Here is a 144,179-nt window from a genome sequence, read left to right as displayed (position 1 = left end):
TTTAAGTAATCCAAACGTCCCCAACCTTGCCTCTTCTCTTCTTCCCTTTCCTAGCCTATCTCTCTTTTTTCCTCTCTCCTTTTCCTCTCCTCCCCTCCCCCCATACCTTTGACCCATCCCCCAGTGGATCTGCTCTCCCCTCCTCCCACACATCTGCCTATCACTATCTCTTATCTGCATCTACCTATCACCACCCTGTGCCCACCCCGCCTTCCCTCTTTTGTCCACCTATCACTGCTCTATTCTTCCCCTCTATATATTGGGCTTCACCTTTTCCTATCATCCAACCTGAAGAAGGGTCCTGACCCAAAACAGCATCTTGTTGTTTTTTCATAAAGATTGAATTGCTTTCTGCCAAAATTGCCCATTAAAACTACAAAAGATCCAGCCTCCATTTTCATCTTTGGTCTTTCAAATAGACCATGGCCAGTAATGATCTCAGTCTGCACCTGGAGAACTCTGGTGAAACATTAAGTGATTTATCATGCTAACTCTGTGGACACAGGAGAGGGTGCAGCAGAATTAATGGCATTCAATAGTGTACATTTAAGGCTGTTTACATTTAACTGTTGAGTCATTTTGTTGTTATCAATAATATGAGTTCAGATAACCTGAAAAGCATTGGAAAACATTAAGGTGGTGTATATTGTAATGCATGTGTCTTTTAAAATGCAAATAAGCAGTCAGGAATTCAGGTAATTGCTGTCTCCAAAAATGCAAATGTGCGATGTTTTTGAGGTTCAGTATGTATCTTGTAAACTACAAATGAGAGTTCAGTTTAGACCACACTAAACTGGGACCGGGCCAAACAGCTGTAATCCATTGTTAACCGTAGGGAAACAGAGAAAGACAATCCTCTGACATGGCATTGACCGTGAACTGTTGCCTGTGATTCTCACCCTGAGGCAGATTAGGTTACCCAGTTGGTGCCCCTTGCCCGCATGGTACCTACTAATAGCCATGTCTGAATGTCTCAAAATTACACAGAGAGCAGATGGGTGAAGGTAAGAATGAAATGTATATTGCAGGGGTGGAGGCAGCAAAGTATCATGAATAACAAAGCCACCATCTTTAAACTGTCTGAAATCATTGAAAGAATAAAATGTATCCAAGAAGAAGATGTAGTCAAATGCCTGGATCAACATTTTATTACCATCACTGCTAGAATCTTGTAGACAGCTATTTAGGGATGATAGAAAGTGTAGATGTAGGTCCACATAGGGACATGGTAGCATAGTAATTGGGGAAGGAATCCTTAGAGGAGGGCACTTTTGCTGCCCTATTTAATTAGAACCTCCTTGAACATTGACCTCCCTGGGACAGATTTCTGTCCAGGGTCCAGCAGGGATTATTCAGGAGTTATCAAATTATGTGAATAGCAGGCATTAATACAAACAGGAACAAATCTTCAAAAAAAACTTGTCTGAATGTAAACTAGAAGCTTTTGAAATTAAAAAAGACTGTAATGTAAACAAACAGTACTGTCTACAGAGCAAAGGCTACTGGCCCACAGCAGGAGGCTGGGAGCTCAAGAGATAAGGTTTGTAACGGGCAAGACCATGAGATATTCTTTCTTGGACCAGTGGGTGCCACAGGGGCTTGAGTGTGTTCAGGATAATGATGACCATGTTATAATTCGAAACTGTAAATAGTGTGTATCATGAAGCACTGTAATATTGTATTAATGTGATCCTGTAATCACTGATTAAACCACCTTTGGAAAAGGGGTAAAAAAGAGAGATTCTTGTATTCATCAGCCAAATGTAAGAAAATGGGGCTGTTAATTGGCCTACATCAAATTAGGCATCAGACACCTTCAGGTAAGTTACTTAACATCATTGTGTCTGGGATCAAGGAAGCTTCCAGATCAGACTTATTTTGTCATTAGCACATCAAACATGTAATAGGCATATTTGCTCTGTCTATCAATAATTGGGATATTTGAGCACCCAGAGAGTCAGCCCTCACAACACTAATTTTGGGTGTCTGGGTTCCCTGTCCTCAGAAGCTTTTACATCATGTATGTGAATTACTTTGTCCCAGCAAAGGTGTTTGAACATTCAGAGGTGTCTTGTCAGTTACTGTGTGCTCCCAATGTAAATATATAGTTCAACTGAACCATCTGTCAGACTCAAAATATTGAAGTAAATAATGTCATTGTAGCTATTGAAATTGTATTGAATCACCTGCTGTTATCTTTGTTCTTAAAAGTATAAAACCTTGATGTACTTTTTGGGGAGATTGGGGAAATTCTGCTGAGAGGTTCTCCAAGTGAATGTCTGCTTGTCATGATGATTAAAGACATTATGCATCTATCAGCTTCCAGTGTCCAGTGACTGAGTCACAGTCACAACATTTGGGGGATTGTCTGGGATATATATGCGGCCCAATATGTGGCCAGCAACCTGAACAGTCTAAGGGGGTGAGTATTTTTAAGGGTAGCACCCCATAATTAGATCTCTTTGTGCCAATAACCACAGGCTCGCGGATTTTCAAAGAAATGGCTGAGAGCTGGATGGGTAGATGGGAAGTGTGTGTGTGTGTGTGTGTGTGTGTGTGTGTGTGTGTGTGTGTGTGTGTGTGTGTGTGTGTGTGTGTGTGTGTGTGTGTGTGTGTGTGTGTGTGTGTAGTTGTGTATGGGTGCATGTGTGTGTTGTGCAAGGAACTAGCGATCAGAGAGCACTACATTGTTTGCTGAAACTGGGCCACCAGTTGCAAAATTTGGTTACTGATCATACAGAATGCCAGAGGGGTGCGTGTATACTCCTTTGAGAGTCCTCGTTTTAGTATACTTGTTTGTGAGTGTGTTTATCTATGTGAAAAATACCTTTGAAACGAGTCCCAGAAGGGGTAATAGAGTAAGAATGTTTATTGTTTTATATGAAAAGGAGTACAGCAAGCATCACGAGCTTAGTGGCACAGAAGAACACATATTCTCTGGTTTGAAGTATGTGCTCTTTTATTTTTGTCTTTCCCTTGTCTTTTGTTTAATATGGGAACTGGTATGGAAGTATTTGAGGGAGAGGTGATACCCAGCCATGCCTGTCGGAATGGCAACTATTGAGGTGAGTCAATGGCAGGCCCAGAACCTTAATGACCTCAGCCGGCCCTTGAAACTGATTACCACCATCCATAAACCCTTCACCCCTGGGGAGAAGGAGAAGATTCTGTCTGAGTTGCCATCACTTAGAATTGCTTATGGGAATGTAGAATTTTGGTGCAAGTTGGAAGAGACGATTGTGATATACACGTGTTGGCTAAAGCCAAGTGTCCGGGAAATATGTGGGAGAGTATGGCCGGGGGGTGCAGGATGGAACCTTGTCAACTAGTGGGAGTGGCTGTAATGAGGAGAGGTGTCGTAAGCTGGAAGTGAGACAGTGACAGGTAGGTGTTTGTTACTCGAGTTTCCTGTAATGACAGACCACGTGGACTGACTCTCACTTGGTCTCTCTTCTCCTTCTGGTTCCCCATGGTCAGCAATGGATTGCAGTTGTTTGGCCCAGTCCCTGATCTAAGCTGAATCCTCATTGCATTTTACCGGACACATGCGGAACTCCAAGAACACCACACCTTTGCATCCCACAAGACAAGAATGATCTGAATCGTGGCTGCTCATTTGCATTATAAAAATCACACGCATTGCACTAAATTCAAACTTTCCAAAAGAATGCTACAAATTAAAACCAGTTGTTGACAATACATACTCTTTTAACCTTTTGGGAAAAACATTCTTGTGAAGAAAAGTGTAAGATTAGTCCCCTGTTGTTCCAATCTGTCTCCAAATGTACCAACTTCAAATTCCCAACTTCAGTTTACGCTAATCACCAATTCCCAAAATGCCAGCTTCTCTCTAAATTCTGGGAATCTCATATTCAGAATAGATACATCCACATTTCTAACAGCTTAAACTGGAATTTACATAACCAGTGTGGTATCCGTGCCTTTCTCTCTCCAATGTCAATTTCAAAGGAAGAACTTAAAGAACTCAAAGTTAAAAAACACAGGTAAGACAAAGCAAAAATCCATGCTTGCACTTTTCTTCCTTTAGAACCTTCACAAATATTAGAATAAATAGTTAATTTCCACAGTGAAAAACTTTACACACATTCCAAAGAATAAAGGCAAAGAAAAGATGGATTGGCTCTCACACACTCACACACTGACACATTGAAGACATTTTCAAGAGGCGGTGTCTCAAGAAAGTGGCATCCATCATTAAGGACCCTCGCTATCCGAGACATGCGCTCTCCACAATACTGCCATCAGGGAGGAGGAGCAGGAGCCTGAAGACCCACACTCAACATTTCAGGAACAGCTTCTTCCCTTCTGCCATCAGATTTCTGAACAGTCCATGAACCCATGAATACTACCTCATTATTCCTCCTTAGCACTATATATTTATTTTTGTAACTTATAGTAACTTTTACGTCTTGCATTGTACTGTTGCTGCAAAGCAACAAATTTCATGACGTAAGTCAGTGATAATAAACCTGATTCTGAAAGTGCTAACATCTTTAAACACTGGCTGATATCATTGATTGGATAAAATGTATCCAAGGAGAGGGTGTAGTCAAATGACTGGAACAACATGTTGTTGCCGTCTCTGCTAGAATCTTGTAGATAGCCCAAGTTTTAAACTGAGGGGCGGCTGTCATCTTGGATGCTCATGGAATATCTCGTAATGCAGTTTGAAAAAAAGTCAGGGAGTTCCTCTCCTTTCATCATTGTCAATCTCACTCTCAATTTAGCAGATTAAAATTCTTCAGGTTTGTTGTGCAAATGAGATTACATTTACTGTATAATTGGATAATTATAGCCTTTGTTCAGATATTTCTGGAGATGTCAGTTTTACATTTGCAGTGCAGTGAGCGTAGGTGTGAGGTAACATATTGGTCAGGTTCCCTGATTCAGGTAACATATTGGTGTGGATACAAGTTAGGCTGGTTAACTGTTAACAGAGGAAACATACAATCGACTTCTTCCAGTTGGTAATATCTTGGTTTTAGGCGATGAAGGGATGTTTGTTATCTTTGCTACTGACACAAAGATAGGTTGGAAGGGAAATTGTGAAGAGGACAGTACAAGGGTACACAGCATATAAATAGATTAAGTGATTTGGGTGTCTTGGTGCACAGGTCTAGTATGCAGAAACAGCAAGAATTGGATGGTAATGTCGTGAGGCTACAAAATATTGCAGTACAAAGGGATCTGGGGTGCAGGTGCATAAATCAAAGGGATGCTTTGCCTTGTAGAGCAAGTAATTAACAGGACTGATGTTGGTTTTGCTGCAAATGATACAAAGTTTAAAAGTAGAGAAGTTTTGATACAACTTTACTGGACGCTGATGAGGCTACATCTGGAGTACAGTCTGCAGTTTTGGTCTCCATATTTAGAGAGGAAAATCTTTGAATTGGAGGCAGTGCAGAGAAGGGTCACTAGGTTGTTACCACAGGTGAAGGAGGTAACATATGAAGAAAGAACAGCAGATTGGGCTTATATTCAAAGGAGTTTCAAAGAATAAGAGTAGATCCTACTGAAATATATAAGATTCTAAAGGGAATTGACTACATACATGCTGAGGGGATGTTTTCCCAAGTGGGGGAATCTAGATTTAGGCAGCATAATTTCAGACAAAGGTGTCATGATCTTGTTTAATGGAGGAGCAGGCACAGTCTTCCAAGTCATAAAGTCATAGAGTATGGAAACAAGCCCTTCGGCCTAACCAGTCCATGCCGAACAAGGTTCCCATCTAAGCTAGTCCCATTTATATACTCTAAACCTTTCCTATCTATGTACCTGTCCAAGTGCCTTTTAAGTGCTTGCTCTTGCTCCTGTTTCCAATGTTCTTATGTTCTTGCAGAACGTTATTGTATATTGTAAGGGAAATTGATTGCAAAATAAGAGAGGATATACTTCCATTACATCAGGCACCTCTGAACTACCATGTTGGTCTTTTTGAAGCAACGATGTTGGTGCACTGAAGGCAGTTCAGAGAAGGTTTACTAAACTATTAGCTGGAAAGGGCTGATTGGTTAATGAGAAAAGTTTGGACAAGCTAGGCTTTTACCTAGTAGAATTTGAAAGAATACGAAGTAACTTGATTGAAATATATAAGATCCAACTGAGTCTTGAGAGGGTGGATGTGAAGAGAATGTTTAGAGTTGTGAACTAGGGATGACTTTTTCAATATAAATGTTCATGTATTAAAAGGAGAGTCTGGCATATTGAGAACTCTCTTCCACCAAGGACTGTGAAGGCAGAATCTTTGAATATTTTGTAAACAGATGTAAATAGTTGCTTGATGAACAAGAGGCGGAGAATTTACTTGGTGAAATTGGAGGGCAGAGTTGAAGTCACAAGCAGATCAGCCAATAATTTTGTTGAATAGCAGAGTGGTTTCGAGGAGTGAAGTGCCCAACTTCGGCTCCTGATTTGTATGTTCATATGTTCCTCTCATTGTGCACAATCCAGTAACATTGCGGTTGAAAGCAGAAAACCATACTCCTTTCAAAATGGCTATTTGCTTGAAGGTAATCATGATTCAAAGAGAATTCCACGAATCATGTCAAAGTCAAAATCAAGGTCAAGTTTATTGTCATATAATGTCAATGTTACACCCTTCAGTCTGATTCTCACTAGGCGCTAGTGAGGGTAGAAATAGAAAGATAGCTTAGATGAATATGTGGCTGAGGATCTGGTGTAGGGGGCAGGGATTCAAGTTCTTGGATCATTGGGATCTCTTCTGGGGTAGGGATGACCTGTACAAGAGAGACGGGTTGTATCTGAACTGGAGGGGGACCAAAATCCTGGCTGGGAGATTTGCTGGTACTACTTGGGAGGTTTTAAACTGGAGTGGCAGTGTGGTGGGGCCCTGAACAGTAGAGTGGCTGACAAGAAATCAGGGGATAATACTGTAGCCAATGAGTGCAAATTTAGTTGTCAGGATAGACAGGAGCACAGTAAAGGGAGAGGGAAGACCATTGGTTTAAACTGCATTTATTTCAATGCAAGAGGATTGACAGGTAAGGCAGATGAACTCAGGCTGTGGATTGACTCTGGGAACTGGGATATCATAGCCATACCAGAAACATAGCTGAGGGAAGGGCAGGACTGGCAGCTCAATTTTCCAGAATACAGATGCTACAGATGTGACAGAGGTGCAGGTAAGAGAGGAGGGGGAGTTGCCTTCTTGATGAAAGAAGACATAACAACGATCATTAGAGAGGATATTCTTGGGGGATCATCCAGTGAAGCCATATGGTTAGAACTTAGAAACAGGAAGAGGATGGTCACTCTGACGGGATTGTATTATAGACCCCTCAAAAATCAGTGGGAATTGAAGGAGCAGATATGTAGAGAGATTGCAGCTAGTTGTAAACATAACAGGGTAGTATTAGTGGGAGATTTTAACTTCCCTAATGTCCACTGGGCCAACCATAATGTAAAAGGCTTGGGCGGAGTGGAATTTGTGAAATGTGTCCAATAAAGCTTCCTTGATCAATATATAGAGGGATCTACTAGAGAGGGTGCAACACTGGATCTCCTCCTGGGGAATGAGGTAGGGTAAGTGGTGGAAGTGCCTGTTGGCGAGCACTCTGGGTCCAGTGACCATAATTCTATTAGTTTTAAAATAGTTATGGAAAAGGATATGGTCAAGTCACAGGTTAAAGACCTGAACTGGGGCAGAACAAATTTTTGGAGCCATTTGGCAAGAGCTTGCAGTGGTTGATTGGGTGAGATCATTTGCAGGGAAAGGAACATCTGCCAAGTGGGAGGCCTTTAAAAGTGTGATGTCAAGAGTTCAGGGCCTGCATGTTCCTGTTAGCTGAAGGCCAAGGCTGGCAGGTTTGGGGAACCCTAGTTGACAAGAGATATTGAGGCTCTGGTTAAGAAAAAGAGGGAGGTGTAAGGTGTACACTACGCATAAGCAATTGGGAAGTGGTGAATCTCGTGAAGAATACAAGTGTAGGAGTGCACTTAAGAGAGAAGTTAGGAGAGCAAAATGAGGATATGAGAAGGATCTGGCAGACAAGGTGAAGCAAAATCCCAAGAGATTCTATAGGTATATTAAGAGTAAAAGGGTGGCTAGGGAGAGAATAGGTCCCCTCAAAGATCAGCATGGTCGTCTGTGTATGGAACCAAAGGAAATGGGTGAGATTTTTAATGAATATTTGTCTTCAATTTTTACTGTGGAGAAAAGTATGGAAGCTAAGGGAATGGGGGAAATGAGTGATGTTGTCTTGGACCACATATGAATTAGCAGGGAGGAGGTATTGGAGTTATATAAGTTATTGGAGTTATATAAGATATTGGTGAGTGCAACAAAGTGGATAAATCCCCAGGGCCTGACCTGGTGCATTCTTGGACCTTGTGGGAAGCTAGGGAAGAAATTGTGGAGTACATCGGTATAATGTAATGCCTTACCATTGGTTTCCTTTACCATGTGGAGGTCTTGTTTGGGCACTATGTTGAGAAGTAAATATTGGCATTGGGGAGGGTTGTGGTGGTGTGGTACAGATTTGTGAGAATCATACCAGGGCAAAGAAAGGTTAAATTATGAAATAGGTTTTAATAAGATACAATTGTCTGCTGTCAAACATAGAAGGTTGGGGGGGGGGGGTTATCTAATTTGGCTGTGGAAAATGCTCAGAAGATTTGAAAGGGTACAAAATAGTTCCTCTGAATCTAGAACATGGATGTATATCCTCAAGAAATAGCTTGCCACAGGTGAGGTTCCAGATGAACAGAGACTGGCTAAAATGGTACCATTGCTTAAAAAGGGTAGCAAAAAGAAGCCAGGAAACTACAGGCCAGTGAGTCTGATATTGGTTGTGGGTAAATTATTTTAGGGGATTCTGACGGACAGGATCTACTAACATTTGGAGAGACAGGGTCTGATTTGGGACAGTCAGCACAGCTTTGTCCTTGGGAAGTCATGTCTGACAAATCTCTTGGAGTACTTCGAGGAGGTAACCAAGAGGGTACATGAGGGTAGGGCAGTAGATGTTGTCTATATGGACTTTAGCAAGGCCTTTGACAAGGTCCCTCATGGTAGGCTAGTCTGGAAGGTAAGATCACATGGCATCCAGGGGAAGATAGCGGACTGGATTCATAATTGGCTCAGTGCTAGGAAGCAGAGGATCACGGTCAAACGTTATTTCTCAGACTGGAGGCCTGTGTCTAGTGGTGTGCTGCAGGGTTCAGTGCTGGGACCATTGTTGTTTGTAATTTAAATAAACATGTTTATTGGTTGTGAATGTAAAAGGCATGGTTAGTAAGTGTGCGAATGATACCAAAATAGGTGGCGTTGTACATAGTGTAGAAGGTTATGAAAAATTACAGGGGGATCTTGATCAGCTGGGTATGTGGGCTGAGGACTGGCAAATGGTTTTCAATCCAGATAAATTTGAGGTTTTGCATTTTGGGAGATCAAACCAGGGTAAGACTTATACAGTGAATGGTAGGGCCCTGGGGAGTGTTATAAGATATCTTTATTAGTCACATGTACATCAAAACACACAGTGAAATACATCTTTTTGCCTAGTGTTCTGGTGGCAGCCTGCAAGTGTCACCATGCTTCTGGTGCCAACATAGCATGCCCACAACTTCCTAACCTGCACGCCTTTGGAATGTGGGAGGAGACCAGAGCACCCGGAGGAAACCCACGCAGACACGGGGAGAACGTACAAACTCCTTACAAACAGTGGCCGGATTTGAACCCGGGTCACTGGCGCTGTAAAACGTTATGCTAACCGCTACACTACCATATGGAATAGAGGGACCTAGGAGTGCAAGTACATAGTTCACTGAGAGCGGCATCGCAGGTAGATCAGGTGGTGAAGGCGGCGTTTGGCATGCTGGCCTTCATCAGTCAGGGCACTGAGTATAGGAGTTGGGAAGTTACCTTGGAGTTATATAAGACATTGGTGAGGCCGCGCTTGGAGTATTGTGTACAGTTTTGGTCACCATGTTATAGGAGAGATGTTATTAAACTAGAAAAAGTCCAGAAAAGATTTACCAGGATGTTACCTAGACTTGCAGGCCTTATTTATAAGGAGAGGTTGTGTAGACTAAGACTTTATTCCCTGGAACATAGGAGATTGAACGGTGACCTGATGGAGGTACATAAGATCATGAGGGGCATAGACAGGGTGAAAGTACAGAGTCTTTTTCCCAGGGAGGGGGTGCTAAAAACAAGAGGGTGTCGGTTTAAGATCAGAGGCAAGAGATTTAAAAGGGACATCAGGGGCAGCTTCTTCACGCAAATGGTAGTGTGTATTTGGAATGAGCTACCAGAAATAGCGATTGAAGCAGGCACAACAGCAACGTTTAAAAGCCATCTAGACAATTTGGGCTGAAGGGCTTGTTTCCATGCTATATGACTATGACTCTATGACACCAGAGGTTAAAATCAAATCTAACTTTAGGTCTGTGTCATATACACTATTCGATCATCTTTGTAATAACTTTATGCATCGACAGTGACATGGTCCTCATTATTGCCTTGTCCCAATATAATCCATTTTGGATGTTTTAGCCATGCCCTTAAGAGAATCATAATTACTTTTGTCTGATTAAATCACTAAATGTGTCATTTTGACTTTTAAGCTTTTGTCACTTTGAAGTGTAAATATAATTTATACTTCCATTTGAATTACTTGTTTAAAAAACAAAAAAGTATTGAGCAAGTGTGTGTAAATACAAAGGGCAGATTAATGTGGGGTGGTGCATTTTAAATGATAGCATAGGGGCAATAACATTTTAAGTGGGGTGTTGCACAAAGATAACTATGTGTACAGAGTCTTAAATCATTAAGAGCAGAAACTCATGTTCACAAAACCACACAAAGTGGATATGAATCAGACTCCATACCTTGTACATGTGAACATTTTGTGTTGAATATATAGAACTTAAATGCAACCTTGGCTGTTTGGCACCTAAGATAACTGAGTATTGTTCTGTTCTCCATTATGCAATGTAGAGATGAATGCTGTCATAAATTGTCAAAGATAATGCTGGAACTATCAGGAAAGATTGAGTTGTCTCTCTTTTATACCAAAAACAGAAGATTGATATGTGATCTGATAAGTTTCCTGAATGTTAATGAAAAGATGGAGTACATAGAACATAGAACAATACACCCCATTCAGCCCACAGAGTCTGTGCCAACCAGGATGCTAAATTCAACTTGTCCTATCTGCCTACACATGGACTATATCCCTTCATTCCCTAACTGTTCATGTGCCTGTCTAAATGCCTCTTAAACTTTGTATTCATTTCTGTTTGCACCACCTCCCCTGGTAGCACATACCAGGCACCTATCCTCTTTGTGTACAATACTTGCCTTGTAAATCTCCTTTAAATTTTCCCTCTCTCACTTTAAACCTATGCCCTCTACTATTTGACATTTCCACCCAGGAAAAATGACTCTGACTCTCATACATTCAAATACTTTTATCAGGCTGCCCTTCAGCCTCTGACGCTCCAGAGAAAACAATCCAAATTTGTTGAACCTCTCCTTATAGCTAATACCCTGTAATCCAGGCAAAATCCTGGTGAACCTCTTCTGAACCCTCTCTAAAGTCGCCACGTCCTTTCTGTAATGTGGCAACCAGAACTGCATACAATACTCCAAATGTGACCTAAAAAAGTTTTATAGAGCTGCAACATGACTTCCCAACTCTTAGACTCAATGTCCTGACCGATCCACTTTCTGGGCCCTACAGACCTACACCCCAAGATCCCTCTGTACCTCAATGCCTTTAAGGGTCCTGCCATTTACCTGAATAGTTTCCTCTTACATTTGATCTCCCAAAATGAAACACCTCACACTTGCCCAGATTAAACTCCATCTGCCATTTCTTCACTCAGATTTCCAACTGGCCTATATCCTGCTGAATCCTTTGACAACCTTCCTCACTATTCACAACTCTGCTGATTTTTGTAATTTCCGTAAACTTATTAATCAGCCCACCCACATTTTCTAGCACTGATCCCTGCATAACACCACTGGTTACAGACCTCCAGTCAGAATAGCATCCCTCCACCACTATCCTGTCTTCTTTGGCCAAGCTAGGGTAGAGAAAGAAACAGTGATTCCACTTGTGTGCATTCCCAAACTCTGGTCATCACTGAGTTGATAATTCAAGAGGATTGTAAATGGAAAGAATTCACACGGAGTCTGGGGTTTACCTTCAGAACAAACTTCAGCAACATTACAAGCTGACGTCAACAGGGGAGTCATTCATCCTGAAACCAATGCTCCCCGATCCAAAGTTTTCATTATTCTAATATTATTTCTTATCTACTTTTCACCCCACTATCTCTACCCTGCATGTGTTGTGTATACATAGAATGAGATAAGCTTTTTTCAATGTCAAGCTCCCGTGCCTATGTGCTATGTGAACGTTCAAGCTTCAGTGCTTTGTGTGCTACATGAGCTGTGAGCAGTTCTGCTTTTACCTTATATGTACAATGGCAAGCTTCTGCCCTGGAGTTTATGGGATTGTTGTTAGGTTGGTAACCTGGCATGAGTTTACTATAGCTTACTATGGCAGTGCACATGCACCTGTCTACATCAACGGTGCTGAGGTCGAGAGGGTTGAGAGCTTCAAGTTCCTGGGAGTGAACATCACCAGTAGCCTGTCCTGGTCCAACCACGTAGACACCATGGCCAAGAAAGATCACCAGCACCTTTACTTCCTCAGGAGGCTAATGAAATTTGGCATGTCCCCTTTGACACTCACCAACTTTTATCGATACACCATACAAGGCATCCTATCTGGATGCATCACGGCTTGGTATGGCAACTGCTCTGCCCATGACCGCAAGAAACTGCAGAGAGCTGTGGACACGGCCCAGCACATTATGGAAACTAGCCTCCCCTCCATGGGCTCTGTCTATACTTCTCGCTGCCTTGGTGAAGCAGTCAACATAATCAAAGACCCCACCCACCCGGGTCACTCTCTTTTCTCCCCTCTCCCATCAGACAGAAGATAGAGCCTGAGGGCACATACCACCAGGCTCAAGGACAGCTTTTATCCCGCTGTTATAAGACTATTGAATGGTTTCCTTATCAGATAAGATAGACTCTTGATCTCCCAATCTTTCCTGTTATGACCTTGCACCTATTGTCTACCTGCACTGCACTTCCTCTGTAGCTGTGACACTTTACTCTGTATTCTGTTATTGTTTTACCCTGTACTACCTCAATGCACTGTGTAATGAATTGATCTGTACGAACGATATGCAAGACAAATTTTTCATTGTACCTCGGTACAAGTGACAATTGTTATGGATCAGGTTGCTAGTTGGTGAGTGTCCCTTTAAGACATAGTATAGTAGAGTAGGCTGTGTGTGTGGTGTCATCACGACAGCAAGATTACAACGTGCTGATGTTTTTGCTCAGTGAGTCAGTGAGAACGAAGTGAGAGAGAGAGAGAGAGATCGAGAGACACTGAAACTATATCATGTATAAACTTAGAAAAAATTAGGACTGGCACTGTTGATTCTTCACTTAAATTTCAGGAAGTTTGGAGTCCATTCATTCAATATTTTCATATGATATAGATCCCTTTTCAATAATCTTTGAACTTAGAGGAGCGGAGTTGATGACGTAATAATGCTCTTTGTTCATCGAGAAATATGTCCAGTTTTTTTTCCTTTTGAAATTTTTTTTAGTTTGTTTCAATTTATTACTTATAATTTTTTTCAATTTGGAGGTTCTTTTTTTATACAATAACTCTTTTTTCCTTCCCTTTTTGATTTTTTTATTTTATTTTGTAATATATTCGCTTACTAAGGGACCGTGGGACCTAGAATATATTTTTTATTCTTTATGATTATATATGTCATGATTTTCCTCCCAATCTCTTTGTATTATCTGTATAATCACCCATGTTATATGTATTAATCTGTATTAATTTGAAAATTAATAAAAAGATTGAAAGAGAAAGAGTCTCATGTTGCCTCTGTCTCTCCTTTTCCTCTTTTACTGGTCTCCGTAACAATGGATGAAGAACAATAACTGTGTCTGTCACTACAATCCATGTATGGATTTTTGGAGCAAACAAGTGCAGTCCACTTTGTCGTTGGGTACTTGTGTGGACGGCCACGTCTCGAATGCCTTTCAGGGTGGCAGATACTTCAGAACAAAGCAATGGAGATCATCAGTGATTGAGGTGTCGTATGGGTTCCATCGTGGAACATTTGGATTTCGTAATTTCTCTCTATATTCTCTCTACATTTTCTCTTCAGTCAACAGTGGTTTTGCAAAAGCCTTTGCTCACATTTCACCTTATGACTTGCTGAATTGAACTTTGAGAACTATTCCTGGACTTGGAGTTTGGGAATTTGCCACACACACACTTCGAGCTTAGTTTTGGGATTAATGTTTAATATCTAACATTTTTACTTTTCTTATTATTGTCACAAACCAGCAACAAAAGAAACACACTGAGCATGATTCAGTGTTAAAAACTATTTTATTAATCACTACTTATGATAATACGTAAAATAAAAGTAAAAATGTTAGTATGTTAGAATTCAAAAATGTTAAACCTCGAACGTTAACCCCAAAACTAAACTCTTCGTGTGTGTGTGTGACAAAGTCCAAAACTCCCAGTTCCTGAATGGTTCTTAAAGTTCAGTTCCGCAAGCCATAAGGTGAAACATGAGCAAGGGCTTCTTCAACAACCACCGTTGTCTGAAGATAAGATGTAGATGTAGAAAAACATAGAGAGAGTACATACGAAATCCAAATGTTCCACGATGGAACCCAAACGACACTTCAGTGTTTACTCGGTAGTGACTTCCTCACCCCGAAAAGCATCCGAACCGTGGTCGTCCACACACAAATACCTGTTTCCTTCTACAGGTCAGCAACAAAGTGAACTCCACCGGATTACTTCCAACTTCCATACATGGATTTCAGTGGTAAACACAGTTATTGTTTCTCATCCATCGATAGAGAAAAACAAGCAGGCTGGTGTCTCTCTCCCTTCTCTCTCTCTCTTTCTTCTTCTAACTTCTTCAACAACGTCATTACGTCCTTTATCTTCTATTGACGTAAGCACGCCCCACACACACATACACACACACTCTCTATCTTAAAGGGACTTTCACTGAGTCCGTAACATTATCATAAGTAGTTATTAATAAAATAGTTTCTAACACTTATACATGACTCGGTGTGTTTCTATTGTTGCTGGTAAGTAAAAAAATAATAAACCAATACCAATACCAATATTCACATTAGCCTGCAGTTTGTGGCTCGGGGCGGTTTGAACCTGTTACAGGCTTTCTCTGCCTGTTATCAACCCTGTGGAGTCCCCCTTTATCTCTCTGCTACACTATCATCCCCCTGCTGTGCAACAGGGCCAAGAATTCACTATTCTCCACTATAAATTTACTATCCCCTATACAAGGATGAATGAATTAAAAGAATATGTTGATATAATGAGATAAAGTAAATTGAATTGAAGCTGGTATAAAGCAAGTGTGAGGTAGGAGGCCTGACTACTATTCCCCTAAATAAATAGTTCATTTGAAATACTTTATGAATGACCTGCATGATATTGAATGTAAAATCCCTCTGAACATCCACATCTTTTAGTCTCGCAGCATTTATAATATACTCTGACTTGTTTGCCACATATTGCACAGCCTATTTCTCCCTGACCCTTTGGGGTTTCACCACCTGGAAGACCTGCATCCCTCTGCTGCTTGCTGCCCTTAAGAAAAGCAGAGGGAGATGGATTCCCCTCCCCTTGCATAGGAAACTTCCATTACGTCACAGATTAAGTGAGGGGTTGCAAATACAAAATATGATACTAATCAGCCACCGGTGATGGAAACAAGTTGCTTAATAAGTTTACAGTCACTGTGAGCTTCACCTGTGCAGGCAGAACACGGCCATGCCCATCTGTGCCTCTGCTACCTTTTGCCTCCACTGGTCGAACAAGACAGATGTCTAACTTCTAGAAGATTCTTCAGTTAGTCTCTTCTGGTCAAGGCACTCCTCCATCAGACTCCTCTGTGAGGGAGGCCATGTCTTCAGGCCTTTCTTCTCCTGCTCCTAGTTGTGCTGGAAGTTGATGGGAACCACAACTGAGACTCCCAAATTTTCAGCAGGAAAGGACACATTGACCTCACTGTTCACCCTTGCTGTCTGCACGACTTCCTATGGTAAATTTCATCTGAGCTGAACACAATGAGTTCTTCTCCAACCTAGTCCAACAAAGCTGCAGTGACTTCATCTGTAGGGCTTCTTCCAGTGAGACAGACCTTTTTCCTGTGTATGGCACAGACTGTATGTTTGATATTCATATACTGTACCACCCAGAAGGGAAGTTGTTAGCCAGTGGTCCAGGAGATCAACATCACAACTGCAAATTTTACAAATGTCTGGCACGGGACACACAATGAACACAAAACATTTTCTATATGTGTTACAAAGCAAATTGTGTACACATGAAGACTCATAATGCGAAAGTAAATAGTGTTATGTAACAGTGTTGAATGAAGTGTTAAAATGCAGGGTGTCCATCCACCTGAGTGCTCTTGGAATATCCTGTAATGCAGTCTGAAGAAAAGGTAGGGCGTTTCTTTTTTTGTTGTCACCCTGTCTCGCAGAGATGGGTTGGGGCTAGAATATGCCCCATAAATGCTACACCTGGCAGAATAAGAGTAAGTTCGTCTCAGGTTTGCTGCAGATGATTTTACAGCTACAGTATGATAAGATAGTTATAACCTCTGCTCTCCCCTCCTTCCCTGCACCTGCCTATCACTATCTCTATCTCTTACCTGCATCTACCTATCACCACCTTGTGCCCACCCGCTTCCCCTCTTCTCTCCACCTATCACTGCTCTGCTTTTCCCTTCTATACATTGGGCTTCCCCTTTTCCTATCTTCAGTTCTGAAGAAGGGTCCTGGCAGCCTGTTTTTCTTCACGGATGCTGCCTGGCCTGCTGAGTTCCTCCAGCGTCATTGTGTTTTTCATCGAGATTCCAGCATCTGCAGTCCTTTGTTTCTCTAATTATAACCTTCATAAGAGAATTTCTAGAGATATCAGCTTTGCAATTTCAGTGCAGTGTGGCTCCCTGATTAACCTTAAGGAAACATACTGGTGCGGATACGATTTGGCCAGTGAACAGGGAACAAGATAAACATGCAATGGATATTTTCCAGATGGTAACATAAAACTAATTGTGTGTCACGAGGATAGGTGCAGTGGCTTCAGTCTTTTACAGTCTCATGGTCGGAGGAAATGAAGGGATGTTTGCTAACATTGCTACTGACGCAAAGATAGGTAGGAAAGTGAATTGTGAAGAGGACAGAAGGAGTGTGCCTGCAGGAAATAGATAGATTAAATAAGCAGGCAAAAACTGGGAAAATGGAGTGTGATGTGGGAAAATATTAAATGGTCTGTTGGCAGGAATAATGAAAAAGAGATGGCAGAGCTCAGAGATGAAGAGGGATCTGGGTTTCCTAGTGCAAAGGGCAGATATGGGAAGAATTAGGAAAGGTGAACTAAGACTACATAATGTTGCAGTACAAAGGGAGCTGTGGGTCCTGGTGCATGAATCACAAATTATTAGGAGGGCTAATGGAATGTTGACTTTGCTACAATGGTTATGGAGTGTGCACGTAGGGAAGTTTTTATACAACATCACTCATGACACCACATCTACAGTATAGTAAGCTCTTTTGATCTCCATATTTTGGCCCAACTTGTCTGTGCCGACCAAGACATCGATCTAAGCTAGTCCCATTTGCCTGCCTTCGACCCATATCCCTCTAACCCCTTCTTTTCTGTGTACCTGTCCAAATGTCTTTTAAATGTTGTTATTCTACCTAACTCAACCACTTCCTCTGGCAGCTCATTCCATATACTATGGAGAAGTGGCAGATGGAGTTTAACCCAGAAAAGTGTGAAGTAATACACTTCGGGAGATCGAATTTGAAGGCAGAATACAAGGTCAATGGCAGGACTCTTGGCAGTGTGGAGGAACAGAGGGATCTTGGGGTCCACATCCACAGATCCCTCAAGGTTGCCGCGCAGGTCGATAGGGTTGTTAAGAAGGCGTATGATGTGTTGGCCTTCATTAGTCGGGGTATTGAGTTCAAGAGCCACAAGGTAAATTTGCAGCTCTATAGTACCCTAGTTAGACCACGCTTGGAATATTGTGTTCAGTTCTGGTTGCATCATCATAGGAAGGGTGTGTAAGCTTTAGAGGGGGTTCAGAGGAGATTTACCAGGATGCTTCCTGGATTGGAGAGCATGTTTTATGAGGATAGGTTGAATGAGCTAGGGCTTTTCTCTTTGGAGAGAAGGAGGATGAGAGGTAACTTGATAGAGGTGTACAAGATGATAAAAGGCATAGATCGAGTGGACAGTCAGAGACTTTTTCCCAGGGTGACAATGGCTAATACGAGGTGACATAATTTTAAGTTGATTGGAGGAAGCTATAAGGGGGATGTCAGAGGTAAGTGTTTTTACACAGAGAGTCGTGGGTGTGTGGAATGCACTGGCTGCAGAGGTTGTGGGGGCAGATACATTAGGGACATTTAAGAAACTCTTAGATAGACACATGAATGATAGAGAAATGGAGGGCTATGCGGGAGGGAAGGATTAGATAGATCTTAGAGCAGGATAAAATGTCAGCACAACATTGTGGGCCAAAAGGCCTGTACTGTGCTGTAATGTTCTATGTTCTAAGACTCAAGAGTCTGACTGGCCTGCTCCTGCTCTTGTTTCCTATGTTCTTATGTTCTGACAGAATGTTATTGTTTATTTCAAGGGAAGTTCAATACAAATGGAGGGAGGTTATGCTTTAGTTGTATTGGACACATTGGGACTACTTTGTATTGTATTGATCTTCCTTTTTCAAGTGAGGATGTTGATGAACTGAAGGCAGTTCAGAGAAGGATAACTAAATTAATACATCGTCTAATGAGTAAAGGTTGAACTGGAAAAGCTAATACCTGCTAGAATTTGCAAGAGTAAAAGTTAATTTGATTGAAATATATAAGATGCTGCAGGGTCTCGACAGAATGGATGTGAAGAGTATGTTTCCTGTTGTGGGTAAGTCAAGAACAAAGGGTTATATTTTTAAAAACAATGGGGCACCTATTTAAGATGAGGTTAATTTTTTTGCAGGTTGAGGGATTTGAATCTTTAGAAGTTTCTTCCTCATGCTTATGGTATCTAGGTTTATGTCATACAGACTATTCTATCATCCTTGTAATAACTGCATGCAAGGAATGACTTTGCAATGTTGTAACCTGGTGCTCATGTTTGTCTTGTCCCAATTTAATCCATGAATAATACTTGAATTATACATCTATGCCGTTAAGTGGATTTGAATTGTGCTCGTCTGATTAATGCCATGAAGATCATTTTCTTATCTTTTGTTTGGAGGTGCTCTGTTAAGCAAACAAAATGTGAACAAGTTTATGTAAACACAAAGCTGAGATTAAGATAAGGTAAGATATCTTTATTAGTATAGGGCAGTGCATTTTAAAAGTAAGCATAAGGACAATATGATTTTAAATGGGGTGGAGAACAAAATGGTCGCTGTGTACAGTTTTAAATCATTAACAGATTTCCAAGACCATGCAAAAATAATATGAATCAGGCTCACCTTTAAACCTCCGCATCCAGCACATCATCTTTCTGCCAGCTGCAAGGAATCCCACCACTAACCACATCTTCTCCTTTCCACCCCTTTCTGCCTTCCACTAGGACTACTCCCTCCGTGACTAGTTGGTCAGCTCATCCCTCCTCACCCAACCCTCCCTGACCCCTGGCACTTTCTCCAACAACCACAACACCTCCTTCCTCACTAACATACAGGGACTTAAATAGCCCTTCCAGTTGAGACAAAGATTCACGTGCACTTCCTCCAGCCTCATCTACTGCACTTTGTACTCCCGACACAAGCTTGGGCTCCCAGCTGTACACCACTTCAATTCCCCTTCCCACTCCCACACCAACATGTCCATCCTCAGCCTTCTCCATTACCAGGGTGAAGCCCAATGCAAACTAGAGGAAGGGCACCTCATATTACACCTGAGTAGTCTACAGCCCAATGGTATGAACACTGAATTTTCCAATTTCAGATAACCTACACCTCCAGTGTTCCCACCCTCACCCCCCCCCCTTCCAATCCCCTCTGGTCTTCCCATTATTTTCTCCTTTCATGTAGCCACCCTCCATCTCCCGATCACCCATTTTCGTCCCCCTCCCCCTCTTGGTTCCATCCATCTACTACCCACACATTTTACCCACTAGGACCCCCCCGCCATCTGGTTCAGTTCTGTCTGGCCTTCAGCTTTCCCCTGTGGTTTCCATTATCACCTTCATTACTTATCAGATTCCAGCACAAGCTGCCTCTGCTTATCACCCTCCAGCAGCTGTCTCGTAAAAGTAACTAAAAATGTAAGGGTTAATAATGTACAGACTTATTGCTTCAACCATGGCATGACTATAGTTATGACTTCAAGATGTGCAGGTGCTTGGGTGAAACAAAGAAGTGCTTAAGGCATATCTTGTTTTGCTAAAGTTTGCTGTAAGGAACTGTCCAAGTATGTGCAACTCTGCACATAGGCATCTTTAAATTAAGTATAAAAGGAGGGACACAAACATGTAAATCTTTGAGTGGGGATCAGTACAGAGCAGGGGTTACACTGTTTACTCTTTCTCTGTATCCCTCACTCCCACTAGCATTAAGTAATAAAGCATTAATTGTACATTCCTTGGTTCTGCTGTTGTCTGCTTTATTACAGCGTGTGTTGACTTCCACAGTCTCCACTTTCACCCTCCCCTTCCTGCATCTGGATCCATCTGCCTCTCTGTTTCCCCATCTATCATCCACGAGCCTCTGTCCCTCAACTCCACCCTTCACCCTCCTCTACATGGCTCAATCTGCCCATCATTATTCACCCCTCATCCTTACTCCACCAATCACCTCTAGCCCCTGTCTCACCACTTCCCCCCTCCTCTTTATACTGGTTATCTCCCTCTCCACTCTCGGTCCCAATGCAGGGTTTTGACCTAAAATATCAACAGTTCCTTTCTCTCCACAGATGCTGCTCGACCTGCTGAGTTCATTCAGCTGATTGTTCCTCCAAATTCCAGCATCTGCAGTTTTTTGTGTCTCCACTGATAATTATAATATTTGTGAGGGAGTTGCTGGAGATGTCAGCTTTACATTTACAGTGCAGTGAGGTACCTGAACAAAGTGTGGCTCCGTGATCACCCTTCAGGTAACACATTGATGTGGATACAAGTTAGGCTGGTTGACCGAAGAAAGAGAAAGCATACAAGGGACGTTTTCCAGTTAATAACATAAAACAAATTGTGTGCCACAGGGATGGTAAAAGGTCAAAGACCTCTACCTTTTACAATTTATATAAATAACTTGTTTGGAGGCAATGAAGGGATGTATCTAACTTTCTACTGACACAAAGATAAGTGGGAAAGTGAAATGTCAAGAGGACAGAAGGAAGGTGCCTTCAGGATCTCGATAGATTATGTGGGTGGACAAAGAGTCTGGAAAATGGATTGTGATGTGGGAAAATGTGAAATTGTTGACTGGCAGGAATAATGAAAGTGAGAAAAGGCAGATCTCTGAGATGCAGAGGGATCTGGGTGTCCAAGTGTATGGGGCAAGCATACACATACAGCAGGAATTGGATGATAATGGAGCAAGACTACGAAATATTGCAGTCCAAAGTGATCTGGTGGTCCTGGTGCATGGATCACAAAGGGTTGCCCAGTAAAGCAAGCATTTAGGAAGGCTAGCAGAATGTTGTCTTGCTGCAAGGGATAAGGAGTATAAATGCAGGGAAGTTTCAATACAAATGTACTGGGCACTGGTGAGGCCACATCTGAGTATGCTCTGCAACTTTGGTCTCCATATTTATAAGATAAGATAAGATGTCTTTATTAGTCATTTGTACATCGAAACACATGGTGAAATGCATCTTTTGTGTGGAGTATTCTGGAGGCAGCCCGCAAATGTTGCCACACTTCTGGTGCCAACATAGCATGCCCACAACTTCCTAACCTGTATGTCTTTGGAATGTGGGAGGAAACTGGAGCACGCGGAGGAAACCCATGCAGATATGGGGAAAACATACAAACTCCTTACAGACAGCGGCCGAAATTGAACCCGGGTCACTGGCGCTGTAATAGCATTACGCTAGCCACCACACATGCCTTGAATTAGAGGCAGTGCAGAGAAAGTCACCGGGTTAGTTCCAGGGATGGGAGAGGTGACGTATAATGAAAGTTGAGCACACTGGATCTATTCTCAATGGAGTCTTGAAAAATGACAGGAGATCTTATTGAAGTATAAAAGATTCTGAAGGAAATTGACAAGATGAATATTGAGGGGATGTTTCTCAAGTTGGAGAATCTAGAATTAGGCAGCATACTTTCAGAGTAAGATATTTTCTGTATGAGACGCGATGAGGAGGAATTTCTTCTCAGAGGGTGGCAACTGTTTGGAATTCTCCAGGACAGAGAGCTGTGGGAATATGGTGTTGGGGCCAAAATTCCAGCTGCCATGATCTTGTTTAAGTATAGAGTGAACTGCTCCTCCTTCTCTTCCTTATCCTGTTATATTTCGATTGAATGTTATTGTCAATCACAAGGGAAATTGAATGCAAAAGGAGAGAGAATATACTTCAGTTTCATCAGGCAAATCTGGACTACTTTGCACTACATTGATCTCCTTTCTGAAGCAGGATGTTGATGCAGAGAGACTATTAGCTGTCAAGGGCAGATAGTTTTATGAAAAAGGTTTGAATGAACTAGGCTTTTATCTGCTGATATTTGGAAGAACAATAGGTACCTTGATTGAAATGTATAAAATCCTGCTGAACCTTGACATGGTGGTTTGAAGAGGATAATTCCTGTTGTGGGTGAGTTTAGAACTAGGGGTCACTGTTTAAAACAAAAGCTCATCCATTGAAGGGTGGTAGATGTTTGGAACTCACTTTCTTAAAGAACTGTGGTGGCAGAATCTTTGAATATTTTGCAAGCAGATGTAAATGTTTGCTTCATAAATAAGAGGGGGAAAATTTACTGGGTGAGATTGGAAGGCTGAGCAGATCAGACAATAGTTTTGTTGAATAGCAGGGCTGTTTTGAGGAGTGCACTACCCAACTTCTACTCCTAATTTCTACGTTCATCTCATTGTGCACAATCCAGTAACTTTGCTATTGAAAGCAGGAAACCATACTCCCTTCAAAATAGCTATTTGCCTGATGGCCATCACGATTCAAGGAGAATTCCATGAATCCTGTTGATAATATTTCCTCGTAATGTAATTATGACATACTGCAAGATTTTACCTTTCAGTCTGATTCACATCACAGGTTAAAATTAAGTATTTAACTTTAGATTTGCGTCATATACACCATTCAATCATCTTTGTAATAACTCCATGCCAAGAATGTGACATGGTCCTCACATTTGCCTCATCCCAACATAATCCATTTTGGATGTTTTACTGCAAGATACTATAACTATGCCTTTAAAGAGAATTATTATTACCTTGGCCTGGTTAATGCTACAAATTTATTTTCTTAAACTTTCACTTTGAGGAGTTTGGTTTAGAAAACAAAATATTTCAAACAAGTGTTTAGACACAAAGGACAGACTAATGTGGGGTGGTGCATTTTAAAAGATAACATAGGGATAATAACATTTTAATTGCAGTGGAGCAGAAAAGTGTCTATGGGCACAGAGTCTTAAATCATTAAAGGTAGCAGCACATGTTCACAAGACCACACAAAATGGATATGCAGGTTCCATTTCTTGAACAATACAATTGTGTGCAGACAGCTCATGTTGAACATATAGAATCTTGGTTGGTCAGTATTTCAGATTACTTCCTTCACCATCACTGGGTCAAGATCTTAGAACTCTCTCCCTAACATCATTGTCAATTTACCAACACTTCAAAGAATGCAGAGGTTCAAAAAAGCAGCTCACCATCAACTTCTCAAGGGCAATTAGGGATAGCAATTCCTGACTGGACAAGGATTAGATTGAAGTAAATTAGCACACAGTTGTACATTGGACTTGATGCGGTGTCAATTATTAAAATAATCTGATGCGCACAAAGGATTGCAACTCAGTGAATAAACTTTCAACTTCACTTTTTAACCTTTTTCACTGACAACCTTGTCCTAAATGACATCACATAGAGCCATGGAAAGTCTGTTTTCCATGGTGACCATTATATAATTTATGCAATGTAAAATTGAATAGGTTTTTGCCAAAATTTCTCCTTAAAACTATTAAAGATCTAACCTCCATTTTCTTCTTTGGTTCTTTAACTGTACAAAGGACAGTTTAGTGATCTTGGTCTGCACTTGGAGCACTCTGGTCAAATGCATATGAGACAAAATACCCATGATCACACTCTATCTATTGACACAAGGAACGTCTCCAGTGGAAAATTGCCACAGTTGGATAAGTGTACGGTAAAGGAAGTTTCAATTTAATTTTATTGAATTATTGCTCAAGTGTCTGTTTTTTTTTGTCAGTTAAAATGAGTTCAGATAAACTCATAAAGTATTGGGAAAACTTAAGGAAGTGTGTAACTGTTTTACAGAAATCAGAAGAATGTCTAGAATTTGTGATTGCTTATAATCCCAAGGGTATAGGCTCAGCTTGGTTAATTTAATATTTTATGACAAACTAGTTGCCCCAGGAATCACTTTAATGCACTTCCTCTATTGCAGATGTATATTTCCTTAGGTTGAGAGACAGACCTCTGCATAATACCCCAGATGAGGTCTCCAAGGGATTTATGTAATTAAAGGAATACAGCTTCACTCTTGTACTCAAATCATTGTGTAATAAAGACCAATATACCACTGTCATCATAATTGCTTGGTGGACGTACAAAGTGACCTGTAGTGACTTGTGTACCAGGACAATGTCCCTCTGAACACTGACATCTCACACTCTCACATCATGTATAAATACCCTGTATTTTTGCAACATGTGTGCAGCCATCCCTCTGTGATGCTCTACAAAGCTGACTACCTAGGAAAATCTACATGTCACCTTGTGCTGCCTGTCACCCTCAACACAAGCAGAAGGAGATGGATTCCCTTCACCTTGAGCAGCGAGCCTCCATTACTTCGCAGATTGAATGGAGGGTAGCATACACAAAATATGACATTAACTAGCCCCAGCTGACTGAAATGAATGGTCTAATAAGGCTGCAGCCATTGTGAGCTTCACTTTCACTGGCAGAACCTGCCCATGCCCATCTATGGCAGATCTCAGTAATGCACTCATTTGTTAGTTTTTGCCTCCACTGGTCAGATTAGTGAAGATGGAAGTCTTGCTTCTAGAATATTCTTGGGTTAGTCTCTTCTGACCAAGGCTCTCTGCATGCTATTACTTCAGACTCCTCTATGAGAGAGGCCATGTCATCAGGCCCCTGACATCCTGCTCCTGGTTGTGCTAGAACATGATGGAAACCACTACTGAGGCTCTCATATTTGCAGCAAGGAAAGGAAACTTTGACCCCACCGCTCACCCTCACTGGTTGCAAGACTTTGTTCTGAATTCTGCATCCAGTTGAATACTAGGAGCTCTCCTCCAACTTAGTTCACAGCCAATTGATATGTACACCTTCTTCCAGTGGGACAGACCTTCTTCCTATGTGTGGCACAGATTGTGAGTTTGATGGTCATACTCTACCTGGAAGGACAGGTGTCGATCAGTGTCAGGTGTCAAAGGGATTGACATCACCAATGCAAATATGACATACGTCTGACATGCACAATAAACAAAAAATGAAAATTTTCCATGATATGATGTAAAGCAAATTGTGTATAAACAGGAGGTTTGCAGTGTTAAAGTAAATAGTGTTATGCAATTAATTTCCATGGACAATATAAGTTGAATGACGCTTTAAATTGAGAGTCATCTGTCCTCTTGAGTGATCACGAAATATCACTTGATGCAATTTGAAGAAAATTTGTGGAGTTTCTCTCTTATCGTTACTATATCTGCTAAAGATGTGGTTGCAGAAGTATGTGCAGCAATACTTCTCCCCTTGGTACACTTAGAGTAAATTAGTCTTAAGTTTGCTGCAGACAATGAAATTCCATCTACAGTATGCTAAGATATGTATAACCTTTGTAAGGGTATTTATTGCTTTGTACTTGCAGTGTAATGAAGTACCTGAGCACGTTTGTGTCTCCTTGATCAAACTTCATGTAGCATATTGGTGTGGATACCAGTTAGGCTGATTAACCAAGAACAAGGAAAACATACAATGCACATTTTCCAGCTTGCACCCTGTTCGTACAGATCAATTCATTACACAGTGCATTGAGATAGTACAGCGTAAAAACAATAACAGGGTACAGAGTAAAGTATCACAGCTACAGGGAAGTGCATTGCAGGTAGACAATAAGGTGCAAGGTCATAGCAAGGTAGATTGTGAGGTCAAGAGTCCACCTCATCGTATAAGGAAACCATTTAATAGTCTTATCACAATGGGGTAGAAGCTGTCCTTGAACTTAGTGGTATGTGCCCTCAGGTGGTCATGTTTTTAAGACAGTGATGAGGAAGAATTTATTCTCTCAGAGGATGGTGAGTCTTTGTAATTCTCCAGCCAAGAGAGCTGTGGAGGTGGAATTATGGAATTTATTCAAGGCAGACACTGAAGGCACTTGAAAGACAAAGGAGTCAAAGGGAACTGCGAGAAAACAGGAACATGGTGTTGAGGCCAAAGATCAACCAGCCATGATTTGTTTAAAGGAGGAGCAGGCTCAAGATTCCAAGTAACCTGCAACCTGCTCCTGTTTCCTATGTTCTTATGTTCTGACAGCATGTTATTCAGATTGCAAAGGAAATGGAATGCAAACCAAGAGAGGTTATGCTTCAGTTATATCAGACACATCTGGGCTACTTTGTGCTGCATTGGTCTCCTTTTTCAAACAAGGCTGTTAGTGCATTGAAAGCAGTTCAGGGAAGGTATACTGGATTAATATCATGAATGGGCATATCGTCTTAGGAGGAAAGGTTAAGCAGGCAAAGCTTGTACATGCTGGAATTTGTAAGAGTAAGAGGTGGCTTGATTGAGGTATGTAAGATGCTGTGGAGTCTTGACAAGATGTTTCCTCTTGTGGTTGAGTTTAGAACTTGGGGTCATTGTCTAAAAATAAAGGATCACCCATCTATGAAGATGTGATTTTTTTTTGCAAGCAGAGGGTCATAAGTCTTTGGAACTCTCTTCCTCCAAGTGCAGTGAATATTTTGAAGACAGCATTAATTAGTTACTTGATATGCAAGGGGTTCAAATGTTACTCAGGGTGGACTGGAAAGCAAAGTTGAGGTTACAAGCAAATCAGCCATAATTTTGTTGAATTGCAGAGTGGTCCTGAATCGTATGTTCATTTTATTGTGCCAAATCCAGTAGCATTGCTGTTGAAAGCAGGAAATCTGCTCCATGATAGTCAATTGCCAGAGTCCAACATTATTTAAAGAGAGTCTTATGAATAGTGTTGAACTGGAAGATAATATATGCTGGTTTAAACAACTTCTGATGCTATTGTGGCAGCCAAAGCCTTTTACCCTCTTGTCCAGTTAAGTCAAGTTGAATTTATTGTCATGTTCACAAGTATGGTGAGGTATATGTATAATGACAAACTTGCTTGCAGCAGCATCACAGGCACATAGGTTCAGACAACACACTGACCATGATTATATAAAATTATGCATATATTATACAAAGCAGTAAAGAGAAAAGAAAGACTTGCAAAACAAGACATTAGTGCAAACCACAATCAGAGACAACTCCAGAGTAGTGCAAGAGGTGGTCCGTAGTGTTCTATTGATGAGGTAGAATTAGGGTTGTGCAGGTCAGTTCAAGAACCTGATGGTTGTGAGAAAGTAGCTGTTTCTGAACCTGGTGGTGTGGGACTTCAGGCTTCAATACCTCCTGCCTGAGAGTAGCAGCAAAGTTAAAATTGAGTTAAAACAGGTTAAAATGAAGCCTTTAACTTTCAGGTTAAAATGAAGCATTTAACTTCCAGGTTTGTGTCATATATACACTATTCTATCATCCTTGTAATAACTGCACACAAGAACTGACTTTACAATATGGTAGGATGTTTCTTATGTTTGCCTTATCTCATTATAAATCATTTTAGATGATTTAATTCAATATAATTATGCCTTTCGGAGAATTCTAATAATGTTTTTCTAAAAACAATTTCTCAACCTCTTCTCTTATCTTGTTCTATTTAGCAAACAAAATATGATAAACAAATGTGTTTAAACACAGACTGCAGATTAGTGTGGGGTGGTACAGTTCCAAAGATAGCACAGGGATATTAAGATTTTAAATGGGGTGGGAAACAAAGAGTTTGTGGATACAGAATCTTAAATCTTTAAGAGTAGCAACGGATGTTCACAAAGCCCACAGAGTGGAATGTACTAGGCTCCAGTCCTTGAACAATATAATTACATGTGGACAGGTTACGTTGAACATATAGAATCCTATATGGAATCTTGGCTGGTTGGCATTTAAGATTACTGAGCATGGTTCTGTTCTCTATAATGCAAGATAGAGATGCTAAATGAATTTACAATGATAATACTAGAACTGTCAGGAAAGGCTGAATTGTCCTTTCTTTTATCTTAAAGGCAGAAGACACAGATGCAATCTGACAATGGCCCTGAATGTTATGTCGTGAATAAATAAAGAAAGAGACAGTGATTCTACTTGTGTGCCCTTCTAAACTCCATCCATTACTGATACCTTCACAATAACTTGAGGATGAAAGAAATAAAAGAATATGCTGATACATTGAAATAATGTAAACTGGATTGATGCTGGTATGAAGCAAGAGTGAGGTAGGAGGCTGGCAAATATGCCCCCAAACAGGTTGTTTGGCTGAAATGTCTTTTGAATGACCTGCATGGTATTAAAAAGAAAGAATTGCTCACTGTTTGATGAGAAAATTATTTCATTTTTGATGTGAGGATGAAGTGGTACAGTTGTGAAAGAGACAAAGGGCAAGTCAGCAGTTTGTTTGTGAACAGGGAATTAAGAGCATGAATACAGCCATAATCCTGCCATAATTTCTCACAGAACAATGCTTAGACTGAGGTCAATTAAAAAACCAGTCATAAATTGGATTTGCTTCAACGTCAATCATTAGAATAATCTGATGCGCATGGAAGGCATCAGCTTTATAAATAAGCTTTAAAACTCACTTTTTAACTTTTTCTGATAACAATCAGATCATAAGATGCATTATATGAAGCCACAAAAATTATGATTTTCCATTATTTGACTTACAGAACACATTGATTGGATTCATTTCAGCCAAAATTATCTGTTAAAATGACAATGTTCCAACACTGAACTTGCTCAATAATTCTTAAGTGACCTTCTCTACATTTGGAGAATATTGTTCAAATGTGATATATGGACTCAATAATTCCTGTAATTAGATAAGACTACACATTTAAGGAAGTTTAAATTTAATCTTGTTATATTATTGCAAAATAACAGTGAGATCATTGTTAGCAAACAATGAGAGTGTAGATGACCACGTAAAGTATTTGGGAAAAAGTGGCAGAATTGTATAACTATTGTGTGGAAACCAGATGAAAGTCTGGAATTTGTGATTTGGGGTAATATGTGCAATTAAATTCATAAAATGGCAACTTCAACTTTCAGCATTCTTATGGACAATGTAAACCATTATCAGTTAGGAGTAGAGAAAACTTTCCTCATCATGTTGCTCTCCTCTATCCCTAAAGATATGAATTTTACCTTCACTTTTACATGAGTTTCATGGAGGAACAGATTGCTCCCTGTTCTGAGCTCCATTATAGGAATCAAGGGAATGGAAAGGGGACGAAGTACTCAGCAGGTTCACTATGATGTTATAAAAAGCAATACTTACTTCAGATAAGAGATCATTGACCTCTTCTGCAAAAACAGTGCAAACATTCAGTGACTGCATCACATCCTTACAGAGACCATGTGTCCCTGTGTCTAAAGAACTTGCCTCCTGTAGGGACTATTCTAAATTAGCCCATCCAAATCACTCTGACCCGCATCGCTGCTGCTGTCACAGCAGGATTCAATTATTCACCGTCAACTCTCCTCTGTAGCTGGAAATGCATTGCTTACAATGCACTTGCCCTGTTTAGACCCACAAAGACCTCCCCTGTTGGTCTACATACCAACAAGTGCGAGAATTCACAACACATCAATAGGGAAAGCTGTACTGAAACCACCAGTGTCAGTTTGCACATGTAGTGCCCAGGGAAACCCAAAAATGCCAAAAATGCCCAAAACCCAAAAACCCAGTGAAACTTGCAAACAATGTTCTTTCTTTTTAGATAACATTCATAAGCTGTACTCGGGTGACCCACTGTTTTGTACTAATGGCAAGAAACTGAAGAGATTAGTTTCTACGTTATACTTAAAAACAAGGCTAAATGCATATTCATGCTAGCCATTGATAATTGAAAGTTTATTGATTAAAGAAAATAAGAAAAAAACATTTAGGAAAATGAGAGTGATGTTTAGACACTTGTAAAATATTTCTCTTATTTTTAATCTGAGTGAAACCAAGATCGCGTATGAAGAAATTTCAGTTTGATTCATCATCTGTTCATCACTTTAAGGGAGTTCCAGCTTCTCCAGCTTGATAAAAGCAATGCTGAAATTGTCCTGAAATGCCAATGAATAATGGGGTGGCTGCACAGTGATGAAGATCTGGATGTCTTAACACCATTTATGTCAAGTTATCAGGCAACAGGATTCCTTTTAGCAGGAGAGCAGCAGAATCTTTATGTTCACCAGCTCTCTTCTACTGCATCTGGCGAACGGTTTGGCACAAGATAAATTCTGGGAGAGACACTGAGAAGCCCTTCTGATATGATATAGTCGAGCTTTCTCTACAGATGACTGACCTGTAGGAATCAGGCTGGAATTAGAAGAAAGTAAGGATTGGAAACAAAGAGCATAAGCTAATAACATAGCAAAATCTCCATACTCATTTTTGGAGTATCAGATTTAGCTGTGTGAAGTTCGCTATCTATGCTGTAACTTCAATGCATGGCCATAGAGACTGGGAACCTTATTAGTTGGTTCTCAAAAAACCTCCAACACAACCAGAAGCAGGAGGAGAAAGGTTTTACTGAGGAGCCTGGAGGAGTGTATAAAGATCTCTGGCTGGAAGGAGGTAAGCCAAGAATCTTTTGGATACAATACTTCTCCCTTCACTTCCTCGAGAGGCAATGCACTTGCACTGTACAAGGAAGTAGCTTAGACATTCAATTGTATCAGCATATATGCATCGGGGTAGGATTATAAAACCGTGCTGACGTTTCTAAGTTCCCTATTGGCACATCCTTAAAGATGGATTCCAAAGATTTTCGATTGATTACTCGCTTCGTCTTCTACAGTTCCCTATTGTGTCCCTCCATCCAATAATAAACGTCATAAATGTTCCCATGGATTCAGGAGGTGACTATTGTCTTTGGAGAGCTGTACATTAATTTGGTGCATTGGCTGATACAGGTGGGGACAGCAATGGTCCAGGATAACAGAATGTTTCAGGCTTTCTGGCTGCAAACCATTGACTGGGAGGATTATTTGGTAGTAGTCATAGTATTTGCATGTTCTGGAAGTCTCACACATTTCACTCAAATGATAATACCCGTAAGTAGAACTTTTAACGCCACATTTTTTAAACACAAAACAAAAGAAGTAAAAGCAGGGTTGGCCATTCACCCTCTCTTACATGCTCCACCATTCAATAAGATCTTTGACATAGCATCACTTTTGTGCCTTGATTCTCTTAATAATTAAAAATCAATCCATTTCTTGATAACACTCAGTGACTGGGTCTCCACTGTATGATTGGGTGGAGATTTCCAAGGTGTACTGTTCTTTCAGTGAAGAAAATTCTGCTCATCTCTGTGCTGTATGGCCAAACAATCATTCTGATGCTGTCAGCCCTCGTTCTAACTATTTCATCCAAGGGAAACAAAAGTTTCACAGCTACCTTGCTAAGCCCCTGAAGAATTTTTCATGTTTAAATGAGATCACCTAAATTTGAAAGAGTTTAGGTTTAGATAGCTTAACCTCTTCTTGTACATCAAACCTACCATTGGTGGAATCCATCTGGTGAACTTTCATTGCATTGCCCATTTCACCAGCATATCTTCCTTAAGTAGTGAGACCAGAGGTGTGTACAATATTCCAGATATATATTCATTGGGGCTTCAAGTAATGGAGAAATATGTCTCCAGATTATCTTGCACTGCTGGCCAAAATGCCATTTTAATAATTGGTGAACCATCATTTTTAATTTTTGGAGATTAATGTACAAGGAATCCCAGGTTCCTCTGAACACCAAGCACATTCAATTTCTCACCATTTAAAAAATACTATTTTACCCATCCCTACTTGAAAACCATCTGTTGAAAACCATTCTTATCAAATACATTTCTTCTCAGACAAATGGAAATAGAAGTGTTGCTTCTGGAAGATTCTCCAGTTAGTCTCTTCTGGCCAGGTCCCTACTCACAGTCCTTGTCAGACTCCTCTGTGAGGGGGGACATGGCTTCTGCCCCATCTCTTCATGCTCCTGGTTATACTGGAGCTGATGGGAACCAGTACTGAGGCTCCCATGTTTGCAGCAGGGAAAGGAAACCTTGATCTCATCATTGACCCTCACTGGTTGCAAAACTTCCAATTGCATTCTCCATCCCAACTGAAAGCAATGATCTCTCCTCCATCTTAGTCCACTGTAACTAATGGAGGTGTGGGCTTCTTCTTCTTTAGACCTGTTTTCCTGTGCACGACCCAGAATGTGTGTTTGATGATCATTCACTGCACCACCTGGAAGGAGAGGTGTGAAACCCACACTTCAGGAGTTTGACATCACCACTGCAAGTTCTGCAGAGTTTCAATATACATGAGTAACACATATGGATTGTGAATTGATGTGTAATTTTCAGATTATGAATTGGGATGCAAATTGTGCACAGATGGAGACCTACCTCACTACAGGAATGGTGTTCCTTGGACAATGCCAAATGAAACTGGGAGTTTCCCTGTCCTCAGCTCCCGTGAAGCTGTTCAGAGAACAGTCAGGGAGTTCCTCTCCTTTCCTCACTCTCTTTCCTCAGCCCAAGATTGGGAAGGATTAAGCCTCATGACTTCTACAATTGACGAATGAAGAATGCATCACTCTGAAGTATGATGAACATTTTCATATTAAATTTGGAATATTATAAGATATTAGCAATTCTCCCCAAGGAAGTGGCTGGAGATATTAGCTTTGTGTTTCCATGTATCAAAACACCTGAACAAGTACGTGATTCTCTAATCACAACTGATTGTATGGCATGAAGTAGTACCGCTGTTGAAAGCAGTGAAACCAAAACATTCTGCCAAGTGCTCAACTTGTCAGAGAACAATTGATAAAGAATGTTGAAATGAGACAACAACAATCCTGGAGTATGCACTGCTAACATCACCACTGCTTCCAGGAAATTTTCAGTTTTTGTCTGATTCACACCACAGGTTAAAATCAAACCTTTAAGTAAATGTCTTAGGTTAAAATCAAACATTCAAAGGCTCAAAGATAGCTTCTATCCCACTGTGATAAGACTATTGTATGGTTCCTTCATACAATGAGATGGACCCTTGAACTCACAATCTACTTTGTTATAACCTGGCACCTTATTGTCTACCTGCAATGCACATCCCTGTAGCTGTGACACTTTACTCTGTATTCTGTTATTGTTTTTACCCTGTGTTACCTCAATGCACTCTGTAGTGAATTGATCTGTACGAATGATATGCAAGACAAGTTTTTCACTGTACCTCAGTACAAGTGACAATAATAAACCAATACCAATAAATTAGTTTGAACAGTTCTGTCTTTTTTCCATGCAAGATTTTAATCTTGCAAATTGGCCTGATGTTTGCCTTACTGAAATCTGAAAAGAAGTTAGAATTTACTTTCATTAACTTACTGCTACACAAGAGTGATACCACTGTTATTAAACAGTGCAAGTTCAGATAATCTCAACGCTTTCATGTCCTCTCAGAGATCACACTGACTACTTTCTTATTTTATACCTGGAGGGTCCCGGTGGTTCCGCTGCACAGAGAATTTGCCTCCTGCAAGCTCTATTCTTCACCAACCTGATCAAATCTTTCTGACCCCCAGGAGGACTTTTGTAACCCCAGCCATCATTGCAGCATCCACTTATTTTCCAGTGACATTCCCCTGTAATTGGAAGTGTACGGTGTGCATTATGGTCTGCCCCATTTAGAGCCAACTGCAAGGATCTCACCTGTGGCCTATATGCTAACAAGTAGGAGAACTTGCGACAAATCAGTAGAGAAGGCCATAAGGAAAGCACCAACGTCAGTATCAACATCCCTTTGCACAGGGAAGTCCAAAATGCTCTGCAAAATTCCAATTGAAGTTCTTGCTTAGTGGCAGGAAACAATAAAATCACGGCTACTGTGAGCTTCATGTGCAAAGGCAGAGTGGACTAGGCACTGGCCGATGAATTCCATCTATGGCTACGGGTTCTGCATGGATTTAAATCATTTTTTGAAAGATATCTTTATTAGTCACATGTACATTGAAAGACACAGTGAAATGCAGTTGACAGGATGCATCAGTGACCCACTAAATGGCCAGTGAACTGAGCAGATTAAGTGGCTGAGTATTTTTAAATTTACCACAAATTGTTAGACTTGTTTGGGTCAATGAACATGGATCAATATGAATACGGCGGAGAGCTGGAGAGATAGATATAAAATGTGCCTCTGTGTGTGTGTGTGTGTGTGTGTGTGTGTGTGTGTGTGTGTGTGTGTGTGTGTGTGTGTGTGTGTGTGTGTGTGTGTGTGTGTGTGTGTGTGTGTGTGTGTGAAGGGAGTGCCTACGTTGGGTAGTTTGGTGTGACATGATCATGGGTTATGGTACGAGATTACTCACTGTTTGTGATGCTGGGTGCAGGAGGTGGGGCGGTCGTGTATATTTTTCAATGGGCGTTCACATCAGAGAGCGGGCCTCTGTGTTAATGTGGCATGGTGACTGAGGACGGTCAGTAGCAAGGGGTATAACATTCAGGACAGAGAGGTCACATATACTCATTGAGGAGGTAATAACAGCTGAGTGTTTGTAAAGAAGTGCCTCTGTGTGTGTGTGTGTGTGTGTGTGTGTGTGTGTGTGTGTGTGTGTGTGTGTGTGTGTGTGTGTGTGTGTGTGTGTGTGTGTGCAGGTGTTTGTGTGCATGCATGTGTGGGTGTGCTCATGTGTTTGTGTGTGTGCGTGTGTTTGCATGTCAGTGTGTGTAAAAGAAAAATATGTCCTAGAATTTGAATCACGGCCCCATGTGGACAACAGTGCAGAAACATACAAAACGTTCCATGTAACAGGGAATCATGAGCTTAGTGGCCCAAAGGAGAGGACTAACAGAGTACAGATTCCAAAATCTTGAGAAGGTTCAATGGGGGATGGATGAGGCTCGGGCAGGTTAAGACCTGGAGCCGGAGGAACATTGGCAATGATGGAAAAGGAAATTGAAGAATAAAGGAGATAATATGACAGTCATTTTACAGCATGTGTATTTGGAGGGGGGAACTAGGTATCAAGTGCAGCAGAGAAAACATTATGCACAAATAGCAGAGCTACAGAAGGTCAGGGAACAGAGAACAGTTAGGATGTGTGCAAGTAGAGATGGATAGGTATAAGGAGCTGGTGGAGCACTTGCAGAGAAGAGATGCATGGGAGAAATGAGAATTATGTCAGCACCAGGATGAATTGGTCAGGCATCTGGGTAGACCTGGAAATAAATGGGATATGGCCAATGGATGGATTCTCACTGAGTAGCAGCTATGGGAAAAGCCCAAGTGGAAGATGGCAAGGTAGGTTTGGAAGCACTAGCCCAGGAGGTCAACAAATGGGAATATACCAGCAAATGGGGGAGTTTAGATCCAGCACTGCCTGTGAGGAAGGCTCCTGTTTAGACCAGCAAATGACAGGCTCAGAACCTGATGACCCCAGCCAGACACTCACACTCAGTTCATCATCATGAACCCTTCACCCCAGGGAAAAGCAGCACATTCTGTCCAACTTGCCCTCATTTTGAGATGTGTGTGGAAATGTGGAGTTCTGGCGTGAGATAGAGGAGATGAATGAAGTCCTCCAGATGCATCTAAAGTCATATATGGTTTGGTAAAAGATAAATATGTGGGATAGTACAGCTCATTGTGTATGTATGTATTATATATTAAGACAGTTCTGTACCAGTTGGCACATTTCAACAGAAAACAGAAGAAAATCATCTCCATTTTGGATAATCAGAGCAAAAAATTGTAGATGCTGGAAATCCAAAACAAATGCTGGAAGCACTCAGCAGGACAGTAGCTGTCTGTTTCAATCTGTTTTATTTTTCTGTTCCAGCTGCCAGTTACCTTGACAACATTGGTCTGAACTATATCCCAGTCATTTCCTCAGTTCTTCCCATTTTTTTCCCTTACTGAAACTTAAACCTGGCTTGCCTTCTCACTTTTCCAGTTCTGCTTAAGGATTCTTGTCCCAAAATGTCAGTGCTGTTTCTCCCATCACTGATACTGCCCGACCTGCTGAGTGCTTCCAGCATTTTGGATAATGCAGATTTAAAGGGTTAGAGTGCAAAGTGGTCTGCAATACAGATTCATCAATCACAAAGTGTGGAAATACAGATGAACAAATACATGAAATGGCAGAAGTGTGAATCACTCTGAAGTGTATTGCATATATTCATATTACACTTAGAATATTAAATTTTAGCAGTATTCCGTAACGGAGTGGCTGAAGATAACAATTCTACATTTCCAGTGCAATGAGACACCTGAGAGTGAACATACGTTCTGGATCTCAATTGCACATGTGGAGTGCAGCAATACTGCCATATAATAATAAAGGTTAACAAAGCCTTACAATCCCCAATCAAAGCTTTCACTCCACTTAAGAAATGCAACCGAATATAAAGAGTTTATGTTGCACGTCAATAATCTCACGTGGAATCTTGTCCAGATGATACTAAGTATTACTCAGCATCGTTCTGTTCCCTACATTGCAAAATATTAGCAGAGATATGTTTTTGAATGACCTGCACATTACTTGAAGGAAAGCAGGTGATCAGTGGATGACGGGAAAGTCAGATCCAAGATGTGAGAGTGACTAGGAGAAAATCAATAATTTGCATGTCAACAGAGGATTAATTGCACCAAAAAGGCTCATAATCTTTTGCAAATACACTTGTCCTTAAAAGGACAAAGGGCAGACTGGTAAATACACCAAATATAGATCTGATTTCCTTCTTTACCAAACACTAGAATGAGCTGATTGACATTAGGGCAGTTACTCAGTGAATGTGTGATCAATATTACTTTTTACCTTTTCTCACACTAACTTTCATTTCTTAAGTGGCATCAAATGGAGCCACAAAATTATGACCTTCAACTGTTACTATGATACGGGTTACAGAATGTAAAGACTGGATTCCCTTCTGCCAAAAGTGCCAATTGAAGTGACAAATATTTCAACTTTCTATGTGCTCAATAGTACTGTTAATATTAAAAGGACAGTTCAGTGACCTTAGTCTATACCTGGAGCACAGTGCTCAAGTATTACACGAGTTAAAATGGCCTTAGTCAGACTATGACTGTGGACCCAAGGATTCCTATTCCTGTGTCTATTCTTGTGTCCGGATGGCACAGTGACACGGCTAGTCGAGTTCTGCCTCACACCTCTAGTGTCCTGAGTTTTATCTTGGCCTCCAGTACTGTCTGTGTGGAGTTTACATGTTCTCCCTCTGGCAGAGTGGATTTTTTTATATAAACAGGTGCTTCAGTTTCCCCTCACATCCCAAAAATGAGTGGGTTGCTAGATTAATTGGCCACTGTAAATTGTCCCTGATATGTAGGTGAATGGTTATATCTCTGGGGACTTGATGTGAATGTGGGGAGAGTAAAATGAGATTAGTGTAAGATTAGAGCAAGTGAGTACTTGATGGTCAGCAGAAGGGCCTGTTTCCAGGCTGTTTTTAGAGTGAACTGGGCAAACCAAGATAGACCTGGTGAAGGTCTTGAGAGTTATGACATGGAGAGACAGGATGGATAGGGAGATGATAATCCAACTTTTGTGGACTCCAAAAACTATGGTCACTGCTGCTGACTTCAGAAGAGGTAATTAGAAGAGATACTTTTCAGCTGAAGCTGCATAATTTTTGAGAATTATCAGAATGACAGAACTTATTAATAAAATGAAATATAGTCAAATGGAATGAGATTACTATGAAGCAGGAATAAAGTAGAAGGCTGATGAGTATCTTCCCTGACAAGTTAATTGGCATTTTTTAAAAATCAGGTGCAAGTGATTGGTGGATTATGAGAAAGTCAGCTGAATCATACAGTAGATAGAAGTGATCAGAGATGTGAAAGTGATGAATAGTATATCAATAATTTGCTTGTAAACAAAGAATTAAATGCAACAATGTCCCATTACCTGACATATCTCATTGTTTTTGAAAGGGCAATGAGTTGATTGGCAACTACACACCAATTATAGATCTGACCTATGGTACAGTATGTAAAGATTAGATTCCTTTCAGCCGAAAGTGTCTGTTGGTATCACAAAAGTTCCATCACAATGATTCTGTAAATATTAAAAGGAAACTCAGTGATATTAGTGATAACAGTGATCAACTGTTGCACAAGTTAAAATTACTCAGTCAGAATATGACTATGTACACCAACAAGGGTACACATTTAGGGAAATTTGAATTTCATTTTATTGTGTTATTGCTTTATGAAAATGTTTTCATTGTTAGAACATAGAACAGTACAGCACAGGAACAGGCCCTTCAGCCCACAATGTTGTGTTGAACCAATTATATTAGTAATAAAATGCCCAACTAAACTAATCCCTTCTGCCTACACAATGTCCATATCCTACCATTTCCTTCACATTCATGTACCTATCTAAGAGTTTCTTGAACGCCCCTATCATATTTGCCTCCACCACCACCACCCCAGGCAGCACATTTTAGGCACCCACCACTCTCTGTATAAAAAACTTGCCCCACACATCTCCTTTGAACTTACCCCCTATCACCTTAAATGCCTTCTGGAATTAGATATTTCAACCTTGGCAAAAAGATACTGGCTGTCTATCTATGCCTCTCATAATCTAACAAACTTCCATCAGATCTCCCCTTAGCCTCCGCCGCTCTGGAGAGAACAACCAAAGTTTGTCCAACCTATCCTCATAGCACATCACTCTAATCCAAGCAGCATCTTGGTAAACCTCTTCTGAACCCTCTCCAAAGCCTTGACATCCTTCCTATAATGGGATGACCAAAATTGAATGCAATACTCCAGATGTGGCCTAACTAAAGTCTTAAAAAGCTGCAGCATAACTTCCTGACTCTTGAACTCAATGCCTCGGCTAATAAAGGCAAGTATGCCATATATCTTCTTTACCACCCTATCAACTTGTGTAGCCACTTTCAGGGAGCTATGAACTTGGACCCCAAGATCCCTCTGCTCATCAGCAATGTTAAGGGCCTTGCCACTAACAGTGTACTGTCTCTTATTATTACGAACAATTATTACGAACAATATGCAGATGTGCATTTTTAAGGGTCCTGCTCATTGAAAAAGAACACCAAGCGCAGAGACTCAACTCTTTGAAAATTCTCGCCTCTCATTCCAAGTCCCAGCTCCTGCTCACTGAAAATGAAGTTAATGTGTGGACAAATAGCATCATGAAGCATTTGGGGGAAAAGTATTACAATGTTGTATAATAGCATAATTTGGTCCAGGGAAGGGATTCTGCTGAGTGGAAAAAGCAATTCTGGACAAAATTGAAAAGCGGAAACACGTGGGTGATAATTTCTGGATTATTGCCTGAGCCAAATGGCAGGGGGTAAGTAAGATTAGGAAAATAAACACATGGCTCATATGTTGGCATGGGAGAAATGGTCACTGATTCAGAGGACTTGGCAGCTGCACCAGGGCAGGAAGGAGCTGTTCCATTTGGATTTGAACCGTGCTGAGATCAGTGTCCTGGCAAATTGTAAAAATGCGGTTATGGAGTGGGGACTGTTCTGGTGACAGGAAGTTTAATACATCAAACAGAAGTGAAAGAGCAGTTTGACAAGATAGTAAAGGGGAAAATCAAAGTAGTGGTGCAGCTAATAAAGTTGCTGCCTCATAGCTCCAGTGGACCAGGTTCAATCCTGACCTCAGGTGCTGTCTGTGTGGAGTTTGCAGGTTCTTCCTGTGACTGCGTACATTTCTTCCGTTACTCTGGTTTCCCCCTACATCCAAAAAATGTGCAGCTTGGTAGGTTAATTCACCATTGTAAATTGCCCCAGCGTATAGCTGAGTGGTAGAATTTTGAGGAACTTGATGGGAATGTTGGGAGAATAAAACAGGATTATTGTAAAAATGGGTGCTTGATGTTCAGTGTGGATTTGGTGGATGGTAAGGTTTGTTTCCATGCTGTATCTCTCTCTGATTCTATGAGATAGAAAGGAGCAGAAAATGGAAGCAGAAGTGTGCAGCAGAGGTGAGTCTGGAGTAAGGAAAATAGTAAAACATCAAAGCTTGGGGCCTTTTATTTGAAAACGTGGCATTTGTAACATGATAAATGAGTTGACATTTGACAGCATAAATAACAACAAATGAATTTTATCTAACAGCTATTACAGAGACTTGCTTGAGGGGTGACCAGAACTAGGAACTCAATTATGCAGGTTAAATAAGAGGCATAATAATAGGAAAAAGGGAAAAGAGGTGAGATAGCAATTTTAATGAAGGCAGTATCAGCATGGGTATGAGTACTGATATAGATGCAGTGGAGTAGGATGTGGAATCAGTTTGTGTGGAAATAAGGAAGAGCTGGGGAAATATTATAGAGTCAAAGAGTCATAGAGCACTACAGCACAGAAGCAGGCCCCCCAGCCCATCTAGTCCATGCTGACCTGATCTTCTGCCTAGTCCCATCTACCTGCATCCGGACCATATCCTTCCAAACCCCTCCCATCCATATATCTATCCGAATTTCTCTTAAATGTTACAATTGAACTTGCATCTACCACTTCCGTTGGCAGCTCATTCCACACACACACCACCCTTTGAGTGAAGAAGTTTCCCCTCAGATTCCCCTTAAATATTTCACCTTTCACCCTAAACCTATGAACTATAGTTCTAGTCTCACCCAACCTGAGGGGAAAAAGCCTGCATACATTCATCCTATCTATACCCCTCATAATTTTGTATACCTCTATAAGATCTCCCCTCATTCTCCTGTGCTTCAGGGAATTAAGTCCTAAACTATTCAACCTTTCCCTATAACTCAGGTCCTCAAGTCCTGGCAACATCTGTGTAAATTTTCTCTGCACTCTTTCAAGCTTATTGATATCTTTCCTGTAGGTAGGTTACAGAACTGCACACAATACTCTAAATTCGACCTCACCAATGTCTTGTACAACTTCAATATAACATTGCAACTCCTGTACTCAATGCCCTGATCTATGAAGGCTAATGTGCCAAAAGCTCTCCTTACAACTCTATCTACCTGTGATGCCACTTTCAAGGAATTATGGATCTGTATTCCCAGGTCCCTTTGTTCTACCTCACACCTCACAGCCCTACCATTCACTGTGTAAGTCTTACCCTGGTTTGTCCTCCCAAAGTACAACACCTCACACTTGTCAGCATTAAATTCCATCAGCCATTTTTCTGCCCATTTTCCTAGCTGGTCAAGATCACGCTGCAAGCTTTGATAGCCTTCTTCGCTTTCCACTACGCCCCCAGTCTTGCTGTCATCCGCAAATTTGCTGATCCAGTTTACCCCATTATCATCTAAATCATTACTATAGATGAAAAACAACAACAGACCCAGCGCCAATCCTTGCAGCACACCACTAGTCACAGACCTCCAGTCGGAGAAACAACCATCGACCACCACTCTCTGACTTGTCCCATTAAGCCATTGTTGAATCCAATTAACTACTTTATGCTGAATGCAAAGTGACTTAACCTTCTGGACCAGCTTCCCATGCGGGACTTTGACAAAGGCCTTGCTAAAGTCCATGTAGACAACGTTCACTGCCTTTCCTTCATCAACTTTCTTGGTAACCTCTTTGAAAAACTCTGATTGGTTAGACATGACCTACTACGCTCAAAACCATGTTGACTATCCCTAATCAGACCCTGTCTATCCAAATACTTATGTATCCTGTCCCTTAGAATACCTTCCAATAAGTCTGCAGACTTCTTTTCCTCTAAGTCTTCTTTTTGTTTACCAGGGCTGCTCACCCTCCCCCTTAAGAATGCTGTGGACTTGATCCAAGACATCTCTGACCCTGGCACCCGAGAGACAACATACCATCTGAGAGTCTTGTTCTCATCCACAGAATCTTCTGTCCATTTCCCTAACCAATGAATCCCCTATCACTACTGCACTTCTCTTTTCCCTCTTCCCTTCTGAGACACAGAGACAGACTCAGTGCCAGGGACCTGGCCGCTGTGGCTTTCCCCTGGTAGGTCATTCCTCCCCCAACAGTATCCAAAGTGGTATGCTTGTCATTGAGGGGAACCGCCACGGAGGTACTCTGCACTGACTGCCTATCATTTTTCCCTCTCCTGATGGTCATCCAGCAACCTGCATCATGCAACCTAGGTGTGACTGCCTCCCTATAACTCCTATCTATCATCTCCTCAGTTTCCCAAATGATCCAGAGTTCATCCAGTTCCAGCTTCCGTTCCCTATCATGGCCTGTAAGGAGATGCAGCTGGACGCACTTCTCACAGGTGTAGTCATCAGGGACACTGGAGGTCTCCCTGACTTCCCACAACCTGCAAGAGGAGTATACTACTGCCCTGACTGCCGTTCCCACTGTTCTAACTCTGCAAATAACAAAGAAAGAAAGAGAATTTAACAGAATCTCACCTTAGCCTCCACTCACTTCCTCTGCCTCTTCCCGTCGAAGCCTCTTGAGCCAAGGCCTCAAGGTCCCACTCTTACATTGAGCCACTCCTAAAATGGCCATAGAGGCATGTAAGTTGATAACTGCAATTATCATGGGTGATTTTAATCTGCACATTGACTGTACTACTCAAACTGGCAAGGGTATTGTCGAAAAGGAATTTATGGGCTACAGCAGGGATTGTTTCTTTGAGTAACTTGTGACGAAACCTGCCAAGGAACAGGCTTATTTAGATCTGGTTATGTATAATGAGGTAGGATTAGTAAGACATCCTGTAATTAAGAATCTCCTTGGCAATAGTGACCACAGCCTGGTAGACCCCAACTTAAATAAAGGCAATCATGGAAGTCTGAAGGTAGAGTTGTGTAGAATGGACTAGGAGAAAAAGGTAAAGGAAAAGTCAGTAGGTGAGGAGTAGTAGATATTTAAGCAGCTATTTCACAATGCTCAGCAGAAATTATCCCATTTGGAAAGAAGCATTCAAGGAGACAGATGAACAACACCTCATCTTCCATCTAGGTTCTTTTGGACTCCAAATTTAGGTCACTTCCTCCTTCTGTCTGTCTGTATCAGAACTGACCTTTTCTGCTTATATTATTTGGCTCAGTTTTTTCTTATTTTATTAGTACAGTTTGGCCTGCGAGGCATGTTTCACAGCCACAATAGTACAACGCATTACACAGACAAAAAAGCATAACTGTGTGCTTCTAACTGCTAATCTAACTGTTCCCATTAAACCATTCAGTCTCACCCAATCATAAATATTCCCTTTGTTCCCTGAATCATTAATTGTTTCTAGCATGTTCTGTTTTTATGTCTGCAGTATTTTGATCTGGATAGATTGACATCATAGAAACACAGAAGCATAGAAAATGTAAGCAGGCCATTTAATCCTTCAATTCAATATGGTCATAGCTGATCATTCACTTCTGTTCCCTGTTCGTACTTCCTCACTAATTCCCTTGATCACATAAGCCCGAAGAACTGTAACTAACTCCTCCCTGAATATATTTAATGATTTGGCTACATCTACCTTCTGTGGCAGAGAATTCCATAGGTTCCCCAGTCTCTGGGTTAACAAATTTCTCCTCATTTCAATCCTTCACTGCCCAACACTGTAATTATTTTCTAAGTGTCCTACTGTCACTTCCTTGTAATGGACACTGGTATTTTCCCAGCCATTGACATCAGGCTGACTGGTCTGTAGTTTCCAGCTTGCCTTCCTGCATTTCTCAAATTGTGGGCTTACATTTGCCATTCTCCAGTATATGTGAGCAGTTCTGGAATCTATCGAAGTTTGGAAAATTGCAATGTGCATCCACTGTTAGGGATTGAATATCAATTTTAATCAGGAGTTATGTGGATAGCAGCTATTAATACAAATGAGAATCTTCAAAGAAAAACAAAATGTTCACATGTAACTAAAAGCACTAATCAGTTTTGAAATTAAAAGCGCACCTGCATGAATCCACCACCACTGTCTGAAGAGTACTGGCTATTGGTTTACGGAAGGAGGCTTGCTTTAGTGATATGATTTGTAAACTGACACAACCATGTGATATTCTCACATGCAATGGCCAAATGTAAGACAATGGGGCTATGTTAATTGGCCAACATCAACCAGGCATCTGACATCTTCAGCTGTTATTTTTGCACCATTGTGGCAGAGATCAAGGAAAACTCTAGACCAGACTGATTATTTTGTCACAGAATACCCAGATAGTCAGTCCTCACAACACTAATTTTGAGTGCCTGGGCTTGCTGTCCTCAGAAACTTTCAGACAAATAATGTTCGATGGTTTTGTCATTTGAGATGTGCTCCAATTGTAAATATCTAATTCAGCAGAGCCTTTGGTCTATAGCCAAAGTGTTGAAGTAAACTATGTGTGATTGTATCCATTCAAACTGCAGTTATCACCTGCTGTTATCTTTGTGCTTAAAGATTAAAAAACCTGATGTACTTTGAGTTCAGAGAAATTCTTCTGAGATTCTTCTAGAATATCTGCCTGACGTGTTGAATAAAGACTTCACACACCTACAGTTCCGGTCACTGTGTGGCCCATTCAAAATCACAACATCCACTATCTCAAGAGCTACCTCCTTCAAAACCCTGTGATGGAGATCATCAGATTCTGGGGATTTATTTCCTTTCAATACCATTAATTTCCCTAATACTATTTTTTAACAAGTTACAATTTCTTTGAGCTGCTCAGTCACACTAGACCTGGAGCTTTTGCAATTTTCCTAAGAGATTTTCAGTGTCACCTTCAGTGAAAACATACAGAAAATATTTGTCTAATTTCTCTACCATTTCCTCACCCATAAGGAGGACAAGGGCAGTAGGTGCATGGAAAGACCACCACTTACAAGTTCCCCTCCAAGTTACACAACATACTGATTTGGAAATATATTGCCAGTCCTTCATTGTTGCTGCTTTAAATCTCGATTCATTCAAACTGTGGGAGCAGTGGTAACAGTTCAAGAAGGTGGCTCACCAACACCTTTTCAAGGGTGATAAGGGATGGAAAACAAATGCTGGCACCAGCATGCTTGCACCGTGTGAATTAATAACAAGCAGACAGAGAATAAGTAGCAATTCACAAGTTACTAAGAGGCCTAAAACAAACTTTAAATCTAAATTCTAATCTTCTGGCAGCTTAGTTTCCTCTCTCTCTAATTGAGAAGTTCATTTCCATTGTTGATGAGTTGTATACAAATATCAAAAGCAATTGTTTGTTTCTCCTTGCCAATAATTTAAGTAAATTCTTTGAGAGATACTGAATAGTTTGGTTAATGGGAAAACAATCTGTATGGGGGAGGTCTTAATGGAGAACAAACCTACTACATTACTGAATTCCAATAACCATCAAGGAAAGTGAACTGCTTGGTAACTGTGTATGAACTTATTGTCTGTACAATGGGTGTCAAAAGGTGAACCACAGCAAGATAAAACTTTATAAAATGCTTCAACTCAACTGCAACATGCCAAGTGAAATTGACAAAATGGCAATGAGAAATAGATAAGATTGTTCACCCATTAGAATTCAATTACTGACTCTGGTTGTATTCTTGGACGTTTCATCACATGTCCTTTCACCTTGAACCACCCTTCCCATTACTGGTCTGTCTTCCAGGTGCATTGTTTCTCACAGCTAATTTGAAACAGAATAAGATTTTATTACCTAGTGAGATTAATCTTGATGACATCAAACAGACTTACTTAAATTTCCATTTTTTAATTGTTGAAGAGAATAAATTCATAGTTAATTAATAATTGTGTGATTTTTCTCCTGGGTTGCTCATAACAGTGTCTGGGATATTAAACTTAAATTCCTGGACCTTCAGGGCAACGTTGGGAGTTTGGTGACCTTACAAAAGGTTTACAAACACAATTACCTGTCAATTTCTTTTTGCTTTTCAGTATTAACCTATTGATTTTATTATGTTCTGTTGAATAAGTTAGCAATGTTGTAGATGTTATGCAACATAAATTATTCCTCCTGCACTAATTAACCAAATTGTTGCATTATAAACTTCACATCAATGTAATATGGCCATTCTTTTCATACTGTCCATATCGGTTTAGTTCTAGACTAACATCATGGCAAATAATTCTAGTACAATTCCTCCTATCTCAATTTTACAGCTCTTTATTCAGTCTGATTTAATGTACTTAACTCTTTTCTACAGTGTGCCATATTCTTTGGTGCATTAAGGTTTCTTTCACTTCTTAATATATTAGATTTTTCAAAATAATCAAAGAAAATGTTTTCATTTACTATGTCTCAGGCTTAATCTTCAACAGCCCAGGGTAGGGGCATCAGAGAAGTAATACCTTAAATCCTTAAATTACATGACTGCCACATTTAATAAAGGCTTCTTTAGATCTAGTTTGTATTCAACTAATAAGCTGAGGAAAAAAATATTGGCATTATTGCTGATGTAGTATTTTGTATTTTTGCCTTTGTATTCTTTATTGATAATAATATGGATAAATACACAATGGACCATATTTACACTTCTTTCATAGAAGAAACAAACCTAAAACAAACCCATTTATTTACTACATTATTCAATTTTCATCTTATAAATCCTTTGTTTTCTAGCAACATTCATAGTATTTGGCATTCGAGCTGTGTTGACAAAATCAGAGTGTTTGCCTAGATATCCATCCTAGTCAATAGCATAAGGTACTGGCAACACAGTCTACTCCATTTTCAAATTTCTCCTCCGGTGAAGTCAAAGGAACCAAATTTCACTAAACATTCAGATTTGAGTATTGCTATTGTATAGTCCATAGATCATTACACAGATTTGGTTAAATTTTGAGACAATTGCTTTAATTAAAAATAAAGACACATCAGAACAAATAATAAATATGAAGCAATGACTAATGGAATTTGTAACTTCAATTAATAATTCTTAAAAGGTTCTTCAAACAAAACACAAAATATTTTAATCATCTGTAAAATAGTTAGAATTTAAATAAATTAACATGTAGTATCCACCTCTCTATATACAGAGTCACTGATTTTTGCTGCGGAGCAGGCTGTGCCTATATGAGTACTGTGAGAATGCCATCAAATTAGTCTCACTCCCACTCTTTCCTGTAGATTTTTCCTTTTCAAGTATATATGCAATTCCCTCCTGAAAGTTGCTATTGAATCCGCTCTGTTTCAAACACAATTACCATTAAATCGCAATGACAAAATACTACAATAAAAAGGTAGCTGTAGTGCCAGATCAGTTGAGAAATATGATGTTCTAGATATTATAGAATATTAGCATCATACGTTTCCCTTTATTTGAATTTATTTTCATGTTACCTTATGATATAGAAGGAGAATATTTGGCCCATCAAGTAACAAAGCAACAATCAATTCCCATTTCACTGCAAACTATTCTCTCACAAATGCCCACCAACTCTACACTAATTCTCCTGCCACTCACCTGCACTAGGGGTGTTTTGCAGTACCAATTAACCTACCAACTAGCCCATCTTTAGGCTGAGGGAGGAAACCAGAGCACCCAGGTGAAACCCATGCAGTCACAGAGAGAGCATGCAAACTCCACACTGACAGCACCAGAGATCAGGATTGAACCTGAGTCACTGGAGCTATGAGGCAACAGCACTGCATGCTACATCACTGTGCCATTCCAAATTCATTTATTCTTTTTCTGTCCTTTTAAAATAAAGTTTAACACATTTGAAACATGCAGATTGAAGCCAGTGTTACAATTCCAAAATACTTCCATTAATGTAACGTAAAATAATACAAAGTCATTTCTGAGCTCTAATTACAGCAACTTATCTTTGCTATTCCATTTAAAACCATTTTTTTATTATCATTTTAATATCATTAACTGTAAGTAACTGCAATGACCTGCATTCCTGGCCACTTTAAAACAGTTTTCTAATTTTAATCTACTGAAGAAATAAAATCAAGTCAGTTCTGATTCAGATCTGAATTGAAATAAAGTGCAAATTTTCCTTATATTTTTGCTATTTATATTAGAGAATTTTTTTTCCTTTCTGTTAAAGTTTGTGTTAGCAAAAGATAGTTTTATCACCAGACCAGTAGAAAACATGACTTTATTATTGATTGGGATTAATTTATAAATACATTTGTCACCAGGCATGTAAGTGGAAGGATAAAATAGAGGTAGATTTTCACATACTGGCTTGTGTTCAAAGGAAGGGGGTGGGTGTACAAGTTAGTACTTAAATAGTGTTGACAGCATTTTCTGTTCTTATGACAGATCTTAAGCATCTGCAGTTTTTAAAAAAAAATTATTCACAGATAATCACGTTGAGTTATGCAGTAACATCCAAATGTTCACTGCAGCTACATCTCCCAATTAAGGATGCAGTTTCAAATCTTTAGTGGTTATATTCTTATAGACTAATGTATTACTGCTACTTGTATATGTATTTTTGTCTCTTACTTTATAACATCAGAATGATAGAATTATTGAAATTATGTTATTTAATTAAATATTCAGAGTTATTAACTATTTAATGCCATTTTCAGCTCAGATTTTTGTATCCCTACATTAGAAAGTGCTTCTTTTATTTGGCAAACCAATAATTGATAAAGTACAGCAAATCATGGTTTTCAATAAACGCTGTGCTGAAAAGTGCCCATGATAGATTATTGCATTACACTTACTGACACATTTGTTAATGAAATGGGAAATTAACCTTATGTGTAACAGCTTTATTGTTTCCATTCAGTAACTAAATGCAGCTTTGATCCCTGTATCTTGATTTGATGTCTGTTCTTAAAGTTTCTGTTTGTTGAAGTTTGCCACTAATCAAGTTTGTTCTTCACTTGCTCAAAAATCTGCAAGACTCTTGCCGCTGGGACACAGCCTTCTCGTAAAATGGTGATTCCCTCTGAAGAATATGAAAAAAATTCTGTTGAAAACAGATAGCTGAAACCCATCATAATTAGTACTGAAGAGAATTTTAGAAAGCACTGATAACATTGAAGAAGGTCTCATCAAAGCCAGCCTCTCTAAATGCAAATAAACATTATTATCAGCTGCTGGGATGAAGTCAAGTTACAGTTGCACTTCCTCTGTGAATCTCACAGGGGCCAAAATAAATTGAATCTGGCTGACTTGCACAAAATATTAATTGTACATTAATTGATATAGAAAATCTAATGACGGAAAACTGTTCAGCACTAAATAAAATGTCTGACTTTGCTGCAAAACCAATGAAAATCTCATCTCCTAACTCAATGACTACTATGACAATATGTTAAATCTAGGATATAAGTTTATGGTATAAATCCATAAATATTAGGGTTTAAACTAATATAGAATTTAATGGATAAAATAAACATAATCAGTAAACAAAAATAAAAATTAAAATATTTGAATACCTTCATCAATCTTGGTGCAGTTGATGACAGTAGAAGCAACTAATTCATTGGAATTTCCATCACATAAAACACCATCAATCTTGTGTCCAAGACGCCTGTTAATAAAATTGTTAATGCACAAATTGAAAAGGACATAACTATAAATTAATACAACAACTGGCTCAATTATAATATTTGACACATACGAGATAACCATGTCATGATGGATGCTGTCAGACTCTCCGCTTGGATTTGCTGAAGTAATGGCCAGTGGCCCAGTCATATTCACTAGATGAGCTGTCACAGTGTGGTCTGGAACACGGATCATGATACTGTCCTTTGTGCCAACACGATCATAGGCAGCACCAACACCTGTAAATGATACAGTCAGATTACCGTAATTTCTATGGAATCTATTCTTGTTATTATCAATCTAGTATGAACGTCTGCTTGAATAAGGATCAGCTTCAAAACACTTTCCAAAAAATATTGCATACCCAGTTTCTTCAGCCACTCTCCTTTCTTTACAATACAACTGATGCCTCCAGGGTAGACCTGATTCATGAACTCCCAGAGCAAAGGGCTGAATGGAGGATGCACTGCAGTGAGCTGGTCCAGACTGGAGATACAGATACAGATTGGCTTCTCTGCAGGACGCTCCTAGAGCAGTATGGAGAACAATCAAAATATTAAGAGACTGACAAATGTGCTTTGTGACTGTTGATATAGCACCCGCTAAAATAATTTGTTTGAAGTGAGAGTGTTATATCTTGTTTGTTTCAGAATCCTTACTTTTATGTTGTAGATACTTTCAACAGCCTCTGGATGTTGACAGGAAGCTGCAAGAGCATACACGGTATCAGTTGGGATTCCACACACACGGCCAGAATCCAAGATTTTTGCAATAGTTCGTAGGCCACTCGTCAAACGTGAAGAGGTAGTGAGACAAGATGAAGAGTTTTCATCTTTCTTTGTGTTTTTTCCTGGCTGTGATTGAGAAATAAGAAGTGATAGGTATAATTAATTGACATAGTCCATTAATTTTTTCTAAAATTCATCAACAGACACTGTCTGAATTGCAGTCTTGAGATGACAAATAAAACATCTGGTACAAAGCAATTTGGATTATAATTGAGATGTTTTTGATATTATGGGCATTTATAATTTTTCAGCTACCTGGAACAACACTCCTCATTAAACTCTTAATGCCTGCATTGAGGTTCGGTCAACATGTACTATTACAAATCCCCATGTCTCCCTTTATCATAGAACTTATTTATGTAAGTTGTGGCACCATAATCATGTCATCCTGCTATTTGTGGCACTGTGCTGTTTAGCTTACTAACTCCCACAGTTGGTCTATTTTTATGTAACTTTAATAGAAATATTACAAAATTTGAATATATTAAAACAACATATTACTTTAAAATAAAACACGAATTATGTGACAGACACTTCAGTTGACCTCTATCCTGTAATCTCACTTCACCTGAAGATTTAACTCCAAGCCTAGAAATTGGATTTCACATTTTTGGTGTGCCAAATGGGTGCTGAATTTTGCCTGAAATTGAAAAATTGGGACGACTTTGTTTTAAGAAGTCATTTAGAACTCAACCTTGCAACTGCTGTCTCATTCATACACTGCCCACTGGAAGCAGGTTAATGTTAAAGTACTCTCTCTATGGTGGCCATGGAGGATGAGAGAAATGGAGAGGGGTGGAGAAACAGAAAGGGAGAAAGGAATTCCAAGGGGAAGGGTTAAACAGTGCCATGGTGTATGGAGAGATCTCAATGAGCCACTTGCACTGACACTGTGATGTTCAACTATGCTATTTGCCCTTAAAAGAACAGCACATGTAAATAAATGTGGGGAAATGAGTAATGATAAAAATAATGTTCCAGTGGAGTCCTTTTAATTCATCGATTGTTCTTAGTCGGTTTGTTCCTAGTTTACCGAGTAAAATCAAAGGTTGTGAATTTTTGATCAAAATTCTGCCAGAAACACATGTGCATTAATGATGCCAGCATGTGTGTGAAAATTGATGGGGAAATGATACTCATGTTTGGGTGCATAGTGACAGTAAGAGTCTCATCCAACTTCCTGACAAGTAGGGCTTTCACCAGAAAGGATGTAGAGAATGCAAAAAGAACACATATTACTTGCAATTTACACATAAAAAAGGTAGAAGTGTGTTTTTTCTGATCTAATTTCTGGGCTCCATAATTCAATATATTAGTAAACGAATACTGCAGGAAATAAATAGATAACATACAGCATTTGCCTTGAAGAGGGGATCACCAAGTGGAATTAGCTGTTTCCCAAACATATGATTAGCAAAAGAGGCAGCTGCTCCATAAGCACAGACAAGACTGAACAAAGCCAACATCACACCTGTGAGGGAAGCAGTGGAAATAAATAATTTTTAGTGCTAAGTGTATAAAGAATAGACATATTTAAAAAATTAAAAGTAACTTGAAGTAGTGGTTGACCTTCTAAAGGAAGAGGCAGCTTCTCCAAGGTGAAGAGTAGAAAGCAGATGATTATCACTTCCATGATGACTGTAGTTATCAGCAGTACTATATTAATATAAGCAGCTGTGAGTGAGAGAGAGAGAGACAGAGAGTGAGAAACTGCACAATTTCCCATGAAAAGCAAATAATAGGGTACAAGAAAGAAACTGCAGACAAAAGACTCACCTAAGGTAACAAGAAACATGTTGACTACAAGGAAAGCAATGGCTCCTGCAGTGAATGCACCATCAGAGTTGGGGTCAATATTCAACAACTGACCTGAAATATGTAATTATAGAATTGAAATATAAATGCAGATTATACTACCATTAATACAAAATCTAACTTAGGACATGAAATTATGGCTGGGAATTTCCAGCAAAGTCATGATGACAAGGAATCGTTCATGGAAATTTCTAGCCTAATGAGAACTGGCATAAGCTTGGATCTTATAGTGAGAAATATTTTTGTGTTAAATTTTAATACATGTGTAACAATATTCTCTTGCTGTTATTTTACCATTGTTAACCCATATTAACATCATTTGATCCCATTGATAAAAAAGTGACAAAAAACATAAGACATAGTTGTTGGACATTCATAACATTTTCAGGATAAAAGGTGTTAGTTGTGATAGGTTTATTGTAGAATAGTACCACACCGAGCCACCTTCCTTCTTCTTATTGAACACTGAACATATAAAGTTGGATGAAAGATCCAACAATAAGAAGACCGGGAATAGTGACTTTCTTTGGCTTTATATCCTTATTACATTATTAAACAAAACTACAACTAGAAGATTAATTAACTGCAATAACATGTTGCATGGTTATGAACACTGGATCTTATTTGATCCAGTCCATGTCTCGCATTTGCTCCTTCGTACTCTCCCTGCCGCCATACTAAGCTTTATGCCTCATGGATTCAGTTGCACTTCATGCATCGAAGCCATGACTGTAATGTAAGACTAAGTAGGCCGTAGCAGCAGGCGGTGGGTCCTGAAGGCCTATCTCAGATTAACCTGATGGCCTCCTTACAGTCTGCAGACCACTTCACTTATCTTTTCAATCCAGTTCCACATCTCATTCAAAGGAATGGGGTTGTGGCACATATTGCTAGCCAGGACTGAGGAAACAGCTTGTCAGCTCAGCACAACTAAACTCTATCCCTATACTCGATGCTGAGTCCAGGAGCAGAGTGGAGGATCAGAGTACAAGCATCTGAACTTCAACACTCTTCTGACTTGCACATTGCAAGGCATAGCCATGGAACTCAGTAAGATGCTACTGAGTTCTATTGGCTACGTTGTTATATGATGCAGGCCACTGCCTCTGTTATTCTTTTAATAATAAGCTGGAAGCAAGGCGTGTAGAAATAAATAACAAATAAAGCTGTTACATTGAGGGTTGGTGTCATCGTGAGTGAAATTATGTCTCAAATGAAAGGAAGTATATGTACACATGTAAATTAATTTCCTTGACTGCCAGTTATTTTAAAGTAAAGAAATATTTTAGAAAAATGGGTACTTTTGGTTTGGGTAAATTGTCAACATACGTTAAGTGGTGAAGTATGGAGAGATTTCTCCAAACATTAAAAACAATCTGATCTTTTTAAATGTAAAAATTTCAGGTTAAAGAAATAATCGGCGGAATTTTTTTAAAACAAAATTATGTACATGCTGAAATGATTGTTACAAACTGAGGTACATGAACATTTTAATTTTTTGTGCCTATGTCAGCTTTCAAAAATTGCTTGCTCGTTGTAAAATTACATTGTCCAAAATACCTGCAAATCTAAGCCAGGTCCAGGTTGCCCAGATAGCTGCATAGCAAAAGGGTAGCACAGAGCCAAAGCGCCTTCCTCCTCGAACTTGAATTCTGGAGACATAGATTTGGAAGAGAGCTCCAGGGATCAGCACCCAGGGAACAGTAAGATGAGCTTGGAGCCGACCCATGTTCGCACCCTGAATGGCAGACAGGGCTGCTAGCCCGTTGCAGGTGTAGAACAGGACATCTGGAAGCTGTGCAGTTGTAGAGGATGGAAGCTCCTCAGCTTTGGTGAACCATTTTCTCATGGCAAATAGAATATTTTGAAATATTTTTGTGGAGAGCAGCTGTGTTCCAATAGGAATCAATGCCTTTTCTGCTATGGAATTGATTAGGCTGGCAAATGTTACATAAAGGGATAAGGCTGTGTACATACAGCAAACTGCCCCAAAAAATCTATAATATGATACATTGTCAATCTGAGGAATGGTGGAGATAGTGAGTAGAACAAAAAAGCCATTATGGATTATTTCAAGTTTGTTTCTATTCAGAGACATCAGGCATAACATCAATGCAGTGACTAAGAAAAACCAATCCCCTGTCATTCTGGCTCTGTTGATATCTAATATATCAACGTTGCTGAGAACTGAGATAATAAATTCCTCCCAAGACTTCACAAGCCAATACATACTGTGGACACCAAACTTTGTAGCAAAGTAGACATCATTACGCAAGTAACCATAATAGCTGCCATAAATCTGTGCAATAGAATTGATACTGACCCACACTGCTCCCACATAAAATGTTTTCATGTACCCAAAACAGTAAAAAGCAAAAATAAAGGGAGAAATCACGCTGCATAAGTTACCAAGAGCCATTGGCTCAGCATATTTGGTATTCTTTTTCTTCTCCTCACCAAGACTCTTAGAAGAAGATTTGTCATTTGTTCCTAGAAGCAGAACATTGAATAATGCATTACCAAACCCAGGAAGGATGTATCTCTGTGTGACTCCCTTTAAAAGTAGGGCAGTGGCTCCGTAAAGCCCAAAGACAACTATCACTAGTTCAAAGATTCCAGATACTATTAAAGCCCATTGGCTAAAGAGGCCTACAGCCTCAAAAATGAGTGTAACTGTAATGGCCCCAAACACAAACGGCATGATGTAATTAGCTGTGGCAGAACAAAAGGACAAAATAAATGCTACACTGATGTAGGCTACCAGTCCAGCCACAGCTGACTCACTAATCGGGGGAAGGGCTAAACTTAGATTTCTAGTTACTTCACTGCCATTATTTGGATGCAGGGCAATGGCTGTTACATTCAGAGGGGAGTTGGCTCCCAAAATAATCCGGGTTGCCCCAAAGCTGCTCCACAAAGCTGAGAATGCTATAAAGCATGTGCCACCGAGATGGTCATACTTTCTGAAGGCCATTAAGCCAGCAAGAAGTTGTGTCACTCCACCAATCAGAACAAGGTGAACACCTATAAAACAGACAATAGAGTATTTAAATAGCATTGATTCCTCTAAAAGATCTCTTTCAATTTTAAACACATCATTTTCCAGAGCACCATGCAAGTTTAATAAAGTCAAAAGGCATTCCTTATAAAGGGATTTCAGGATCAGAACCCTTTCAGAACAATCATTCAAAATCTCCTTAACGTTTATCAGTATTGCAATATTGGCTTCGCTGAGAAGTTCCTTTCACACTGTAGCTTTAATATTACTTGGGAGGCAGATCTAACTGACTCCAAAGGGGAGTGAAGGACAAGCCACAGAGGAGGTAATCTTTCAGTTCTAGGATTTGACACTGCATGGTGTATAAATTGTTAGGCAATGAAGCATGTGAGAGGTGTTGTACTCTCTAACCATTATAATTTATTCTGGGTGAGTTTAGAACGTAGGTCAAAGGAACCTTGGAACAAGAATGACAGTGCACTTGAATTATATCCAATTCAGCATCAAGTCAAAGTGGTACAAGGCTGCCTTCTCCAGAATCTCTCAATATCTACTACAGGAGCAGATAGGACCTAACAACATTAGTGTCAATGGAAGTGAAAGCAGCCCTGCACTCAAGCCGAAGTACAGTAAGATATTCATTTAAGGGATGTGGACCTTGCTGGCAAGGCCAGCGTTTATTGCCCATCTATAATTGCTCTTGATTAGGTGGTGGGGAGTCAACTCTTTGAACCACTTCAATTAATCACCCACGTTCCCATTATATTTTTGAGTAGGTGTCCCATGATTTAGACATACTAACAGTGATAGATTTCCAAATCAGGATGCTACACAACTTGAAGTTGAACCTGCAGGTGGTGGGATTCATATGCATCTGCTGTCCTTGCTCTTCTAGGTGGCAGGGTTCATGGGTTTTGGAGATGTTGTCAGTGTATCCTCAGTGAGTAACTGCAGTGCATTTTGCAAATGGGACACATTGATGTACCATCCCCTTGATGCCCACTGAATTCAGTTGTTACTTGAGCAACATGTCAATGTTGTTAACATAAATAAAGATTGTTTAATCAAGTATTTTATACTGCAGTCCTTTTCAGTAATCAGCTCCAACATACTACAATGCTATTACTAACCTGCCAAAATATTTTCAGTTCCATTGGCCAAAACATTTGTATTGACTTGAGCAAAATTCTGCAGAGCAACAAGGAAGGCACTGATCACATTGGCTAGGAGCCCCAAGACTCCTGGCTCGCTGTAAAATACAGCAGCAAAACCTTCTGGACTGGACATTTCTCTATATCTAGAATTAATGAATAAAGGAATATAATGATTTAATAACATACACAGACCATTGTCTTTAAGTCTAAAATGAATCAACTTATAAGTGGAAGTCAAAAAGAACTTGACATCTCTGTTTGCACCAAAATAAATCACAGACTGGAAGAAACGTATATACAGTAACGTACTATATATGTAAAATGTGAAATACAGTGCATGCACACAGCCATGTGCTGTATCCCTACAATATATAGTGATATAGATATGAACAAAGGAGTATCACCCTTTGAAGGTATGGTGGCTTTTGCAAATGTAATTGTGCCTGGTAATGTGAGCCTACTCAAGTTACATGATAGAAATTAATTAAAGTTGTATTAACTTGGCAAAATACAAACTGCAAATTAATGTTATATGCATTTTCACAGCACTATCAGATCCAAATTCTCCTCTCTTTTTTTTCACTTTGTCCCAATCCATCTCTTCTCTTTTGCCTTCTCTGCTTTCTGTTCACCATTCACTTTACCTCATCTCCTTTGGTATGCATTAATTTCCAACCTTTCACTCTGCCTCTGTCTTAATGTCTTCTTACCATCATCCCAACTTTAAACCCCTCTGAATAAGCCCTCGATTGCACTTTGTGCCACCCTCATCCAATGAAGAGTTATTGAAGTACAGATTCCTCTCTTAATGAGTAGAAATTACAACTAACTCGTCCTTCTCTGCCTGTAAACTTTTTATAGTCCAGCAAACACATTGTTGGCTAATCTCATCAACCTTCCCATCTGCCAATTTCTCTCTGGACTTCATTAGAACACCAAAAGTCTTTAATCCTTTTTGCAATTCCCTCCAAACCAACTCGTTTACTTATGAACAAACATTCCCACTGCTGACCATTATTACGGATGCTTGCATTGACATCACACCTTTGAGAACATGAATCAAAGTGTATCATAGCTCATTGGAGCCTCTCCAGTTGGCTGTATTTTACATCTACTCAAAATGCAATGGCAATGTTGTGACCTTATCACCAGTTCACACTTTGATCTTCCCCCACTTCTCTGATATCTTCTCCTCCTTTGAGCTCCTCATCTTATTTCACCACCTTCATCTCTCTTTTAAAATCCTGTTGACAAACCCTAGTTTAGATCTCCCTGGAATTACTTCCTTTTCTCACAGAGCTTCTTCTCTGAGCCTTGGATATTTCTCTGTCCTTCTCAGCTCTCCTTGCTTTCACTTCCCATGGTGATCTCATCCTCCCTAAGTTTTCACTCATTATACATTACTCAACCATATTTAAGCTTGAGCTTGTCATCTCCTGCGGTCTCTTCACTGCTAAAAATAATCCCTGACAAGGCCATTTCCACCCTCTTTTGGACCTACGGCACCATGCACATCCCATATCCCTTCTGTTCCTGTTCTTGGAGTAAGGTCCCTATTTGTTATTGGACTTTCAAACTCTGGACTATCAAACCTTTGGTGTTCCCTTTCCTACCATACTTCTGCAACTGTAATTTCCTGACATCCATCTTTGATTCTCCAGTAAAAGCTATACTTTGTTCTATTAAAATCTATGTCCTTTTATGTTCCTTTATTCTCTCAAGGCCAGTGTTTATCAGCTGCAGATTGTTCACCTTCCCATTAAAGTAGGTGGCTACCAGTTTTTCTCTCTGGAGCCTCAAAGCTGTCCAGTTCTCTTGACTATTCTGAGAGCAAAAGTAAGCCCTGATTTTTATTCTTTGGCAACAAACTGAAGAACAGGAGCTCATGGATCACTCTGTCACTTCCCATTTAACTTACTCTGTTTCTTCCTTTTCCTTGCTTACTTATTTATCCAATTTCCCATAATCTCTCACAGGTCCTCCAGCACAACAGTGCCCTTCCCCTTTCCCAGTTTCCTATTCATATTCTCCACACTTTAGGACCTTGGAACCCCCTCCACTTACCCCCCGCCCCCCCCCCCCCCCCCCCCCCCCCCCCCCCCAACTGTGTTTCTTTGACTATTGATGGATGAATCTTCAGCTCCTGATCCCACCCCGCACTCTGAAATCTCCCTTTAAACCATCCCACCACCCTCTTCTTTCAGAATCCCCCCAAACATATATACTGCCCAAACATGTTTTCCTGTGACTTTTCCCATTATGAATAACCTGAAAGAGTTTTCATTTTAAAGATACAATACAAATAAAAGTTGCTATTAGAAGAAAATTGTGTTATTAGAGCAGGTTGAAACAATTATCTAATCTAATACTTAGCTGTAATGCTAATCAATTTTACAATATTGCAGTTTTGAGATTTTCGAAGGAAATTCATTAATTGGTTGAAATAGAGGTTCCGTCAAAACGTAATTATTAATGTTTAAAAGGTTTAACATTATGAATTTGGCGCCATCTAAAGGCAAAGAAGAAAATATGATTTAAATCTTCTGCCTCGTCATCGTTGCTTGGGATTTTCATCGTCACCCAGCCCCGAAGCAATAACAGCAACCGTTGGAAAACAACGTTATAACTGTATTAAACCCTGCAACAGAGGCAACATGTTATCAGCAAAACAAAACAATCCTTAAGTTTCTGTGGGGGCCGGAAATCTCGAAGCAAGGAAAGTGGAGAGGGCTAAGGTAGGTGCAACTTGACCTGCCGAGGATTCCAAGAAGATTTCAGGAAAATGAACCTTCCTGATATCCTTTATTGCAGAACCCTGAGAAGGAATCTGATTGAAAGAGTGTCACCAAACCATATAAAAAGTGTCCCAGACTAAGTTGTTCCACGGACTTTCAGACCCTGTTTCCGACCGAAGAAGAGTCCCGACATCCGCACAGGCATTAAAAGTTTATTTTTGTGTTACTTTTCACCCTGGAATCGTTTTAAGGTAATTCACCAATCTTTACGTTAGAGGGATAAAAGCTCTAATACATTATTAGAATGCAATTAATTAATCAGGTTTCTGTGAACTTGAACCACGCTATGTAAAGAATTTCAACTGTCAATTTTCACATTCTCGTTTTCTTCTGCTGGAGAGATATTTGGATATTGAAACCAACGATTTTTTTTACATATTTGCTATCTAAATATATTAAATTGTAACAGATTTAGCATTCTTTAAAACGATATATAATTTACGGTAGATGTTTGAATCAATGAGTCTTTACTGTATTAACAAAATTCAATACCAATATCGAATGCACTGAATACCGCTTACATGCAATGTTCCAGATGACCGCACCTTGCTCCTTATTATCAGATGTCTTCGGGAGTCGCGATTTTATAGCGGCGGACATAGAGGAAATAAAAGGAACTGTTTCCCCGCAATGGTACCACCTCCTGTAGCTACAGTTTAGTAAACATGATGTAGTAAACACTACACCTTCCTTGTTCGTCATGCTTTCAAATGCAAATGTACACACACATTCCAGAAGACATCAAGACAGCTCAGAAGATTGGAATAAGGAACAAATTGAGTTCGTAGAAATTCCTAGAGTGATCATTATTCAGTGGTTATAAAATCGCAGGTGTACTTATATACGTTTTAATCTCAATATTGTTCCCCCCCCTTGATTAAAATGACATAAAAGCCATCACTTTAAACTCCAATGAAGGGTCTTCGACCTGAAAAGTCAACTTTCCTTCCACAGCACTTACTTTTTTTTATTCTAAACTCTGAGAACGTGTGTAGTTTTCGGCAGGGGTGGCTGTTATATCACAAACGCAGAGTGATGTTGTCACGAGTTTGTTACCCCTGCCCGAAACACGTTAAGATAAAATATCGCAGATGATGGAAATGTGAAAAACAAAACGAAAACGATGGGAATATACAGGCCAGAGAACGGTGGGGGGTGGTGGGGGGTGCGGTGAGTAAGGAAGAAAAGGTGGAATTTGAAAAGGTGGAACATGGAAATGAGGAAATTGCAAGGTGAGAGAGGGTGATAATGGGACAAAAAAAGGTGAAAACAAACAGCCTAGATGAGTTTAATGTAGGAGAGAGAATCTTCTGAAATTGTGAAGACGTACTGTGGTGATTAGTGGACTAATGCAGGGGTGCTTGAGCCTCAGATCACCACAAAATATGTCAATGATTTGACTGAGAGAACTCAATATAATATTTTAGGTTTTCCTAAGACACAAAACTGAGTGGAGTTATGAGATGTGAGGAGGATTCAAAGAGGTTTCAACCAATTTAAAGAAGTTGAGTGAATTGGCAAGCCATAGCAGATGTTATATGACATTTATACATGTTTATACACTTAATTTGAAAATCAATAAGGCAGAGTGTTATTTTAAATGGTGATAGATTGGGAGATATGGTAAATTAAATGATAATCTTGAAGGATACCTATGTATGCCTTAAAGATTCCTTGCATTCCACCAGCATCTCACAGTCAACATTACAGAGTACTCTGAAGCACTGGCTATTAGTGAGTTCAGATGTTGGTATCATAATGGCTTCTCCAAGTCAGGCAGTTCCATCACGATGCCCAAGCAGGCAGGTGCAAACCTCGCTTTCTGTAAAACCTAAAAGCACATTTTGAGCCATCTCCAATTCAAGCACATTTTTTCAGGAACCAGTGGTACTCTAAATTTTAAAGAGAGCTGATCCTTCGACAATATCCAAATACATCATCCATAATGTTTCAAACTTGCACTTTGATAAAATACACAGGAAGTCTTAAGGATCATCACAGTAAAATGCAGGGCAGCAGCTGACAGAAGAGACATTGGAAGACACTGGGAAACCAGATCTAATCTTGCAAAGAGTGCTTCCAGCATTTTCTGGCTTTATTCTGATCTTATAAACATTGTTCACAGAAGAATAGTCAAAAGTCGACATAAGAAACCAAATTCACCACAAATCACATTAGCTTCGCAAATTCCGTCTGTGTCAAATGAATGTGGAGAGGATATGCACAAAGGGCATATTTAACTAGCAAATATCTTCACTAGTCACAGAATATGATGTAAGTATCTGTCTGAAATATGGAAAAAAACCCTTCCTGCTGTTCAATACACCAAGTCTCTTCTCACAATTCGTGCAACATATCCACGTAACAAGGAAGGTTATGTTGATGGCAATATGCGAATTAACATTGATCATCAGCTAAAAAATAAGCAGTGACTCAACCTATAAACAACCTTAACAAAGGTAAATTCTCTGTATATGCTCACACTCAGATTGCTAATCTTATCACTTGTACAATCTGTTCTAGATGATTCAAAATCTATAAGAAATGTGTTCTCAATGTACTAATGAGCACACACCTAGCTCAATGCATAAACCATATCAAAGTAAAAACTGGTACAAATATTACAACATCTATAAATAGTACACTTGGATATTTTAGAATTTATTAATGCCTCAAACATTGTTTGCTCATACTGCATTAACTCGCTAAGAATTCTGATTGGAATTCACCCTTATTGGATATGGATGGCAAAACATTCCAAGGTTGCCTATTAAACTGTGTTTCATTGATCTTGAAGGACTTTTTTTCCTTTAATTAGCAATGCACAATGAAGAGTTCATTTAACAGTTCGAATCTTGCTTATCCCTGAGAGAGTAAATGAAAGCATCCCATGGATCCACTGACACAAAGGACACCACAGTCTACATATAACAGGTATCTCTCTCTATTGGATGAATGATGGAGCAAAATGACCACAAATTCGGCCAAGAAATGCTAATCTTTGAGTCCAACCACCACTAGAATCCAACAATTTCTTACTTCACAGCACTGCGGAGGCTCCTTTAACACAAACAGTAAAGTGTTTCAAGAAGGTAAATGATTACCATCTTCCCAAGAGTAATGAGGGAGAGAAATAAATATTGACCTTGCTACCAAGGTCCACAATCTATAAAAGAATAAGAACAAAAATTGCCCCTTGTAAGATCAGAAATGTAAGCAAACACAAATTTCTCCCATTTTCCTGGTATCCACTTTGCCAATGCACATTTAAAGTGTCTTGAGACTCTGAGTCCTGAAGCATCAGCGGCTGTGGGTGGACTGGGCAGGGGCTGGTGGGGGTCCTGTGGGTGGAGATGGTGAGGCCCATGTACATGAAGGTCCATGCCAACAGCAGATTGCGAGGTTTGTGTGATTTAGGGGGGCATTCTCTGGCCTCACCAAAGTGAGCACAGGCTTAAGTCCTCAAGCCTCTTTTGCTGAACCATCAGTTGATACTAGGGAGAAACTTGTTCAGCAGTGCTCTCCTGAGATGTCAATTGGGGTTTTAATATTTGTGATGACCCCCCCCCCCACCTGAATTAGGAGACGCATAGATTGCCCAAAGGAAGGGGGTGGGGTGCAAGGTCGGCCACATAAAACACTGCAGCCCGGTTGGAGAAGGAAATGGACAACAACCACCCACTGAAAATTACTGGTCCGGTCACATGAAACCAGGAAAACCTGGACACTGGTATTGGTTTATTATTGTCACTTGTATTGAGGTACAGTGAAAATCTTGTCGTGCATACCATTCGTACAGATCAATTCATTACACAGTACATTGAGGCAGTACAGGGTAAAAACAATATCAGAATACAGAGTAAAGTGTCACAGCTACAGGGAAGTACATTGCAGGTAGATAATATGGTGCCAGGTCCGACCAAGGTAGACCGAGAGGTCAAGAGTCGATGTCGTCGCATAAGGGAACTGTTCAATAGTCTTATCACAGTGGGATAGAAGCTGTCCTTGAGCCTGGTGGTATGTTCCCTCAGGCTCCTGTATCTTTTGCCTGATGGAAGAGGAGAGAAGGGAGAATGACCCGGGTGGGTGGGGTCTTTGATTATGCTGGCTGCTTCACCAAGGCAGTGGGAGGTATAAACAGAGTCCGTGGAGTTTCAGTGATGTGCTAGGCTGTGTCCACAACTCTCCGCAGTTTCTTGCCATCACTTTCGGTAACTTTAGACTTTCAGTCGAGAAAATGACGTAAACAAGGAAATACCCGGCGACTTTTATTATGTAAATCTCTTATAAAAACATCTTCCGGTGCTGATTACTGGGCGTGTAAGATATGGGCAGTGGGTGACGTGAATGTTACTGTCCGGGTCCCAGTTACTATATAAATCAACAATTCAGGAGTCTGGAATTAGAGAAAACTCCAAGTTAAATAACTTCCGTGCACTAGAAGCGCCAAAGAGAGAGCGAGAGCGCGCAGAATGTTTTCTAAATTGCAGGTGGATACTTTTGTAGCCTCGAGCGATTAATTTAGTCATCTCCATTCTTTGTAATCACTTTTCAGAGTTTAACTTCTATTTTTAAAGATTAATTACTAACGCTGTGAAAAATTCTGTTCTCCTTTAGAAGATGCAGTCCTCCTTAACAGTTGGAAAGCGGCTGTACCATAAAATATCCCACAAAGGTAAAAATCCTCTCTTGGGTTTCTAGTATGAAATCAAAATACATTGCTCACAGTTTATGTATTCGCGCGTTTCCATACTGGGGTCAGATATACAGTGCAATTGTGGCAGTGAAGGTGGATACGGGTTATATGAAATCCCAGCACTGTTGCCTGCTTCCACTTAAAGGCTATTTTCTAAAATTTCATTTGCAAGATTGTTCAGTGCATGCGACGACAGCGCCAACCCAGGACCAGAGCTGTCACTTGCAAATACGACTGTGGAGTGAAAGGTCGATAAAGAAATTATTTAAATCGCTTCTGGTTATTGGATAATTAGGTTTGGATTCTGTAACAAAACACATGCAATAAACGAACCGAGACGGTGGGATTGCTCTGAACTCGCTTGAGCCTATCATGTGGAAACACGCTCACTTTACAGGGAAGCGTTGCATCTTTTCCGAGTAATAATTGTTTTCTTTTCTGTTACAGTTTTATATACAAGTTGTGGACTTTTACTTAACTATGAGTTGTAGTCTGTTTTGCCAAGGAAACTCGGCGCACACAGCCACCCTATGCCTCCATGCATACTCACACGGATTGTTTTATTTGCCTATGTCAGCTTTCAATGCACCGGATTTGAAAAAAACGGTAACAAGCAGCTTCGCCTCGTTTGTTTCTGGGGTTAAAGCCGATCATCTCTCAGATGTGGTTCTTCAGAGGAGTAAGCGGATGATCCTGGATAACATTGGAGTTGGGCTCCTGGGCAGCACCAGTCACGTTTTTGACATCTGCCTGAATTACTGCCGGGTAAGTTCATCCTGAACTAACTTCGAACACGGACAGTTACGGCGATAGCCCGTGCTAAATGATGGCTCATGAATGAATCGGACAGGACAGTTGAAGTTCCCACTTTAAACCGGGCGAGTTTCCACCAAATGCGGCGGAAAGCCCAAACTAAGCAGAATAGGCATGTCAGTACAGCACTGTGAGTGCATTTATTTAACATTTTGTTCAAAACAGCGGTTTTCGTTGTTTTGAGCAAGGTGAGTGGAAACATGAAATAAAAAAAAGTCTGGTTTTGGAAATACTCGATGGGTTGGACAGCGCCTCACGTTGCAGCTCGATAATCTTTCATTCACATCGATCTTATTAACTCTGTTTCACTCCCCACAGATGCTGCTGACCTGCTGAGTATTTCCAGCATCCACCGTTTTTATTTCAGATTTCCAGCTTCTGCAGTTTTGTTTTGCTTTTAGTTCGATGTAAAGTTGGAGGCAGCTTCCAACTGATTCCCAGAATTTAGGGGATAAAATGCAAGGGGTATTTCTGGTTGCAAAAGTAGGTAAAACGCTCACCGTCTGACCGCTTTACATCGAACTGTATGAACACGGCTGCAGACGGATGGACAGCTATGGTCTTCGGACCCCCGGGCTGTGGCTGACGTGTTAACAAAAAACAAACTGCTGGAGGAACTGAGAGCGGCAGGCAGCATCTGTGGAGGCAAGAGGATAGTCCACGTTTCGGACCGAGACTTGATGCAGGGTCGACTCTCCCTTTGCCTCCACAAATGCTGCTCGACCCGTTGAACACAAGCAGTTGCGTTTGTTTTTGCTCCAGATCCCAGCATCTACAATCTCCCATGCCTCTCTTGGTTCACGAGTTGCCCGCTCTCGCTTCATGATTCGCATGCAGCTTCTTATTTTCTAACATGTGCCGCATTCTTCCTTCTAACAGCAAATGTTTGCCCAAGACCCGGTCAGCTCGGTGTATGGACGCAGTGGTTTAAAACTCTCCCCTACTCTGGCTGCTTTCACCAATGGAGTCGCGGTAAGCTGTTTGGACACAATCTCCAGTGTTGCGCGCGTCTTTCAGTCAATGTTCCCGAATGAAGCAAGATGCAGTTGCAATATTAAGGATAAAACCTCGCCTCTCATCCTTCGGAACCGTCTATTCGTTGGTTGTTATTGCTAATCCGAATTGCTGCCTCTCCACCCTCAGGTCCACTCCATGGACTTCGACGACACCTGGCATCCCGCCACTCACCCGTCGGGAGCTGTGTTGCCCGCCCTCCTGGCTGCCGCCCAGTTCCTGCCTGGAAACTCCAAACCCAGTGGTCTTGACCTGCTACTGGCCTTTAACGTGGGCATTGAAATTCAGGGCCGGTTAATGCGCTTCTCCCAGGAAGCACACAACATCCCCAAGAGGTAGGATCCCGGCACTAAACTTAAAACATTGATTTTAATAAACTTTTACTAGGGGTTCTGAAAAAGATCAAATAATGTCGATTAGTGTGTCTAGGAATACAGTTGCACATGAAACAACAACTCCCGCCCAACCTTCCTCCGCGACCTCAGCCTATTTTTTTGGCTGGTGTCCGCTGACCGGATACATCGCTCTTCAACTTAGCAATGTTGAAGCTCTTCAGCTTTGGAGACCACGGATCCTGCGGCGCTCTCTACCAACCAACAACTGTGTATCCTCTTTGGCCAATCAAACTGAGGAATAAAAACAGAAAATGTTGGATATACCCAGCTAGTCAGGCAGCACCTGTGGAGAAAGGGTAACGTTTCATGTCCATCATCTTTCATCAGAGTGAGGAATCCTCACTGCAGTAAAACGCTCCACAGTATTTCTGCTAGACAGGCATAAATGTCAGTGGTTGTAGTTGGAACCTGGACTATTTAATCTGGTACCAAATCATGTTCAGAAAGTGAAATAATATAAGGAAAATAAGAGATACGATTAAGAGAGAATGCAAGAGGCAGAAGGAACAAACATAATCCTTTTCAAGATCTTCGTCGTGAAGGTAATATTCAGTGCCAATGAGCATGTTTAGCAGTAATTAATTAATCTCACAGTTAAAAAATCACTTAGACTGATATGCTTAGTCTTTGCTTTTTGTCATATGTTCAGATCGGTAACTACCACATCCATACACCTTGTATATTTTTGAAAGCCCCATGTTTCAAGGCTGCACCCAACCAGTAAATATATGGAATAGGAGGAAAAAAACCAAACATTTTTATATTTATTTTCATGATCTGGGTGTCACAGGCAAGGCCAGTGTTTTTGCCCATCTCCAGTTGCCCTTGAGAAGGCATTGTGAGTCACCTTCTTGAACTCCTTCTGGTGAAGATGTTACTACAGTGCTGCTGTGCAGGGAGTTCCAGGATTTAGCCCCGATGATATTGAAGGACCAGCGATATATTTCTAGGTCAGGCTAGGAGGGGACTTGGAGGGAAACCTGCAGGTCATGATGTTCCCATGGGTCAACTGCTGGTCGTGGGGGTCTCTGCTTTTGGAGGTGTTGTTGGAGCTGCCTTGATGAGAAACTGCAGTGCAGTTTATCGATGGTACACATTGTACACATCTGATCCATAGAATAGCACACTGTCAAAGTATTTATCATAGCATAACTGTTAAATCTATTGTTATAAAATCTTATAAGATAACGGTAAGGAAATAGCAAAAATATCTGATGATTGAATTTATTGTTTATCCAACAGGTTCCACCCTCCAAGTGTTGTGGGGACAATGGGCAGTGCTGCAGCCATTGCTAAATTTCTAAAACTTAATCCCAAACAATGTATTAATGCCCTGGCTATTGCAGCTTCACTCGCAGGGGCACCAATGGCCAATGCAGCTACCCAGGCAAAACCCATTCATATTGGAAATGCTGCACGGCTGGGCTTTGAGGCAGCTCTTCTAGCCTCTAAAGGAATGGAGGGTAATGCTAAAATTCTGGATGATACCCCTGGCTGTTTTGGATTTTCTGCTTTCTATGGTGATTATCAACCTCAGGAGATAGCACCATTAGAGCAGACACGCTTCTTGCTAGAAGAGCAGGACATTGCATTTAAGCGCTTCCCAGCTCACCTAGGCATGCATTGGGTGGTAGATGCTGCTGTCTCAGTGAGGCAATTAGCGACTGTCGATGAGGATGATTTTTCACCTTCCATGATTGAGAAGATCATTCTGCGTGTCCCTGTTTCCCGGTACATCAACAGACCATTCCCAAAGACAGAACATGAGGCTCGCCATTCCTTCCAATTCAATGCCTGCTCTGCATTGTTGGATGGAGATGTGAGCATTGACTCATTCAGCGAAAGCAAACTGCAGCGAGATACTCTCAATGAGTTACTCAAAAAAGTGGAGCTCCAGCATCCTGAAGACAACTTGGCCAACTTTGAGAAGATGTATGGAGAAGTAGTTCTGGTCCTGAAAAGCACTGATGTGCTCCGTGGAAGATGTGACACCTTTTATGGACATTGGAGAAACCCACTGTCGAGAGAATCCCTGGTCAAGAAATTCAAAGATAATGCATCATATGTGCTGCAGCAGGACAATATAGAAGCAATCATTGACACAGTTGAAAGCCTTGAAAATATGAGAGATTGTTCCATATTAAGTTCTTATTTGGAGTGAGAAAGATTAACTTGTAGTAATGTCTACATGTAATTTTAGCATGTTCATCATGGGTTTTCATGGGTGAAATGTAATTTGTTCTGTATTGATTGAAACTCCTGGTGCTACTGAGTGTGAAATTGATAGTATCCCCAGTCTAGAGCTGAAGTACAAGAGTCTCTACTCCACTGACTGATGGGTCTTATGACACTGGATTGTAGCCCACATCAACAGTTATGTGTGGGAATACTGGAGAAGTGGAAGTAGAGTCTTTGAGTATCTAGGTGGACAGGAACGCCGAGCTGATGATAGTCAAATAATCCATGTATGTTTCCTTGGAAATCCCACCCAATTCCATGACTAGATTAGCCTTGCTGCCAGCTAACCCAGCCTGATAATGGTTTGCATTTGTACTGTAAGCTGCATCATTGTCCATGTTTAGTGTCCCTCAGTTCCTCATTTTTATATAAAATAGGCAATTGGCTAACATTTCTGACAGCTGTAGTATGTCCATTCTCAATACACATGGTTTCTGTTGGCCTAAACAGATAGAAAATTTGGAATTCTATGAACGCCAAGGAACAATACTAGATATACTTCCAACACTAGATATGTTTCCAACACTATGAATGTATCATTGACTGTCCTTCCACTGGAATGTGGAAAACCTAGTGAATCTGGATTGCACTAAAAATAATTGGCCATCTTCAAACTTGCAAGCTAATCCTATTCCGAGATAACATGTTTAAACTTAGAAAAAATTAGGAGAAGTACTGTTGATCCTTCACTTAAATTTGAGGAAATTTGGAGCCCGTTTATTCAGTATTTCCATTTGATGTAAGCAGATCTTTTTCGAAACCCTTCCAATAACCTTCTATTTGAATATAGAGGAGTGAAGATAGTGACATAATAATGTTTTTTTTTAACCGAAGAAATAACAGTTCAGCTTTTTTTTTGAAGTTTTTGGTTTGCTTTTGTTTATTTTTTTTAATTTTGGTGTTCTCTTTTCATATAATCAAATTTCTTTTCAAATTCTTTTGCATCATTTTCACTTAGTAAGAGATTGGGAGGTTCAGATTATATATTTTACTCCCTGTGTTTGTATATGTCAGTTGTTACTATTGTAATCCCGATCTCTTCGCACCATGTGTATAATCACTATTGTTATGTGTATTGATTTGAAATTTAATAAAAAGATTGAAAAGGAAAGAAAGAATCCTATTCCAAGAGCTTTGGGCTCATTGTATTTGTCAATTATCTCCCTGAATCATCATGCTGCAAATAAAAGTAGTAATAACTGCAAAATATGCAATGTATTTAATTAACTTAATTGTTAAAAGATTCAATAAATATTTATTCTGAATTTCAACACATTTATGACTGTTGCCTTGGTAATTTTGTCAAAAATGTACAGATTTGAATAGAGTTCTTTGTATAACAAAGCCTTGAAGTGATTGTGCTCTTATATTTTTTAAATTTAGAAACATGTCATTGCTATGGATAGGGTAGTGAAGAAGGTATTCGATATGCTTGCCTTCATAGGCCTGGACATTGAATATAAGAGTTGGGATGTCATGTTGCAGCTTTACAAAACTTTGGTCAGGCCACACTTGGGGTAATGTGCACACTGCAGGAAGAAAGTGGTAGTGTTAGAAAGAGTGCAGTAGGGATTCATCAGGATATTGCCTGAAATGGAGGGCTGGGATTATTCTCACTGCAATGTAGGAAGCAGAGGGGTGATCTTACTGACATTTATAAAATTATGAGGGGCATAGATAGAGTCTTTTTCCCAGGGTCCTTTTGTACATAAAGACTCCTGAGGTATCTGCCATTTACTATATTTGTCCTGTAGTATTTGACATCCCAAAATGCATAACCTTATGCTTGTCTGGATTAAATTCCATCTGCCACTGTTTCAGTGAACTTTCCAACTGATCTATGCACCCTCTGTATCCCATCACAACCTCCCTCACTACTACTACACTAATTTTTGTGTTGTCGGCAAACTTACTAAGTTCATCTACGTTCTTCCTTTTCTTCCCATAGCATCCTGGGAAAGATTCCATCTGGCCCTGGGGATTTATCCACCTTAATATCTGCCAATATCTCTGATGCTTCCTCCTTCCTGACACAGACATGTTCCAAAATATCAGTGTACCTCTTGCTTAACTCCATCCCCCAACCTCCTTCTCCCTGTTGCATACCGATTAAGAAGTATTCATTTCGGATCCTGCTTGTATCCTCTGGCTCCACATATAGATTTCCATTCTGATACTCTGGGAGAGGGTCCTACCCTTTCCCTAGCTTCCCCCTTGCTTCTAATATATGTAAAAGGTTTTGGGATTACTCTTAATCCTGTATGCCAAGGCTATTTCATATCTGCTTTTAGCCCTCCTAATTTCCCTCTTAAATTCTCTCTGACATCCCCTATAAACCTCACTCACAGGAAACCAAATATACCTGACATATGCCTCCTTCATATTTCTGATCAAACCCTCAACTTCCTTTGTAAATCAAGGTTCCCTAATTGTACCATTTTACTTCTTACCTTGCCAAGGACATGCTAAATCTGGGGTTTTACTACCTTGCCTTTAAATACATCCCACTTATCTGATGTCGTTTTTCTCTCTCTAGCAGCCTCTCCTGATCTGGTTTCACCAGGTCCTGCCTTACACTGTTAAAATCACCCACAACTACAACCCTATTGTTTTTACCCCAACTGCAATTTGCCTACATATCTGCTCTTCTAATTTCTGCTGACTACTGAGAGGCCTTTTGCATAACCCCATCAAAGTGATCACCCCCTTTCTTATTTCTGAGTTCTAACTATATTGGCTGATCCCTCCAGATAACGTGAACCACTATGGAATTGAGATGCAGTGGCTAAATTCCTGGACTGGTAATCTAGAGAAGTGGGTTTAAGTCACACCTTGGCAGCTGGGGAATTTAAAATCAATTAATTAATAACCTGGATTTCTTAAAAAAAAGTCTGGAATTAAAAATAAATCCACTCCCAGTATTGGTAACCATGAAACTACCAAATTTTCATTAAAAACTCAACCGGTTCACTGATTCACAAAATGTGACTTCAGACGCACAGCATCTCTTAACTACCCTTTGATATGGCCAATTAAGCCTTCCAGTGGAATAAACCTGGATTGCCCACCCAGAGTAATTTGATAATTTTACTGTTCAGCCGTTTGGGTGGCTCTATGGGTTAAAATACTGTGGAGGGTGAAGCATTTGGATGGGTGTTGTCAGATAGGGAGAAAGTGCTGGGGTTCTCACTGAGAATATTCAAAATAATGATCAAGGACAAGATATTTTGCTGCATGGTCTGGAACAATACTTATCAATCTTTCAACTAACGTAATCAACATACCGATTATCAGCACTTTGCTGCTTATGCACTTTGCTGAATGCAAGTTGGCCTCTATGTTTCCTACACTGTAAAAGTGATTATACTTTAAAAACTTCAGAGGCTGTAAAACTGTAAAATGTTCAAGGTTCTTGTGTTGTGACTGTGACTAAGCTGCATGGAGACTGTAGCTGAGAGATATAAAAAGTCTTTTATATCTGGCGATGATCTTTGCATCATCGATGGAGACAGGAGATGTTCCAGAAGATTGGAGGGTTGCGGATGTTGTTCCCTTATTCAAGAAAGGGAGTTGAGATAGCCCAGGAAATTATAGACCAGTGAGTCTTACCTCAGTGGTTGGTAAGCTGATGGAGAAGATCCTGGGAGGCAGCATTTATGAACATCTGGGGAGGTATAATATGATTAGGAATAGTCAGCATGGCTTTGTCAAGGGCAGGTCCTGCCTTACGAGCCTGATTGAATTTTTTGAGGATGTGACTAAACACATCGATGAAGGGAGAGCAGTAGATGTAGTGTATATGGATTTCAGCAAGGCATTTGATAAGGTACCCCATGCAAGGCTGATTGAGAAAGTAAGGAGGCATGGGATCCAAGGGGACATTGCAATGTGGATCCAGAACTGGCTGGCCCACAGAAGGCAAAGAGTGGCTGTGGAAGGGTCGTATTCTGCATGGAGGTCAGTGACCGGTGGTGTACCTCAGGGATCTGTTCTGGGACCCTTACTCTTTGTGATTTTTATAAATGACCTGGATGAGGGTGGAGGAATGGGTTAGTAAGTTTGCGGATGACACAAAAGTTGGAGGTGTTGTGGATAGTTTGGAGGGCTGTCAGAGGTTACAGTGGGACATAGATAGGATGCAAAGTTGGGCTGAGAAGTGGCAGATGCAGTTCAACCCAGATAAGTGTGAAGTGGTTCATTTTGGTAGGTCAAATATGATGGCAGAATATCGTCTTAATGGTAGGACTCTTGGCAGTGTGGAGGATCAGAGGGATCTTGGGGTCCGAGTCCATAGGACGCTCAAAGCAGCTGCACAGGTTGACTCTGTGGTTAAGAAGGCATATGGTGTATTGTCCTTCATCAATCATGGAATTGAATTTAGGAGCCGAGAGGTATTGCTGTAGCTATATAGGACCCTGGTCAGACCCCACTTGGAGTATTGTGCTGCCTGGAATGCGGAGCATGCCTTATGAAAGTAGGTTGAGGGAACTCAGCCTTTTCTCCTTGGAGCAATGGAGAATGAGGGCGGACCTGATAGAGGTATATAAGATGATGAGAGGCATTGATCGGGTGGATAGTCAGAGGCTTTTCCCCGGGGCTGAAATAGTAGCCACAAGAGGACATAGGTTTAAGGTGCTGAGGAGTAGGTATAAGAGGACATGTCAGAGGTAACTTTTTTACTCAGAGAGTGGTGAGTGCTTGGAATGTGCTGCCGGCAATGGTGGTGGAGACGGATACAATAGGGTCTTTCAAGAGACTGTTGGATAGGTACATGGAGCTCAGAAAAATAGAGGGCTATGGGTAAGCCTAGTAATTTCTAGGGTAGGGACATATTCGGCAGCACTTTGTGGGCCGAAGGGCCTGAATTGTGCTGTAGGTTTTCTATGTTTCTATGTCTTTATTCAACATAGTAGATTTCCTGGAGAATCTATTTCTGCTCTCCCTCCACACAATAGTCCAGTGATGTTTTATACTTTTAAACACAAAGACAGCAATAAATGATTAACTACAGTTTAAATGGCTATAATTACCTACTTAACTTCAACATTTTGAATGTAGACAGGTAAATTTTGCAGAATAACATATTTACAATGGGAGAACCCCTTTGAATATTCAATCACTTGAGGCTGGTCTGAAAGGTTCTGAGCTCACCCAAAATATATCTCTTTTATTAGTGAATATACAAGCAGCCAGAATATTAAGTGACAAAACAGACATGTCCTGAATTGGCAGGGATATGCACTTAGCAATGTGTTAATACAGGAGATGGCCACTTAATGGCCTCGCTGATTTCATCATGAAGGTTTCAATAAGCACCGATGAACATGAACATCGTCTTTCCCTGTGTAACTACAAAGGTACAGAATCAGAATGTCCCACACCCAACATTGGTTTTGATGGCCTTAAAGTGTCAGTGGAAGTTGAATTGTGAACTTTTTAACCACTGCTTTGTGTTTTAATATCTGCTACCCATATCATTTCATAACTTCAGAATAATCTCTAACATGCACCTCACCAGCCCCTGGCCAGAAATCTGACAGAAACCCATCCTAGGGAGGCCAAAGTTTGAGATCTCTGGATGGTTGTGAGGGGACACTGTTGTGGCTTCTGCCTCTTTTGCTGGATGGCTCTCACATCTTCCTCCCTTATTAGGACACCACCTCCAACCATGGCCTGAGAGGCCAGAACTGTAACATATCATTCTTTACCCTTCTATGTCTAGTGTGGCAGTCCTTCCTGCTGACATACAAGTTCCATTGTTTCACTGGCTATGCTCAAATTCAAGAATCAGCCAATTAACATGTTGATGGTTAAGCAGCTTCTATTTTGTGAGTATTCTTTTTCCTAAGGGACCTGTTGCTCAGATGTTACTAACATTTTGATTAAGAGCCTTTCAGTTAAGAACATGTTGCACTAAATGGAAAGCTTTCTGCTTTTGCTCAACCCATCCCAAAAAGAAGCAGCATTGGTATTGGTATATTATTGTCACTTGTACCGAGGTACAGTGAAAAACTTGTCTTGCACACAGTTTGTACAGATCAATTCATTATACAGTGCATTGAGGTAGTACAGAGAGCACTGAGGTAGTACAGGGTAAAAACAATAACAGAATACAGAATAAAGTGTCACAGCTACAGGGAAGTGCATTGCAGGTAGACAATAATGTGAAATGTCAAACAAGTCCATCTCATTGTATAAGGGAACCGTTCAATAATCTTATCACCGTAGGATAGAAGCTGTCCTTGAGCCTGGTTGTATGTGCCCTCAGGCTCCCATATCTTCTACCTGATGGGGGAAGGAGAAAAGAGAGAATGACCCAGGTGGGTGTTGTCTTTGGTGGGTGGCTACATCACCAAGGCAGCAAGAGGTAGAGACAGTCCATCAGAGAGCATCAGTCACCAGAGAGCATCAGTCTTTTCCTTCTGTTGGCAAAAGGGAGAAATGTTTGAATGGAGGCTCAGCAGCCCAATGACAGGACTGATCATAACAGCAGTGAATTCATTCTAAAAGTATTTCATTGGATGTGAAACATTTCAAGGTAACCTGAAATCCTGAAAAGGCATTCACAAATGCATGTCCTTTGTTCTTTCATTTTATCACAGAAGCCATTGGGGAACTTAAAATTTTGTAATCAGAAAACATGTTTCACAATCAGGAAAAGAATCATCTATTCATATGATGGACATTCTGGTAAACGTGCCAATGTAATATTGGACTTTCTGGAAGATCATGAGATATTTACCCAAATTCCAAAATTAGTCATAAGATAGCAGAGGCAAGGGTTTGTGTTTTCTGGACAAATGCCAATTTGACCAGTTGAAGGTTTACAGTATAAAAATAAATTTTACATAACTTACCCAGTCTGGCCAGTGTACCCATAAAGGGGTAGATTTGAAAAGTCATCTACAATTGGGTTGGAAAAATATTAAACTGCAATGGCAGGTTTTCTGCTCCATTTGTAGCCAATCATCAGATTGCCTAGAATACAAACGCTTACTCTACATTTACCTTTAGACCATCTGATCCAGGTCAGCTCCCAACAGAGGAATCTTATCAGTTCCATTACCTCTGTTTATATTTCCCTGCAGCCCTGCAACTTATTCTTTTTCAGACACCCATCATTTCCCCTTTGATTCTTTTGCCATTTACCTACACCAAGGGATAATTTATATTGGCCAATTAACCTATAAGCACAACTTTGAGATGTGGTAGAAAACTACAGCAGCCAGCAGAAATTCATGAAGAAAACTCTACACAGATAGTGTCCAAAGCTGGGATTGAATCCGGGCTGATGTAGCTGTGAGGCACGGTGTGCATGCACACACCTATCCACAAAGATGCTGATAATAAAAGTCTGAGAAACCTGCTGTGCTGACACCTTGTCATCACTTCTTGGATGCATCTGTCTGTGAACTCTAGAACTGAACTTGGCAAAGTTTGTAGGACAAAGGAAGATCATTTAATTTCAACAAAGTGGACACCTGCCTGAACAGTATGTTTCTTTTCTCCATTTTGACAAATGAACTTTGTTTATTTAGTGAACAATTTCAATCCAGAAGAGTCATAGCATATTGTCCATTGATTTCATCAAACTGAGTTTCCTTCATTTTGAGGAGAATGTACGCTGCATATAGGTTCCTAAAGATGGTCAGGTCACTTTTCACTTCTCTTCTAGGGATATTGAATTCCTGATCTGGCAGTTCCCCACCCTGGCCCTTCCTCAGTGGATGGCTCAAAGTAGAGAAGAAGCAGTCAGGATGGCATTGAGAATCTTGAGTTGAGATCAGGCTCACACAGAAGTCCAGTGTAAATGGTGGAAGGAGCCCACCATCTAACAAACTACACACCCACCAGTCCCATCAGGCACCCCCTGCATCATTTACAAAAGAGTCTGCAGTTTGCACATTGACTTCAGAATCACAGAAATGCAATGGAAGCAAGTTATCCTCGATCTCAAGGGACCATCTAAGAGGCTGAAGTATATATCATCTTTGGAATCTGAAGTTAATATTTGAATGGAATTTCCTTTTGAATACACCCTTACTTTCCCTAAACTATTCAGTAATTTGATATCAAATACAAATTATGGAACAATAATGTCACAAAGTGTTGTTCTATTAACAAAGCAGACAATGGCCCACAATTTCCAAGAAAAAGAACATAAAATCATCATAGAACTGCTGGCATTTACCTCTAAATGCCAGGCAACCGAGTATTCCAAAAGAAATGTGGACTGACTTCAAAGGAAATCCACTGATTTCCTCCAACAGTTTGTTTTTTGTTCCAAAGAGATAATTGCCACTGACTGTCCCAGCATTTACCCAGGGAAATCAGTCCACATTGAACCTATGCCAGGTTCTTCCTGAAGTAGGTTCAGCAACTCCAACCAATAGATTTAAATGGGTGCAAGGTGAAGAGGTAAATTTCAGATAATTTACAATTTAAAAAAATTATTTAGTTAATATATTGGTTTCTAAATATGCGCCATTGCTTTAAAGTTTTTTTTATTTCAATAGCATGTATAACTTTCAATTAGGACGGAGTCCCCAGCTGTGTCCTTAGATCCTGTGCAGATCAGCTGGTGGGGTATTTGCAGACATTTTTAACTTATCCCTATTTCAATCTGAGGTTCCCACCTGCTTTAAGAAGACCACTACAGTACCAAAGAAAAATAAGGTAACGTGCCTTAATGACTACTGCCCAGTGGCTCTGACATCCACCATCATGAAGTGCCTCGGGAGGCTGGTCATGGCACACATCAGCTCCAGCCTCCCAGGTACCCTCAACCCACTGCAGTTTGCCTACTGACAAAACAGATCCATGGCGGCTGCCGTCTCCCTAGCCCTACACTCATCTCTAGAGCATCTGGATATTAAAGACACTTGCATCAGACTACTATTTATTGACTACAGCTCTGCCTTCAATACCATAATTCCAAGCAGACTCATCTTCAAACTCCTAGACCTGGGACTCAACACCTCCCTTTGTAACTGCATCCTTGACTTCCTGACCAACAGACCGCAATCAGTAAGGATAGGCAGCAACTCCCCTACCACGATTATCCTCAACATTGGTACCCCATAAGGCTGTGTCAGATTGCATGGCTAGATTCTGCTCTTACTCCTCCTACAAATTTATAAATGACACCACTGTAGTGGGCTGAATCTCAAATAACGATGAGTTGGAGTACAGGAAGGAACTAGAGATTCTAGTGTCTTGGTGTCATGACAACTTTTCCCTCAATGTCAGCAAAACAAAAGAGGTGGACATCGACTACAGGAAGGGGGGGGGGGGGGCGGTGCGCATACTCTCGTTTACATCAACAATGGTGAGGTCGAGAGGGTTGAGAGCTTCAAGTTCCTTGGAGTGAATGTCACTAATATCCTGTCCTGGTCCACCCACATAAACGCCATGACCAAGAAAGTGCACCAGCATCTCTATTTTCTCAGGCGGCTAAAGAAACTCACTATGTCCTCATTGACCTTCACCAAATTTTATAGATGCACCATAGGAAGCATCCCATCTAGATGCATCACAGCTTGGTATGACAACTGCTCTGCCCGAGACCGCAAGAAATTGCAGAGAGCTGTGGACATAGCTCAGCACATCACAGAAACCTGCCTCCCCTCCATGGACTTCTACTTCTCGCTGCCTCGGTAAAGCAGCCAACATAACCAAAGACCCCACCGACCCCGGACTAAACACTGTCTGTTTCTCTTAGTTTGGCATCTTGTACAAAGCCACCTACCCCTTGCACAGTTGTTGTTTGTTGCATTTTCTGTTGCCTTTGCCCTATGACCTGAAACTCTTCCTTTAAATCATTCCACAACACTACCCTTTCACACCTCCGAATAATTCACCTCTTCAACCAATCTATTGGTCACTTTGAATTATATATTTCTCTGAGGCTTCTTGTTGATAATGATGTATCTTAGAACAACTTTTATTTTAAGATCAAGGAAGTTGTTGATAAAATAATTTTCTGATACTCGTATTTATTGAAACAATTAAGGCGATCTACCCCACATATTATTTTGATAAAAATATATTTAATCAATGTTTGTTGCACAAAGAACAGCTGTTTTGGAACTTTTGAAAGAGGTTCAGGAACTGGAAGATTCAACAGAATGAAAATTTCCTCACAGTTGAAAGCCCATAAGAGTCCAAATTGCTCAACCTTATGAAGGTGGCACCATCTACAGGCAATAAAAGAAATACATTTTAAATCATTTTAAACTTTTCTTCATGAGCTGCTGGGAATCCAAATCATCTTTTCCCCTAAAACAATGCAAACAACTACAAGCCAGTGCTTTAACAGTACATCTTGTTGTAACACAATGCAACAATATCACAATGCTATGAGAGAAATAAATAAATTTTGATGCTGGAAATCTATGGCAAATAGAAGGCAAGGTGCTGCCTAACCTGCTGAGAAAGAAATCTCATCATTTTTGACATCCTTTCTCACAAGCCAAAGGAAGTCCGTTTGAAAGAATGTCACCAAATTACTGCAATACCATTATAGCACATGATGTGATTTCTTCTACATTGGGAAGACAAAATGCAGTTAGGTTGACTGCTTTATGGAACACGTCTCATCACCACAACTGTAACCCCCGAGCTTTCAGTGGTCAGTTATTTTAATTCTTTTCTCCTGAACTTTCTGTCCTCAGCCTGCTACACTACTCCAATAAAGCTCAAGGAACAACAATCCTACCAATTAGGCATGTTACTGTCTTCTAGACTCAAGACTCAGTTGAACCGTTCCAAAAGACAGCCATTTCCAACATTCACCATACTTTCCTTTGGTCATTTCAAACAAAAGTTCTGCTTCTGCCATTTACCCCTCATCCAACATGGAAGATGAGTCGAAAGGGGATTTGATCTTGATTGTGGAAGGGAAGGGGGCAGACCAGAACTGCAGTAATTGGGGGAACCCTGTCAACTACATGGAGAGGAATGCTCCCTTGAAGGAAAAGAAAGTAGGAGTGTACATTAATCAAGGTTAACAGGGTGAAACTAACAAATGCAAATTAACATGTTTATTGTTTTCAACGTTGTACTGCCTGTTAATGTAAATAAACATTTTAAAAAGTAAAAATTATAACAGAAATACCGCTCATTCCTCCATGTTAAATCCTGTAAGCAACCACATGCTGAGAGTCTGTCTGTACCAGACCCCATCTGGATCCTCAACATAAATGTTGAAATAAGATCAATCATGGTCATAATGAATCTTATATTTTTTCTCTGGGTAGAGATCACAAAAAGTGAAAGGGATTATTATAATTCATTAAGAGATTTATATAAGTTGTCAGTTCAATTGGACAAGCACAAGATTTGTGTGCCTGATAGAATGCAAGAGAAGTCAAGGAGAATGGGAGTGTCTCCCCCCAATCTATCATAAGATTAAATGAGGCATCAATCCTAGACTGGAAGTGGTGTCCATCTCATGCCAATGGGATTGACACTACACAGCATAACAGCTGATGGTAGGGGTCTCTTTAACAATTTGAGTCAGAGGTGAGGCCACCCGAATGCTTAATAGATCAATGGAGTCTCAGGCCACTCTAAGTTAATCTAGGAGCAGACAACTCTGTTGTTGTTGTCATGGACAAACTACTTGTATGAAGGAGATGGTCTACATTGGGTACAGAGGTCATAATAGGTACACACATTGCTCACCTCTTTCCACTGGGATTGAGGCGGCTGAAAATTCCATCCTTTCTCAGGATGGTAACTTCTCAGGTACTGCCCCTGCATGTGCTCCACTGGCATCTACTGTAGATTTCAATCCCCAGTCAGGGACACTGCAATCACTAACTAGCCTTTTCTGGCCATGAGCTGTTAGGTGTCATATATAATGCACTGTGCTGAAAGGGAGCAGTCTTTAAGCACTTTGCCAATGTGGTAGGAAGGTGGGTGAGGGGGGTTGTGGTAAGTGTTGGAGTCAAGTAGTTGGAAGGTGAGCACTGTGTAGAGGTAACAGAGTCTGCAAATATTTTTGGAAGAAAATCACTAAATGATGAACGCAGGGATAATTAGTTATCACTATATAGTTAGTTTCCTTCAACATTAAGATTTTAAATTCAAATTATTCCGATCTAACCACTTCAAAAACAATGTTCAGGTGAAGTAATGAGGGGGATTTTGAAAGGATGCAGCAAAGCATGATGCAAGGGTGTTTGTCCAACACTGGTGTGCACGCAGGTCTTTTTATTTGCTGGCGTTTGGAGGGCATATACATCCTTAATGTTACGGAGTGAAGCATGCATTCATAACATCATTGCCATACTTTTTTTGAATGATTATTTGGGAGGTTGTGGTGCTTAGTCCTCCCTCACCTCTTACTTTCAACTTTGTTCATTTTACACACCTGCCAAAAAATGGGCAGTCTCAGGGAGCTTCACTATTGCCAACAAATCATCATCTAAGGTAATTTTTTTTTACTTCCCTTCATTTTTTCATTGCTAGGAAGTGCATGCTGCAGTGCCTTCCCACACTCCTGAACCCTGAGTGAGGTTTGCTTGGAAAGTCTGATGTACATAATAATGGAATAAAATTCTCCATCACTTGTACTGGCGCATTCAATGTTTTGGCCTTCTGTTGTAGTTGCTTCACTGTACAGCAGCCTTGATTTAAAAATGTCAATAACTGAAACAGCTAGAGCTATGCAGCTTCTGAGCCATTCAATAAGACCATGGCCGAACTTGTGCCTAGACCACTTTTCTGTCTTATTCCTATATCTTCCAATTCCCTCAGTTTCCAAAAATCTATTGATCATAGCCTTGAATAATGTCCAAACATCCATAATCTTGAAGCATAGAATTCCAAACATTTCCAAACCTCTTGTAAAGCAGCTTCTCCTCCTCTCAGTTCTAAATGGTCAATTGTTTATCCTGAGACAGTATAAATCCTAATTCTCACTCCCCTGCCAGGGAAATAACTTTTCAGCACCTATGCTGTCAATTTATCAGAATCTTTACATCTAAATGGGATCACCTCTCAAATTTCTAAAACAGTGATTATAGTCTATTCTTAATCTCTCCGCATAGGACATCCCAGGAATCAATTTAGTGAATTTATTAAATCCTTCAGAATCCTTCTCTAGATAAGGATACACAGTAATCCAATGCCATCTCCCTACGACCTACATTTTCTCAGCAAGCCTTTCTTACGTTTGTAATCCTTGCAATAATCACTAACTAATCATTTGCCTCCCTAATTATTTTCTGTGCCTTCACACTTACATTATGCTTTTCATAGACCAGCCCAGCAAAGTCTGTCTGTACACCAACTTTTATCAGTTTTTCACCACAGAACAATGTACTCTGGTTTCTATTCTACTACCAGATTTCAACCTCACATTTTCCTACGTTATCCACCACTTCCTTGATAACTCTTTAACCTGTCTTATCCCTTTGCAGGTTCTTTGCATCCTTCTCATAGAATCATACCTTGTACAGTATCCATGCAGGACCTTGTCAAAAGCATTGCTCAAGTTCACATATACTATGTGTATTGCCCTGCCTTAATCAACTTTCTTAGTAATCTCAAAGCAACTTCTTTAGTTTCTCACAGCAAATTTCCCACCTAAATTAAAATCAAAAATCTGCAGACGCTGTAAATCTAAAATAAAAACAGAAAATGCTAGAAATATGGAGCACGTCAGGCTGCATCTGTGGGAAGAAAACAATGTTTTAGGTCAGCCTCTGTCAGAAAAGGGTCTTTAACCTAAAATGTTAAATCTGTTTCTCATCCCGCAGATGCTGTATGACATGCTGAGTATTTCCAGCATTTTGTTTTTATTTTAAATTACTCATCTAGCTTTGTCAGGATCGCAGAGTTCCATACCTTGCTGGTGTGTTAGATAATGGATTCTTCTGATCTCAGCTGACAAGCTACATGCCAATGCTGTAATTTATTTTTAGAGAATCACAGATTTAAAGCCTTCTGAGCTTGAATAGTACTGAGATTGACAATTGAGTGGAATTTTAATTGGAAGAATTTCTATCAAAACCACTCAAATGAACTGTGTGATATGCCTAGGTATGCTGGGAATCCCTCATGAGCATAGTGTGCTGAAGAAGCAATCGCCCTAGTCCCTTTTGTTGACTTAGAAGCATTGTGATTGACTGGCTGTTCAAGGCAAAGAAATCTTTTCAAGGCCAAAGAGTGATCGATTTCCTTTTGCTTTGTCACTGCTGTATTTTTACTCAAAAAACTTTGTCCTTCAGTAGATAAGGTTAGCTTTGTATCAGCTTGATGCTACTTTGACTGTTTCGAAGGAGATTGTAGAGACATGCAGCAAAATGTAATCTTGGAAGAATCTAACAAGGATGAAAATTTAAATTTGGAGACTGAGGGCCAATGTTGTTCAGTGCATGGAGGAGTGATTAATGAACTGGACTTCCTGCAGAACAGGATGCATCCAGCAGAAATCTAAATACATTGGGGTCTGTAAAGTTCAAAATGGCCATTGGAGTAATTGAATTAAGAAACCACAAAAGCATGTGCAGTAGCTCAGAAGCAAATAAGTAATGATAATGCTTACAGAGTGTAGTTCAGCACTCTTGGCAATGAACTTTAACTTCCAGATACTAATCATGTCAAAGTTGCTAATAATCTGGTTCAGAATGAGTTGGGGGAAGGGTTTGGATTCAATGGCAAGGAACTGGATGTTATAAGGCTGTGTTATTCTGAATATTGAGCAAAAGAAGCAATATATTCCCAGACCATGATATTCTGGGGAGGTGGAAAGAGGAAGATTCTTGTCTTCCCAGCCAGGAAACCTGAATTCAACAGATGAATTTCACATCTAAGATTTTTTCCAGAAGGTAAAAATTATGCCAGAATTTTTTCTACTATCAAGCATTTCCTTTTATTACACTGGCAAGGCAACCTTCTGCAGGAATCCAAATAAGTTAATGTTTCAGGTAACTCTGTTTCTCTCTCCAAAGAAAGCTGAGTATTTCCAGATTTTTTGTTTTAATTTCACATTTTTAAAATGTTCATTTCCTCACTCTTCTCCTCTGCCCTTTCCATCATCTTCAAAGTCAAGTGCTCATGGATTTTTTTAAAAACTCAGTCAGATGCCTTCTATCTAAGCATTTGATCACTCCTAATCTTTTCTAACTTTTAGATGTTATTCTATGGCTCTCTTGCATTGTTTTCTATAATAAAAAGGGGGAAATTATTAATGCTAGTATCCAGAGGAGGAAATGTACTTTGTGTTGGGAATCAAAGTTGGTAGGCCTTTGGAATATCCTTTTCTGTTGTTGGTATGGTATACTGTGCAGATGCAAATATTTGGTTTAAGTTAGAATAGGTCCTTGTGGAAACAAGGATCTGTCCCAAATTCCAATTCCCACATTTAATGTACCACCCTCCGAGGCTCAGAAACTTCCAGCCTATAGTTTCTCGCTAACTCAACTATTAGAAGACATCCTGCAAGGTTGAAAACAAAGAGGGATCTGGACCATAGTATCCTTTCTATCCCCAGAAGTGGAAATCTCTTATAAAACATGTGTACAAAACAATAAAGTCAATAAGCATAGCAATACTGATTTATTTAACAAATACATCTGAAACTGTAACACATGGAAAGATAGAGTTCATAAAGAATCAGTGTGGTTCAGGACTTTTAGCAATGCATAAATGAACCACTGTCTGGTGCCCCATGTTGTTTCTTTTTGAAATCTTATTTTTGCACACCAAGGGTAAAGCATATATTGAATAACCTAAGTGCTGGCGTTGTGCTAGCATTTACCCCAAATTCAGGAAGAGGAAAGATGAGCATTTGGCAGTAAGGGGTACTTAAGCAATCAGAAGCTTCAAGGTTTAGGGTATGCAGCCCGACTTAATGGAGAGTAAAGGAAGGTGTTAGTTGTCACATAAACAAAATGAGGAAGTCTGATTTATAAAGGGGTTTGCTACTAAGTTTGAGAAAGAAAACATTTTTTGGGGTTCACGATTCAACTCAGCTGGATTTCACCTCCTTTGGTTAAACTGTATTGGGAATTGCGGCCAGTAGATCCTACCTTCTCCCTTTGATTTTATGCCCAGTTGCTTCCAAGCAGAAGTCTTTGTAGAAACCATTAGTTTTATGACCTGTTTCTACTGGTAGGGGTGCTCTAGATAGGGATGGAACTCCTTACTCGACCATCAAGGAACTTGCAGAAGCAATAAAACACTGGCAAAGTTAAGTACCTGTTAGGTTCTGGAGTGGTATAGAACAATGGCACAAGCCCCCAAATTTCAGCCTCATTGTACTTGAGCATCTAACACTGACTTTAAATGGTTTATTGTCTCTACTAAAATATTAAAAGAGCAATTTCAGGCACACATCGGTAAATTCAGAGTTATGTTGTAAAGCTATAAAAGGTTTGCAAGGGTTAAATCTGAAGTCATAACCAGAGGGAAAAAAAGAATTTAAAAATGTTAAAGTAATTAAAATAGCCTGGTATTCTGCTTTAGAAATGTAAAACCTTAACTTCAAGTTTAGGCTTAACCTTAAAATGTTGTCCAACTAGACTTGCAATTCTGGGAATTGAAGAAATATACATTTGAGTAGATGCTTGAATATTAAATCAGTTTGCTGTCAGTTTGACTTTGTTATATCCAAAAAATACTGTAGTATATCCTCTATACTAAAGTTCATGGTTATGCCAGAGCCCGGATAACATCGAGCAATCATTTCTTCAAACTGCTTGTACTGACGAACAAATTCTCCCTGCATTGTGCACCATACCACCTGTAAAACAAATTATATGTTTAAGTATTCTAATTTCTTTGGAGATACTGTTATAACCAAATTCTAAGGTGGTTTTTTGTCACTATTCATAAGTATCATTGATTCTAGATTACTGAAAAAGAAAGCAAAAAGGATAAAGAATAAACACCTGGAGTTTGTGTTCATGTTGACTTATTCAATTCAATGCAATGCATCTTAAATTGACAAAACAAGCACAAAAGATTCTGGAATTTTAAGTACAAATCAAGTTTTTGCCAATTTTTCCAGTTTAGAAAGTCAAAGCCCACAAAATTAAACAAAAAATATTAATTGGCAGTTCTTGCAAGTTGTTTGTTTGAACACTTCCCCAAACTTGTGCAAAGTCAGATGCAATTTGCATTCAGATACATGAAAGCTCCTAAAGCAGAAATTCTACCCCAGTATTAACATTTCTTGTTCCTTTTTTACATATTTAAAAATCAGACAAACCTTCTGGTATAAAACAGGTTTACTTAACCAAATTAAAACATAGAATAGAATTTCAGTGGTTGAAAGAATTTGGGAAAAAATAAAATCTGTACCTAAAAACTTGTAAATACTTAAATTCATTGTTCACATCCTCTATAAAATGTTACAGGCCAGGTTGCTGTTTGGTTAATGTCCCTTTAAGGCACCTGGCCAGTGGAGTAGTGTGTGTGTGGTGTGATCAAAACAGCAAGACTAATACAACATGCTGACTGTTTTGCTCAGTAAGTCAGGACAGAGGGGGAGAGAGGGGGAGAGAGCGAGAGCCACTGACTGCTGGTCTCCGTAACAATGGATGAAGAACAATAGCTATGTCTGTCACTACAATCCACGTATGGATATTTGGAGCAAACAAGTGGAGTCCGCTTTGTCGTTAACCTGTAGTGGGAAACAGGTATTTCTGTGGGCAGCCACATATCAAACGCCTTCGGGGTGGCAGATACTTTGGAACAAAGCAATGGAGATCATCGGATATTGAGGTGTCATATGGGTTCCATTGTGGAACATGCGGATTTTGTAACTTCTCTCTACATTTTCTCTTCAGTCAACGGTGGTTTTGCAAAAGCCTTTGCTCATGTTTCACCTTGTGACTTGCTGAACTGAACTTTGAGAACTATTCCTAGACTTGGAGTTTGGGAATTTGCCATACACACACTTCGAGCTTAGTTTTGGGGATTATGTTTGATATTTAACTTTTTACTTTTCTTATTATCACAAGTAATTATTAATAAAAGTTTTTTTTTAAACACTTATACATGACTCAGTGTGTTTCTATTGTTGCTGGTATGTTACATATACATGCATTGCTGTTTTATAGAGCATCTTCATTCCTTCCATCTTAATACCCACATTGTTTCAAAACCCAGAGCACTGCAGTATTTTTTAGATATTAAATTTTAAACTTTTAATGTAGTTTGTGTGCCCATCCTATTATGTCCTTGTAATTGATTTGGAAAGATTTGAGTTACAAGCTACTATTGGAGTAGAAAACTGAAGACCATAATGCTGACAAAGAACACATTTGTGTAGTCAGTGATGTTAGAAGAACTGAAAATCAATCATGGAAAGCAACTGGTACTTTCAAGTAGCACAGCATGCTAGATTAAATTGTTTTGCAGTATTTTGTGCATGTGCTCCTCCTATACATAGACACTGCTCGGCACATTGATCTACTTCAGTGATGTAAGTTCTCAACTGATTCTGCACTGCAATACTTGAGTGTGAATAAAGACTTAGAGCCAGCCTGAGCTTTGAATGTAGAGTCTGGCCTTAAATGGAAGAAGATCTGTTCCAACACACGTTAAAGGCTTGTCACTCTCTGAGCTGCTGTCAGTGAATGACAGAAGCCTGAAATCATCACAGTTGAGACCTTATGGGTAGGTCCTACATTTTGCTTTTGACTGGCCACTGATCTTTGCTTCCAATGTCCACCTCTGACAACAAGATGATGCACCATCTGGTGCTATATGTTGTCCACCACCTGACATTTGAAGGCAAACATGTCAAATCGACCCCTCTGTTTGGAGTAGGGTTAAATGTACAATTTCTGTGGTTAATCAGGCTTGGGACTTGAAATATTTGTACGTTCAATGCATTGTACAGCGCACACACAGATCAGTTCTCCTTGCCCTAACAGAAACATAGTTTTAGAACACATTGCAGATATAGATGGATTTCTAAAAAAAATCGTTTTCTTCCCATAAACAATCCAATTTGCTCAGACTTGTACTGTGCCAGTATACATCTTCCTGTGTAGGTGCATTCCAGCAGAGAGTTTATGCAATTTCTGGTGTGCACCTTTCATTTATGTGCCATTGAATAAGCTATACCCTGCAAAAAAAGTGTGGCTTAGACTTTTTCAGCAATAAATGAATATGTAGAAAAGGTGCCAATATCCTTTTTATTAAAGCTTCCTGTGAATCCTTTGATTTGTCACATGTGTTTGATGTTGCAATTGTAGCAATGAATATTAAATTCAGCACTTAAACTTCATTTGCTGATAGAATTCAATGCCCCTGAGGGGTTATGGTCACATTATGTGCTCATCTATCCAGGCAGTTAGCAGCTCTCATTCCACGTTGATCCCTTTCTGATAAAAAGAGGACCATTTTCCTTTGCTGCATTTACCACATCATGGGTTTCCAACATTTTCACAGTAATCACTTCTTATAATGCATACAGGCACTCATGTTCCAGGGCACGTGCTTACAAACACTGTCAATAATAATCTTTTCTTATGCAAACTAACAACTTTGTAATCCCTTTAAGATTGAACAGAGCCTTTTAAGACCTATCTGGATTTGTGTTAAACTCTCACCCCCACTCAATCTGTCGACTTGGCTCTCTCCATTTATTTTGTTGCTGCACAATAAATCTATGATATCTAGAATGATGCACCAACTGGACAGGAACAAATTCAAAGTGAGGAATTAAGGTAGTGATGCTATGTTTTAGTTTTAACAGCACTTCTAAAAATCCTATCTTAAAAGTCACAATGTTTATCCAATTCAATATACTGTATTACTTGGCTCTTGCGCAGGGTTTCAATTTTGATTTACCCATTAACTCCTATTTACCTGTAGCAGGTTTCCTTCTTCACTCAGATGCTTTAGAACTTTTTTGTAGAGGGTTTCCAGAGCCTTCTTCACCTCTTTACCTTGATATTTTTCAATCACCTTCCTTAATTCTTGTTTGCTAAATACCAGTTGATAGCTTATTTCATCCGCTTTGACCCCCTGTGCAATACGAGTTTTCACCCCATCAAAGAAGATCTGCAAATTAAAAAATATCAAATCTATGATTAATACAAGGAGCTCTAAATATCAAAATGCTCAACACTGAAACATACTGGAGAATTTAACAAATATTACTACGAGTTTTTTTGTTGATTTTACGCTGATCAAATTTAAATTTTTAAATCTGGCACAGAGTTGTAGTCATGCTATAAATAATTAAAATACATCTGAACATAGAGGCTGAAGATTATAAAATATCACCCATCCTGTATAGAATGCACAAAAGGGAAACTTAATTTACCTTGGAAGCGGTCACTCAGTTTTGGCACATGATGCAACCAAACAGAACAAAATTCTATGGTGGGCTTACTGATGCAAATTAAAAGTTTCAAGACCAAGATGAATCGATTTTGCCAGAAAGGGTGTCAAAGGATATGAACAAACAGTATATAAATTGAGTTAAGACAAAAAAAATTAATAGGCTCAAGGGGCTTAATGACTTACTGCTGTTTCACTATTTCAGCAGCTTACCCTTGCCCTCTGCATATATTCCTTCAACAACATTCTCATATTTTAAACGCAGTTTGCAAATCTTCCAATAATAAAATCCTTCTCAACCACATCAAGGCTAATCTCCAGTCTTTGTGCATGTTTCCTTACATTATATTTGCCTTAAAGTCTGTCCATTTGATCATGATATTTTTCTAGATGTTGCCTCATTAGCAGATCTGTATGAGAAAGATGGCTGAAATATGCCAACCATATTTTAGGAGTTAAATGCCCCTTGTCTCAGGGTATGGAGTCATGAAGAAGGGTGCCAAAGGCAACAACTTCTCTACTGCTGCTTGGGTAAGCTATCTGATACCAAGGAAAAATGGAAGAGGACTGCAGAAGTATCTGTGCATACTTCACTCAGAGACCACATCTTTATTCATCCTCATTCCAGTATTGCCATATCACTAAGCAGCATGAAAGGAGGCATCATAATAGTACAATTTAATGAAGTTCTACTTCTGAAATATCTGGAATGAATTGCACATTGTACTCTGCCATTCCAGACCTGTAAGGCAAGGTACTTTAGTTGGAAAAGCCAAAGAATTTCCAGAATAGGTTAACTGTTGAAAGTAGCCTGCAGTTACCAGATCTTCTGTGGAACATTTGCAACATGCGGATCAGACTTGAACTTTGATCTCACTATATGTGACTACTAAAGGAAGTAAAACAAGCAAAATTCAAATATTTTTTCATTAATGCCTAATGAGATATACAATTGAGATACAGACATTTAGTTTCTCCAATGGCTGTCCCAGATATTTAGTAACATAGAGGTTAAGATGTTCCGAGTATTGTTGGTAGGCTTCCTTTTTTCTGTCTTCAAGACTGTTGATCTTCATTTCAGAGAGGAAGCAGTAGATTTGGTGAAAATTCTCCATGATGACAACATCTGGAGGAATCTTCAAATTCATTAAGGCAACGTTTTTAACTTGAAATACAAAAAAAAATTGAAGTTACTCATTTCAGTACAATTCTGACTACATCTGAAGAACTTTTCTGCTATTACATGGCAAGAGGTCAGACTCAAATGATAGAATTGTTTAAGAAATGAATAGGTGAAGGATTCTACTACTGAACTGTGAGAAGCAATCTTATTCTGAGTGTTAAAATAGTTTTTTTAAAAAATGGACAAGTGCATAAATTAATTTACAAATATTAAATAAATATTAAGTTCAGATTTAAATAAAATATTTTATATTTCTACAAAAATGGATATGGATTTACAACCAAGGAACTTACTCTGGTATTAGATAAACATAATGGAACAGGGACACAGCTAGGAGAGCTAATGTCTCACAGCTCCTGATCTCCGATGCTGACTGTATGGAATTTGCACATTCTCCATGCGATCAGTTTTTCCTGGGGTACTCTAAGTTTCTCCCATATACTGGTTGTTAGAATAGTTAGCCACAGTAAATTACTCTTAATGTGGGTGAGTGGTTAGAGAGTTAGTGGGCATAAGAGATAGAATAGGTTTAGAGGGAAATAATTGGGAGAATGAGGTTGATGTGATTGCTCCAAGAGGCAGGAATAGACTCAATGGGTTAAATGGGCTCCTTCTATGCCACAAGAAAAGATAGAAGTATCGTTTGCAAAAATATGGTTTTAGTCTTTAATGCATGCAGATCAAGGAAGTGATAACTATCATTTGCAAAAAGCCAACATCTTCATAAACTTTCCCCTGGAAAGAAAGGCAAGCCTAGTTTAAGTATAAAGAACCCAGTTTTTAACATCAGAGCTCTTTAAAAAATCACACACTTTAGCTCTTTTTGAATAGAAATATATGCTCTTAACTAATTCTCAGGTGAATTGGAGTATCACTTACAACAGGCAGTTAACTGGAGCCTTCACTATGTTCTTCTCCACAAGTTTACAATCGTGAGAGTAAAAATAATAAGCACACACTGATTAGAATGGCATATAAAGCATGCTTCCACACATTTCAGCTACACATAGCAACACATGTCATCTTAGTAAAAGACAGACAAGTGGCACCCTGTAACCAATGTCCCTGAGGAGGTGTTAGTCCACTTGGATATGCAAATAAAAGAGCCAAATGCATATTGTGGTTCTCATTGCAATTTTGGGTTGCCCTTAGGGAGCGAGCACCAATGCTGATTGTTCTGGGATAAACTGGCTGTAATCAACATGTTGGTAAAAACTATGAAGTATTTATCATAATGACAACTACTGCTGGTCTCAAAACCTTTAGCTCAACTTTTTTTTAAAATGACCTCCAGATTACTTAGAGTAGATTATACAAAATATTTCAATGCATGTTTCACCTTCCTTATTTTCTCTGAGTTATGTACATTGCACTTTAGGCCATAATTCCATTTTTGCCAAGCAAATTACTTTCTCTCAGATGGATTTTTCCTAACATTCCTCCTCAGTCTCAACTTCAAACTGATAACCCCTTGCCATATCTACCCAGCTCTATGATCTATCATCCTTTTTAAAACATCAATCTAATTTGAAGAAACAGATACAATTTCAGCAAGTTACCTCTACGTATAAACCTTGTACTTTAATCACAATTACATTTACATAACTATATCCAACTTTATTAGTTTGTGCTTTATAATATTAGCCTCCTACACAGAATGTCGTACATGTGGCTAAATTGTATATTGTAGCACTTCACACCATCTACTTGTACATAGGAGTGCATTTTCATTTTAGCATCAATACAGTCCATGTACCTCCATTATTCACAATGAAAGCTTGAATTAGCCTGGTGGGAGCATAACCAGCAATTGATCCACATAAACTGCATTTGGAAGATCTGGTCAATCTAATGGATTGGGTGATCTTGCACTCACCATATTACAAGAGCCTTAGGTGGGAAGGCATTACAACATGAATTGAAGTTTCTGTTTTTGCTCATATGCCTCTCCCTGGGAAATTTACTTACCGCTGGTGAAGACTGCTGCAATTAATTTATTGTAAGCTTTATCCAGATCGCCTCTTCGCTCAGCATTCTTAAAGATGGCTTCAGCAACAGTTAAGAACTCCTCAAATCCAATAACAAATGGCAGAATACCAATCTTGGTCTTCTTTGGAACCTTAGCTTCTTCTATTTGTTTGCACAAACCAGACTGAATTAAAATAAAAATACAAACTCAGGGAGCTGTTCAAGAGTTTACAAAATTGCTTGATTATAAGTAGCTCTCTCAAAGTTTATTACCTTTCCAACCATGCACATTTACCACAAGACCATCTTCTATTACCAGTATTTGCCTGTTATTTACATCAGTCTTACAGTTTGTCTGAATCACAGAGTAGTTCCAGCACAAGAGGTCATTCAATCCCTCACGGCTCCATGTCTTCCGCTCCCCACGGCCCTGCAATTTTTTTTCTCCCCATTCAAGTACTTATTCAACGTTCTTTTAAAATGACAATTCAACCTGTCTCTACTTCTATCCCTGGCAGTGCATAGATTTCAGATTTTAAATCACTAAGTAAAAATATTCACGTCACTTTTCTTTTGGCAATCAACTTCGTTCGACACCATCTGGTTTTCAACTCTTTTGCCATTGAAGTGTTTCTTTTTATTTATTTGGGTGGAGCCTTCATGATTTTAAATGTTTACATCAGATCTCTTCATAAGCTTCCCTTTTCAACAAGAACAATTCCAGTCTATCACATAAAATCTCCACGTCCCTGGAATCAATCCAGCACATCACCAAGGCCTTCATATCTTTCCTTAATGTTATGCCCAGAACTAAACAAAATACTCCAGTTATGGCCAAGGCAGTATTTGTAAAGGTTCATCATAAATTCCTTGCTGCTTCTATTTATAAATTCTCTATGCTCCTTCAACTGCTTTCTTAACCTGTTCTCCCACCTTCAATATTATGCCCTAAATTTCCCCATTTCTGTACCCATTTTAAAGGTGATTTGTATTACCAAATGACATTTTAAAATTGGCCATAATCTTTTTATGTGGGACTCAAAGCCATTAAAATGGTTGCCCTAACCAGTTTAGATGAAATATTTTGACCTCAGTTATCAGTTCTAGAACAGTAGGGTGAGGTGGGGGAACTAAAGACAATTTTAATCAATTCCTGTTGATAAATTTCCAGATTTCTTTAGGCAGTGAATTGGGGTGGAGCCCTTTTTTCTGAATTTGATTGAAATTACCCAAAAGCTTTGCATTTGGGGGGGAAGTGTCACAAATGTGATTGAAGCCTGCTTTACATGAAATGCTGACATCATAGTTTTCATATACTTGCCCATTTGGTTTTGATTCTCAACAGGATAAATGTTAGTAATTAGAATTTTCTACTTATACGGATCTGCTATCCTTCAGGGAATCACTGCTAGAACTATTTCCTAGAAATTGAATCAGATGGAATGAATTTGCATATGTATTTTCAGGTGTTAATAGCACATAGGATGTGATTTTAGGCATGTCTTGCAATGTCTGCATACATCTCCTGATGAAATTACTGGGTTTGAAAAGTTTACTGGGCACATCCTGTCCGCATGCATCCAGGCACACCCATATAATTTCCCCATTGGATTTTCCACTAATATGTTAATGTCATTTACAAAATACATTTCACTTGCTCACCAAGGCTACTCTAACAGCACCTCCCAAACTCGCAATCTCCACGAAGAACAAGAGTGACATGTGCATAGGAAAACCACCATCTTTGGTTCCTCTCCAAATTGCACATTATTGCCAGTCCTTCATTACAGCTCAGTCAAAACCCCGTAACTCACTACCATACAGAAGTGCTGAAGCACCTTCACTGGAATAACTGTAGTGGTTCAAGGAGGTGGCTCACCACCACCTTCACAAGTACAATTTTAGACAGACAATATATTCAGACCAAGTAAAAAAAGGCAGGATGCTCAAATGACAAAACAAATATAAAATAATTAAGCAATGGGAGACTAAGGATCAGGGTTGTAAAATGGGGTATAAGAGTTTAGCGTTGGGGTTAAGTGAATACTCTTGTGCCACTGTGAGTGGAGGAGATTGCTAACCACCATTACTCTTAGCAGATCTCAGTAAACACTTCATTTCACCCATTTCCGTTGCCTCATACTGGTGGTTCATTTCACTCAGATTTGAAAGGTGGGGTGTATGGCAGTTTTACATTTCTCTTTCTGGGCTGTTTTTATTATATAAAAGTATCAGTAGGTGGACAGTTACAGCTGGAAATGAAAGCAAGCTTTGGTTTGCAGATCGGGGAAAGGCAGCAGAAGATGCCTAAAAACAAATTAAACCGCAAGTGCTGGAATCTGTAACAGAAACAGAAATGCGGTAAGAACTCAGTCAGGCAGCACCAGTGGAAAGAGAGACCAGTCAACATTTCAGGTCAGCAACCCTTCTTCAGAATGTTGACTGGTTTCTCTTTCCATAGAAAAGGTCTGAAGGGCAGCCTTAATAATGTTTAGAGGCCACAAAAAAAAAGGAAAGGTGAAGCACATGATTTTTCACCTCCCAGCAGCATTCTTCACATGAATGCCCTCTTCCACAACCCGCCACACCCTCTTCACTTTTTCTGCATGCTGTCACCTTACAGCAATCTATTCAACTCAGTGGCACCTTGGTGACTGTACTGTGGTAACATCACACCTGCCCCACTCCCTGCCCATCTTTTTCCACCATTTTTTTCTCAACTTCCTTGCCCCCTCCATTTGTTTCCACTTTTTGCTTCAGCATAATGTTATTCAAATCCCCATTTGTTTCCCATTCATTGCTCTTACCATTCCTGTTCTCCTTTTCTTGTATTTCACTATTCACAGTCCTCAACTCCTTATGCTGAAGGGCTTCCATCGGCACTCTACTTCTCATTGCAAGCTGACAGCTCAGTTGTTTCACCCTAATATATTTCATCACTATTTCTCACAAGCTTATTGGTTCCTCTTTTTTGTACTCTACCTCTCAGGATCTGCTGACTTTCACGGCCACTTCTTTTTGTTCCTAATTGTGTTCTGGCAACACTGTCTCCTAGGACCTTCATACCTCATGTTATAATCGCAGCAATACAATATAAATAACATATGGCTGACTATCAGTCTCAAAAAGGTAGATACACGGTAAGCACACCCTTAATAGTTTTGTTTGGGCTACATTCTAAAGCAGAAGATATCACTTGCCAAGTATTTGCTGAAGAAACAATTTTTTTTAATATGAATGTTCAAATATTAAATTAAATCCAATGACATCAACTATTTTACTGATATCTGAATTAATAAATTTAATTTTAAATTTCATGTATACAACACAAATCAACTGACAGGAAGCTCAATTTTGATAGTAATTCTCTAAAGTAAATGTGGTATTCTACTGAGGGTGGTTTTGAGCAAATACTTCAGAAGCAAAATTTTGGCTTGAGCAGGCAAAGTTTTAAGTCACCCACTGGTAGATATATGGTTTATCACAACTGGGCACAAACCTTCTTCAGTCTTCATCAGAAGTGAAGGTATGCTGTAATGTCAGAGGCACTGACGGCAGTCATCTTTCAGGCAGAATATTAAAACAAGAGCCTTTATGATATATTAGCGAAACAACATTATTTTGAAGAGCTGTTGATTTATCTCCAATTTAGTGGATATATTTAATCTTTATTCAACATCTCAAAAGTAGATATCTAATCAATAACATATTGCTATTTTTCCAGAGCTTGCTATATTTCCTACATCACAAAAGTGATTACAAGAGTACTTCAATCGGCAGCAAAGCACTTTGATGTGATCCAAGGCCATGAAAGGCAGCATATGAATTCAAGTCTTCCTTAAGTCATTTTAACAAGGCTACAAAATTCACCTGAAGTGCATCATATAAAGATGTGGAAAAACAGTAGAGCTGTGTTTTTAGTTGATAGCTACCATTATTGAAGTATTTTAGTAAGTACTTTATTAAAAATCTATAACAAGATATCAATTACTTACAATGCATTTATCAAAGTTGCGTTTGACATGCACCAGACTATTTCCAAATGTAGATTTGATAAAGGACGGAGTGTCAGAATCTTGAGCTGCTAGTGCATGCTGGCTCATTATTACCAGTAAATGCAAGGTGTTGGATGGGTTGATCTTATCACAAAGGTTTACAAAGCCTCTCAGATCTAGTTCAAGAGTACTGAAGATTTCATTCATCATTTTTCGTTTATTACTTATTCCTGGATCTTCCTGCCTAGTAGAAAATATAATAAAAACCTATGGCACAAACATTTAAACTTACTTTAAAATATATATAACTTCATAATGGAAGATTAGAAAACAAAACAGTATTAATGCAATGAAGATTCATCAGGTGTGGATGCATATAGTAATCTGTTAGCTATTCAGGCTTCAAGACTAATATTAGAGCAACACAGAAATTAATGAGAAAATGAGTTGTAACTTATTTTTGAACATGCACTGGATTTGTACTTATAGGATGTCATTCACAAGCTCAGGATACCTTTATGTGCTTCACAGGAAATGGTTTTTGAAATTTAATGCAAGGACATGCAGCAAAGTCCAACAAACTGCAATGAAACCAAAGGTCCAAATAATTTTATATTCATTGGAAGATTTTGGTGAGGCATAAATGCTGGCCAAGATATGGGGCCAATTCCAGTTCTTTTCAAATAGTGACAAGGCATCTTTTATAGCAACTTGGAAGGACAAATGGAACTCAGAATACCTCATCCAAAATATAGTACTCTAATAACAAAGCAACTCTGCAACCTAGATTTTGTGCTCTAGTTTGAGTTGAACATAAAGCCATAACCATAAATCAATGAGAGACAAATTTCATTTGAGCATCTCTATAGACAGATTTGTGTGATGCTTGAAACTGATATTATGCTTCCATCTTTCAGCAAGGAAATCAACACCATCTGAAATTGTATTAATAATTTCAGTAACTCAGTAAGTGGAAAAATCCCACTTGAAATTGTCATATTCTTATGAGAATTAAATGATAAACCTGAATTAATATTACATGCTAGAATTAAATGAATATTAAATGAATGTTCACCTCAGAAATCAAACTTGCTTGGATCAGAATCTCACTTTATTTTACATTGGGACTAAGAACAGATATCTGCAGGTAAAGGCCTTTTATGAAGGTGGCTTTCAAAGCAACCGTAGTAAAACCGTATCTTGGGACAGATATTCTTTGATTTAAGAGATGCTATCCATCAGAATAAGAATATGACAATTTTATAACCATCAGATTACTGTTGGTAAGCACTGAAGTGTTCTTTGAACTCTTTGATCTTAATCATTTATCTACCTAATAAATGGCCAAAAAATATACAGGAAAACAAATCAGTTCATGGCAAATGATAATTCCAGCTGACATATTATGTAATGATACACGTTACATACTCTGGAGTACTCCGATAAATCCGTACTCTCTCTGTTGAGTCTTGGTTAATCACTGCCGTAAGATCACTTTTACTTCCCAGCAACTGAAAAAAGATATTTAATTTAAAAGCTTTCAAAGTTGTTCTGCTATCAGTTAGCCACTTTCACAGAGCTAAATAATGATCATTAGCTATTCAGCACGACTCAAAAGAACTTTTAAACAGAAATCTAAATTTTAGTTTTTTGTTCCGCGTCTCTAAAACATACCATTTGGGTTTGCAACCCCAGGAATTAAACAGTTTACAACAATAATTAATCCACCAATGAGCATTTCTTACAGATTAGTGGTAGGTTGACCTGACAACTGATCAGGAAGCAGTTAGGTATTGATACCACATATTTTAAAGTAACCGTGTTGTCTGACCACATTCAGTGCCAAGAAGGACATTGATCACTCCAGTGCTACGAAAGCTTAAGACTCATGGATATAGCCATGCAGTATTTTAAAACTGCAAACACAGGAGCAAAAAAAAATCATTACAATTTAAACCACTTGATTAGAAAAAATATTGAAAATTGAAAAATTATTTTTAAACTGATTATAAAATGTTTTTTTAAAGTATTGCAGCTAGCAAACTTTAAAGGCAACATGTTTTGCTTAAAACTCAAAACAATTACAATTTAATGAAAACTTGAAATTTATAAAACACTCAAGCTACAGAGTTTGAAAATATATAGAGCATTACTACCTGTGGTGTTTCACTGTATGTGTCTTCCATTAACATAAAGAATTTCGTGATAAACTCTTCCTCTGCAATGCATACAGGTGCCAATTCCGCAAGTACCTGATCTATGATCTTTAAAGAAAACAATCACAGTAATAAAACATACAAGCCACTTGTCCTCATTATTCCCTTACTGTAATTTCACAGATAACGGGCAAGGAAAACCAAAGATTTCCATGAATTAAATAAAAATAGAAAGTGCTGGAAATCTGGCAGTGTGCATACAAGAATGGAAGTGGGAGAGAACATGCAAGTTAAACAAGTCAAGTCAAGCTGAATTTCAAGTTGAGTTTATTGTCGTGCACAAGTATGGTGAGGTACAGGTACAATGAAAATTTCCTTGCAGCATCATCACAGAGGTACAGACAACATATAGAAAAGGCACAAATTTATTTTTGATACCCGACATTAAAACAGCATCCAAAACTACATAAAATTTTGTCTATGCCCTCAGAAGCAAAGGGTGGAAAGTGTAGTCCAGGTAACTATGGACTTCAGCATCAGCTGATTGTAGATAATTGAGTGCTGTCCAAAAAAAAAGCACAAACACACAGCAACAGCAGAAGAAGCCAATGTCATGTTAAGCTTGAAATTCTTCAAGATAGGAACATTGTAGGATGAAGCTGAGAACTGAACATTTGGGGAAGGTCGGAAGACAAAGTGAGAATGAGGTGAGACTGGAAGAAAGATGAAGTTAGAATTCAGTGATGAGGAACTGGAAGGGAAAGAAAAAGTATTTTGTTGAATGAAGGATGAAATGGAACTATGGAGCCTGAGTGTTCTGAAAAAAAAGTTTGTGCACAAGAGAAACGTGAATAGCATTCACCTGCTGGCACATGGCATTGAGCCTGGATCCAGCAAGGACAATGACTAGAAAAACACAGAATATCTTGAAGATGTGCAACTATGAGTGGATCAAGGAGGATGAAATCCACTTGGAATAAGTCTGAGCCAGATACTGATGAAATTCTACAACTAGGGTAAAACCCAAAACCGCAGGCAATTGCAGTTTAAGCAGCATCTGTCAGAGAAACAAGGTTAATATTTCAGATTGATAATCTTTCTTCAGATTTAATAAAATTAGAAAACAAGCATGGTGTAAAGCTTGCTCCTCTCTCCATAGATACTGCCCAACCCATATTTACTGCATTTTCTGTTCTTATTTCTCATTTCCAGCAAAAGCAGTTTTTAAATAAAAATTCATTTAATTACGAATATTTTTGCTGTACAAGGTGGGCATTCCTGAAGTGAATTAAAGAAGAACATAAGAGCACTGTATTGTGACAGGCTGGGGCAGAAAATGTAATGAAGTGTCTGCAGTACAGAGCAAATCCAGTTAGTAAAAATGTTAAAAAAAAATCAAAGTTTAGGAATCTTTATTTGAATACATGCAGCATTTGCAATAAGATGAATGAGCAGACAGCATAGATAGCAAACATATGAGTATGACCTAATAACTATTAGAGGGATGTGTAGTAGGGAGACTAGGATAGGAGCTCAATATTCTAGGTTATACGATCTTCCCAAAGAACAGGCCAAAACAGAAAGGAGGCAAGGTTATGTTGTTAATGTTAATTGTTGAGTCATGATATCGAGGCAGTGGATGGTAATATAGAATTGGTTTGGGTTGAAATCATGAATAGCAGGGGAAAGAAGAATAGGTGGGAGTAGTCTATAGGCCCCTAAAATGCGAACTCTCGATAGGGTGGAATAGGATGGATCTGCAATATTCAAGGGAGATGTTAATCTACATATCGATTGGACATATCGCAGAAGAATTTGAGGAGTACGTCAGGGATTGCTTCTTAGAACAATACGTTACAGAAGTTACCTGGGAACAGGCTATTTTTGATTTGGTCATGTGTAATTGTGAAGCTTTAATAAGAGATCTTGTGGTAAATGATACCCAAGGAGATAGTGACCACAATATGATAGAATTCTAGATGTAGTTTGAGGGTAAATACCACAGGACCAAAATCACTATCTTCAATTTAACTAAGGTCAATTAAAATGGTACGAAGGTGGTGTTCTCTAAGGTTGACTGGGGAAAATAAGCTAAGAGACAGGATGAATAATGGTGCATATTGATATAGCTGATCCATAACACTCAGCAGGTATTTATTTCAATTACAAAAGAGATTCCACAAGAAAGAAACACAACCTGTGGTTAATAAAAGGAGGTCAAGTATAATGCCAAATTGAAAAATAGGACATACAAAGTGGCGAGGGCTGGTGGTAGGCCAGAGGACAGGGAAGATTTAGGATCCAGTCGTGAAAGACTAAAAAAAGTTACAAGGGGAAAGAAAAGAGAAAACCTGCATGGAATATCAAAACAAACAGTAACACTTTTTAATGGATCTATAAATAGGAAACTGGCAGCCAAGGTAGGTGTGGGACCTCTGGAGAATGAGGCTGGTGAATTAATCACAGGAAACAAAGAAATGGCAGATAAAGTAAATCAATTTTTTGCAGTCTTCTTGGAGGACACTGCAAATATCCCTAAAATAATAGATGGGCTAATTTCAAATAACAGGGAGGAACTTGTAAAAAAAAAAATCACAATCACAGGGGAAAAGGTATGACAGAAAGTCACGAGGCTAGAGGTGAACAAATCACTGGGACCCAGTGGCCCAAACCCAAAGGTTTAAGGAAGTGGCTGCAGATATAATGCACTCATTTTTTGAAATTTTTCAAAGCTTACTAAATTCTGGAAAGGCACCAGAAGATTGGAAAACAGCCAATGTGACTCCCTTGTTCAGAAAGGGAGAGGAAGAAGACAGAGAGCTTTATGGCAGTTAGTTTGACATCTTCTGTTGGAAAGATGCTAAATTCGCATATCAATGAGGAAATAATCATTTAGGAAAGCTGAATAAAATAAAACATAATCAACATTGTTTTATGAAAGGTAAATTATATTTGACAAATTTGCATGAATTCTTTGAGGATGCGACAGGGAGAGTTGATAGAGGGGAACCTGTAGATGTCGTGTATTTAGATTTCCAAAAAAACATTTGACAAGGTGCTGCATAAGAGGCTGGTGCATGAATTAAGAGCCCAAGGTATTGAAGGAAATGCATTAACATGGATAGAAAACTGGCTATTACACAGAAAAGAATTGGAAGAAATTGGCCCTTTTCAGGCTGGAGGGATGCAACTAGTGGTATACCCCAGGGATTGGTTCTCAGGCCTCAAATATTTACTATTTACATTAATGACCTGGAGGAGGGAATGAAATGTAAGAGTTCCAAGTTTGCTGATGGTATGAAAATAGGTGGATGGGCATATTGTGATGAGGACATTGAGATTCTGCAATGGGATATAGATAAATTGAGTGACTGGGCGAAAACCTGGCAACTGGAGTTTAGTATGGGGAAGTGCGAGGTGATGCATTTTGGTAAGAGGAATCAAAAGGTGGATTATTATCTAAATGGAGAGAGACTACGTGAGTGAAGTTCAGAGGGATCTAGGTATTCTAGTGCATGAATTATAAAAATTTAGCAAGCAGATCCAACAAGGCAGCAAATGCCACGTTGGTCTTTATTGCGAAGGTGTTGGAGTTTAAGAGTAGGAGGCTTTCTTACAGATGTACAGGGTTTTGGCAAGGTCACACCTGGAATACTGTGCAGAGTTTTGGTACATTCACCTATAAAAAAGATATAGTAGCTTTAGAGGCAGTTCCAAAGGAGTTTCACCAAGCTAATTCCTGGGATGAGTGGGTTTTCCTCTCCAGAGAGAGTAGATATTTTGGGTGTGTATTCCTTGGAGTTTAGAAAAATGAGGGGTGAGCTTATTCAAATATACAAGATGCTGGGGGGGGGGTGTGGTGCTGACAGGTTAAACATTGAGATGTTTTCACTCATGGGAGAGTCACGAACAAGGGGACATAACTACAAAATAAGGGGCCTGTAACTTGCAACTGAGCTGCATAGAAGTGTCTTCTCTCAGAGGGTGTGAATCTCTGGAATTCTCTGCCTCTGAGCCTGGTGGAAGCCAGATCATTGGATATACTTAAGGTGTAGATTGATAAATATTTGAAAGACTGAGGAATTGAGGGTCATGAGGAACTGGCACTGTGGAGGAATTGAGGCCAGCGTAGAACAGCCATCATATTGAAAGGTGGGGCAGATGCAGGGGAGCCTGGCAGCCTACTCCTGCTCCTGTTTTCTTGTGTTCTTGTACTTCAGATGATGGAAACCTAACACAAGAATAGAAAATACTAGAAATGCCAAGCATATTTTTGACAATGGTATAGAACTGTTTTTCATTGACGGCAAATTAACCCATTCATATGCCATCTTGAAGGCAATAACGAAATTTATTGGTAAATAAAATTTTGATTTTTATTTATTGAGATTAAGCCATACCTCTGTACAATACGAGGAAGTGCTCCATTCTCTGTCCTGGTCATCCTTTGCCTTGATGACAGCACACAAACCAGAAAAGAAGCCAAACATTTAAAGTCAGTTCATTGTAAATTAATGCTGTGAACAGATGCACAAATCAACTATTTTTTCAATAGAGGGTCTAATGTAATGTCACAGAAATACCTTGCTTTCTTAAGCAAAAGAGTATGCTAGAAAATAGATTTGTTGAAGACACAAAGTAAAAAAAAACATCTTGTTTAAATTTGTTGTAGACCGTATTCAGCAAGACGAAATACATAATGTAATAAACATGGTACTTCCAGGACGAGTTGACAGTATTTATCTGTTTTTAAACAAGCCAAAAGTATTGGCAGCCAGACTGGTCAAATGCGAGTGTAAGCTGACTGCTGAATTTCAAATGAATCCAAGACCATTAGGGGCTTATTAAATTGTCAACGTCAATCACCTTATCGGGAGAACCTACTCAATAAATGAAGGAAAAGGCATTCTGATCAAAATACAAGTCCTTATCCATAAAATTGTGCAATTCACTGTGAAAATGGTCTGTTAATGCCATTGAGAGTCAAAAAAAAGTTTGCAATAGAGTACTTTTGCTAGCAGCAAAAATACACCTTTGAGGAATGAATAAACCAAATTGGGCTGACCACTGAGAATAAAAGTAGAACGTTTGACAAATCTGTTGGAGTTCTTGGAGGTTCTGACTGGTAAGTAGATAAGAGCAAACCAGTTTGGTGTACTGGACTTTCAGAAGGACTTCGATAAGGTACCACACAAAAGATTATTGGGAGTCACATCCTGGCAATGGAGTGAAGACTGTAGTCTTCAATGGAGTGAACACACAGGTCGGTAACACCACAAAGTGACAAAGAGTTAATATTTCAGGTGGATCACTTTTCGTCAGATGAACATTTTTAAACAAGTAAGGGGTTTGGGAAACTAGAGTAGGTTTAAAATAAAACAAATGGAAGTCTGATACAAGGTGTAGGAAAAAAGTGATCAAATAACACAGATGAAAATAATACATTTAGAATGTGATCATGCTGAAATAATGGGAGTGGCAAGTAAAAGATGTAACCCAAATCCAAGTAGTACATAATGGACATGAACACTGCATTACATGATTGACTTTTTAGGCAATGGTTTTTAAATGGTTCAGGGTAAAATCCATCACATTATGCAGCTGACTTTTAAGCATTGATGAGAATGACCAAATATGCACAATTAATGCATTTATCAGAAAAATTCAAACTTCAAACATACATTGAACGAACTCTGACGGTACCAACAACACAGTATTATTAAACTGATTTATTCAAATAACAGGCATGGAAACTTGCTATACCTTGTCCAGGATTCCACGATCTGTTAAGTCAGTTTCTGATTCTAAATGCTCATATAAAGAATTTCTGAAAAATGTTTTTTGCAGATTGGATGTGGAAGCAGTCAGCTTTTCAAAACTTTCCTGAATCTCTAAAAGTCACAGCACAACAAAGAAAGCAGACCTTGTATGTTAAATATTTGATACCATAATTCCTCATTGTATTAATTCACTACTTTTAGAAAGTATTTATCCTCCATGTACCACAGGAAGTCAGCTGTGGTTGAGTTAAACAGATATTTCTACACATAAAATAAAAAGGATGTTTCCTGGCATCATCACAAGTAAAATTTTTGTTATATTGGCCCTTTAATTGTAGAAAACATCCCAAGATGATCCAAGGGAGTGTAAACAGTCAAAAATCAATGCACTATCAAGTTTAAGGATCACACCACTGCACCAGTTTATTCTGCAATGAATTTACACTGAAGCTAACTAACCACTTAATATGCAACTAAGAAGCTATACCCTCTGCATATATCAAAAGGTGGAATCATTATTAGGATATGCAAGGCCTTGAAAGGGTTCAAAACAGTGTCTGCAAGTGTCTCCTGTCTTCAAAGAACCTCAGTTGCTCAATAAGCTTTAGCATGGTATCTATTGATTTCAAAGTATGGAAATAGGGGTGCTGATTACATGATGCTACGTGCCTGTGATGCTGTTGCAAGTAAGTTTTTCAATGCACCTGTGCAAACCTGTATTTGTGTAAGCCTGTATCAAATTATAGAGACCCAAGAGATGGCAGATGCTGGAATATGGAGCGAAAGAAAACTAAGCTAATGAAGGAATGCAGCAGATCAAGCAGCATCTGTGGATGCAAGAGGATAGTCAATGTATTGGGTCGAGATCCTGTACCAGGTCCCAGCTAATGGCTTCAAAAAGGGAAGAGAATGATTCATCTTGACTTGAACATAAACCACATCTTATAAATGTGATTGCTTAACCATAGAGAATGTGTCACCCAGACTTGTTTCTATCATTCCTCACTTCCTTTTTTTGGCACCATTTCCTTTTTTTGTTATTCTCTGGCAATTACAAGGCTTTTAGAGAAAATACAGAAATCACTAATAGCTAGACAACAGGTACAAAATCCAATGTAAAAGACTAATGGAATGCTGGTCTTTACTTCAAGATAACTGGAATACAGAAAGGGGTGGAAAACATATTACAACCACATAATATTTGTTATAGTCCAGCTAGAGTACTGAATTTTTCTCTGGGAACCACACATTAGGAAGCACCCAAAACCAAAAATTTGTCAAGATGACACTGAAAATAAAAAGAGTTCATGAACGAGGATGATTGCATCAGCTAAACATTTCTTTCACTGAACGTGGAAAATTAAAGGATTTTTGAGGTTATTGAGATGTTTATGATAATTAAAGTTTTTAATAGTTTCTATTTGCCCATTTCCATTGGCAGAAGTATCCAGAACAAGGAAAATCATTCACTTTTGTTTTTGAGATAAGTTATGCAAAATGAACTCTGCTTTCAAAATCTGGTAACTTTGATTTCATTTCAAATTTCAAACCGGAAAGGAGTATGACAGTCTTGCCTGGAAGCTATGATTTATATGTTTACATTTATCTTGTGATTGTTTGAGTTTATAGCAAGGCACAGTTACTTAAGTTTACAATTTAAGATCAATGACTTTAAGAAGGGCAGGGGAAATTACTTGATCATCATAAATGCATTTCATACAGCTGGCTAGCCATAGTAATGTCCGTGTCAAGTATTTTTTGTGAGCTTCATCACAATAAGACTATTTGCTGTCAGTCCTGTTGTTGCCACCTTAGCATACTTACTGAATTTCATGCCATCCTTTATCCCAGTCAATTTAAACTTCAGTAAATCAAAGAATTCTTTGATTTGTTTGTCATAAAGTTTTCTAATGCTTTCAGTATATACCTGATGCAAGAGCAAACAGAATTAAAATGGTGAGAAGGGAAAACTTGTAATAGTCATCAAAAAAAAAATCTAATCATAGCTTTTCCTGTATTATTGTGGATCGATATCAAGGATGTAATGAATTCCAAATAGTCTCAAAGATCATTCCATCAGATGTTCTTTCATTGAGTGGTAGGAACAGCTATTTTGTAGCCTCACTCATGAACTGTGTTAAGATGTGCCTGATGCTGAAGCTCCTTATTTCAGCTTTCCTAATTTGCAATTATATCCACGGCCATCCCCTGATCCAACTGATTATTTGGGTTCATGGCCTAAGCTGACAGACAAAATTGAGTCCATATAGTTCCCAGTACTATACATGGTTTTGCTCTGCTATTCAGGCATTTTGGTCTACAACTTCATTCGCAGACAGCAACATTCTTGTACACTACACAATGGAATTTTATTAATAACTGTATCTCATACACTGATGAACATCCAGTGTTTTGCCTTGGGTTCTCAGAGGATATAACACATACACACGTACAGGTACAGCTGGGTGAGCTCAGTGATGTCAGCTGGTGTGCAACGCATGGTTTGATAAAAGTGCACATAACCCATCTGCTTAAAGAAACTGAAGCATACCATAACCATAGTCTTGAGACTTGCTTCACACCAAGGGGGCCCAACATTACCCAAGTCACTGCCAGGGAGTATGAAGCCATTGTCTTCCAGACAGATTTAAGTTTTTTTCACTCACCTCACTGCAAGTAATGTCAAGACCCACAATCAACTTCTTTACACCCCTTCAGTCAATTCTGATTTCTCCCTAATCCTCTCCCCAACTCCCCCCCCCCCCACAACCGATTTCCCTCAATCCTGCTCACTAACTGCTTGACTAATCATCTGCTCTTCACCTGATCTTTCCCTTGATGACATCTGCAGCTCCCCACGACTGTGTTTTGATTATTTTCCAAATAGTGGTCCTCTAAGCCACCCTAGCCCTCTCAACTCCTGGCCCTCTTCATAAAACCAAACCTCACAAACTGATTTGCAGACCAACTGACTTCCTTTACAAGCTGAACCAAATGATGACCTCTACAGTGCTTCTACTTTTTAACAAAATTATTCATGCTGCTGACTGCTTCTGTTCTAGTGCCTGCATCCTCAGTCTCAGTTTTTTTTAAAGTGTCAGGGGTTGTTTGAGAATAAGTTATTATGCAATTAAAACTTTAGTTACACTGGAATGGATAAACTATAATGATTTTGTATGTTTACATAATTGGCAAGTTGAGCAGCTTCATTTCATTCCATACATTTCAAATACTTGTTTCTTAGAAGATTCCTGATTTACATAAGTGCAGGTCCTGGAAGTTTGTGCCTGATTTTAATGGTAATAATTGAGCGTTGTTAATGTCACTTGATTTTAATTGCAGACTCCAGCCCAATGTAGTTGACAACTTCCTTTGGTTTTAAAAGGGACATTAACCAGTTTATTAAATGAATTAATATCATAATTAAAGAAAGGGCAATGTCATATGAATAAGTAATCACACATCAACATCACTACACCATTCTTGACTTTCACATCTTATAAACCACATTTTTGACAGGCAAGTAAACATACCTTAGACAAGTCATTAAAAATAACAGGGTTGCTGCTTTTTAGCCAAGCCATTAAAGGATTATATGGTAACAATTCATCATGATAAAATTTATGTTTGGGGAAGATCAGTTCTCCAGTCTGCTGCATCAAGCTAACACTTGAGTCATTTCCCTTAAAAGCAAGACAAAGTTAAAAAGTCTTCAGAATATTCGCCAAAAGAAACAAAATCACTCAATTCCCCCTTCCAGGTTGCACAAATATTTCAGCAAAACTTCTAGACAACATAAATAAAAATGCCAATAGGGAAAAAAAAACACCAAAGACATTTTATTTAGTTAATTTGGTATGTTACTAAGCATGCAGATCAAGGGTTCCCACACCACCTCCAGGGAAAGAAAATTCATGGTCCCTAATCATGAGTGACAGTCCTGTGTTGTTAACTTTCTACAGATTAGACATTTGCTGTTAGTTCACAAGGCTCAGCTACCAAGATGGTTATTTGATAAGGGCTACTGGTATCTATGGAATGATTCCTCACCGTTAAAAAGAATAGATGAATTTATACAGGTTAAGAAGGTTCCAGATTCAACATTCCAAATGTTCACACTGATTTTAGTATTACAACAGATTTTAGCACTTGCCAATAGGATCAAACTTAAAAATAATGGCTTATACTTGTGAATAGAGGTCCCCCCAAGAAGAGAGAAAATTGGTGAAATTTTTGACATTACTACCTTTAGTACTTTAGTGCATGAATGAAATATTGTCTACAGATACTAATGTATATTGTTACTGTGAGTGTATATCTGATATAATAACATGCCAAATAACATCAATGCTACAAATGCCAGGTAATGACCATTCCCAAGAGATAGTCTAATCACCTACAATCAATGGCTTTACCATTGTCAAATCCTGCATCATCGGCATCCCAGTCATCACTGTTGGAAAGAAATTCAACTGGAACAGTTCATAAACACTGTGGCATCCTGTGACTGCCATCTTGTGGCAACTGAAAACCGTTCAATAGCCTTAAGCCTTTTCATCATCTGTAAGGCACATATCAGGAATATGATGGAATACTCTTCATTTGTCTGGATTAGTGCAACTCCAACAACATTTGAAGCATGAGACCATCCAAGAAAAAGTGGGCCTGCTTGATTAATCACACTAAGTATTCACACATTCTACAAGTGATAGACTATAAATGCAAGACAGACCTTCTAACTGCAGGCACTGCAGTTACTCGTCGAGGCTACCTCCAAACCAGCCTTTATCATCAAGAAAAAGGCAGTCTGAGAACACTACCATCCAACTCACAGACCACCCTGATTTGGAAACATATCATTGTTCTTTCATCACCACCAAGTCTAAATCTTGGAACTCACTACCAAAATAATATTGGGACCACTTTTACTACTGCATAAAGTTCAAAGTGGCACAACACTAACTTTTCAATGGCAATTAAGGACAGGCAATAAATGCTGTCCTTGCCTGCCAGCAAAGTCTAAATAATGAAAAATCAAAAAACTGCTTTGAGCTGGTTTATCTGTTGGAAGTAATGACCTGATATTTAAGTAAAAAGTGGTAATTTCCAAGCAGAGTTGGAGCCTTTATTGGAATGGAGAAGATCAGTTGTGGGGAAATGCATATACCAGTGTTCTGTATTTTTTTGTATTTTAAATAGTTTTAACAATTTTGAAAATTGTAAACCATATGTTTAATTGTCAATGGGTTTTGAATGTTTTCTATTGTCAGCATTCAATCACTTTGACAGCCAATAAGTCCAAGGCTGAACTGACTGTAAAACCAATTCTGGAGACAGGGTTTGCATTAATTATTGAGCAGCCTGTCACTGAAAAGGCTTTGAAGTTGGTTTACTTGAAGAGGTTTGTGCCAGGGAACCTGCTCCAGGTAATTGTGGGTTTAGTGCATAAGTAGCTGTATTGTGCAAGCAGTGAGCACCTCAGCAGAAATTCTGGGCCAATGCTATAACCAGGAACAAACTGATAATGACCACCTAATTTCAAGTGTTTCAATAAGTTAACAATGCCACGTGGATAACAATTTTTTTTGGGGTCTGCTGAAAGCTTGATGTAAAATATTTAATTAAACTGTCAACAGTTAGATTGCAGAGTATTGCCCAGTCAATTACTATTTACTCAGCAAGAAAAAAAAGCATCAAAAGTATTGTCATCAAAATCAAATTATAATCAGCTTACTTGCACAACTATCTATTCAATTTAAGAAATGCTAGATCAAGGTTGTACTCAAAAATGATACAGCCAACTAATGAGGCTTGACTTTCAATGCATTTAGCTTTAGTTTATCAAAGTATTAAGAAAACTGTTTATAAACAGGAACAAGAGATCACCATCACATTCTTAAAGCTTTGCTATGCATATCCCAGTAAGCTTTACAAAAGTTTTTCTGACTAGTTTATTCCAAGAAATGTCTTACTTTATTAACATTACTCTTACCTGTAGCACAAATATATTGTTAATATGCCGTATGAATCGACTTTCAAACAGTTGTCGCAAGTTTTCAAACGTTATTAATTGTTCTACAACACTTTGTAGCTTCCGATGGCCTAATAGAACCAAAATATTAAGGGGAATTCCAAGTTAACATTAACAACTAAATTTATAGATAATGGCCCACAACTTGCATTCCTATGTAAAAACATGAAGCAACAGTAAGCTTTTGTGCGCATAAGGCTCTAATCAAGCTTGTAGCCTCATTGCTACGGCTATCTTGCAAAGTGCAGCAGTAGAAGCAGCAACTAAGCATCAGGCAATTCCTTAGCTGAGGACACCTATATGTTGCCTCAATACTCTGTGGAAGGAATGAATTAACCCATGAGGAGTACCTCACTGGCAGTTCTTCTGAACCACTGGTAAAAGATAAGTTCATTTTGGACCAATAAAAAGTTTCTCACTTATTTCATTAATTTACAAGCTTTTTGGTTCCAAGACCTTTTCTGTTCCACAGAAAGTTAAACATCAGGTTGCTCCCTTCTAATATTAAACATCATCGTGCAACTGACTTCACATCACCGTCTTTTGATGAGTGCTTATTGAAAACCTTCAAACTGTTCTTCTCCTGGTAAATGGGAATTATAATTTACAGTACAAATGAAATGTAAAGATCATTACTAAGAACCAGTTTTGTACATGTTTTGTTTTTAATTTTAATCATTTATAATTTAGATTCAGCAAAATAATTAAGGTTACATCATTTTGCACTATATCATTCTACAGCTCACATTTCATATCTGCAAAGCTGTAGTGAAGTCACCTATGTTAGGTTTCTGTTGACAGCAGCCAGCAATAGTTACAGGAGGTGATACGATTTTCCCAACTTGGAACTCCGAAAACCATTTAAGATGTGTGAGGGTTTGCAGTATCATCTACTTCCACCAAAACGATAGTGCTTCCATTCCACATTTTCCAGGTGTGGATGGCAATTAAGCACAGGAACTCTGGCTATTTTCTCCTCCCTTTAGCATCGATAACAAAAGTAGCACATCTATTGTTGCCCTGGTCAAGATCATTTAACTTCAGACAAATGAAGGATTGAGATCTGAACTTTCCTAGCCTGTGTTCAAATTTAAAAATAAAATGGGAAATGGAGGCTACTGGAAGTGGCAATTGATTATAAAAATATTGTATATCAATCTGTAGCCTTTAATTGCCAATAGGTTGCTTTCTCAATCTGGAGGTGAGTATTTTGTTCAATTTGTGCTGAGTAAAGGTATCCTTGTATTTTTTAAATTCTATTTAAAAAAACATATATACTCAAAAGTAAAACAGAATGTTTTCACATCAGGTGCTAGGTAAAGCTTCATCGTCTCCAGAAAGATACTACACAACTGCAGGACATTTCAAAGCACTTCATAGCATTTATTTTTAAAGTCTAAAATCTTAAAGTTAATTGGTTGATTCGTGTATATTTCAGTTCTCTCAAGTAGATGGACACTCCACCTCCCCTCCTCTCAAAGTTAACCAGTTCTTGAAACTTATACAAAACTGACTGATATGTATTTATAGGACTTACACATTCATTAACTCCAAGAGGTACAAGCTGCATAAAGGAAAGCAGAAAAGTTAAAATAGAACATACCTGGTAATAACCTAACATTCATACAATTATTCAAAGCTTCAACAGCAGCAATGCAAGCCTGTAAGCTCTCAGGTGTGGACAGATCACCAGTCCTTAAAGCCTCTTGATGCTCTTCAGTAAGGTCCAACTTGTCCTATTATAACAATAATCATAAAAACATGCAGATCATGGTATATTAGATATAGCAATGTTAAATCATTTAAATCGTACAAGAAAAAATTGTCAGCATAGACAATGCAACAATATATCCTTAAATCTAAACTAAATATTCACTGCATTATAACAAGAGGGGCAAGTAGGAATTGTGGTACTGCAAGATGCAAAGAAAAAAATCTTCCTTGCTAGCAAACCTGCAGACAGAAAGCCACTTTGCGCACTTGCCTCTCTTCTTAAATTGCTAACTTAAATTAACCTAATTGTGCGCAAAAAAATTAAATTGAAATAACATGCTGTTTACTTTGATAAGACTTTTTTCATTCCTCCTTAGATTATTTTCTGCATATAGTTTCACTATGTATCCTCATGACACTGCTAAATGCTTAATGTTGTTGCCAAGATGTCAACTAATTGCTTCAGTTTTCATCATAAAAGATTGAGCTATTGGGCTTTACTTTCTAAGAAATGGAAAATAGAGATCAAATGTGTCTCTAATACAAACATTTGTTCCTCAGGAACCAATCAAAAATACAGAACGTGGAAATGAAGACATCTTAAATTGGAGGTTCCAAGCGACACAGTAATTTGAAATTCTATAATTATACTTAGAATGGAGAAATAGATTCCCCTCTCTCAGGCTAAATTGAGGTCATGCAAATAGAAACTAACTAGAACATAGAACAATTACAGCACAATTTAGGCCCTTTGGCCCACAAAGCTGTGCTGAACAAATTAGTTTCAAATAGTTTCCAGTATATAAAAGACTATGAATGAAACTACTCCCAATATGACATTTGCCTGCAGTCTCAATCAGAAAAGAGAAAAGCATAGTAACAACAAATAAATGAATAAATAGCACAACAGTTTAATTTCTAAAGTAGACGTCAGTCAATTTGTTGGAGTGAAATAGAGAAAGCATCAAACCAATGCTATATCTACACCATTTTAATATCTGTAAGGGCAATTTCTTTGTTAGAAAACTATCTGATTACTTTCATTCTTACAGCAAAGAGTACATAAAAGTCTGTCAAATTGCATGCAGAATGCAAAACATGAGAATTGTTTGAGTAATGAGACCTCTAATTTTGACTTTAATTATTCTTTAAATAAACCTTCGAAGAAAGTTTGTCAAAACAGACCTGCAGAAACTAGGCCAAGTTATAAGGAAGCACTGAAGTTACATATAGCAGATAGTTACATAGAGCACAAGATTTACACGTGCTGGAACTCCAATGAGTTATGTCACTGTATGCTTCATTACATAGCCTTCCAATTCATTTCCACACACAAGGAAAATGAAGGAAGAATCAAAATGGATGCAGTATACATGAAGTTTTCTCCATGCGTAGCATCTTTTAGCAATAAATGCACAATTTAAATTGTGCAAAACATGTCTGTTTTTCTTTTAAATCATTTATCCTTCCTGTGAAAGTATTTGAGGCTTCACTCATGCAAAATGAAGCAGTGTACATATCACATTACACGTTTTTGGGTTTGCCCGTGTTTCCTAAAAATTGTTACTTTAAAAGGTAATCTGTAAATGACAACCTTATTGTCCCACCTGTAGCTCATATTGTTTGCTTACCACAAGAAAAATTACTTCCTCTAACAGTTTTTGTTGGTTACAATCAATGGCTTGTAACTGATAATTGCTCCTGTGAATATGGTCCATCTGTTCTTTAACACTCTGTAGCAGTTCTTCATAGGTCTGAAGGGTCTGCTCAATGCTTCTCACTTCAACAAGACTCACATCGATCAACTCCATCAGTTCAGTTACTTGCTTCTCAGACACAATGATTGATCGTATGTTTGCCTGAAGGATGTACAAGAACCTAAATATACACTGTCACCAGAAATGTCACTTACATGCCTACACACTTTTAAAAATGTGCAGTTATCTGTACATATAGTATATATTTTCATGATAAAATGTTTGTGACGTGGTTTTTGCACATAAACAATATAATCCAGAGGCTAAAAATCTGAAATTCAAACAGAAAAAGGTGGAAATAATCAGCAAGTCAGGCAGTACTTTTCATCAGAAATAGAAAAGTTAGGGAAGTAACAGGACTTTTAAGTCATGGAAGAGGAGGTTGGGGGGTGGGGGGTGGTGGGGAGACACTAATATAAAAATTAAAGTCTGATTTAGGGTGGATGGCAAGAGAGATTAAATGACGTTGATTGATACACTAAAGGCAAAAGGAAGGTGACGATGGGACAAGAAACAATTAAAAAAAAGACAGTTGTGGCAGAAGTGTAACTGGGCATCCTAGAACCATTACTAATGGCTGGTGTCAGAAAAGATGGAGGTAGTATCTACAATGACTGTTATGTGAACAGTGTAGAAAGAAGATGAGCGACAGGTCAGAGAGGGAGTGAAGCCAAGATTAGAGAGTCAAACAGCTAGAAGCTTGATAACTACAAGTCAAAAATAAAACAAAAACAGAAAATGCTGAAAAAAAATGGGACAACTTTTTCAATTCTTTTAAAGGGTTGTTGACCTAAATTGTTAACTGTTTTTCTCTCCACAGAGTATTTCCAGTATCTTTTGTTTTTACTTCAGAAGCTCAAGATCACACTTGCAGCTGAAAAGGTATTCTGGAAAGCAATCAAGCAAGGAGGGTACATCACAAACAGCAAATACATTAAAATGAAAAATAATCACTGATTCCAGGTCACTACAATTCAAAAGGACCTTTTACTAAAAAGTAGTAATTCACATGTCTTCTTTAATTCTGGTGGTAAACCTGAGCAATTCTCTACCAAAGAAAGCAGTTGAAACCATATCGTTAAATATATTCAAGAAGTCAGATATTCTGAGGGCTGGATGGATTAAGGGATACGGGGACAAAACTGGAACAAGGTACTGATTCTGGATGATCACAATTATATTGAAGAGCAGTGCAGGTATGAAAGGTGAATGGCCTCCCCATGCTTGAATTTTATATATTACTACCATTCAAAGCGAATAATTGGTGACTTCCAATTGGAGAATTAAAATCTGACTTATTTTTGAACATCTTTGATGTGTCAGATTTTGAAACTATGAAATGTAACTGCTAGATTTTCACAGTAACTATCAAGATAATTGATTGAATTCATAATCGAGTTGGACCTTAAAATTATATATTTTTTTTTAAAATGTGAAATATTAGGTACTAGGGATATATTAAGTAAACCACTTTTATTTAAGGTATTAAATGTTCCTATAGCTTGGCAGTATATAACTAATACCTTACTCTATGTCTGCAACACTTTGCTTTTCAAAACCATTGAATGTTTACTCATTAATATCGGTAACCTGTTTTCCATGTCCACCAGATTTTTTGGCAATATAGCAGAATTATAGAAAGTGGAAGTTTTATTTATCATGGAAATGCATGTACACATTTTACTCATGTAAATACTTATGACATCAATGTTATTTTCTTTTTACAGAATATACCAGCTTTCAGTAATTCTGTAAGTAATTCAACCAATCAAGTAGTAATTAAACGACTAAATGTTGTAAAGGGCACATTGTATTAACTGAAAAATGAAACAGTGTGCATCACTCCAAGAAGATCCAAGTTTCAGAAAGCTAAATAAACACCAAACCTGTGTGGAACATTCAGCAAATACATTAGGATTTTTAAACATCTTTCTTTTAAACGAATACCTCATCTAATACATGGAGATCTTTGCTCATCTTCTCTGCAAAAGCTTCGGAATTAGAAATAGACTGGTCAAACTGTTCCATTATTTTTTCTACATCAAGTGCCTCTTTTGGTGTGAGTACTTCATAAACACCAATTTCTTCTACGTCCTCTACTTCAACAGGCTCACTTGTTCGCTCTTCAACTGGAGGTCGCAGACACTCTGAAATCCAATGATCTTATTATACTTCCTCTATATTTAAAAAAAGTCACCCAAAACATCTTTCATTCAAACTGAATCTAATGACTGCAATTTTCACATGGTAAAATCTTTAAATATATATATGGAAAAACAACAATTAAAAATCTGGGACTGATACACTATATTGCAACAATACAGCCAAGTTGGTTATAGGATAATAATTCATGATTACTATCTCCCACAGAGCTTTAAATTCGTTGTTCAGAAAACCACGACTACTAATTACAGCAAAAGAACTAATGTACATTTGCATAATGTTTTCGTGTCCTCAGGATATCACAGTGCTTCACAGGCAATGCATGCATTTAAAGCATTATCACTATTATAATTTCAGCAGACAGCCTTATCAGCATATTTTGTACATTTCATTATTCATTAATTATATTGAAATAAGTAGAATACTCAATGTCTTCATTGTTATACAAACTGTACATCAAATACAAACTTACAAAATGCAATCTGAATTTGAAGAGCCCCCTTGCAAAGTAGTTAAGGCCTTAGACTGACTATATTTGCACTGATGGTCTTACTATTGAAAACAGAGCTCATCATAATGCTTCCAGTAAGTCACATGCATCACAAAACAGTTTGAATAACTTCAGGTAGGAATTATAATTTTTCCTTAGTGTTACTCAATCATGGTTTTATTTTAATATATATTTTTTGTGGCTTACCTCTGCCATGAGAAAGGGCAGCACGTATTGAACTTAAATCCTGCAGAATGGTAGATCACAGTACATCAGAAAAACAATGGAATGAAAATCCAGTGTGTTCCACCAGCGCTTTAAAGCAGGTGATGCTGAGAAAGCCATTAACTGTTTCCATCCATTGTGCCACTGATCTGAAACATACGCAGGCAAATGGACATCCGGCAAGTGGGAGGCTTTTAAAAGTGAGAAACTGAGAGTTCAAGGTCTGCATGTTCCTGTTAGAGGGAAGGGCAAAGCTGGCTGGAGTAGGGAACCCTGGATGATGAGGGATATCGAGGCTCTGGTCAGCAAAAAGGAGGCATAGGTCAGGTACAAGTAGCTGGGATCAAGTGAATCCCTGGAGTATAGACGATGCAGGAGTATACACAAGGAAATCAGGAGGGCAAAAAAGGGATATGAGATAGCTTTGGTAGAGGTGATTAAGGAGGATCCAAAAAGATTTCATTAAGTATACTAAGGAAAAAAAGAGTAACTAGAGAGAATAGGTCCCCTCAGAGACCAAATTGGACATCATCATATGGAGCTGCAGGAGATGAGGTCCTCAATAAATATTTCTCCTCCAGAGAAAAGACTCACAAGTTTGTTGCCTGGAATGGAGGGCTTGAGTTACAAGGAGACACTGGTAAGTCTGGGACTGTTTTCCCTAAAGCAAAGGAGGCTGAGGACTGACCTTATAGAGTTTTATAAGATCATGAGGGGCATAGATAAAGTGATTGGTCAGTTTCCCCCCCCCCAGGGTAGGAAAGTCTAAAACTAGAGGGCATAGATTTAAGGCAAGGAGGAAATATTTAAAGGGGACCTGAGGGGCAGATTTTTCCACACAGAGGATGGTGGATATATAGAGCGACCTGCCAGAGTAAGGGTACAATAACCACATTTAAAAGACATTTGGACAGTTTTGTGGATAGGAAGATTGAGAGAGTTATGAGCCACATGCAGGCAAATAGGAATAGCTCAGGGAGGCACCTTGGTCAGCATGGGCAAGTTGGGCTGAAGGGTTCTAATGATTCAACGACGAGTGCAAAACGGCAAGCCAGATTAGAACCAGGCAGACATAAAAATGAGGTGACAACCTGGCAAAACTGTAACAAAGGACCACAAGCATGCAAAAACAAAGAACATTCAATCGACAGAGCTAAGCAATTTACCAACCAAAATATCAAATCAAAACTCCACAGTATTGCCAGATTCACAATCTGGTTGTGAATGATAGAGTCCTGTCAAACACGTAACAGAAGAGGTCCCAATTACATCTTTAATGATGGCAAGGTCCTGCAGCAAGTGCTAATAATAAAATCATTTTATCTATGTTTAGCCATTACTGCCAAGCCAATGATCTATTGAGTCCCCTTCTGAGATCCCACTATTCAAAGCTTGTTTTAAGCCAATTCAATTCACTCCATCTGTTATAAAGAAATAAGTGAGAGTACTGGATACAGTAAGGGCTTCAGAACCAGACAACGTCTTTCTTGCAATACTGGACATCTGCACTCCAGAATGAGCAATGCTTCTAGTCAAGCTATTCCAATTCATTTTTCACACTGACATCTACTCAACTGCTTAGAAAATTGCACAAAAAGCAGGACAAATTCAATCTGGCCATTTACCATCCAATCAGTCCACTCTTAATCATCAGCAATTGATGGAAGGATTCTTCAATGGTGCAATCAAGTGGCACTTATTCATCAATAATTAAAGAGAAAATGCTGGAAACATTTCAACATTCCAGCTTTGATGAAAGATCTTCAATTTTTAAGTATTAATTTTGTTTCTCTTACTACAGATGCAGCCTGACCGGCTGACTGTTTCTAGCATTTTCTGTTTTTTTTATTTCAGATTTCCAGCATCTGCAGTTTTTTTAAAAAAAATCATGTATTTAACAGATGAAAGGAGATAAAACTAGGTCAGTCAATGATTAGTAGTGATGTGGGAGAAAAGCCTGATGTGGCTTCTGCATCCTTCCTTTGTGCAGCTTCAGGTCCATTTGCAAATACTAGTTGGAGCGCACTCAGTATCCTGGCTCACCTGGAGGGGCCAGCCTTGCCTCTCCATTATGAATGCACAGCCTTGACCCAACCTCCCTAGGATGTGTGGCTGGGATTCGCCCATGAGAATACTGAATTTCATGAGTCCTTGCTACTGTATAAAAATTTTGATCTGTTCCTGAGTCATGGATAGTTCATGAGCTAGTCACAGAGAACTACCTTTAGCAGATGATCTTAAGTTACATTCTCTGTAATGTCCTAGTCAGCAATGCTTGTGAATAACCAGCAGGTCCATAGGACTATTCTCTCAATTACCTTGTTGTCAGTGATCTGTTGTTCTTTTGCCACTGATCCTCTCCATTGAAATGAATAGAGGCAGCTGCCCCTGCACTAGCTCTAACCAGATACCATTAATCGGGTGGATTCCCCAGTGTATGTGCTGGGAAACTGATACAATTTTGCACTCTCATGCTGTAATCCACCAGGGTGGAGCACAGTCACAAGAATGCCAATCACCAACAGGTTTGGTTCTTTCATAATTGTGGAAATCCCAAATGGGTGCACACTTAAAGGGAATTTCCAATATTTCCACATGAAATTGCTGGCACTCTTCCACAAAATCCATGCCATTCAGCTGCTTCTGGGATAATAAGTTCAGTCATATTTCTAGCCACATTTTCCAGTCTTGAATTTGTCAAATTTTACCTTGGGTAGAATATCGTAGGCTATCACCACTGCAAAAGTCACTGCCTTCAGGAGAGGAGAAGTGAACATAAAAACTTGGAGAAAGAGAAGCAACAAAAACTCTACTACACAGTGATTCACTCTTAACTTTCTCATATATTCTAGTAAAACATCTAGATTCTGGCCATTTATTTGCCACAATACTGAAGTTCCTGATATGCAAAGCACACTGTTGCCAATATTTATGATGCTTTTGACTCCATTAAAACCATTAGTCTCTCAGCCCAGTCATTCCCCATTGTACTCCCTCTACCTCTGCCCTCAAGTCCAAAGAGTGCAAAATGGAACATTTCAGGCAGAAAACTATTTAACCATCCTTTACCATATTTGGCTTAAATTAAGTATCATTTCCAGTACTAAAACTAATCATACAAAGTTTGTCCTACAATGAAAACACTCATCTTCACTCTCCACCACAATCACCTTTCTAAACCAATTACTATCTCCTCAACCATCTCCCACAAAAGGTGCGAGAACAGAAAGGAATGATTTTTTTTCTGCAAAGATAGTGGCTATCCATTCAATTGCACCTGTCATTTCCCTCCCTTTTCCCTAACCCACTGAACCTAACTTACCCTAATATTTCCCACTACCTCAATCCTGAAATCACAGCTTTTTCTGCTCCCCACATTTTAACTCTCTCCAAACCCTGTTGATCCATTAGTTCTGCACTTGCTAACCTACAATGGCTCCTGCATGACAACAGCTCAATCTTAAAATAATCATCTTGTTTTTAAATGTTTCCATGACCCAGTCTCCAAATACTCTCATCACAACCTCCACCCCTTTCTCTCCCATTACATCTTTTAAAGTCTACCTATCTTTCAATTTAAAAACACTGTACTCCTCTAATTATACCATTTTGCACATTCTCATTTTAATTTCTGTGCCACTAGCAGCCAGGTCTTCAGCTGCATTGGTCCTAACCCATGGAATTTTCTCCTTCCCAACATCTTTCCAATTTTCCTCCTACTGAAATGCTCCTTAAAAACATGCCTCTCTAACCAAGCTTTTGGTCAATTGTCTTGATGGATGTCTTTCCCTGTCAAACTGTCAATTTTGTTGTTTAATATTGAAGCTGTTAAGCATTTTTGAAATATTTCAGTGCATTAGAGGAGCTATGTGAATGCAAGGTGTTGCTGTTTACTTATCTCCTACATAAAGGAAATAAGGCATTGCAATTTACTATATCTTTCCATTTGAGAACAATGAAGTGATGTACATTTAAGATTTGCTATTCCTATAAATACAACCTTAAGTCCAATACTACGTGTTATTTTCATGCTTGGGTCCTGGTTTATTTTTTGCAGCTATTACTTAATGGTGGGACAGTTAACAATCAAGGTAGTTCAGATAACCTTACTAATTATGTGACCAATAACACTAAAAAGGGACCAGTCTCTGAAAATGATGAAACTATCCATCATTTTCAGGGTATTCTCTGGTTTTGAGATGGTAAACAGAGTCCTGTGTGAAATGACATAGAAATGATCTTGATTATACAAACTGATTGAAGCCTACTCAGTACAGGCTTTAGCCAATTCTACATTAGCGTAGAGAAAAGCCTTGCAGACATGAATCAAACTATTTATGTTGCTGTCAGAGGAACAATTGTTAGGTACTCAGCAGGCTAAGCAGAATCTGTGGAGGGAGCAACAAAGTTAACATTTCAGGTTGATGATCTTGGAAAAGGTGAGAAAACAAATTGCAGAGAAGGGGGAAACAGTGGACAGAATTAAGTAAATGTCTATGATAGAGACCAAAAGAATCCCGGTGGCACAAATACTGTTGGAGTCATCAAAAAGATGGGCTTGGGTTTACAACAGTTAATCTGGATCAATTACTCCCTGGTTTTAAAACTCCTTTGACTGCAACAACCTTCCCTGCTCCAATCCATCCACCACTACAGTGTGACAAAAGTTGAACAGTGTCAGGCCAGCTTTTTGATCCTCTAGCACATCTGCAGAATGTAAAACTCTGTTTCCAAGTGCCTGTCAAAGTAGACATTCCCTCAAGTTATCTGCCTCTGGACCCTTCCAGAACTCTTCAGAAAGATGTCCAGCATCTTTCAATCTACAACACATAAACCGGTAACAAATGGTTCATTTGACAGAACTAGGTAATCATGTCAACTTCACTGTCAATGAGCAGGATCTTTGGTTTGCAACCCTGGCTGGCATCCTACATATGCAGGACAACATCAACTGACAACAGGTGGCAATCTGGACATTCCCAGATCACCCCTAACTATATGCCGATTGCAAGAGCTTCCACTCCATCAATATCTCACTTCTGCGCCAGCACAAAATGTTATTTCTGCAAGGGTTCACAAGGTCACAGTTGCCATCAAGACATCTTGAGATGGTCTAACTTTCACAATGTGCTTGACTTGCAAGTGGACTTCAGGGGTTGCTGATGGGAAACAGGTGATGGCTATCTCAAGTTGAGTGGTGGCATACATCAGAAACCTGAATAATGAATGTTAGCAACATGGTAATAAATGGCACATGACACCAATCTAGGCTTTGAATACTTAAAATTCATTCTGGAACCTCTTCTTTTCTGACTCCTTTGAAATGAATCTTTAGATTGACCATTTAGATATTGGAGTTGGGGGCTTTGCCACACAAACTATCACCCTAGAGTAGGTGGCAAACCTAGAAATATTGACATACAGTCATATCATAAGCTGCAACCCATTTTAATACAAAACAAAAAAAATACACACATTTTAAAAAACATTCCATTTTACATTATATGATTTTCAGTAAGGTAAAAGATATGCATTTGTGAATTTTACCTTCTAAAATCTGAGAACTGATGTTTATGAACTTAATTCTGCTGTGCATATAGCGTCGATTGAGCTTGTAGAGACAGGACATAAAATTATTTTTCTCTCCAGAATTGCTGGCAATCCACTTATATACTTTATCAAACTGCAAATCGAATTCAGGGTTATCCTATGAAAATAAAAGAGAACATCACCTTGAGTAAAAGAACATATGAATATAAAAACAAATTAATAACAGTGGCCTACTTCACCCTTCAAGACAGCTCTGGCAGTTCAATAAGATCAAAGCTAATCCAATTGCCAGCTCAACTTTGCATTCCCACCTACCGCAACTAGCGGTAGGTGGGAATGCATTGCTAGAATCCATTGCTTATTGAGTATCTATTTTGGGCAGCACAGTGGTGTAGCTAGTAGACCTGCTGCCTCACAGCTCCATCTCCTTTTCCAGCTAAAATGGACAATTATATTTCACTTGCCAAATCTTTGATCACTCAGTTAAACTATTGACATCCCTTTGTAGCCTCTTTACACCCTCTTCAGAATTTACTTTTGTACCCTACTTTCCTATCTAACTTAGAATCATCAACAAATTTAGCAGACAAAGCTTCAGTTCTTTCATCTGATTCACATATGAATTGTAAGTTAACCCTTGGCCCTGATGCCTATGGCACATTAGTTACAGTACATCTTCCTACCAATGATCTTTTCCAATCTGGGGACCACTTTCCCCTGTACTGGTGCCAATTTGCACAAACACAACCTACTTCTACTACATCAGGCTTTAGCCACACGTTCACCTAATCTTATTTGCCCCTGACTTGGGTAACAATGCAGAGGTTATTACCTTTGGAGTTCTATTCCTTAATTTGATATATAGCTCCTCAATACTGAATGCAGAGCCCACGTCCTTTGTCCTCATTTGCACCATTTACACAGCTCCAAATATTCAACTTAAAAAAAAACAAAGTTCATTCACATTCAAAATAGGGGCCTCAATTACCTTCTTCACAGGTCACATGCATGTATCAGCAGATTATATAAAATCATGAATCTTCACTTTCATTAAAACTAGGACAATAACTCTAAGACTCTAATATGTTGTTTTGTCATCCTTATTTAATTTTACATTTTAATAGTCTACATAATAATTACTTTTCCCTTCGGAAGTAATTGGATTATCAGAAAAGATACATTTTTTAAAAAATAGTCATTTAGTTACAAGAATAAAATTCAGCAATTACAGCTTCCATGCAAGGCTGGATTCCACAAAGAGTATTCATGAGCACAGAGATAGACATACTGAAGATATTTTAACTCACTAGAAAGTGTGGACAGTTAAAGTAAAAAAACAAAAATAAAATTTGATTCAACTCTCATGCTCCAGATTTTACAAGAAGTGAGAGAAAATAGATTGAGGACATCTGCCCAATCTATTCTGGTTGAGTGTTAGATTTTAAGGTGGGTGAGTAGATAGATCCATTTTAAATCCAGTTTTAATTTTAACATGTGTGGGGTAAGATTCCCAGGCAGGAATATCCACAGAGAGGAGGTAGAAGAGGAAGATCCATGAGGGGAGTGTCTCTATTGCATAATGAGCAGGAATGGCTCTCCAAAATCCTTACATTTCAAACACCAATGACTTGCCTCCAACTCCTCATGTTCATCTTCACCCAAGATGTCCATCTGTAGCCACTTCATCCAAACAGTGACCTATTCACACAATCCCCCATGATATCAGTTGGACTCATCAACATCACACCCACCCCCCCCCCCCCACACATACTTACCATTCATCCACACCCACTTCAACCACCACCACAAACATCACACCCCCCACCATTCACCACCCTACTGCCTTCTCCCCACCATCCAATCAATTTGGTAGCTACAAGGAAACCTGTTTTTGGCCATGGGAAATCCTTACATCAAATTCTCCACTGCAATGTTCTTCACTGACACTACCGCCCACTGTTCCCCACTCCCCACCATCACCAACTCTTCCCTGGGTCAGAATTACTGTCAGTCCCACAGTCTTCTTGTCTTTAAAATTTATAATTCTTCACCTCCTTTGTTAGGCAGTACGCATTGCAGCACATTGGCTACAGGCACAGCTCATCCTGGATTGTGTCTTAAATGTTATGAGGATAGTTTCAGTTCCCACAGCCTTTCAACACCCAACATGCTCAGCCATTTTTAGTGTTAAGTAAATCAATTTGGCTAATGACCAATTTCAATTTAGCATGCACGTACACATATGTTGTAGCTTCACCAGGTTGGAACCTCAATTTTAGGAGTACTTCGTCTTGGCATACTTGTCCAGACATACTGAACCAGAACTAGTTGCCTGGTTTGATGGTCACTGTAGAGTGGGGATAGATCAGGCCACAGGGTTACACAGTATTGTTGAACACAAACCTTTTGCTACTGATAGGTCAGTGTTTCACGGGTGTCTAAATTGGAGTTCCTAGATTTATGCTGAACCTGTTGAAGTGCAGTGTGAAGGTGGGACTTAATCTCTAAGTAGACTGCATTATAGCCCCTCCTACTAAAACCTCATGGCAAACCTACCTGTAACTGGTACATTGGTAAGGATAAGAGCAAATAGGTTTTTATTTCTACTGCTAAACAGGTACTTGGTCATCTAGGGCAGTGGTGCTGCATGAAGATAGATGTTTTCATGCATAAAGTTTCCTCTATTACATCAGAAGAGGAAACTAAAACAAAAGAAATGTATTCCCTATACAGGAAGTCCCCGACTTACGAACATTCGTACTTACGAACCGACCTTCGTGGTCGGTTCGTAAGTGGGCCTGGCCCCCGATCCTACCACGGCGGCGGTACACTTTCTTTGGCCCAACCCCGGGCCAAGTGCGCATGTGCGGACACTGTTCTGAGTTACACACAAGAATCAGGTTACAAACAGTCTCAAAAACGGAACTCATTCGTAACCCGGGAACTTCCTGTATTTTAATGTTTATCCTGTGAGCAGCTGCGTCATAAGGATCAGGATGATTCCAGATACATGCCTGGTTTGCTGATCTCAGTTGAACTGGCAATGCTGCACTACATAGCTCAGTGGGTAAAGACAAAACAAAATTTAGTCCAATTACCAGCATGTGATTTCCATGCGACTCTCCCTGGAGAAAGTGTATGTAGCTTAAATCTGGGAATGCAGAAATCCTTCAGAAAAATATCCTGATGACCCACCAATAGTTATGATCAGGTCTTATACATGAATATTATCCATTGGGACAAGGTATGAAGGCTCAGGAAAGTAAACAAAAATAAGAAGAAAATCAAAAACGTTTAACATTCCTTTAAACTTTATATTATTCTGATTGACAGTCACAAAAACAATAAAATCATTCTTCATCTACCTTATCTGCATCCTTTCCGTCAACTACAAGAAGATCCTCAAATGACCACCATGCCACCTGTTTGTATGCATCACCTTTATCAGCTTTTTTAAATTTCACAAGGGAAGCTTGATATGGACGATCAGTTGACACTAAAGGAAATAAATGTAGAATCATTACACCTAATAGCAGAATGTTATTAGGAACAAATAATTCTGTTATACTTGATTAATCCATCCAAATTGAACCTTATTTCAATCAGCACAGGTGAAAGCTTGGCTCAAGTCAACTCAAAGCTTTGTAATTTTTCTTCATCACATGTCACATGATACTAAATAAGGACAGATAATTCAATTAGACTTAGCAAGAACATGGATATGCAAATACTGGGTCAGGTGAAACAGCTACGGTGGAACACAATCCTGATACGGCCTGCAAGCTGGTGGGCTTCATAGAACTGTGGAAATCGTCCAGTTAGAATGGCCCGCCCTGGTGAAGTATCTGAAAGAGTTTAAACATTTGTTCTTAACATTCTCTCAATTATTTAAGTAAATATATTAAGCAGGAAAAGTCACTTGTCCACATAAATGACTGAATCACACAAGAATTCATTCCAGCTTAGGCTAATATTTCAGTGCAGGAGTGAAGGACAGTTCCACTGAAGGAAATACTGTCTTTCAGATGAAGTGTTAAGTCAAGACCTTGTCTGCCTGTTCAGCTGCACATAACTGATCCCATGGCACTATCTCAAAGTAAGTTAGGAATGTTAGCCACAGCAAATAATTATTCCTTAATATCATTAAAATAGATTATCTACTTGCTTTGCTGTTTGCTTTACTTTACTCTGCATAAATTGGCTACCACGTTTCCTATAAAATGACTAAATACTCATCCAAAAGGTACTTTGTTGACTATGAAGCGCTTTGGAATGGTCTGATCTTATGAAAAGTGATACACAGAAGCATTGTTTTCTTTCATCCTGGAAAATTAGCTTCAATAGATGTGTTTAGTCCTAAATTAATCATTCTTCATGGAATTATTGTGGACAAAAAAAATTCAAATCTAGAAAACTGCTGAAAACTTCAGAATTGCTTTTTTTTAAAGAGAGAAATAATAACAATGGCTTTTTAACTGATAAATGTGCTGCTAGTACGTTGGGGAGGCCACAATGTTTGCATCCCCAACACCAGACTCCCAAAACTTACACTATTCCGAACTCTATCATGGAAAGAAATTAACATATAAAGGAAAACATTCAAAGATGTGCTCAAAGCTTCCTTAAAATGCAACATGCTACTGACTCTTGGGAACTCCTGACCCACCACCACTCAAAGTGGAGGCGGAGCATTTGGGGTGATACAGAGAACCTCAAGTTCATGCATCAGGACCACACAGAAGCCCTGCTTGAACCACAGGAGTGCACAACCTCACAATCCACCCACCTGTCTGATCCATCAGGCACCTCCTGCCAGGCATGTGGAAGTGTCTGCATTTCCCATATTGGCTTCATCGGTCACCAAAGTGGAAGTAAGTTATCTTTTATCCTGAAGGACATCTGATTTTGTGTTTTTTTTTAAAAACAACAAAAAAAAAGCTTAAAAAATTCCCAATTAGTAAAGGATAGAAGGGAAGAACTTTGACAGGAACTGTTCATATTTGCCCTTTGGCCCAACTGGTCCACGCCAACCAAGATGCCTATCTAAGCTAGTCGCATATCCCTCTAAACTTTTCCTATCCATGTACTTGTTCAAGTACCTTTTACATGTTGTTAATGTACCTGCCTCAACCATTTCCTCTGGCAGCTCATTCTATATATGACCACCCTCTGGTGAAAAGTTTGCCCCTCAGGTTCCTATTAAATCTTTCTTCTCTCATCTTATGCCTCTAGTTCTTGATTCCAAACCTTAGGAAACAGACTGTACACATTCACCCTATCTATGCCCCTCATAATTTTATATGCCTTGATAAGATCACCCCTCATTGTCCTATGCTCTAATGGAAAAAGTCCAACTTATATGCAAAAATAAAATGGCAAAATAACAACAGGAAGTTAAATGCTGCAGATGCATTAAAATTTTAAAATTAGAGATATTGATGTGTGTTTGCAGGCACAGTCACATCCCACTTTAAAGTGGGATTTTTCTTCAAAATTATGTGTAAAGTCACTGCAAACATATCATTAGTGGACAACTGGCAACTTAACTGCAATTGCTAATAAATAAAGCAGAGCTGAATTTCCACTGTTAAAATTTTAATGCCAAAATATCCCAGGAGGTCAGTATCTTATCTTAAATGCTACAAGGAAACGTTTTGCATGCAATAAGTCAATGGGCTCCTAGATCAAAAAAATTAGGAGATAGAACTTTGACAATTGCCACAATAATTCAGAAAGGAACACGTATGAAAACAATTATTCAGAATGATTTAGATAAATAGTGCAAATCCCAGTACAGTAAGTGAATTGTTTCAAATCCAGTACAACCATTCATAATCATACAGAACTTAAAAAAAATCAATTACATAATTAATTCTATTTCTGCAAAGCAACATTTTCATCTCATTGTAGCACTGGGCCAAAAAAGCGACTGGAGCGCTATAGTCTCATTGCATAGTTTGTTCAGAGTTCTTCCAATCTGAACCAACTATAGAATTATTGTAACTGACTTCAATATTTCTGACTATGAAAATTCACACAGTCCCTCTATTTAGTTATTATTTGTGAACATTCATCATTCATCCAGGTTGATTACTATTATTCCATCCACAGACCAATAACCCCAATGCATGCAAGACTTGTAAGCACTTATGGTCAGGGTTCCCAAAAGGAGAAGGTCCACTTGAGCAAAATGCAACGGAATTTATGCACCAATGAATCATTCTTCAGCCTAGTTTTTGCAGCAGTAATTATGACAAACTGCCAGTGTTTGCCATCAATACTCGAAGAACAGAGAGCAACTGTGGGATTTCTGTGCATATGTAAAGTAACACAGATATGTCAAGGCTCCTGTCAGTGATTCAGCATGCCTCAGTTACACTTCCACTGCAATCAAGGGAATTCACTGGAATTTATATAAACTCCAAGTTTTTAAATGAACTAGTTCCCTTCTAAAACACTTGAAACTCCTAAATGAGACTAGTGTTTTTTTAAAAAAATAGTCTATTAAGCCACAGTTTTAACTTAGCAAACTAACTGCTGTCCCATCCTGAAACAAAAAAATTCTGCATATTATATAACAGACAGCACTGCAGGTCGTGCAACTATCTCATATCTGTGGCAATCCAAATTTAATTCTGACCTCCAGTGTTGTGTGGATCTTACATGTTCTCCCCATGATCATGTGATCTGGTTTCCTCCCATATCCCAAAAACATGCTGGAAAGTAGGTTAATTAGCCCTGTTGTAGTTGGGTGGTAGGAGAATTAATTGGAGGTGTTAATGGGCATGCATGAGGGCATGTTACAGGAAAATAACTGGAGAATGGGACTGCGCTACAGCTGCCATAAACTCATTGGGCTGAATGGCTTCCTATGTCATAAGCAAGGATTGAATTAAAATTTAGTAATCAATTATTTTATATAATTATTTTACAGATTATTTATATTTCAGCTTTTAATTCAATCAACTTACATACAAATCAGATAGGCAAATCCAGAACCATTGAACACTATTTTGCAGAAATTCTTGGCCACGATGTAATATTCCACTGTGGATATCTGGAAATCTCTCTCTGATGCGCAATTCAAAAGTGGAGCTAGTATTTAACGTGATACAAGTAGTTGTGCTATATTACTTTTACAAATTGCATCTGAACATCCTGAGCATTATTTATGTTGAATGCAAGACATTTCAATAATTTCCACTCCCAATTTTGTAACACGAAAGTTAACAGAATATCACAAAGCTCTGGCACTGATAGCAAAAACGTGGACTGAATGCATCCAAAGAAACTTTGGCTCATACATTTCAGTCTAAGTACATTGGATCTTAATTAATATCAAGCAATTTGTCTGATGCTAAATTCTATTTTAAGAATGAGATTTACTTAAACACAAGCAAATTTAGTTCTCTAACTGGCACTAAAGAGCAAAATTATTAGTTATCTTTCTACAGAATGGGAAGTTGCATTGGAACATGCAACATCTGGAATGGCTGTTGCTCAATGCATTCATTTACAATTTCCAAAACAAAGTGGTGCAACCAATTATACCTCACTAAATGCTGATCACTTTGGTTTAAAAAAAGAGCATTCTAAGGTGTACAAAATTCAGTGCAGATTCCAAAGACATGCTAAATTTACAACCCCCACATTACACTGTAATGCACTTAAAAATTCAATTAAACTGGGAAATTCCAGTACACAAGATATGTATCTTGCAAAAGTATAGCCCAGAAGTTGGCCTCCTGTGCAGGTATCAATAACCAAACAATAATCAGAGCCTAAAGCGAGAGCTTATCGTTATATCACAACCTTTTTAAGAATCCTAATTCTTTCATATAAAAAGAAAAATACCCCATTACCATACAGCCCCTTTTTACTACCTGGCTGCTGCAGTAGCAGTACCATCAGGGAACACCCTTAAATGTATATATAACCGATACAATCATTAACCTGACTTGTTTATGTTGGTTTCTCTGCATCAGCACTCAAATTGATTCCAAGTAATAGCCTGCATCACCTTCAATGAAATTTCTCCAAGAGTCATGAAGTATTCCCAGGCAGTAACTACAATTCAACACAATCTAGTGGCCAGGAAACATCTGGCATTTTCAATTCCCAAAACGTATTTCATATATCTTGTTTAAAATGTGTGAAATGAGGCCAGGTGATTTCAACAAAAATCACATCCGTTTCCTAGACTTTCGTTAACCTTTAAGGAACTAGTAATTTGTTAGTTGTCTCGTAAGCTACTGACAAGATAAAATCTAGCAGACTTACCATGGCGATTCTCGTTACAAATCGGAAATACATTTTATATTGCTGAGTGGTTTACATTAAGTAAGGCATATCATTTTGCTATTAAGGTGAAATTGTGTTTAACTTGGCCTACTGCCATCTCATTAATAAATAGACAAGCTATCAGATCAAATGTAACCAATGATATAAACTCTCAGATTGATAAGATACTGAAGCATTTCAAGCTCCAAATCAGAAGAAACAAAATGAGCTGCCGTCTTATAACCGACATCTAAAATGTTTTTGCAAACAGAATACATTGTTTTGGTTTTTCAAAACAAAATAGCAGTACTTGAAGCTTCAGCATTTTGGGTAATGGGAAATTGCATGCGTGTGGCTAAAAGTTTTGTTCAGTGGTTGCATGATGCACCTGCTCCTCGCATAAACTTCAAACCGGATGACAACTCGCCGAAAGAGTTGGAGCTCCTTACAAACCATCCAATACAGAATCATACAGCCCACGCACCTGCGGCACATAATATGCAATTTTTCCGTTTCTTTCCAGCCTTCCAGGCATACAACAAGCCCAACAACCTTTCTTCCTGTGGTGTGAAAAAATCCTTCTGCAACTGGTTCCGAATGGCAATCATGGCAGATGCAGAAAGGACACAGGCAGCGTGACCGTTCGCTTTCGCTTGAAACCAACTCAAGTCTCAGAAGATGAGATAACGGTTCGTAACATAGTGCACACTCAGTGCAATCCCTCCAACCAGCAATTTAGCTAAATATGTTTTGTTTTCCGTCGCCTGACACAAAGATATACTGTTTATTAGTGCACAAGAAGCGATTCCTGTGACACATCCGGCCTCCACCTCCTGACTGCACCAACCGACGCGCGCTTCCTGCCAACGGTCGCGCGAGGGAAATTCAGCGCGTGCAGCTCCAACTCCTCCACCAGAGAGAGGCTGGTTGCTCCGCCCCCCGCTCCGGCACACGCTCCGCCCACCGACCTGATTGACACTCGTTTGCTTGGTAACTGAACGGCGCACAGGGGTGGGGAGGTGGTTGAGGTGGTGGTAAGGTAGGTGGGTGAGGGTGAGTGGGGGTGGGAGGTAGTGAGGTAGGTGGGTGGTGAGGAGTGTGGTGGTGAGGTGGGGGAGTGGGGGTGCAGAGTGGTGAGGTGGGTAGGTTGGGGTGCTGAGGTAGGTGGGTGGGGGTGCGGGGTGGTGAGGTGGGTAGGTTGGGGTGTTGAGGTAGGTGGGGGTGGTGAGGAGTGTGGTAGTGAGGGAGGTAGGTAGGTAGGTGGGTGGGGGTGCGGGGTGGTGAGGTGGGTAGGTTGGGGTGTTGAGGTAGGTGGGGGTGGTGAGGAGTGTGGTGGTGAGGTAGGTGGGTGGGGGAGTGGGGGTGCAGGGTGGTGAGGTGGGTGGGGGAGTGGGGAGTGGGCGGTGGTGAGGAGTGTGGTGGTGAGGTAGGTGGGTGGGTGAGGGGCTGGAGTGGCAATAGTAAGGCAATGAAGTGCGCATGCTCGTTCTGTCTGCGGCTCGCCATGCCTTTCCATTGGAGATACAGTCCAAAACAGATCGCTGGGCCAACTGGCTGATGCTGTTTGTGTTACACTCTCTTGTGTTCCTTCACTTAAATGCAAATGTTTTTGTTCTTTATGGGCTCCAGGATGACTTGCTTCCACTCCCATTTGCTGGGTTTTGAGTGGCTTATTGAAGCCAATGGAGGTAACACAAACTCCAACACGGAATGGGGAAGGAGGTGTCTGGCCTAGCCTGACCTGACCTGTTGTGATAGGTTGGTAGATAATTTGTGAGATGGTGAGCACTTTCTGCCCCATTCAGAGGACATCTGAATGCTCCCAATGCATGGATTTGAGGTTCTCGGCACTGTCCCAAATGAACCTTCTGCACTTTGACCCTTCTGAGCCAGGAATTCCTGAGAGTCAGTGGAGATGTTGCATTCCTTCATAGAGGCTTTGAGTACATCCTTGAATTGTTTCCTCTGCCTGGTAATCTCTTCCACAAAAGCTTGAAATAGACTGTCTATGTAGGGACTTTGGCGATGAGCACAGGAACAATGTGTTTTGCCTAATATAGTCAACCGAATGTGACTAGTTGTTCAGTGCTGGGGATGTTAGACTAGGAGAGAATGCTGACGTTGGTTTACACTATATAGCCCTAATTTTTGAATCCCACATCACTACCACATTTCTATTCTACTCTTCCTCCCCTCCTCTTATCACCATGACCCAGTCTCACCCTCCCTATCTTGGTTAACCTTCTGAGACATGGTAAATTGGTCTACATTGTGGCTCTCCACCCTTTGGTCTTTCTCCATGTCCTTATAGGTAATGAATACATTGTACATGTTAGATAGGATCACTGGCCATAGGATGTATCATGACCTAGTTTCCTAACAGTTATATCCAACCCTTCCTGAACCTGTGTTTTCTTCTGGATAAAACAATTCAGAAATTCTTCCCATGCCATTCTTCACACCCCATTGAATGTCTCCAACTCACACACCATGACTCTGACTGAGCCAGAGAGGTTTGACCCAGTGACATTTACAAATGTGTTTAGTGAAGGCAGTTTTGCCATCCATGAACTCTCTCATATTGCATTACAGATACACAACCTTCCCTGTTCAAATCTTTGACTAGCTTTATTTATTTAATTGGGTAAACTCTTTACTCAGAAAATATTTATAGTTATATTTAATTTAATTAGTTAAGCTATAAATTCAACATTGTATTATAGTTTCCAGTGGCCTAGCTTCAAGGAAAAAAACACCTTAGTACTCAACAGCCAATCACCTAGCTGCTGTCTAAAATAGTACTTCTTTCCTTCCTAGTTCCTATGCTCATCAAAATCCTAAGCAGAACCCAGTAGAACTAAACTACATGCAATTTACTTCAGATGCTGGAAATCTGAAATAAAGACAGAAAAAACCCACCGGTATTTATGTGAAATAAGATCAATGACCAGCTTGGAGCAAGGCACTGATTTTTTTTCTGATCTTTGTGCTTGTCATCATCTGCCAATTGTGCTAATATAATTTATGCATATTTTTGTAAGGCACAGGTACATGCAGAATTTTAATTTTGTTTTTTATTTAGGAAAACATCATCAGTTGCTTTTCATTTGATAGGTATCAGATGTGACAGATTAGGAATCTGCATGTTTTCATCAGCATCACATGAACTTGGCACCCAAATAGCCTCCTGTTATCAAACACAAAATAGGTGGCTGCCAGCAGTACCGATGGAGTTACTTCTGCGTATCTTTTAGGCACCAGAACATATCAAGGCAACAGCCACTTGAGAGATTGTAAAGTGGATTAATGCCAGTGGTATCCCCTCAGTATGAGGCAGCAATGTGGGGATAAAGCTCCAAGATATCTCAAAGCTAAGGCAAGCCTTGTAACTCTAATCTCTCAGTAATCCGCTTAGCCTTGCTCCAAATTTTGATCCAATACTTGTATCCCTTCCTGAAAACCAGTACTTTCCAATCAATGAGATGCACTTTACAACATCATCTTTTGCTTCAATTGCACTCTGCACTACTAGCTCCATTGCCTCCTTATACCTATCATTTTTCACAGACAAAAACCTATTTTGACCTGCAGTTCCCAAACGGCTCATTACAGTGTCAATGACTCACTACTATGGTGCCAATACCCTTCTCTTTTTTTGCACCAGGTTAGCTTGTATGTAACAAAGGGAATAGGCAGTCGTTGCTCTTGCTTGAAGAGTAGCTAATGGATGGCATTTGCAAGGGCAATGTCAAGATCATTGGCAAAGCTGGAAAAGTCTTGTACTGTTTTAAACCATACTCTTTTCCTCTACTTCTCACAAATATCATTCTTGCAAACAACCATTCCAAATTTCTGCTGCTTTTAGACATATCTTGTATATCCTTTACCTCTGTTAATTGTCATCTCTTTCAGCATTTCAAAACCACTTTGGACTTGCTCTAAATTATGCTCAGTCACAATCACCAGAGTGTTAATTGGTTTACATGACTTTCTGCTCTAGCAATGCTTCATTTTTAATATTACCATTCTTATTTTTGTGGCCTTGTCACTTCTGATCTCTGTAACCTCCTCCTGCTCCAGAAACTTCAGATGTCGTTTCTCCTTCTGTGGCAGCTTGCACATATGATTTCAGTTACACCACCACCGGTAACTGTACTTTCAGCTAAATTGCTGGAAAAAAACTCAGTATGTCAATCTTTCTTCCTGAAGCATTAACTCCATTTCACTTTCCACAGATACTTTCTAACCTGGTGCATGTTTCTAACATTTCTTGTCTTTATTTCAGATTTCCAGCATCTGCAGTTTTTGATTCACATTAATATCCAGTTATATATTCAATCATTCATTCCCTTAGTCTTAAAGTCATAAAGACATCATAAAGTCATAAACACAAATCCAAATGTATTGTGGATTACCATATTTTGTTATCAATTTTAAATGGTCCACATAAAACTTAACAGAATCCAATGACTCTTATCAATGTCTAGTAGTTACAATTATTCACAGTATTTAACATATTACCATGAATTCAGTTGTACCAATCTACATTGATTGCTTCTTAAAAGTTTGTGCCTCTGCTTTCACACTGCCTTGTATCTTCTCTCCCATTCTGATTTATTGTAGACATCAGACCTTTCCACTTTTTCTGTTCCCAGCTTTGAAGCCACAGAGTTCTCTAACTTTTCCTTTCTGAGTAATCTTTCAGCTTTCAACTATGGCATGATTGTACTCAGTCTATCATGTCTCACTCTGGCTATGCGCTACAGAATTGACATTACTGTATCTATATCTACTGTAACAATATTCAGAGTATCTTTAGGGCTTTGGAACTGCCTCGGAATTGCAATGCAATTGTTTTGTAAATTATTCAACTCAAGCTGTGCTTGATTTGGTGCATTCAGCAATTTCATAAATGACAAGAGTCTCATGTACACTGAGCTCTTCCCCAGAACCTGCACAGAATTGACTTTTCTGTGTCGATTTTACCAGACACAATCAATATAACTTCACTGCAGTACGTTGTGTTGAGCTTGCTATTTCTCTTGTAGTGACACAACTTTTGCCCTAAAACTACTGTGAATTGGCTCTCTCATACTGTTTGAGCAGCTCTCAGGTTTTTCCCCTGAACTATCTGCCTTTGAATTGTTCTGAAATTGATGTCACTGTCAAAGTGGTACCTTTGACTTGGCTGCACATGATAAACTATCTTTCATTGACCTCGCTCTGTCCTATAAGTCGATTTCTCAACCTCATCATTGCCTCTACAGACACTTCTGAAACAAGTACTTTCCATCCTAGTATTCTGTTGCCATCATATTGCTTTTCTTGCTTCCCTTGAAAACTATACAGCCTTTACTGTCTGCTACCTGAACAGTAAGCACTGCAAATCAATAACTTTCAAAAATTGTTTGAAGTATAATCTTTATTTGCCTGAAGGTATATGCTTTATTGATGTTATCCATTCTCACTCTGAATCAACAACTAGAGATATTACATTCAGATTTACTCTCATTAAACCTGCCCTCAGTTTTCTCAGTGTACCACACATGCAAATCTCTCCCAGATCACCGTCTTACCTTCTCCAAGAAGGCTGTTGCATTCCACTGCTTGGCTTTGCTCTCATCTTAAGATTCTTAACCTCTGCCTGAAGAACTGTAATCTCTCAACATTTAAAAAGCATCTGGAAGAGCACTTCGCTTGCCAAGGCATAGAAAGTGGCAGACCAAGTGCTGGAAGTTGAGATCAGTATAGATGGGTACTTGATGGTTGGCATGGACATGGTGACTCCATGACTTTATATGTTGCCAGCGTCTTTAGCCTGACCACATATTTGCCAACTATTTCATCTGGTCCCTGGTTCCATGTGTCTGATGCCTTTGCGTGGTACAGATTAAAGGTTTGGGAAGAGCTGTTGCAGAAGATGAGGTAACTTACTGCAGTGCATTGTGTAGGTGGCACAGGCATTATGTGATGGACAATCTGAATGGTTAGGATGGAGGAGGGAGTGCTACTGGGGTAGACTGCTTTGTCCTGGATCTTGTTGAGTTTCCCCAGAGTTGGAATTGAATTCATTAAAGCAATTGAAGAGTATTCCTGCCTGCTCCTGACATGCCTTTTAACTGGTGGAAACATTTTAGAGAGTCAGGAGCTGGATATCCAACATGTGATCTGCTTGGGTACCTAACTTTTTGTGATTGGTCCAGTTAAGGTAGTGTGGGGGCAGGCACGGTAGTGTAGCAGTTAGCATAATGCTATTACAGCACCGATGACCCAGGTTCAATTCCAGCCACTTTCTGTAAGGAGTTTGTACATTCTCCCCGTGTCTGTGTGGGTTTCCTCGGGGTGCTCCAGTTTCCTCCCGCATTCCAAAGATGTATGGATCAGGAAGTTGTGGGCATGCTATGTTGGCACTGGAAGCGTGCACCGGAAATATATATTTCACTGTGTGTTTCAATGTACATGTGACTAATAAAGATATATAAAAAAAAGTTTACGTTCTCTCTTTCCAATGTTGGGAGAACAAAGCCTCATGATATCTGAAGAAAATGGCTTTGGTCTTCCTATGTTTAAATGGTGAAAATTGCAGCTCATTAAGAACTGGATGTCAACAAGCAGTTTTACAACACAAAGGGGTTCTCGTGGGGAGAGGGAGAGAGTGGGGGAGCAGTGGTGCAGCAGTGGTAATGCTGCCTTACAATTCCAGTGACCCAGATTAGGTTCTGATCTCAGTTGCTGTCTTTGTGGAGTTTGCATCTTCTCCCTGTGATTGCTTGGGATTCCCCTGGGTACTCCAGTTTCCTCCCACACCCCAAAGATGTGTTGGTTGTCAAGTTAATTGGCTACTGTAAGTTACCCCCAATGTATGCAGGTGGTAGAAGTATCAGGGAGAGGTAATGGGCATGTGAAATGGAACAGTTAGACTGGAAGGTGGAGGTATTGTGTGGCCTATCTGTAGGAGTTGGATCAGGCAAGATCTCAGGAAGGTGACGGTGGAGTATTGGTTGGCAGGCCATGGGGAGGAAGAGCAGCAGACCAATTGGATGGCAGATAGCAGAGAATTGTTGGGCAGCGTGGCAGATATTGGATGGCAGTGGTGTGGTTGGGGTTAAGCAACAGGTTGGGGTGGGAATGGTAATCGGTTGACAGGATGCAGCTGTGGTGGCTAGGATTATGAATGGGGTTCATGAACTTGAGGAAATGGGTTGGTAAATTAGATTATTATTGTCACATGTACCGAGGTGCAGTGAAAAACTTTGTTTTGCATGCCATTCATACAGATCATTTCATTACAACAGTGCATTGAGGTAGTACAAGGGAAAAACAATAATAGAATGCAGAATAAAGTGTTACAGTTACAGAGAAAGTGCAATGCAGGCAGACAATAAGGTGCAAGGTCATAACGAAGTAGATTGTGAGGTCAAGAGTCCATCTTATCATACTAGAGGACTGTGCAATAGCCTTATAACAGTGGGATAGAAACTGTCCTTGAGCCTGGTGATACATGCTTTCAGGCTTTTGCATTTTCTGCATGATGGGAGGGGGAAGAAGAGGGAATGGCTGGGGTGGGTGGGGTCTTTGATTATGTTGGCTGCTTTACTGAGGCAGCAAAAAGTGTAGACAGAGTCCACGGAGGGGAGGCTGGTTTTCGTGATGTGCTGAGCTGTCTCCACAACTCTGCAGTTTCTTGCGGTCTCAGGTGGAGCAGTTGCCATACCAAACCGAGATGCATCAGGGTACGATGCTTTCTACAGTACATCGATAAAAATTGGTGTGGGTCAAAGGGGACATGCCAAATTTCTTTAGCCTCCTGTGGAAGTAGAGGTGCTGGTGAGCTTTTTTGGCTGTGGCGTTGACGTGGTTGGACCAGGACAGGCTATTGGTGATGTTCACTCTGAGGAACTTGAAGCTCTCAACCTTCTCGACCTCAGCACCGTTGATGTAAGCAGGAGCATGTGCACTTCCCCCCTTCGTGAAGTCAATGACCAGCTCTTTTGTTCTGCAGACATTGAGGGAAAGGTTGTTGTCATATCACCACATCACGAGGTTCTCTATCTCCTTCCTGTACTCCAACTCATTGTTATTTGAGATTTGGCCCACTACAGTGATATCATCTGCAAAATTGTAGATGGAGTTAGAACAGAATCTGGCCACGCAGTCATGAGTGTGTAGGGAGTAGAGTAGGGGGCTGAAGACACAGCCTTGTGGGCCTCCAGCATTCTTGCCAGAGGTGTTGCTGCCTATCCTTACTGATTACAGTCTGTTGGTCAGGAAGTCAAGGATCCAGTTGCAAAGGGAGTTGTTGAGTCCCATGTCCAGGAGTTTGGTGATTGGTTTGCTTAGAATTATAATATTGAAGATAGAGATGTGGTCAATAAACAATAGTTTAATGCAGGTGTCTTTACTGTCCAGGTGTTCCAGAGATGAGTGTAGGTCCAGGGAGATATCCGCTGTGGACCTGTTTCAGCGGTAGGTGAGTTGCAGTGGGTCAAGGTTGTCTGGGAGGCTGTAGATGATGTGTGCCAGGACCAGCCTCTTGAAGCACTTCAGATTGGTGGATGTCAGCACATTGCTTTATTTTTCTAAGGTACCGGGATGATAGTGGTCTTCTTAAAGCAGGTGGGAACCTCAGATTGAAGTAGGGAGAGGTTAAAAATGTCTGCAATTACCCCTGCCAGCTGATCTGCGCTGGACCTGAGGACACAGCTGGGGACACCATCCAAGCCAAATGCTTTCCACAAGTTCACTCTTGAGAAGACTGATCTGACATCTGCAACGGTGACTGTGGTTTCAGGTACAATGAAGACTGTTGGGGCAGGTGGTGACATTCCATTCTCCTTCAGTTCAAAACATGCATGGAATACATTAAGCTCATCAGGAAGGGATGCACTGTTGTCAGTGAGGCTGCCTGACTTAGTTTTGTAGCACTTGAGCCCTGCCACAACTGGCAGCTGGTCTGGGACTCGAGTTTGGACTGGTACTGTCTCTTGGCTTCCCTGATTGCTTTACAAGGGTTGTATCTTGACGGTTGCCAAGGGAAAGCTTGCACAGGAAGGAGATATTTAATTTAAAGGACCAATTTGAAGCATAAATCCAGTGCTGGTTAGGAAGACAAACTGGATTAGAATTTCATTGTATTTTACTCCCTACATTGGTTTATAGTGTTGAGAAGTGTACCATTTTAGCATTTTATGTAATTAATATGTGAAGTATTTCAGCGCAATCTGTAGAACAGTGAAACTCTAATGAAGAGCTGTGATACAATCTACCACGTCACCAGAAAAGCATCTACCAGATCAGCCATTATTCAATGGGCACATGAATCAAAAATTATAGATGCAATCTCCATGGAGGGCAACATTTTTCAGAGAAAGAGGGAAGATAAAATATTTTTTATCTGAGAACAAGATAAAATATTTTCAAAACATAGCAAAACTTCTGCAGATCCTGAACATTTCTATGTGAGAGTCCATAGGTGAAATCTATCAACCTAATGGCCTGGATAAGTCAACAGGAATTCTGTAACTTATCCGAACCATAGAAACCCTTTACCTCTTTTTTTTTGTTAAATATTGGAAGTTTGCTATGCCTGAACTATTTGAAGGCTTTTGACAATTGTGGACAGTTATTGGGAAACTGGACCCCCTGCAGACAGTAATGCTAACTCCACTAAGAAACCAGTGAACATTAGTGGAAGAGATAAAATCATGCACAAATTTTTAACAGAATTAAAAAAAGAGCACATTATTAGCATACCAAAATAAAGATTGTTGTTTTACTGTTCAACTGTAATGCTTCTGGAAAAAAAAGTTCATTAAAGGACTTCAAAACAATCAGGCATGTTGCATAACCTTTCAATATAAAATGTGGACTTTAGTAAAGCATTTGAGAAGGTCCTCATGGTAAACTGGACCAGAAGATTAAGTCACATGGGATCCACGGTAAGTTGGACACAAAATTGCCTTGGTTATAGAAGACACGGGTAAGTGGTGGAGGGGTGTGTTTCTTACTGGAGGTCTGTGACCCGTGGTGTTCTGCAAGGATCAGTGCTGGGACCTCTGTTGTTTGAAATATATATAAATGATTTGGATGAAAATGTAGGTGGTCTGATTAGTAAGTTTGTAGATGACATGAAAATTGCTGGAGTTATGGATAGTGAGGAAGGTTGTCAAAGGGTGCAGCAGGATATAGACCAGCTGGGAATATGGGCAGAGAAATGGCGTGGGGGTTTAATCTGGACAAATGTGAGGTGTTGCACTTTGGGAGGTCAAATGCAGTTGAAAGTATACAGTAAATGGCAGGACCCCTAGGAACATTGATGTATAGAGAGATCTTGGGTGGTGGGTCCATGGCTCCCTGAGGCTGGCAACACAGGTGGATGGGCTGGTGGAGGGTGCGTATGATATGCTTGCCTTTATTGGTCAGGGCATTGATTATAAAAATTGGAAGTCATGTTGCAGCAGTATAAAATTTAGTGCAGCCACATTTGGAGTATTGTGTGCAGTTCTGGTTGCCACACTACAGAAAGTATTTGGAGTCTTCAGAGAGGGTACGGAAGAGATTCCCAGGATGTTGCCTGGATTGGAGTGTATTGGCTAGAAGGAGAGGTTAGACAAACTTGGATTGTTTTTTCTGGAGCATCAGAGGCTGAGGGGTGACCTGACAGAAGTATATTAAATCATGAACCTTGTCAAACGCCTTAGTAAAATCCATGTAGACCACATCTACTACACTACCCTCATTAATCTTCCTGGTCACCTCCTCAAAGAACCCTATCAGACTTGTGAGGCAAGATCTTCCATTCACAAAGCCATGCTGGCTGACCCTAATCAGTCCATGATTCTCTAAATGCTCATTGATCCTATCTCTAAGAATCCTTTCCAACAGCTTGCCCACCATAGACGTAAGGCTCACTGATCTGTAATTCCCTGGACTATCCCTACTACCTTTTTTGAATAAGGGGACAACATTCGCCACCCTCCAATCCTCCAGTACCATTCCCGTGAACAACGAGGACTCAAAGATCCTAGCCAACGGTTCAGCAATCTCCTCCCTCACCTCACAGAGTAGCCTGGGGAATATTCCATCAGGCCCCGGGGACTTATCTGTCCTAATATTTTCTAACAGCTCCAACACATCCTCTCTCTTGATGTCTACATGCCCTAGAACATTACCCTTACCAACACTGTCCTCAGCGTCATCAAGACCCCTCTCCTTGGTGAATACTGAAGAGAAGTATTCATTGAGAACCTCACCCACTTCCACAGCTTCCAGGCACATCTTCCCACCTTTGTCTGTAATCGGACCTACCTTTACTCTAGCCATCCTTCTGCTCTTCATGTACGAGAAAAAAGCCTTGGGATTCTCCTTAACTCTACTCGCCAAAGCCTTTTCATGTCCCCTTCTTGCTCTCCTCAGCCCCTTCTTAAGTTCCTTCCTTTCTACTCTATATTACTCACAAGCCCTATCTGATCCTTGCTGCTTACACCTTATATATGCTGCCGCCTTCTTCCTAACTAGTTGTTCCACCTCTCTTGTCACCCATGGTTCCTTCACCCTGCCATTCCTTCTCTGCCTCACTGGGACAAATTTATCCCTAACATCCTGCAAGAGATCCCTGAACATCAACCACATCTCTATAGTATATTTCCCTTCAAAAATGTCATCCCAATTTACACTCTCAAGTTCTCACTTTTTAGCCTCATAATTCGCCTTTCCCCAATTAAATATCTTCCCATCCTCTTTGCTCCTATCCCTGTCCATGACAATGCTAAAGGTTATGGAGCAGTGGTCGCTGTCCCCCAAATGCTCACCCACCGAGAGGTCTGTCACCTGACCCGGTTCATTACCTAAAACTAGATCTAATATGGCATTCCCTCTAGTTGGCCTGTCAACATACTGTGACACACTTAACACTTAATCCATCCTGGACACACTTAACAAACTCTGCCCCATCTAAACCTTTGGCACTAAGCAGGTGCAATCAATATTTGGGAAGTTGAAGTCCCCCAAGATAATAACCCTGTTATTTTTGCATCTCTCCAAAATCTGCCTCCCAATCTGCTCCTCAGTATCCCTGCTGCGACCAGGGGGCCTATAGAATACTCCCAGTAGAGTAACTGCTCCTTTCTTGCTCCTAACTTCCACCCATATTGACTCTAGAGAGGATCCTTCTACATTATTCACCCTTTCTGCAGCTGTAATATTGTCCCTGACTAGTATCGCCACCCCTCCTCCTCTTCTCCCCCCTCCCTATCCCTTTTAAAACACTGGAAACCAGGAACATTCGATATCCATTCCTGCCCTGGTGTCAGCTATGTCTCTGTAATAGCCACAATATTGTAGTTCCATGTACTTATCCAAGCTTTCAGTTCATCACCCTTATTCCTGGTACTTGCGTTTAAGTAGATGCACTTTAGCCCATTCACCTTTCTACTTTTATACCCTCTACTCTGCTTCTCCTTCCTCAAAGCATCTCTACCTGTTAGATCTGACTTTTCCCCATCCCCTTCTTCCTCTGATCTACCCCTCTGGTTCCCATCCCCCTCGCAAACTAGTTTAAACCCTCCCGAACCACCCTAGCAAACTTGGCTGCAAGGATATTGGCCCCCCTTGGGTTCGGGTGAAACCCGTCCTCTCTGTACAGGTCCCACCTTCCCTAGAAGAGATCCCAATGATCCAAAAATCTAAAACCTTCCCTCCTGCACCAAGTTCTCAGCCATGCATTTATTTGTCATCTCCTCCTATTCCTACCTGCACTATCACGTGGCACTGGCAGCAATCCTGAGATTGCTACACTTGAGGGTCTGTTCTTCAGCCTTCTGCCTAGCTCCCTAAATTCACTTTTCAGGACCTCATCCCTCTTCCTACCTATGTCGTTGGTACCAACATGAACCACGACTTCTGGCTGTTCTCCCTTCCGCTCAAGAATCCCGTGGACCTGATCAGAGACATCCTGGACCCTGGCACCTGGGAGGCAACATACCATCTGGGATTCATGCTCACTGCCACAGAACCTCCTATCTGTGTCCCTGACTATCGAGTTCCCTATCACTACTGCCTTCCTCTTCTCCTCCCTTCCCTTCTGAGCAGCAGGACTGGTCCCAGTGCCAGAGACCTGGCTACTGCTGCTCGATCCCTGCAGGTCATCCCCTCAACAGCTTCCAAAGTGGAAAACCTGTTATTGAGGGGAACAGCCTCCGGGGTCCTCTGCTCTATCTGCCTGTTCAGTTTCTTTTTCCTTTTCTCTCCCCTGACAGTCACCCTTCTATCTGCTTCCTGGACCCCAGAAGTACCTGCTCTAAGGGGGGTGACTGTCTCCCTATGTACAGTATCTACATAACTTTCTCCCTCCCTGATGCTTCGCAGTGTTTGAAGCTGCAACTCCAGCTCATCAATTTTGAGCTGAAGTTCCTCCAGCCTCAAGCACTTACCGCAGGCGTGGTCATCGTGCACCACAGCAAGGTCCATGAGCTCCCATATCAAGCAGCTGCAGCACACCACCATGTCCTCCATCTTAACTAATTCTTTCCCTACCTAGTTTTTCCTACTTAAAAATTTATAAAACATAACAGGTAGACCTTACCTTTACCTACCAGCTACTCTCCCACCTTGGCCCTTTACGCCGAAGCCCCTTGAGCCAACGCCCAATACACTCTGCTCCCACTCACTCCCCTGCCCATTCTGACGCTGCCCGCTGGATATGGCAGTCTTCTTTCTAAACTGTTCGCGCGCTACTGACTTACATCACGCGCCTGCGCACTTACTCCCTGCTATCCTGAACCATTA

The 144,179-nt window shown here is 39.6% G+C and overlaps 3 protein-coding genes across 5 annotated transcripts; 1 reads left to right on the top strand and 2 right to left on the bottom strand.

Annotated features, from left to right (window-relative positions):
- Window positions 1-48,780: 48,780 nt before the first annotated feature.
- Window positions 48,781-52,296, bottom strand: si:ch211-153b23.3 (putative threonylcarbamoyl-AMP synthase). Its single transcript, XM_052022205.1, has 6 exons — window positions 52,228-52,296; window positions 50,747-50,941; window positions 50,452-50,614; window positions 50,161-50,326; window positions 49,976-50,070; window positions 48,781-49,482 (listed from the first exon to the last, which is right to left on the bottom strand). The coding sequence occupies exons 1-6, from the start codon at window positions 52,279-52,281 to the stop codon at window positions 49,397-49,399; spliced, it is 759 nt and encodes a 252-aa protein (XP_051878165.1). The 5' UTR covers window positions 52,282-52,296; the 3' UTR covers window positions 48,781-49,396.
- Window positions 52,297-64,034: 11,738 nt separating this feature from the next.
- Window positions 64,035-69,932, top strand: irg1l (immunoresponsive gene 1, like). The gene is made up of 6 exons (XM_052021926.1): window positions 64,035-64,127; window positions 64,255-64,312; window positions 64,911-65,098; window positions 66,026-66,118; window positions 66,290-66,495; window positions 67,798-69,932. The coding sequence occupies exons 1-6, from the start codon at window positions 64,110-64,112 to the stop codon at window positions 68,714-68,716; spliced, it is 1,482 nt and encodes a 493-aa protein (XP_051877886.1). The 5' UTR covers window positions 64,035-64,109; the 3' UTR covers window positions 68,717-69,932.
- A 4,061-nt stretch (window positions 69,933-73,993) lies between these two features.
- Window positions 73,994-131,286, bottom strand: LOC127573834 (exocyst complex component 1-like). Of its 3 annotated transcripts, none has more exons than XM_052022345.1 (18): window positions 130,879-131,239; window positions 125,480-125,610; window positions 122,112-122,271; window positions 115,634-115,833; window positions 113,561-113,788; window positions 111,820-111,952; window positions 110,178-110,287; window positions 107,719-107,868; window positions 106,010-106,112; window positions 104,169-104,296; window positions 102,806-102,856; window positions 98,406-98,513; window positions 97,678-97,760; window positions 96,250-96,493; window positions 92,255-92,438; window positions 90,069-90,268; window positions 88,627-88,821; window positions 73,994-75,215 (listed from the first exon to the last, which is right to left on the bottom strand). In XM_052022345.1, the coding sequence occupies exons 1-18, from the start codon at window positions 131,000-131,002 to the stop codon at window positions 75,189-75,191; spliced, it is 2,559 nt and encodes an 852-aa protein (XP_051878305.1). In that variant the 5' UTR covers window positions 131,003-131,239; the 3' UTR covers window positions 73,994-75,188. The 3 variants fall into 3 exon arrangements, with proteins under 3 accessions (XP_051878305.1, XP_051878304.1, XP_051878306.1); XM_052022344.1 differs by lacking the exon at window positions 73,994-75,215 and adding an exon at window positions 84,341-85,546 and having other exon boundaries at window positions 130,879-131,286; XM_052022346.1 differs by lacking the exons at window positions 73,994-75,215; window positions 130,879-131,239 and adding exons at window positions 84,356-85,546; window positions 122,947-123,052 and having other exon boundaries at window positions 125,480-125,612.
- Between the last annotated feature and the right edge of the window lie 12,893 nt (window positions 131,287-144,179).

This window comes from Pristis pectinata, chromosome 8, assembly GCF_009764475.1.
Source record: "Pristis pectinata isolate sPriPec2 chromosome 8, sPriPec2.1.pri, whole genome shotgun sequence".
Lineage (NCBI taxonomy): Eukaryota > Metazoa > Chordata > Chondrichthyes > Rhinopristiformes > Pristidae > Pristis > Pristis pectinata.
This window is presented reverse-complemented; position numbering and strand designations above follow the sequence as displayed.

Coding starts and splice junctions, on each gene's coding strand:
- si:ch211-153b23.3 (XM_052022205.1), bottom strand. CDS start 52,281: ATGTTTGGGAAACAGCTAATTCCACTTGGTGATCCCCTCTTCAAGGCA. Junction 50,942..52,227: donor CCCTCTTCAAGGCAAATGCT/GTATGTTATCTA, acceptor TCTCAATCACAG/CCAGGAAAAAACACAAAGAA. Junction 50,615..50,746: donor AAAGTATCTACAACATAAAA/GTAAGGATTCTG, acceptor ATACTGCTCTAG/GAGCGTCCTGCAGAGAAGCC.
- irg1l (XM_052021926.1), top strand. Junction 64,313..64,910: donor CCATAAAATATCCCACAAAG/GTAAAAATCCTC, acceptor TGCCTATGTCAG/CTTTCAATGCACCGGATTTG. Junction 66,496..67,797: donor GCACACAACATCCCCAAGAG/GTAGGATCCCGG, acceptor TTTATCCAACAG/GTTCCACCCTCCAAGTGTTG.
- LOC127573834 (XM_052022344.1), bottom strand. CDS start 131,002: ATGATTGCCATTCGGAACCAGTTGCAGAAGGATTTTTTCACACCACAG. Junction 115,834..122,111: donor CAGTTCTCAGATTTTAGAAG/GTAAAATTCACA, acceptor ATTGGATTTCAG/AGTGTCTGCGACCTCCAGTT. Junction 106,113..107,718: donor TTTTTAATGACTTGTCTAAG/GTATGTTTACTT, acceptor CTCTTGCATCAG/GTATATACTGAAAGCATTAG.